Source organism: Geotrypetes seraphini, chromosome 8, assembly GCF_902459505.1.
Source record: "Geotrypetes seraphini chromosome 8, aGeoSer1.1, whole genome shotgun sequence".
NCBI classification, from domain to species: domain Eukaryota; kingdom Metazoa; phylum Chordata; class Amphibia; order Gymnophiona; family Dermophiidae; genus Geotrypetes; species Geotrypetes seraphini.
This window is the reverse complement of record NC_047091.1, coordinates 14,248,680-14,370,575: the sequence shown is the minus strand read 5'-3', so window position 1 is coordinate 14,370,575 and position 121,896 is coordinate 14,248,680. Positions and strand designations below refer to the sequence as shown.

Below are 121,896 nucleotides of genomic sequence, written 5' to 3'. Positions count from 1 at the left end.
GGTCCACAGCTGCAGACGGGAGATAACCAGAAAGACCCGTTTCAAGATTTCGAATTTACGCCCAGTAGCATCTATGACGAACTATCAAGACTCAAAGTAAACAAAGCCATGGGACCGGATAACCTACACCCCAGAATGCTCAGGGAGTTAAGGGAAGTCCTGGCAGAACCATTATCTGTTCTTTTCAATCTTTCCCTAAGCACAGGAAGGGTCCCCTTGGACTGGAAAACCGCCAACGTAATCCCACTCCACAAAAAGGGCTGCAGGACAGAGACAGCAAACTACAGACCAGTGAGTCTCACGTCTATAGTGTGTAAACTCATGGAAACACTGATCAAACAGAATCTTGACACAATCCTAGATGAAGAAAAACTGCGTGATCCACACCAACACGGGTTCACCCAGGGTAGATCCTGCCAATCTAATCTGATTAACTTTTTTGACTGGGTTACTAGACAACTGGACGCCGGAGAGTCACTGGACGTGGTATATTTGGACTTCAGTATAGCATTTGATAGCGTCCCTCTTCGAAGATTACTGAACAAGCTGAAATCGATAGGATTAGGAGACACTCTAACTACATGGGTTGGGGATTGGCTGAGCGGTAGACTTCAGAAGGTGGTGGTGAACGGTACCCCATCCGAAGCATCGGACGTGATCAGTGGAGTGCCGCAGGGCTCGGTCCTGGGCCCGATTCTATTTAACTTATTCATAAGAGATATGACGCAAGGACTTAGAGGAAGGGTATCACTGTTCACCGACGACGCCAAACTTTGCAACATAGTAGGCAAAAGCTTATTACCTGATAATATGACACACGACCTACTGTTGCTGGAACAATGGTCAACTACTTGGCAGCTAGGCTTCAATGCTAAAAAATGCAAGATAATGCACCTGGGTAAGAGAACCCCGCATAGAACATATGTACTAAATGGCGAGACCTTGGTTAGGACCACGGCGGAACGTGACCTAGGGGTTATCATTAGTGAGGACATGAAGGTTGCCAATCAAGTGGAGAAGGCTTCCTCCAGGGCAAGACAAATGATGGGGTGTATCCGCAGAGGTTTCGTCAGCAGGAGACCTGAAGTTATGATGCCTCACTTGGAGTACTGTGTTCAGTTTTGGAGACCACACTACCGAAAGGACGTGTTGAGGATTGAGTTGGTTCAGCGAACGGCCACCAGGATGGTCTTGGGGACTCAAGGATCTCACGTATGAAGAAAGATTTAAAAAATTGCGGCTGTACTCACTTGAGGAAAGAAGAGAACGGGGAGATATGATTGAAACATATAAGTACATCACGGGACGCATCGAGTCAGAAGATGATATCTTCTGGCTCATGGGACCCTCGACCACCAGAGGGCATCCGCTGAAAATCAGGGGAGGGAAGTTTCATGGCGACTCCAGGAAGTACTTCTTCACCGAAAGAGTAGTGGATCATTGGAACAGACTCCCACTCCAGGTGATAAAGGCCAGCAGCATGACAGATTTTAAGAGAAAATGGGATACTCACGTGGGATCTTTAAGGGAGTAAATTCAGGTGAAGGGATACTTGGAATGGGCAGACTTGGTGGGCTATAGCCCTTTTCTGCTGCTTTTTTCTATGTTTCTATGTTTCAACCGAAAACCTCTTCTTGCTGTGGAGGAGAGTGGTAACAACGGAAGGAGGATAGTATCCACCAACCAAGGCTGCATGATCAAAAGCCAGGCCGTAAGACCAGAACAATCCAGATCCTGGAGCACAACTGGGTCCTGTGCGAGGAGACAAGGAGGATATTGAGCTGAAGCCCCTCCTCTCACTGAAACCGAACCAGGGCAGAATACCACGGGCACCTCACCCAGTCAGGCACTATGAGGACCACAGGACCCCTGTTGGTCATTATCCATCTGAATTGATGCCCAATCAAGGGTCATGGAAGGAAGATATACAGTAGACCTTCCAGCGTGCAAGGACGAACCAGATCATCCAGGCCATCATTGCCAACCTTGTGAAGTTGACTGAGGAACTGAACCACTTACTAGCTGGTCACCTATGCCATGAGATGGAACATGGGGCGACCTCAACATTCCACTATGTAGTCTTAACGCCCTTTGAAACAGGGACTATGCCCCAGGGACCAGAATTTGATGACAGAGAGATTCTGCCTGGACGTGGTCCACTCTGGTCCTTTGCGCTGTGGACAGCACCATAGAAGCTGGGCTTCCACATTCATGGAGATGCTCCTGGCACCCCCCTCAATGGACTGAAGCCATTACCATAGTGAGGTTTGAGAAGACTCGGATGGTCCAATGCTGGAGATGACCCTCAAAGTAGAGGAGCAGCAATCGAATCACCTGAAACTCTGGACAATTGATCGACTACTGCCGCTCTGAAAGGACCCACCAACCCTGAACAGGGACAGTCAGCAAATTGCACCCCAGCCTTAGAGATTGGCATCTGCTGTCAGAATTACCCCCTTACATAACATAACATAACATAACTTTATTCTTCTATACCACCATAATCAAAACAATTTCTAAGCGGTTTATACAGAAGAAGGCTGGACAATCAGCGAAATACAAATAGTTAAAATACAACAATTTTCTTAGTATATTCAATGTAAAGTTTTGTTAATAATAGTATCCACATTTAGGAAATGAATTTATCAAACAACGCTGACTTAATTACTTTTTGAAAAGCACCATAAGACAGCAAGGCTCCACCAATGCAATTACCCAACCAGAACTGCTGCTTACTTGCTTGAAATGCAAGAGTCATATCCAGAAAAGTCTTATATCTGCAGCCAGTAATTTTTGGATAAGCAAATAAATTGCAAGTCCTAGTTTTCCTCGTTGGGCTGTATAACACAAAATGAGATAAAAGGTAAGTTGGGGCCAATCCCCTTGGAAATCCAGAGGGGGAGACTCCTAAAGAAAGAGAGATAGAGAGAGGTCACAGCCACAAGGCTAGACTGCTCCGGGTCACCGATGCTCAGAGCAGTGGAACATGGAACAGATCCCTCTGCGGGCTCATGTACAAAATCAGAGCATTCTGCTGCAGGCAAAAATGAGCTTGGCCCAAGAGACAGCATCGAGTGTTGTCACCATGTTCCTCAGGACCTGGAGACACTGCCAGGCTAGTGGATTGGGGAAGCTAGGAAATCCCAGACAACTTGCCAGAGTTTCTCCTGACTTGACACGGGCAAGAACACCTGGTTCCAGCCACTGTGAAACTGCACCCCCAGCAACTCATCAAAAAGTCGATCACCCAGCTCAGGCACAAAAGCAGCTGAATGACTGGGTGAACTACCTGATGCCCCTTTGGCACTGACGGGGTTCGTAGCATCCAGTCAGCCAGATATGGAAGAACAAAAACTCCCAGGATATGCAGACTTGCCACCATCATCATGGTGAAGGTCCTGGGCGCTGTCTCCACCCCAAAGGGCAGCATCGCAAACTGGGAATGATACCACAGAACGGCAAACCTCAGGTATTTCCTATTGACCAGAGAAAGAGGAATATGGAGATATGCCTTTGACAGATCCAAAGAGGCCAGAACTTCCCCAGAGCCACAGTGGTGATCACCAAACGCACAGTCTCCAGCTGGAAGTGGGGCACTCTCAAGGCTGCATTAACCACTTTGAGATCCAAGATTGGCCTCCAATCATCTGTGCCACTCTCTGAAAGATGAAGCATATTGAGTATCTGCCAGAGTCTCGCTCCAGAATGGGCCTCATGGCCGCAATGGTCAACAATCTACGAACTATGGCCTCCCACTGAGCCTCATTCTCTGAGCTTCCTGCAAGGAAATCCAGAAAAGAATCTACCAAGGAACAATGAAATTCTGAGCTATAGTCAATCCAGGTGACTTCCAGGACCCAAAGGTCCGAGGGATGGCCTGCCATTCTACCAGGAAGGCCGAGAGCATCCAAAGTGCAACATTGCGGGCATCACTGGATGACTCCCAGTGGATAGCTAGTGCTGAGAACACCGAACCATAGTCCAGAACACTGGGAGGAAGGCTGGCCAGAGGATGCCCCAGAAAACTGATAGAAATGTTGGACAGCCTGAAAAATAAAGCTGCCCCAAATCCCTCAAGACTCAGGACCTGTGGACAGGCAAAAACCATGGGCCAGCGGGCCTGTGCATCAGCCATGAGTTCATCCAGACCTTTGCCAAACAGGTGTCCCTGGAAGGGCGACCCACTCAAAATCACCTTTCAGGATGATGCACTGAACCACAGTCTGATCTCACGCACCAAAAAGGTAGAAAGCATAGAGAATACTAACAAGGAGATCCTGGGCAGGTGTCATATAGGCTACCCTCAAAACCAGAAACTCAAGGACCCTGAGCACCAGAGTGTCAGGATCAAGGCAGAGCCAAAAATGGCATGCCTGGTTTACAAAGGAGGAGGTCACCGCCATCTTAATTCTGGCAGCTGCCGAATCAAATGTGCTGGAGAATGAAATCCATGCAGTGGTCTTGAACCACCTGCAGGACCACACCCCCAGAACTGGAGCGAGATGGGCATGTAGTAACTTGTGCCACCAAGGAGTCCACCTTCGGGGAAGCAAGGTGCTGGATAAAAGCATCTGTCATAGTGCGTAACTGAAACATGGCCCTAGAACATGCTAAGGGGCCTTCAAGCACTTTCCAACCATCTGTGAAAATATGAAATAGGTACAGATGATCAGAAAAATGGCAAATTGTGGCCTCGGAGCACTCATGAATGAACATTCTGCAGAGACAGACCGCCCAGTCTCCAGCTTCAACTCCTTGAAGGACTCAGGGATCCAACTACCAAACGTGAGGGCTTGAAAAAAATCTGTAGATAATGGATCCCCTACCCCTCCAGATCCGGAGCTTTACTTGGATCCAGGTTCTGGAGATCGTTGAGAACTGTGACATCTCCCGCCTGCATACAGAAGCTGAGATAGTATCAGGGCACCCGGGACAACCATGGACACAGCTGGCATACTGACGGGGAGCATAGTGTAAGGGGGGAGACAGGAAAGCCCATGTCCTGAGAAGGAGGGGCCCCCGTGACCGGTGAAGATGCCTGTGAAAGGGTGGCTGGCATTAATTTCTGAGCCAAATAAGCCTCGTACAACATAGCATAAAATTCCGGAGAAAACCCATCACTGGGCTAGAGGACTAGAGAGAGTTTGCTGCCATAACATGCTTGTGTTTCCTCGGAGCATCAAATGAACACTCCACAGGGCCCCTGTCACCAAATTTTCAAGCGCTTAGTCAGAAACAGCGGCAGGACCCACTTCAGAGGCCGAGGGTACTAGGGCCAACTCAATTTTGCCCCCCTCTCGCTCCACAGCGCATGTGGAACACAGCAGTGCACTTGACCACCAACCAACGTAAGTGGGACATGAGCCACCAAATCCTGCCCTGGGGAATCCATCTGGGCTGAAGATTCTGTGTTATGAGGCTTCCTACAAGCTCTGGTGAGTATGGGAAAATAACCCAGGAATAGAGTGTGGATTGTACAAGAAGCCAAAATGTTATTAAAAGCAACCATCGATAACGTTGTTGATATGACCCATGACAGGATGAGTAGAGCCATCTGGCTGAAGGTTACATTACATTAGATATTTCTATTCCGCCACTGCCTTGCGGTTCAAAGTGGATTACAAAAGAATTACAAAAAACGTATTACAAGATGAAGATATCTGTTAATTTCTAGAGGAGATAAAGAGTAGATGAGGTTGCTTTGGGGGGTCAGGAGGGTATTGGGAAGTGGTTATTACTGCTGGAGTAGGGAGGGGGTAGGATTGTGGATTGGGTTGGGATGCTCATAAAGGAACAATTGTGGGTGCTCGTCTGATGGGATACATAACATGTTTTTTTTTGGGGGGGGGGGATTTTAGGAAACGTTTTCTGTAGTTGTGAATAGTTTATGATGTTGTTATATTAGTTGTTTACTGATATTCTGTACATATATTACGTATGTGTTTTTCTTTGATGAACATTGTCAATGTTTTTCTTTTATATAATTAAGAAAACATTTTAGAATAAAAATTGATTGAACAGTAAAAAAAGGCAACCATAGATATAAGTGGAAACTGTAAATCTAATCCATGTGCCCAAAATGTTTTGGCACTTCTGTGCCTGCTTCAAGGGCATTTGTTTTTTTTTTTTGTTTTTTAACAATTGTAGACAGTAATTCCACCTATAATAACTCTATGGTTGCATGTAAAGAGTTCTCAAACCCTAGACATACTTAAAAGGGGCCTGCAGAGGGGTAACAAAGGTCTGTGTATGTTGCTCTGTATTTTATTGATATTCTATGTATAGCTATTTCGGATCTTATTTTGTTTTGGGATGTTTTTTTTTTTTTTTTTATGAGGACTGGTCCATAAGCTCAGCTGGTTCAGTATTCACAAGAAAGCATGTTGAGAACAGTGCTGAAAGTTTCAGGAAGTGCTTATAGCAAGAAATATTACTAATGTGTAAACTGCTTTGAAAATTGTCCACAGAATGACAGTAGGATTGAAAACAGATGCTATGTAAGCATATTAAGGAGGCCATTAGAGAAGATGTTCCTGACTTTACGAGCAAAAACCAGCAACATAAAAAACACCCAATGGTTCCACAGAAAAAAAAGGACAAAACAAAACAAAAAAAAAAATGCACTGTGGAATCAATATTCTGTATGTAAAAGTTTATTGATGCATAAAAAAGAGGGTTAAAATGCATTAAAAGCAATTATCCCAAAACAAGCGATGCAAATAATATAGAATCAATTAACCATAGTTTTTAAAACCGTTCTTAAGTTGAATTTATATGTAACTTGGACCCTAGTATTCTTCGCACCTTCTCCACCTCCTTGAGGCCCCTCTTGCATCCTTTCCATCCATCTAGTGTACGGCCTATTACTTAGGCCAAGGTAATATACAGTGCTCCCCCGCGAATTCGCGGTCGGTGGTTCGCAGTCCCGGTCATTCGCGGTGTTTTCCGACTGTGAATGACCGGGCAGGGGAAGCAGGAGAGGGCAGCCGGAGTGCCGGCGAGTGAAGGAAATCACTCGCTGTATGCTCCAACCGCCTCTTCCTGTACTAAAGTCGGGCCTTACCAATCAGGAGCTGCCCAACCTTAGTACAGGAAGAGGCGGTTGGAGCATACAACTAGTGATTTCCTTCACTTGCCGGCGCTCCGGCTGCCCTCTCCAGCTTCCCTCTCTTGTCTCTCCTGCCTAAAAAACGTATTTGTGGTTTTTTGAAATTCGCAGGGGTTCCGTTCAGATTTGAAGAGAGTGTGAAAGCTGAGGTTGGAGAGCCTTGGTGAACCTAACACCCAATAAAGTGCAAAAAAGTCATCTATAATAAAGAAAAAAAACCTCCTGCAGCTGATTGTGTGATTTGTGATAGGGCAGTTCCACAGGTGAGGGGTAGATTTTTTCCCAATGAGATATTCATTAAAATGCTGAGGGTCAACATGATGATGGCTCTAGCATTACTGAATATCTCATAGGCTGCTGTTATTTACATATTTGTAAAAAAAATAATCTAAATCTCACTGAAAAAAATCTACCCCTCACCTACAGAACTCTCACACCCTCTTCAAATCGTAATAAATTATGAGTGAGCTAGGGAGGGCCATGGAAGTGACTGAATCTGATTTTCGGAACCCCTGCTACTTGCAATTAATATACAACAAGGGAGGACCCACTCAACACAACAGTGTAATTAAAAACTTACCAGTTCAAGGAAAGTCAAAAGCAGCATGTACATTTTCTGGAATTGGAGCTAAGATATACAGACTGGAAGAGATAGGAAGATGGGTGGTTGATTTTCCATATTTTGGATGGCTGCAGACTGAGAAGGAAAGGTCATTTGTAATAACATAGCAAATGACAGCAGATAAAGACCTGAACGGTCCATTCAGCTTTGCCAATCAGTTATACCTATTAAAAATTAATGATTAAATTAACTTGTCTCTTCTTTGATATTTCTGGAAAATAGACTGTAAAGTCCACCTTGTATTGTCCTAGATTCCAAATGCTGAAATTGCCGTCCAAGCCCTCTCCAGCCTATCCAACCATCCTATTTGCAGGATAGCTACCATAAGTCTGGCCAGTAACATCCTTATGTTCCAAGTTAGAGGAGTTCCCATTGATGCCCTCCCCAGCCCATTCTACACCAAATCACCACATATGGGACACAGACCATGCAAGTCTGTCCAGTACCGGCCTTAGTTCTTTAATTTACATCCTTTTCATTTTCTAATTAGAGATCCTTTATGTTTATCCCATTCTTTTATTAATTCCATCAGTATTTTCCTCTCTACCACTTCCCTCAGGAGAGTATTCCAGGCATCTACCACCCTCACACCACCCAAAGATGTGAATGAAATAGTACATACCTGCCTATATGATAGCTTCAAATGTTATGACAGTCCTAGGGGAGCAACACGTAGGTCTCTGGAGTAGCCTGGTGATTGATGTAGTCAACCATAGAGATGGGGACTTATTGGGTATGGGTTTAACAATACAAAGAGGATGGGCAGTGGCGTAGCAAGGGTGAGAGGTGCTTGCGGTGGCTGTGCCACTTCCTCATCACCTACTCTGCCAACTACCTCCACACACTCCTTCCCCGCGTGCCGCTTCCCTTTCCTCATACCTCTGTAACATTCCTGGCGTGAGCAGCAACCTCCGAGCTGCTGTCATATCAGTGTTGGCTCTTCCTCTGACATCACTTCCTAGGTGCGGGTCCAGGAAGTGACATTAGAGGAAGAGCCAACGCTGGCACGACAGCAGCATGGGGGTAACAGCTCTGACGCTCATAGAATTCCTTTGAGCATCGGAGCTGTTACCGTCACAGCCGGCACTACAAATCACGCTACGGTTTTATAAAAAAGGGGGGGGGGGGGAAGTATTATAATATGCTTGTCCTGATTTAAGGAGGCTGTTTTGGCATTCAAAAACTAGTTAAGAATGTAAAAAGTTAGTCCAATAAAAAGGTATCACCTTATTTCTGTGTGTACTCAGAGATTGTGTGAGTGTGTGATCCCCAGAATTAGAGTGTGAGTGCATATGTTACAAAACATAAAGTGTGGCCCTCTGATAGAAAAAGGTTGGACAATCCTGCTACAATGTGTGTTGTTGTTTGAACATTTTATTATTATAATTACTATCTCTGTCTGGGTTATTTTTGCTGTACAACACCATGGGTGAATTTTTTGTAAAGAAGATGATAAATAAATCCTAACTGATTAACCCCCCATCCCTTTCACAAAACTGCGCAAGCGGTTTTTAGCATTGGCCAGAGCGCTGATGCGCTGCTCCGATGGTCATAGAGTTCCTATGAGCATCAGAGCAGCGCAGGGCATTCAGCGCGCTGGCCGGCGCTAAAAACCTCTTGCGCAGTTTTGTAAAAGGAGGGGTTAAGAGAAGTGTGGAGCAGGGAAGACATGATCATGTGTCACTAACCCCCCCCCCCTTTTACTAAACAGTGATAGCGGTTATTAGCGCAGGGAGCCGTGCTGAATGCTCCACGCTGCTCCCGACGCTCATAGGAATTCTATGAACGGCAGGAGCAGAGCAGAGCATTCAGCGTAGCTCCCTGCACTAATAACTGCTATCGCGGTTTAGTAAAAGGGGGTTAGTTATTCCCATTTTATCCTATTGTTTACTGGAAGCTTCTACAGGGGTGGGCAACTCCGGTCCTCGAGGGCCGGAATCCAGTCAGGTTTTCAGGATTTCCCCAATGAATATGTATTGAAAGCAGTACATGCAAATAGATCTCATGCATATTCATTGGGGAAATCCTGACTGGATTCTGGCCCTCAAGGACCGGCGTTGCCCACCCCTGTTCTATACCACTAATAATGCCTGGGTGGTTTGCATGAGGTTCTGTAATGGTGTTACAAATGCATGAGCTTCAGTAAAAGGGTTACAATACATGATCTAAATATATGTGAATCTTACCTATTTATACCATCTATCTATCTATATACTATAATTATGGTTTCTGTATTGTCATATACTCATCCTATTCTCTGCAGAATTGGGCAGTAGAAATGCGAAAACTTGAAGCAAAAGTAAACAGTCTGATGCAAGAAAAGCAGCAGTTGCTAAAACAATTGCAGCAACTCAAAGATGTAATTGAACAGATGAAGCAGCAGGAAGAAAGATTAATTCTTGTTCTTCAGGAGCAGTATAGAAGAGAAAATGATGAAAGGAAAACTATCTCCAGGGCATGCAGGATCTTATGAGTGAAGGACCTAGGAGGAGTTGCCAAAGGAAACGGGTATAAGCAAGCAACTCTAGGGATTATTTTTTTTTTAAACAAATAAAATCAAACTAGAAAGATACATTCATTATTTAAACGTAAGCTGAGAGCTGCAAGCCATTGAAAGCTGGAGGGAGATTTTATGAAATTGAGATGGGACTGCACTGATCCACTGCTGAAATTCCCTGGAGTCCTGAAACCTTCAGGAGATGCATAGTCGAACCCCCCCCCCACCCAAACCAAGATCCGTATCAGTGTTTAACCACATACTGTGGGAATTGTATATTTTGTAAAATAATGTACTGTGTTTTGGTATTCTTAAAATAAAGAGTTAAATTAGTTGGCAATATGGTTTTTAATATTAGAATACATAGTACCGTATTTTCACTCATATACCGCGCACCCGTGTAAAACGCGCACACGGGTATAGAGCGCGGGAAACTGTAATTTATGTAGAGAAATTTTTATATACCGCGCACACCCGTACACCGCGCATGCCGCCCCGACTCTCCCGTCGCCGCCCGACTCTCCTTTTGCCCGCCCCGACTCTCCTCTGGCCGCCCCGACTCTCCTTTCGCCTGCCTCAACTCTCCTCTGGCCGCCCCGACTCTCCTTTCGCCTGCCCCAACTCTTCTCTGGCCGCCCCGACTCTCCTCTCCCCTTGAAGTCCTGTCCCCACCCTGAAAGCCTGATGCCCCCCCCCGACATCCGATTCACCCCCCCGCAGGACCGCTCACACCCCCACCCGAAGGACCGCTCGCACCCCCACAGCCTCCCCCCTCCCTCCCCCTCCCGCATGGAGAAGCTGTCTACCTTGTTTCCGGATGCCAGTGAGCCCAGCTGCTTCCTCTGCCGACGGTCCTGCCCCTTCTCTGAGCCCTGCGCTACGCTACTTCCTCTTCCGCGGTCCCGCCCTTTCTCTGACATCAGAGAAAGGGCGGGACCGCCGGAAGAGGAAGCAGCGGTCCTACGGGTGGGGTGCGAGCGGTCCTGCGGGGTGGGGGTGCAAGCGGTCCTTCCTGTTGATGAATCGGGTGTCGGGGGGGGAACTATGTAAATAAAAAGTTGTAAAACGCGCTCACGCGTATAACGCGCATGGTTTGTAAAATCGTGTATAACGCGCGCGTTATATGCGTGAAAATACGGTAATAGTCTTTCCATGCCAACAACAGGCAAAATGTTTAGCAAGAATAAGCAACAATCTTCGCAGAGGACTTAACCTCCTGCACCCAACTCACAGGAAGAGCACCCGTGTTTATATTAAGATGCACTAACCAATTTAGCGTGCCCTAAATGCTAAGATGCCCCTAGGATATAATGGATGCCTTAGCATTCAGCGTGCGCTAATCTTTAGTGAGCGCTAAATTGATTAGCGCACCTTAATAAAGAGAGAGAGACTGTGGTACTGGGGGAACGGTAGATAATAGCTGAACAGTGTTACTCCAGGTTGACAACTCATGAATGACAATCATTAGGCTAATGCCTAAATAAGTCCACCTGTACATCATAATGTCTCTGCAATTTTTAATTTCAGTTATGAAAATACTTTAAAAAAATCTCAAATCAAAACATAAACATACAAGTGCTCCTCTCTGTGAGATGGGGTTTTGGCTTCTGATCCACAAACTCCCCTTGTAACTTATATCAATCAAAAATATCACACCATAGTAATAACAGCAGTGAATTTAGTGCTTCCAAGCAAAAGAATATCTAAAAAATCCAGACTTATCTGAATCCAAAAAAGGATTGCATTTACTGCCCGACAGAACTCCGTTTTGTTGTCTTCGTTGGACAACAATAGACTGTCCCTAAACATTAACAAAACCAACACGTTACTCTTCCCTTGGAAAGAAAATCATAAAAAATATCTGTTCCTATTAAAATCCAAGGAGTAACACTCAAACAAATTAACAAAATTCGGATCTTAGGTGTCATCCTTGATGAAAACTTAACTTATCATGATCACATTAGTTATGTAGTCAAAGCCTCTTTTTACAGACTACGTCAAATCCGTTCTATTTCAAAATTTCTCTGTGCCAAATCTTTAAATATACTAATTCATTCATTAATTATTGCAAAAATCGACTATTGTAATGCTTTATTCAAAGGAATGGCCCAAAAAGAAATCAGAAAATTACAGATCATACAAAATACATCTATTAAATTAATTACTGGGGCCAAAAAATTTGACCATGTAACCCCTTTATTACAAAAAGCACATTGGCTCCCAGTGGGACATCGAATATTATACAAGCTATCTTTACTCACCTTTAAATCGTTATTATCCAAAACTCCATCATTCATTTATAAAGTTCTAATTCCATACACTTCTCAAAAAACTTTACGATCCAATCAGCAACTTTTATTAGTTATCCCCTCTCTCAAAATCATAAATACCAGAAGACAGTATATTTTCTCAGTCACAGCACCGCAAACATGGAATTCTCTCCCACTTTATTTAAGGGAGGAAAATAACCTCGACAAATTCAAAAGCCAACTTAAGAGTTTTCTTTTTAAAGATGCTTTCAATCCTTAATTGAAATGCCAATTACTCTTTACAACTCCCTTTCACTTCAGTCAGCTATATATATTTTGTTTTCCCATCCATTCTGTGTATTTACCCTTATTGATCCCTCCTTTCCTATTATAAATTGTATTTCTTCCCCTCTTTCCCAATGTTTCCTGTCCAAATTTGTCTAGTTTGTTTTAAAATGATTTATAGATTTTATTATATTATTGTTAATTTTTATTATGTATTTTCTGTAAATGTAAATCGCTTAGTAGTTACGATAGGCGATTAATCAAATATTGAATAAAACTTGAAACTTGAAACTTGGACAGAAACGGTTTATCCTTTAAGTGCAACAGTAGATTAAATCAGGTCTTAAGCCCGTTCTCGATGTTAGCGTCCTTGAATGACACGCTTCCAAATATCAAAATGTCATTCAAGGACGCTAAGAACATAAGAACATAAGAATTGCCGCTGCTGGGTCAGACCAGTGGTCCATCGTGCCCTGCAGTCTGCTCCCGCGGCGGCCCTCCGGTCAAAGACCAGCGCCCTGACTGAGACTATCCCTATCAGGGTACGTCCTTGTTCAGCAGGAACTTTTCTAACTTTGTCTTGAATCCACTGGAGGTTTTTTTCTTCTATGACAGACTCCAGAAGAGCGTTCTAGTTTTCCACCACTCTTTGGGTGAAGAAGAACTTCCTTTTGTTCGTATGGAATCTAACCCCTTACAACTTTAGAGGGTGCCCTCTCGTTCTCCCCACCTTGGAGAGGGTGAACAACCTGTCCTTATCTACTAAGTCTATCCCCTTCAGTACCTTGAATGTTTCGATCATGTCCCCTCTCAATCTCCTCTGTTCGAGGGAGAAGAGGCCCAGTTTCTCTAATCTTTCGCTGTACGGCAGCTCCTCCAAACCCCTTAATCATCTTAGTCGCTCTTCTCTGGACCCTTTCGAGTAGTACCGTGTGCTTCTTCATGTACAGCAACCAGTGCTGGACGCAGTACTCCAGGTGAGGGCGCACCATGGCCCGGTACAGCGGCATGATAACCTTCTCCGATCTGTTTGTGATCCCCTTCTTTATAATTCCTAGCATTCTGTTCGCCCTTTTCGCCTCCGCCACACATTGTATGGACGGCTTCATCGGCTTGTCGATCAGAACTCCCAAGTCCCTTTCCTGGGAGGTCTCTCCAAGTACCGCCCCGGACATCCTGTATTCGTGCATGAGATTTTTGTTACCGACATGCATCACTTGATTAATGGGCTTAAAAACTGATTTAATCTACAGCTGCCCTTCCAGGATATGAAAAGGTACAGGAGGTTAAAGGGCAAATTCTTTAACAAGTGCCCAAATGTTAGGCGCCTAATTAAGCACTGTTGAGTGCGATCCAAGTAAAACTGGGTGCTGTTTAGTGAATCGCGCTGAGCGGCACCTATTTTGGAGGCGCCCAAGAAATAGGCCAGCTCTAGGCACAACTAAAAGTTAGGCGCCAAGCTGAGCTTAAGAGCAGCGATTCTGCAACAAGGTGCCTCACGTGTAGCTACGCCCACACCTAATGGGCATAGCGCCTATTTTTTGAAGGCCCCCTAAATTTTAGAGGCGCCTTGTTACAGAATCGCACTTTCTTGATAGGCACCTAGGTTTCAATCACTGCTGATTAAAAAGCTTAATTGAGCTTGTTCTTCAATTTAGATAGGCGCCTATCTAGTTTCTAGCGCGGGGAGCCGCGCTGAATGGCCTGCGTTGCTCCCAACGCTCATAGAGTTCACATAAGCGTTGGGAGCAGCGCGGACCACTCAGCACGGCTTTTTGCGCTAACAACTGCTAGCGCAGTTTAATAGAAGAGGGAGTTACTGGGTTTTTTTGCCACTTTGTTTGCTTATTAGTGACATATATTTCTTAAGAACACAAGAATAACCCTAATGGGTCAGACCAATAGGTCAGCCCAGTAGCCCATTCTCGGTGGCCAATCCAGGTCACTAGTACCTGGCCAAAACCCAAGGAGTAGCAATATTCCATGCTACTGATCCAAGGCAAGCAGTGGCTTCCCCCCATGTCTTTCTCAATAACTGACTATGGACTTTTCCTCCAGGAAACTGTCCAAACCCTTCTTAAAACCAGCTAAGCTATCCAGTGGCGTACCTAGCATATGTAATAGCTATAAACAACTCAGATGTATTGAAAACCAATGTATGTATAAACAACACTTCCAATAGGAGACTGGTGTGGTCATGAGATGTTATAGTAATACAAATTTACTGCAGAAGCAATGAGAAACCGATATCAATTCTTTATTGCTCAAAAAGAAGGAAAACGCATCAGAAAAGGCCCTCCACAGTAGTGGATCTAAAGGTGGTTAAGCGGTAACCTCATAGGCAAAACCTTCTTGCAAAAGTGAGCAATTAAATAAAAAACTGTGCTTCACATAGATGCTGAATTAAAGATAGAAGCAAAAAGACCACTTATCTTAGATTGGCTCTAATTTTGCAAGAAGGTTTTGCCTATGAGGTTACCGCTATTGTGGAGGTGGGAGGGCCTTTTCTGAGGCGTTTTCCTTCTTTTTGAGCAATAAAGAATTGATATCGGTTTCTCATTGCTTCTGCAGTAAATTTGTATTACTATAACATCTCATGACCACACCAGTCTCCTATTGGAAGTGTTGTTTGTACCTAGCATATGTGACACCCGGGGCCCATCATTTTTTGGCACCCCCCCATCTGTACGAAAAACATGATTTTTAGTAAGAAGCCACACGTCACACATGAGTACCTAGGAAAAGGCAGCATCTTATATACTGTAGTGAGCAGTACAACAGCAATACACCCATTGTAAAACTAAACAAGCCAGACTAGTAAAGATCAATCCTACACCGTCAATCCTAACAGAAAACCATGTCTTTCGAACACGCAGAACACAGAAAACACCTTTGCCTAGTATGGAATATGTAATCACAAACTAACCCCTCCCCCTTTTACAAAACTGTAGTGTGGATTTTAGCCACAGTGGTAACAGCTCTGACGCTCATAGAATTCTGGGCATCAGAGCTGCTACCACCACGGCTGGTGCTAAAAAACGCTCCACAGTTTTGTAAAAGGGGGGATAAAATAGAAATACATAGACAAAGGTTAAATTGAACCAGCAAGAAGCTGGACTCTGCATACAATGCAACACCACAGAAACAGTGACACATGTCTCCTAAAGCAATAAATAAATAGAAAATTTTTTTCTATCTTTGTCTTCTCTGGTTTCTGCTTTCCTCATCTTCTTGTCACTCTCTTCCTTCCATCCACTGTCTGCCATCTCTCTGCCCCTATATGGCATCTTCTCTACTTCTATGCCCCTTCCAGAAACTGTATGTCTCCTCCTTCTCTCCTTTCACCCCCATTGGTCTGGCATCTCTCTCCTCTCCTTCCCTCTCCCACACCTCTCTTCTGCAATCCCTTTCTTTCCTCATTTTCCTTTTCAATTTATTTTTTGCATCCATCTAGATTACGTTCTTACTACCCTCTCATCAATTTCCTTTTTTACTGTCTACCTACAGCTCGCCACCTTTTTCCCTCACCCCCTCCAGTATTTCCCTAACTCAATCCTTTTCCCCCATCATGTGCCCTCCTTTTATTTATCCCCTCCTTCCATCATCTGCCCTCTTCTCTCTCCTCTCCACTTCCATCATCTGCCCCTTCTCTCTCTTTCCCCCTCCTTCCGTCATCTGCCCTCTTCTCTCTCCCCAGTTCCATCATCTGCCCTTCTCCCCACTTCCATCATCTGCCCCTTCTCTTTCTTTCCCCCACTTCCATCAGCATCTACCCCCTTTTGTTCCCTACAACCCAATTCCATGCAGTATCGTTCCCCCTTATGTCTCTTTCCCTGCAATTCATTCAGCATCTGCCCCTTTCTCTCCCTCCACCACGCATCCATACCACCCTGACCCCCTTTGTCACCCTTCAGCATGATTCCATATCACCCTGACCCCCCTTTGTCACCCTTTACCATGTTTCCATAGCACCCTGACCCCCCTTTGTCACCCTTCACCATGGTTCCATAGCACCCTGAATCCCCTTTGTCACCCTTCACCATGGTTCCATAGTACCCTGACCCCCCTTTGTCACCCTCCACACCCTTTCATGCCACCCTGACCTCCTTTCTTTCTCCGTCCCAAAAATCCCGCGATGACTGCTTCTGCTCCGATGGAAGCTCGAAGTGACTTCGGAGGGGGTTGGGCCGGCAGATGCAGTTAATTGCGGCAAGATCCCGCGATGACTGCGGCTGCCGGTCCCCCCGACGTCACTTACCTCTTCCCAGTCATTGCGGGACCTTCTTCACTTCAGCGCGGCTGACGACTCTGCTCTAAGTAGGGCAGCCATGCTGAAGTACGGTTTGAAGCAGCGCGGGAGGTTCCGGATACGGCCGGCTGTGCACTTCCTTGGAGCATGCAGCCAGGGCAGACTGCCCCCCCTGCCCCCGCCCTTGGTACACCACTGAAGCTATCCGCTCTTACCACAACCTCTGGCAATGCGTTCCAGAGCTTAATTATTCTCTGAGTGAAAAAAATATTTCCTCCTATTGGTTTTAAAAGTATTTCCCTGTAACTTCATCGAGTGTCCCTTAGTATTTGTAATTTTTGACGGAGTGAAAAATCGATCCACTTGTACCCTTTCTACTCCACTCAGGATTTTGTAGACTTCAATCATATCTCCCCCCTCAGCTGTCTCTTTTCCAAGCTAACAGCCCTAACCTTTTTAGTTTTTCCCACCGTACCATGTACTGTCTTCTCAATTTTTTGCCCTGGTCCTCTTCTTATTAGGGGCTTGATAGATGCTACTGAGATATTTCTTTTTCTTTATTATATGTAATTTTCATTTATAATAGTTTGTATTGTTTCTGGATGGTTTTTTTTTCTGTACAAGCATATATTGTAACATGTAAATTGCATAAATAAAAAGAAAAAACACACACATTGTCCAGATCTGGACTGTGTTGGGCATCTTTGGCAAGTGTTCAGGTCTTTTCATCATTTTACAATGTTGTTTCACCACTTTTCTCTTCCATCATAGCTGCTGTTCTTGCTCATCGGTCAAGTTCACAATGACCTTGAATGCACCCCTTGGGCGGTGTGGACCATTATCTGAGAAAGCCCCAAAATAATAATTATTTTTTTTAACTCCAGGAAACATCTGTCCTAGTCCATCATTTCCAGCGATCCACTGCGCATGATCCCACTGTACCCTGTACTATTGCACTTTATATTGCCCATCGTATGATGCTCCACCCTACCAAGTCATCTCTGATAGTATAATGTGCATACTAGGTCTACCCCCCTTTTGCAAAACTGTGCAAGAGGTTTTTAGCACCGACCGACTCGCTGAATGCTCTATGCTGCTCCGACGCTCATTGGAACTCTATGACCATTGGAGCAGCGCAGAGCACAGCATGCCGGGCGGCACTAAAAACCTTGGGGGGGGGGGGTATGTTTTGCCATGCTATGTTTACCATGCTATGCCCGTCATGCTATGTCTTTCCATACCATGTTTTTGTCATGTTATGTTTTTACCATACTTTGTTAGCTGTTTTGCTATCTTTGTCAGACAATGTCTTGCCATGTCATGTTTATCATCACTTTTTATAAATACACTTTAATATGTATGTAAACTTGTAACCCATTCTGCGGTCTCATAGGAGGACGGGATATACTCATAAAAGCAAATAAATAAATAAAGAATGAAGGCTTTCAGGGCAGGCTGATGGCATCAGACTCACCTCACTGTTGCTGCTGGCTGGCCTGAAGATTATATATTCAGTGGAGGAGGTAGGTAGTGGAAAGGAGAAAGGCACTCCAGTCTGGCTGTTGCTGGAGAGACAGAGAGCCTATGTCACAATGGCTTGATTGTCCTGTACTCCCCTCTGTCCTCCAACCTTGTCAGCTGATTAACCGTTCCCCTTAACTGTATTTATGACATCCTGTTTGTCTGTCTTGTCTGTTTAAATCAGTGTATCTCAAACTGTGTGCCAAGGCACACTAGTGTGCCTCCTTAGATTTCAGGTGTGCCACGGTACATGGGGGAAGAGGAGAGGTGCCGGCACCAGCTGACTGCCTACAGGACGTGCCTCTTGTGGCGAGAGGCACGTCAAGTAGGCAATCAGTGGGCGCCAGCACCTATTCTCTCTGGCCGGTTTCCCTTCTGACACTCCCCACTGGTGTCTCAGGGACAACCTGGAGGGCCTACACACACATGCAGACATGATGATGATGTCACGCATGCGTGTGATGTCATCATGGCGATATCCGCACACTTCCAGGTGCCTCGAGCCACGGCCACTACCTTTAGTGTGTCACGGCTCAAGAAAGTTTGTGGGACACTGGTTTAGATTGTAAGTTCTTTCGAGTAGGGACTGTCTTCTTTGTGACTCTGCAGCGCTGTGGGCGTCTGGTAGCACTCTAGAAATAATTAATAGTAGTAGTGTGAAGAGTTTCAGACTTTGGGGAGCAGAGCTGAGATTGTGATGTCATAATGCCTCATTCCACCAATAAGAGCCAACCTCATCAGTGATGTCAGAATGGCTTGAATGTCCTGAATCCATGACATCTTGTTTGTCTGTTTTGGCTGTTTAGATTGTAAGCTCTTTGGAGCAGGGACTGTCTTCTTTGTGACTCTGTACAGTGATGTGTACATCTGGTAGCGTATAGAAATAATTAATAGTAGTAGACTATGCCACTGGATCATGCTGGGGGAGGGGGTGTTGGAGGGAGAGAGAAAAGCACCTGTGGTGAAGAGGAGTTGGATGTAGAGAGAAAGAGAGATATGCACCCATGTGGGAGGGAGAGCGAAGCACTGAGGGTGGGGCTGGGGGGGGGGGGCGTGGTCACGTGTGTTGTTGTTTTTTTTCCCACTTCACAAATATGGTAACCCTAGCCACGAAAGGCACCTTAGTTCTCCTCTGACGCAACTTTTTCAATTCTCCCGCGCTTTGTTCTCCTCTGACTAACTTCCTGTTTCCGGCCTGGCGGGACGCAGCTGTGGGAGAGCGAGAGAGCGTGTTGTAAGGCGCCGGAGCAGGAGAGCGGCGGGATTGGCGGTGAGCGAGTACGAGTGTGACGGTAGGGTGAGCTGTTGGGGGGGGGGGGGTCGCGGACAGGGAGGCCTAGTGGACCGGGGAGAGGGAGAGAGAAAGAGCGAGAGGTGGCAGGGACCACGTGGGCGGGAGACCGGTCTGCCGGCTCCCAGCGCGCGCGCCTCGGTCTCTCTTGCTTTTTTAAACTTGTGGTGGGTAAAGGCCAAGGAAGGCGGCGCACGTGACACGGGCCATTCGGTCCCAGCACCTGTGGTCTGACACCCGGGAAAACCTCTCCCGGCAGGAGAAAGTTATTTACGTGCTAACTTTTCACAGTGAACAAATTAGCACAGTGCGCACAAAAATGTTATAACTGCTGTAATATGCAATTTAACTGTAATTGATTTGTCTTAACATATCTGATGAAACCATTCCGCTGCTTTTTTTTTTCTGGGAGGGGGGGATCATCCTCTGGGGCTCTTCTGTATGAGGTTCATGCTTTGTTCAATTCTGTCACTCCTTTATGGAGATTCCTTACTTACTGTTCCCTTCCCTCTCTCTGGAGGGGTGGGGGGGGGTCAAGTATCCAGAATCCTTCCTCTGAAAAAAAAAAATAAAATATATATATATACAGATAAGGCTGTACTATCATCCCCCAGGATAAAATGAGCAGAGAGATGAAGAAATGTTTACATAGATTAGGAAAGCTGGGAAACAGTATAATAATAGGCAATTACTCCAATAATGACTGGACAAATGTTTTATCAGGGAATGCTAGGGAGGTAAAATCCCTAGACGTAATAAATGACCAACAAAAGGGGGAATTATTTCAGATTTAGGCATTAGTAGAATGCATATACCTTAGACCTGTCCTAAAGCTACTGTGATAGAGGCATTTAAGTACAGTTCTTGAAATGAATGGAAACGCAGAAAACTTTTGTTTGGCTAACAGAAAGTTCCTGAATTAGAGCCAGGGTATGGTAAGGCAAAGCAGTCAATACAAAACATCTGGAAAATTATATTCTTCACACATGTATGAAATTTCTATCCCTATGGATTCCATGCTTGTGACTTAGATTGGCATCTATTGGAAACAGGATACTGGGCTTGATAGACCTTAGGTCTGTCAAGGTTTCAAGGTTTATTAAATATTTGATGAATCGCTATATCTTTATACAAAGCGATGTACATAATAATAAAATACAATTGAGTTAAAATACATACAGTATATATAAACAATAGAAATCCAACATGACCAACAACAATTGGGAGGGAAGGGGGGTTAAAGTTACATCTATTATGTTGAGAAATACATTTAAGGGAAAAAACATTGGGGAGTAAGGGGATTTTAAAAGCGAAATTAATAAAATAAAATAAATTTTAGATATTAAAAGCCTGTTTAAAAAGAAATGTTTTCAGGGATTTCTTGAAGGATAAAATGTCTTTTTCAATTTTTATGTATTGGGGCAATGAATTCCACCATTGGGGGCCAACTACAGAGAACATATCTAATCTTCGAGTGCCTATTATTTTTAAGGAGGGAACAACTAATAGGTTTTGGGAAGATGATCTAAGTGTTCGTGTGGAACTATAGGGAATTAACATTTTAGAAATGCATTGGGGTTGATTGAATATCAAATTTTTAAATATAAGTAACAAGACCTTAAATTCTATGCGCTGGCAAATAGGGAGCCAATGTGATTCGATGAAAAGAGGAGTTACATGATCAAATTTTTTGGCATTATGGATTAATTTAATAGCAATGTTTTGAACAATTTGCAATTGTCGTTTTTCTTTTTGAGTAATATTAAGTAACAAAGAGTTACAATAGTCTATTTTTGCTATTACAAGAGAATGAATTAAGATATTGCGGGATTTGGATTCAAGGAATTTGGATATAGATCTAATCAAACGTAATTTATAGAAACAGACTTTAACTATGTTGTTGATATGATCTTTAAATTCTAATTTTTCATCAATTATAACTCCTAAGATTTTTAATTTAGGGACAATTTCAATTGGCGTATTATTAAGTAGAAAAGGCGAATTTAATATGATATCTCTTTTCTGTCCCAGTATGGCTACTCTAAACCTATCTTTTTTTTCCCATAATTGTCTGACTGCTATCCTCCAGTGCGCTCTAGAATATTATTGTAAATGTAATGATTGATCTCAAATCTTAACCACAATGGAATCATTGTTGTCATTTGTGGGCTATAAAAAAAACTATATGGTATAGTTTATACAAGAGAGCAGGGGTGTCAAAGTCCCTCCTCGAGGGCCGCAATCCAGTCGGGTTTTCAGGATTTCCCCAATGAATATGCATGAGATCTATTTGCATGCACTGATTTCATTGTATGCTAATAGATCTCCTGCATATTCATGGAGGAAATCCTGAAAACCCGACTGGATTGTGGCCCTCGAGGAGGGACTTTGACACCCCTGCAAGAGAGGGTTATGGAGTCAGTCAGAAGCAATTTTTGGGTTACTGGAGTTAGTGAAAATGTGCTGTCTCCAACTCCTAATAGAGAATAACTACTTCATTGCAAACGCTTAAATGTCTTATTTCACAGATAATTTGATTCACCCGTTTTTTTCAGGATATGTTTTACTTTTAGAATATATATTTATCAAGTTCTTAGATGATTCACTAACGGATGTAGCGGTATATAAGAAATAAATTACATTACATTACATTACATTACATTTTGTAAAGTGACAGCCTTTGAAGAAAATCATAATGGCAAAAGGAGTATCAATGAAGTTGGCTGTTCTTGAACACTTCACAACAGATGGGAAGCATTCTATGTATCGGTGTATTATAGAAGATGACAGTGAAAAAACATGTGATGCAAAAATTAGTGGCTTAGTGGTTCTGGCAAAAATGCCCCTACAAGAACATCAAATTTAAAAAGACCTTTGCAGCATTTTCATCCTCAAGTGTTAGAAGCTGTGAATCAGAAAGATAATGGTACTAACACTTCATCTACTTCAGGGAATATATGGTGGTTGGAGGACTAAATATAATCCGTGAACCTTTGGTAGCATGAGAGAGAATCCTACTGCCACCACTACATATGAAGCTAGGCCTGATGAAACAATTTGTAAAGGCTTTGAATAAAGACTGTTCGTGCATTGAATACATAGCGCATAAGTTACCTGGACTTACCATGGAAAAACTGAAGGCAGGATTTTTCAGTGGTCCACAGATCAAACAACTTATAAATGACCCACGTTTCATAGAATCAGTGAATGAAATCGAATCGTGTCCTGGTCTTCATTTGTTCTTGTTGTGAAAAACTTTCTTGGCAACAAGAAGGCAAACAACTACACACAATTAGTGGAGGATATGCTCTTTCATTTCAACAGGCTTGGTTGTAACATGAGTGTTGAAGTCCATTATCTGCTCAGTCACTTAGATCGCTTTCCAGAGAACCTTGGTGACTTAAGCGAAGAGCAAGGTGAAAGATTTCACTGAGACATAAAAACAATGAAAGCCAGAAACCAAGGAAGATGGGATGCACACCTGATGGTGGACTATTGTTGGAATCTTATGCGGGATTGTCCTGGCAGATCCCACTCTCGGAAGTCTTACAAAAGGAGGAACTTCTTGTGTGTCAAATGACTGGAAAGTTTGTATCATAAACTTGTGCTTTTGGTATGAAATGAGTAGTTTTCATGTTGTATACTTTTCTTTTAATTTTAATGTTTTCTTCGTGCTTAAAAAGATATTAATTTTAAACACTACATTAAAATATTCTGATTTTTTAATGGGCAAGCAGAGTGAAGAATGGTATGTGGCACATGTTCTGTATCTCAAAAACTAGAGCTGATAGAAGAAAACTGGTGCCGTTTTTGGAACCAGCAGGTCAAATATACCCAGAAACATGTCTAACATTTGAGGCACCAAAATGAGTGTTGACCAGTGTAATTGAAGAGGCCAAATATAAGAACAAACTTTGAAAAAGTTTGAACGGATGCTTTGTCTTTATTAAAATGGATGCATGCACACATTAGAGTCAATTATTTTGCTGTTAAGGTTAGATTTGTTGATGAAAGTAATACAGTACCCATGGGGATTGGGGAATGCCGGATAATTATTTTTCTGGTTGCCTGAGAGTTACTGTACAAGGAGCCATATCTCAATTCTCACCCCAAAGTAGCAGCTGTCCTGAACTGTGAAACCCCGCTCCCTCCAGTCCTGAAGCAGATGGCGGTCTTGAGCTACAAACCCCCACCTCCCTCTCTTCTTTACTCAAAGCGACAGCTGGTCAGCAGGAGGTAGCGCTCAAAACAGGCTGCTCGCTGGTGCCCGGCAGGGCCTTACCTCTGATGCGAGTAGCCTGTTTTGAGCTCGGCTGACTAGCTGCCGCTTTAGATAAGAAAGGGAGGGAGGGGGTTTGTGACTCAGGACCGCTGCCTGCTTCGGGGCTTGAGGGAGGGGTTTTTGTTTTTGGGGTTTTTTGTTTTTTTTTTGCCGCTCAGACAACTGCTTTGCTGGTGCTTTGGGGTGGGAGGGAGGGGGGTTCACGGCTCAGTACTTTGAAATATTAAACTCCATTGACAATCAGTGGCTTATTCCAACTCAAAAGATTTCTTCCTCATCCAATATAATCTGTAGTTCTAATGTCATCCCAAGTCTTCCCAGTAGAAGACTCTTTACCGTCTCTCCTTCAGCTTACTCTCTTGTCTCTTAATTCTTCTATCCTTTTGCCTAAAACTTGAATTATCCGTCACCTTGAACCTATCCAGGTATAGAGCAACTCCCTGGAGGGAGGGGGTTCATGGCTCAGGACAGCTGGATCAAGCTGCTGCTGGTGCTTTGAGGGATATTCACCCCCCACTGATTTTTTTTTTTTTTTTTTTTCCGGTTGGGTGAGAGTGCTGGTTAACTGAGATTCTACTGTAGTGTGATAACTTGGACATTAAGAGTAAAGAACACCCAGGTACATCTCGCCAGTGAATATCTTCAGAAGTTAGTGGAAGGTATGTTAGAAAATTTTGAAATTAAAAATGAACAGGTCCTATGTATTGTAACAGATCATGCTTCAAATAGCTTAAGCTCAATTGAGAATCAAAAAGGTTGATGAAGCAATCACACAAATATTAGAAGTGGAAGATACCATTCCTGCAAATGATCTACAAATGGCACAAATACCGTAGATGAAAACAGTAAATATCAATCTTTAAATGATATTGTTGAAGAAGCATCAAAGTTAATTACAATTCAGCATACGTGTTGTGCTATACATATACTGCATCTAGCAATAAGAAATGGATTGAAAGATCGTCATGCAGTTCTGCTTATTGGCAAGTTGAGGTAAGTGGCTGTTGCAGCTAGGACCCCTAAAACAGATGCTATGCTGCAGAAATGTCCTAGAAAAGGAGCCATTTTGGATCAAGCAGCTCGCTGGGGAAGCACATATTTGATGATAAAGCGTGTGTTTGCTTCAACTAAAAGACTTTCTTTAAGATTTGTACAATATCAATTTTCATTATCTGAAAACCTGTGGGTGAAGTGGTGGATTTTAGAAAGTCTTACTCCACCCTTTTACTGTCACCAAGAAGCTGCAGTCATTTAACACCTGGTAAATTCTTGTTGGAGTGGAAAAACTTGATGTATATCATGAAGAAAAGAGGAAGATTAATTGCTGATGGCATTGTATCTTCAATGGGAAAAAGAGAGGGGGCTAGATGTACTAAAAAGGGTTGTTAAGACTGTGTGGGTCGCCGTGGACTGATTATTTTGGCTGCTTTCTAAACAATAATTGATTTGTTCAAACATCTGCCTATGCAAATGAGTTTTGCAAAGGGCAGTTATAATCCCATCTGATTGCTTGCTTAGAAACTGGCTTTCACATGTGCACAGAGCCATTTTAGGGAAGCCTGAACAGCTGAGCAGCAGGAGAAGCCCCAAAGCAGCCGCCTGCCACTCAGCTGTTGAAGCTTTTTCTTTTTTTTCTTAATGTTACAGATGAGTATGTGTGTGCTACACATGCACAATATCTGCCCCATTAAAAAAAAAAGTGAGTTGAGCTACTTCTCCCTAAATGATCCCCGGAAGAAAAATAGAGGCAGGAGGGTTGCCCACTCTCTCCTGCCTCTGTGAACCCCACCCCCATGAAGCCAAGCTCTGTGGACTTAAATAAAAATTGGCAGGAGGGATGCCCACTTCTTCTGGCCTCTGTGAACCCCCCCTTCCCCATACTTTAGAATCAGCAGGAAGGATGCCCACTCCCTGCTCGCAGGTCCGCCTCTCCAAAATGGCAGACCTTCCGTTTCTCAGTGCATCTTGGGATGCACAGGGAGGGGCCTGTAGGGGCCTAAAGCCCCTCCCCTGTTTGTTGTTTTTTTTGATCAGCATTAGCAATCTGATTATGGCATGCATCGTTAAGTCATCGATTGGATGGCTCGTTTTTAATAATAATGACCTCATTTTAATAGTAATGAGGTTGTTTTCATACCAGAATCGTAAAATGTATGACCACCGGAAAAACCATGTGGTGAGCCATTTTCAACATTGGGCCGGCAAATTCCATCAGTTGCTAAACCAGTCAGACTGGTTTAGCGACCATTGGCCCCTATAGCGAGACCCACTACCCCAATCATTGCATATGTGTAAAAGTGTTGGTAAATATTTTCAAATTGCGACTTCACAATATTTAATTGACTTGTTAAAATTTTTTTTTAAAATTTAGCTTCAAATATTTTTAAGAATCCCGACGTGGACCACATTTCGTTGTCTTTTTCAAGGAACCTTCAATAGAAATAAAGTCCTTGTCTCAAAACGAGTGGGATGATAAGTCCCATTCAGAATGCCCACTCTGTCTTGTGAGAATGTCTGTGCGTGAATATTCTTAACAGAAAGCAAATAAGAATCTTCATGCACAGACATTCTCACACGACAGAGTGGGCACTTTGAATGGGTCTTATCACCCCACTTGTTTTGAGACCATCTCTGTTGAGGGTTCCTTGAAAAAGGCAATGAAACGTGGGTCTGTGTCGGGACCCTTAAAAATGCTTGAAGCTAAATGAAAAATATATTTTTCTAACAAGTCGATTGAATATTGTGAAGTCACAATTTTAAAATATTTACCAGCACTTTACTGTCAAATCTGTTTTTATTGATAGACAAATCATACCAGCACTTTTACACATATGCAAAGATTGGGTGGTGGGTCTTGCTATAGGGGCTTCGGTCCTTGGCAAAATTACACAACTCTGAGCACATGTTATCATTTCAACTATAGATTGTAATGATTGTGTAATACTTTGAAATAGGGATCACTGTATTATTTGCTGATGCATTCATTTTTGATCTCTACATTCAAAACTAAAACCTTCTTTTCAACATTATTTTTGATTTAGCGACCGTTGGTATACAATTGGAGCGTTCAGTACATCTAGCCCAGGGTTTCTTGCTGGATAATCAAATCCTGCTAGCGGCGTTTGCATTGACTCGGTGAACGAGTTCTGTTAAGCAATGATCAAGTTGCCACAGGAACAGGCACTCTATGAAATAGCAAAATGCATGAAAGGATTACAAGTGCAGCCTGAAACACCTCAACCACTGGATGAACAAATAAGTATTGGTACATCATCCTCTTCAAATGAAGAATTAGATTTTGAAGCTTACTTGGCTAGAATAGAACTGTCTAAAGTAAAACGACGTCGTTTTAATCACAGGAAAACAACCAGTTGATGTCCTGTAAAGACGTTTCAAAGTTTTTTGAAGGATTAAAGGAAGCGGGAAAGCTGCTCATCAAAACTGACCATAGAAGAAGCCATCTTTATTTATGCAGAGGTTTAGGGCGCACACAAGATTAGCGCACGCTAGCTGAAAAATTACCGCCTGCTTAAAAGGAGGCGGTAGCAGCTAGCGCGCGCTATTCTGCGCGTTAAGGCCCTAACGCACCTTTGTAAAAGGAGCCCTTAGTGATGTAGCTAGAATTGTAAAGGCAATGCCACCCACTCGAGTCGGTGTTTTTGCCACTAAAAATAGTCAAATCAGATTTAAGGGCTGCTTATAAGAGAGGATTTGGCAGAAGCAATTCTGTTCCTTAGAACAATATGTTAATCATTTGGCAGAGGCATCTGTTCTTAAAACAATATATTTTATTTTTGATTTAAATATTCAAACCTCTTGAACTCTTTCTGCCAGGCTCGTAGTCACCTTTTGAATCTTTAATTTTTCTGGTTTGTAGTGCCTCACTGCTAATCTCTGGTTTCATCCCTGTGGGGTGAGGGAGGGGGATAAAATGTAAAATTCTTGTTTTGTCCTCATTTTGATTGGTATGGGGTGCTTTTGCCTTGCACTGTTCCTTGTATATTAGTCTGACCTTATGCCTTTAATAAATATTACAAAAAAATTCAAACCTCTTAAGTTGTTAGGCAGTACGTTTTTGAATTAGTAACAAAAGACGATGCTGATTTTCTTTTATATCCTATTTTTTTTTTATTACACTATATAATATTTATTACGAAGGTGCGCTAGGGTTTTTAGCGCGCGCACAATTAAAATCAACTCATCTTGTAATGACTCACAAGGAATCAATACAAAAGAGCTATTCAACCTGATCACAAATTTATTCGACACCGCTCACTACACCACATCCACACACAACACTAAGTTACCCTCTGCAAATGACTTAGCACTGTACTTCGATTCAAAAATTAAAAACCTTAGAATCCATTGTTCAACTAACGACCCTAGTGATCATCAAATAGCTCTCACCCACGGAAATGATATACCGGCAGACATGATCTGGAGCTCCTTTCAAGATTTAGAGTGGAATAATTACACCCGACTATATAACAAATACTCTAAATCCTATTGCGTTCTGGACTCATGCCCCCCAGAAATCATGAAAGCGGCACCTTTAGAATTTAAACTATCACTGATGCAATACTTGGCTCACAACCTAAAAACTGGGAAGTTTCTCTCTAATAATGGTCACATAATAATAACCCCAATTCTAAAAAATCGAAAAGAATCTTCAGCCCTAATATCCAACTACAGACTGGTAGCATCCATTCCGTTTATTGTAAAAATTATGGAGGGATTGGTACACATCCAACTGATGGATTATCTTGATCTGTTCTCTCTCCTACATGAAACTCAATCCGGATTTAGACTGTTATTCAGTACTGAGACAGTAATTGCGGCTATCTTAGACAATCTGCGCCTACTGTTTAGTAAGGGCCTTAATGCCCTGGTTATGCCATTCGATATGAGTTCTGCCTTTGATCTAGTAGACCACGAGAAACTGCTGCAATACCTAGCCGCCATTGGTATCAGGGATGAGGTGCTGAACTGGTTCCGTGGCTTCCTTATATCCCGCACTTATCAAGTACGTTTTAATTATGAGCTTTCAAACACCTGGAGCAATCCATCCGGTGTGCCACAAGAGTCTCCACTATCTCCATTGCTCTTCAACGTCTATATGTCCTCACTGGGCACGCAGCTAACCCAGCTGGGAATAAAACTATTTAGTTATGCAGATGACTTTACGATTATCATCCCATTCGCTAATTCTGTCTCTGAAACTATTCCCAAAGCTTCAGAAGCCATAAAAGTGATGGATCACTGGATGACAAACTTTAGGCTCAAACTTAATTCAGAAAAAACAACTTTCTTTGTTGCTTCGCCAATAAACTTAGTTACCCTATCCAGCCCACCATTAAGATACTAGGTGTAACTTTGGATCAATGCCTAACCATGAAAGACCAGGTAGACTCCTTAATCAGAAAGGGATTCTTTACTCTCTGGAAACTCAGATCCATTAAAGCTTATTTCGATACATCGGCATTCAGAACCCTAGTCCAATCCCTCGTACTAAGTCTACTTGACTACTGTAACATCGCTTATTTAGTAATTTCCCAAAAGAATATGCAACGTTTACAATTGATGCAAAATGCAGCAGTCAGACTGATCTTTGGGCTGAGGAAGTTTGACCACGTGACACCCTACTACCGGCAGCTGCATTGGCTGCCAATGGCAGCGCGCGTAAAGTTTAAATTTGCCTGCTTCTGCTTTAAAGCACTGCACGGACTTGCCCCTAAATACATAACTGACCTTTTCTTCTTCTCAGCCAACAGACACAAGAGAAGCTCACATTCCAATTTCGTTTCCCCCCCCCAGTTCGAGGTTGTAAACTGAAAAAACACCATGAACACCTCTCACACCAAGCAGGATCATGGGGTAAAGACCTAGAACAATTGCTTTTGCCCACTACTTATGGGGAATTTAGGAAACGTCTAAAAACACACTTGTTCCTAAAGCATCTAGACAACTGATCCTCTCTTCTCTCTCCCCTCTATAGCGATTAACTTGTCCTTTTGATCTCTCTCTCCTCAACAATGAATTTCCTGTCCTATTAATTCTCTTTCTTCCTCCCCTCTTAAAGTCAATTCAATTTGTTACCTTTGCTTAATCTTCTGTAAACCGCATAGAACTTTACGGTATTGCGGTATATAAGCTGTTATTATTATTATTATAAGAGACATTAGGGATATGTATTAGTTCATATAAGAACATAAGAAATGCCTCTGCTGGGTCAGACCCTAGGTCCATCGTGCCCAGCAGTCCGCTCATGCGGTGGCCCAGCAGGTCCAGGACCTGTGCAGTAATCTATCTATACCCCTCTATCCTCTTTTCCAGTAGGAATTTGTCTAATCCTTTCTTGAACCCCAGTACCGTACTCTGCCCAATCACGTCCTCTGGAAGCGCATTCCAGGTGTCCACCACACGTTGGGTAAAAAAGAACTTCCTGGTATTTGTTTTGAATCTGTCTCCTATCAACTTTTCCGAGTGCCCTCTTGTTCTTTTATTATTCGAAAGTTTGAAGAATCTGTCCCTCTCTACTCTCTCTATGCCCTTCATGATCTTATAAGTCTCTATCGTATCCCCTCTAAGTCTCCTCTTCTCCAGGGAAAAGAGACCCAGCTTCTCCAATCTCTCAGCATATGACAGGTTTTCAATCCCTTTTATCAGACGCGTCGCTCTCCTCTGAACCCTCTCGACTAACGCCATATCCTTCTTAAGGTATGGCGACCAATATTGGACACAGTACTCCAAATGCGGGCGCACCATTGCCCGATACAACGGCAGGATAACCTCTTTCGTTCTGGCTGTAATACCCTTTTTGATTATACCAAGCATTCTATTCGCTCTCTTAGCGGCCGCTGCACACTGTGCCGTCGGCTTCATTGTCATGTCCACCAATACCCCCAAGTCCCTTTCCTGGGTACTCTTATTCAATAATATCCCTCCCATTGTATAGTTGTACCTCAAGTTTCTGCTCCCCACATGTAATACCTTACATTTCTCAACGTTGAACTTCATCTGCCATCTCGTCGCCCAATCTTCTAGTTTGTTCAAGTCCCTTTGCAATTCTTCAAATTCCTCTGTAGTCCGAGCTCCATTAAATAGTTTAGTGTCGTCCGCAAATTTTATTATCTCGCACTTCGTCCCTGTTTCTAGATCATTTATGAAGATATTAAATAGTAGCGGCCCGAGCATCGAGCCCTGCGGGACACCACTCGTGACCCTCCTCCAGTCGGAGTAGTGGCCCTTCACTCCTACCCTTTGTTTTCTACCCTCCAACCAGTTTCTGATCCATCTATGTACGTCTCCTTCCACCCCATGGTTCTTTAGTTTCCGGAGTAGGCGTTCATGGGGCACCTTGTCAAAGGCTTTTTGGAAATCTAGATATATGATGTCAATGGGGTCTCCTTTGTCCATCTGTTTGTTAATCCCTTCAAAGAAGTGCAATAAGTTTGTTTGGCACGATCGTCCCTTGCAGAAACCATGCTGGCTGGCTATCAGAAGTTCGTGCTTTTCAAAATGTTGATCAATGCTTTCTTTTATCAGTGCTTCTGCATATGCCAACATATGCTTTTATAAATTACCCCCAGAGAGTACATGCACATTTTACACCTTTGCAGTAAGTATAAATTTGTCAGAGCATTTGCATGCTACTGGAGAGGTTATTGTACAACCTTATTTTAAAAGGCACATAGGTGCCTTTCTGATATAGGCTCCCTGTATGCAGAGTTGCTAGTTCAACTCTTGGAATAATGTGAACTTGAAATAAAATTGCAAGGTAAGTTAGGAAAATTTAGATCTGTATTGTAGTACTAACTCCCATCCCTTCAAACTTGTTCTGCTTGTTACCAGTACCATAAGCATAATGAGCGTCATGTAACATTTTTTTTAAATCTTGTGTCATGTACTCTAGATTTATAGAGAAGCATGAATGTGGACCTTTTATTTTGAATGTCTTCCCTGGGTGGATATAGTTGTGAGACTCTGTAATGTGTGGTGGTAGTTTGCAGGGTTGTTGGTTTTGTTTTTTTTTCTCTACTTAGGATTCTCTTTGGAGCTTACTTCTGGTAAGTTGGTTTTTTGTATTTTTTTGTAATGGGTTGGGTGGTTGTCAGAACTGGAGGAGCAAGAAATTATATGTATGTTTTAGTATTTCATTCTCCAGTACTAGTGGTTGCAAGTCTTCTGATTATTCTTAGGTTTTCTAGCTCAGGATTCCAAAGTGCTACCCATTCCATTTTTTTCCCTTGTATTGTAATGGGTTTTGAGTGAAGTTTTCTTGGATATGATTTGGGTTGATAGCCCTTTTCACTTGAAGAATTTAATTAGAAATTCTAAATGTTTGTTCTTGCCCTTTAGGTTAGATCAAATACGGTGGTATGTAGCTCAGCTATGTAAAATTAACTTTTTTTTTTTGTATCTGACAGATGTAAAGTTGGGCTGTGAAAAGAAGCTGTGTGTGCCAGTAGGATTGGTGGTGGTTTTTGGTTTTGGTCTTTTTTTTTTTTTTTTTCCTTTTACAGATGTTTATAGGTGTTACTACTACTATTTATCATGAATGGTCATCACTGATTGAGTCTGGGATCTAAAAAGCTAGCTTTTTTTTTTTTTTTTTTAGTACCGTAGTTAGTTTTAATCTGATAGAAACATAGAAAGATGACGGCAGAAAAGGGCTACAGCCCACCAAGTCTGCCCACTCTACTGACCCACCCCATTAAGTCTGAGTGCTAATGACCCAGCTCCTTAACTCGACCCTCGCAGGGATCCCACGTGGATGTCCCATTTATTCTTAAAGTCGAGCACGCTGGTGGCTCTGATCACCTGCTCCGGAAGTTTGTTCCACTGATCCACCACCCTTTCTGTGAAGAAATACTTCCTGGTGTCACCACTAAATTTCCCTCCTCTGAGTTTGAGCGGGTGCCCCCTTGTGACCGAGGGTCCCTTGGGAACGAATATGTCGTTTTCCACCTCGACACGACCTGTGACGTACTTAAATGTCTCTATCATGTCACCCCTTTCCCTGCGCTCTTCGAGAGTATAGAGCTGCAATTTGCCCAGTCTTTCTTCGTATGAGAGACCCTTGAGTCCGGATTGTAGAATAGGGTGCATTGAAAAACTGAAAAAAAAAAAAAGTTTACGTTTCTTTTCAACTCATGAAGATTTTGGGCTCTTTTTACGAAGCCGCGTTAGCGGCTTTATTGCACGCACCTTTTTTATCGCACGTTAACCCCCTGTGCTAGCCGAAAAACTACCGTCTGCTCAAGAGGCAAATTAGCGCACGTTAAACCGCTAACGCGACTTCGTAAAAGGAGCCTTTTATCAGTGTGCTAGTAATATCTAAAAGGTTTTGTTGTGGTAATCGCGCACGAAAGTCTCCAATCCTGACATAAGTGGCTTATTTTGGTGCCATTCTGATGCCTACAGTATTCCTCAAAAGAGAGGGGGAGGAATTTACCTAGTGGTTAGAGCTGTTGCCTCCACACCCTGAGGTTTTGAGTTTGATTCTAGACAAGTCACTTAATCCTCCATTGACACAGATACCACAGTCTCAAGTGCTCACTATCAAAAGCCCCAAAGTTATATTCGAGTCTGATGACTCACACAGTGAGCTATCATCGATCCGGTTATTTACTCCATAACTGTACCTATAATTTATTCAAATATTGTTTTCTTATTCTTTCTTTCTTTTTTACTTTTTTATTTTTTGCTAATTATCTACTTATTATCCACTCCCTTTAAAATATACGGAGTTACTTAGCTTTCAAAACCTTTAGTCGAAAATGTTCAATTTCCGTTTTGTTATTTCTGTCAGTGTTTAATCTATTTTCTTCTTTTGACGGAAGATCTCCGTTTCGCTCCCAATGTTTAAAAAGGAGCTTCCTCAGGGCGAACACTAAAAATAAAACATAAATATTTCAACAAGGGGAAGGATATTTATCGATTCAAACATACTACTTGTACTAAAAAAGAGGGTCCATGAGAACGCCAAAGGGCAAACTCATGTTTAAGAAATTGGAACCTAAATCCCGTAAATTTTCTTATATTCCAGACTCTATCATTATTTTAGAGGAAAACAGTACCTATTTTTTAAGATTCTAAAAACCTGTCTCTATAACTAGACCCCATACGGAATCTACCACACATACACAATCCATAAATTACCCATAAATGGACAATACCTGATACCAGCACAACACTTGCATCAAGACATAGGCTGGAGATAAACAGACAGCTGCTTTTCACAGCGACTCAGCCTTTCCACGAGTCAACTGTAAAATGGCCGTAGCCTTACAGACTTTTAAACTAAGTACCTGCACAACGATATTTACAAGCTTGTATGACTGCCTATCTTAAGGATATTAGTGAGTTCCACAAATTTTGAAACAGATACCACAGTTACATTGTGAGCCTGCCTGGACAGATAGGGAAAATACGTGAGGACCTGATTACTATTCAGTGTATTATAAACTGCTTTGGGGGAATCTCTTCGTGAAAAAAGTGAGTTATAAATCCCAATAAATAAATGCCATTGAAGCTGGCGCAATTAAGGTCAGGATAAACTATATTTAGTTTTGTAAGTTTTTCACTATGTGTTCCCCCTACAGATTTCTGAGAGAGCTCAAATGTGAATCTACTAATCTATAACCTACTATTCAAAATAGCCATGATGCCTGAGTAAGAGGGAAGTGAGAAATGTAAAACCAATGTTTAAAAAGGGTTCTGGGGAAAATAGGACCTATGATCTCTAATTTCCTAACTTCAGTGTCGGGCCATAGAATCTGTCACTTGAGAATGTGATCAAGGTAATTAACAGTATGCCAATCTTATGTCAGCATTGGTCAAGACATTCATTAGTCAAAAGGGTTTGGAGGAGGTTTCTGGAGAAAAAGTCCATAAAAATAATCAGCCAGATAAACTTGGGAGAGCTGTTGCATATCCTTTCTTTTATATTTTATCTTCTGCAGTCAAGACTTAATAATAAAGGTTATCTGGATGCAAAGAAGAGCCCGAGAGCCCTTGTCTCGATGGGCGGCGGTAATGTGGGGCTGGAGGGCCCGCGGCGCCTCCCATGGAGACGAGGGCTGGGGGGGGTAGAGGAGGCAGCTGAGCGGTGGGCAGGTTTTCCCGCCGCTGGGCGGCCTCCTGATTTGGAGAAGCGCGGGGATAATGTGCGGCCAGAGCTGATAAAGCTGGGACCTCGGAGGACCCGTGTCTTCCTAGGTCCTCCGATGCAGCTTTTTCCCGTCCACCTTCCCACCCATTTTTGTCTGTTTCGATTTGTTGGTCTGACAGGGTTAGGGTTGGTGGTTATCCCGAGCTACTGTATGGTGGGGCTCATCAGGAGATGAGCGGGGGGAGCCATGCCCAGGTTCTGCGGTCTATGGTAAAGGGGCATTGGGACATGCCACCCCCCCAGACCCTTGCTGGCATGGCTGGGTCGGGGGCTGAATATTATGGGTAATGGTTTAATGTGTAACTCGGGAAACAGTTTTTGTTATGTAAGTGTGTTTAAATTAATTGGCTGTTAATAAACAGAGCTGTGGCTATTTCTACCAAGAAGAGTGTGGTCTAGTTATTGGTATGAAGGGGGGATTTAAGTGTGGGGGGGGGGCAGAGGGTGAGTGGGCCAATTCATATCTCGCTGTTAAGTACTATTCCTCCCACTTTCTTTTGTTTTTTGGTTCCTAGAGAATTTAATAAGAAATGTTTTCTTGAAAGAGTTTATTTTAAGATGAGGCAAACTTCCCCCCCCCCCCTTTTCTCCATACTCTAGTAACAGCTCTGCAGATCTGAGTTTGTGTGTGGAAAAAAAAATTCTGGGTTTGTTTTCCAGGTCATTTGCAGACAAATGAAGTACATTTTAGTTACTGGTGGAGTGATTTCAGGCATTGGGAAAGGGATCATTGCCAGCAGTGTTGGAACAATCCTGAAATCATGCGGACTGCATGTCACTTCAATCAAAATTGACCCATACATTAACATAGATGCAGGCACCTTTTCTCCTTATGAACATGGTAAGCAGAAGTTGTTCTTGAGGGATTGCATTGGTGATAGCAAAAAAAAAAGTCATGTCAAAAATTAAAGCTGGTTTTTGGGGAGTTTGCAAAATTTTTTTTCTTCTAATGCATTGCATCCTTTTATAATTTTAATTGCAGTTCTTTTGAGTTTGTCTTTCAGTTGTTTAGAAAGAAAATCACATCTTCTTTTTTCTTTTTTCTTTAGTAGAGTCCAGACCTTAGTATAAAGGAGGCCCTTGCATTGCCTTTCTTTTTGATATCATGTCCCAGCCTTTCATCTGGAGGATCAGTTCTGCAGAAATGGTTGCATTTTATTTCTGTTTGGTCAATTTTGGAAAACAGTTTGTATAGGAAAGAGATTCCTTACATCCCAGTTCCTAAACTTGCATGAATCTCATCTCTACCCCCCCCCCCAACTCCACCTGCCCTACCCCAATATTTAGCACTATTTAACAGACCAGAAACTGCTCCTGAACAGTTAAATAGTGTTTAACCAGCAAACTGCTAATATTCAGCGGGAGATGGTTGCTAGCTTCTTACCACCTATGTCACAGATATTCAAGTGCTGGCTGGCTGAGTTTAGCCGGCAAATCAGACTGCATAAATAGCAGTGTTATCTTTGCCTACTATTGACTGGCCAGTGCTAAATATTTGCTTAGCTGGTTAAGTTAGAACTGGCCAAAAAAACAACCAAATATTCAATGCTGGTCACTGGAAATGGCCCAGTATTGAATATCCGGGCTGAGCACTGATATCAGGTACACGGTGAGCTACCTGGCACAGTCTGAATATCAGAACCCTTGTCTTTTACTTGGACCATCTTCGCATCTCTCTCTACAGTGGTAATTTGGTCAGTTTGGAAGCAGTCATGAAATTTTGAAATTTGAGACTTGCAGAAATCTTACTTTTAATCTGGTTATTTGCTGGAGTAGTTTGTTCGATTGCAGATACTCGTTGCAGGAATATGAACACAAATCAAGATAAAAATGGAAAGGAACAGACATGATCAGGGACTCTGTAAAGCAAGGGTGCCCAACCTTTTGGCTTCCCTGGGCCGCATTGGCCGAAAAAAAAAATGTTTCTGGGGCCGCACAAATACGCAAACGCTGCAACAAGACGGAGGAGGGAGCCGGCAAGACAGTAAACACTCGGGGGCAGCAGAAGAAAACACTCCATCGCCCTCGACTGGGGCCACACAAAATACTTCACGGGGCCGCAGATTGGACACCCCTGCTGTAAAGTTTTGTTCAGTTTGTCATATTTCAATACAGTAAATTCTGTTCATGGACAAATACCTGGTTTAGAGGTAAATTTCTGACTTCGCCATGGTCATTTTTGCTGTCTAGTTAACATGAGTTACAAGGAGGTTATTGCTTACCTTTTTGACTACAGTTAAACAGTGCTCAAGTTCTTGACTTGTTTATAACATGATATATAGAAAGGTAGGGTTAAATATTCAGCCTGCGGTGGTGAGTGGTTTTTATATCTGCCACTGGTTGTGGTCCTGGATATTTAGTGCTGCCCCTTGTCTGGGCACAGAATATCCAAGTTTATGCAGCCAACTATTTTTATGCGGTTTAAGTGCGATATTCAGTACTTAACTGCCTAAGCAACACTACATAAAAAAAGGATTGACTTTTATCCCAATAAGTTCTCCTACATATATACTAAATCCAGATGAAGTGCTGTTCTTATCGTGGCACAGGTAGAACAAGAACAGTTGAAGGGTGAACTTGGAAGTTTTTAAAAACAGGAGATGATACCATAACAGATGCTTACATTTCCTTAAAAAGGTTATCACATTTTTGTTCAAATTACCATATATACTCGAATATAAGATGAGATTTTTGGGCCAAACAAATGGCCCAAAAATGGGGGTCTTGGCTTATATTTGGGTCGGCGCCCACCCGCCCCCCTCCCGGACTTGTTGCAGGCCTCCGCATGACCTGATGGTCTAATGGTGGGCCAGGACAAGAGAGATCCACCCCATCTCCTGTCCCGGCTGACTCTGACAATTTTTTTTTACCTTTCCCCGCATACCTTATTGAATCCCTGGTGGTCCAGCAGTGTACCGGGCAGGAGCGGGCTTCCTGTGCTTCTACTCAACACTGAGCCTCTCCCTGAATGGCTGCCTCGAGTTCTCGCGGCCCAGCGGTGTACTGGGTATGAGCGAGCTTTCCACGCTCCTGTCAGGCCCTGAGCTACTCCCTGAATGGCTGCTGCGAATTCTCATGGCAGCCATTCAGCAAGCAGCTCAGCGCTGGGCAGGAGCACAGAAAGCTCACTCCTGCCCGGTACACCACTGGACCACAAGAAATCACAGCAGCCATTCAGAGGGGCACAGGGCAGGAGCATGGAAAGCTCACTCCTGCTTGGTACACTGCTGGACCACCAGGTCATACGGCAGGCCCGTTGGAGGCTTGCAGAACATCGAAAGAGAGGGAAGACAGGGAGGTGGGGCAGGGTGCAGAGCATGGCAGTTAGTGAGAGGGGACTGGGTGCAGATCTTGGCAGGGCAAATGAATTTTAAGCCCTCTGGCTTATATTCAACTTTTTTTTCTTTCTTTTAGAGGAAAAAAAAGGTACCTCGACTTATATTGGGATGCCTTATATTTGAGTATGTATGGTAATTTAAATACTATCACAAGAGAATAAGTATTCATAAATAGTTTCCTAAAACTATGAAATTACTTTAACTTGTATCTTTTAAAATCTTGTTTTGCTTCACTGCTTTCCCTCATTTACTCTTTCCTATGGATTTTTTGTTTAGGGGAGGTGTTTGTGTTGGATGACGGCGGAGAAGTAGACCTTGATTTGGGCAACTATGAACGTTTCTTGGACATCCGTCTAACAAAAGACAATAACTTGACCACTGGAAAAATTTACCAGTATGTCATTAACAAGGAGAGGAAGGGAGATTACCTTGGCAAAACAGTCCAAGGTAAGTTTGCTTTGATGGTGCAGTAAAGTGTCGCTTGTATGCACGCAGTTATGGTGCAGGTCCAGATTATGTGCGATGGCAACATGCCTCCCGATGATTCTGCGTTTATATGCGGTACTCATTTAGGTTCAAACAATTTTTATTGATGCAAACAATATCAAATGCCACATAAGGAAACCCCAAGGTGCATAGTACAACAATAATGCATCAAATAAAATAAAATAAGAAGTATGTATAAATTAAAACATTATAACATACTAACTCAGGCACCCCAGGCCCTGGACTCTTATGAATCTAAGGAATGCCATTCAACCCTCCCTCCCCACCAAATCCCACTTATTCTATACATGACTATGTGTTCAAACCTTTAAATACCCCCACTTCCCCTCCCCAAGTCCCCCCCCTCCCAATGGTACTCTCTACCTCACCACACCATTACATTCTCATTTCGTCTAAATAAGAGCCCAAATTAGGACACCCATCTTAAGACCGCATTACGACCTTTGGAATGTAAAGCTTGCAGATATGGCTTCCAGATATTCAAAAACGGGTGCTGTGTAGAAAGATGAGTTTATTGGCCAAGAAATGTATTCTTCAATATTGGACGGTCCCTGACCCTCCAAAGTTTTGGCATTGGCGGAACCAGTTACATCAGTTGGCCATCTGGGAGGCGAGAGATGCTGGAGGGGCTAAGAAGCGAAAGATGTTGTTTTTGAATGCGGTACTCATTTATACGCGCTATGGCGCAGTAGTTTTTGATGCCTAGTGAGTGCTTTTTTTGTAAACTTTTGTAAGAGAACTGTGGAGGCAGGCGGGAGGCAGCCAAAAAAACCTGGTTTTTGTGAGTGCTTTATGGTGACGTTTGTGGAGGCAGATTTGCTTATGTCTCCCAACAGCGCAGTTCCAAGGTCTTTACCTCCCTGAGCAATGGTCTATACCTATCTATACCCCCCAATCCCTTTTTCTTCTAAGAAGGTTTGGATAGATTCCTAGAAGAAAAAGGGATTGGGGGGTATAGATAGGTATAGACCATTGCTCAGGCAATGGGCCTGATGGGCCGCCGCGGGAGCAGACCGCTGAGCAGGATGGACCTATGGTCTGCCTCAGCGGAGGCAACTTCTTATGTTCTTATGTTCTTATCTACCATGTACAATTGATGCTGCACTATATACTGTGATAGATATTACCTTTTGCATCAAGATTACGGAAATCCATACATGCTACAAGTTCTAAGAAACTGGATTTGGCCACCGATCTTTAGGCTTGATTCACCCAAACTCAGAACTTTAAGCAAAATTTCCACATGAACTAAATTTGCCTACTTTAACAAATAAAGATTGATGCTCGTGAATCATGTCAGTTGTATAAATACTTTTTGTACCTCCTTCTAGGGGCATAGTTACCAATGTTAAGATGTATTTTACTGTTAACAAACGGATAAAAAAGGGGAAGGAGGATGAACCTGTACGTGAAAATCACAAAATGGTGATGAAGTACGGGCGGCCCATTAAGCCTTTCCAACTCAGGGAAGGGGGGTAGGGAGGAATGCTATCAAGTAATAAACATGCTTTTATTATGAACACCCTCCCCCCCAACACTACCCCCAAAGGCCTGTTTTAGTGAATAGATTCAACATGGGTCCATGTTTGGCAGGTTCGCCTGCATCAGGAGTCGTAACAAGTTTCAAGTTTCAAGTTTATTATTTTTTCTTGATTAATCGCTTTCTCTAATTCAAAGCGATGTACAAATCAAATTTAGTTAAAAGAAAACAAACAAACATTCAAAACAAACAGTTGGGAATTACAATGCTTACAAAGGTTAAAACTTATTATACTACATTGGGTAAAAATGGGGTTATGAAATACATTCGTTATATAAAAGATTAAACATAGGAAAACACATTAGGAGAAACAATAAATAACGTCTGAAGAGTCTCTAAATAGGATTTTGACTTGCTGCAATCAGGGCAGAATCTCGGTATCTTTCTCACACTTGGACTTCTGTTAGTCTTGCAATCCTGTCTTCAGCATCTGGAGGAAGGGCTACGCAAGTCCATCTGGCTTCCCCTGTTTTCCTGGAACTAACACAGCAGCCAAGCACGAGCAGCTTTATTTCTGCGTTGGAAAGGCTACAGGTCCACCCTTATTTTACTGTTAACCATAGTTATTTATAATAAGGTCTCATTGCTTAAAATGGGTCCTTTTGCTAAAGTAATTAAATTTGTCTTAATGGTGGCCATCATTGATAACTTCCTCCCCACCTTAGTCATTTAGGGCAGTGTCTCTAGACTTCAGTGGGACTGAAGGTCCAGAGCGAGTGTTCATTCGCTACCAGCACAGAGGAAGTATACAAAACCAGGACATGCTTATGTTGAAAAACAGTGAACAAGCCTTTCTTTCCTGATGAGCTATTTCTGGTGGTATTTTCAGTTTTTTTTTAATCCTGTGGCTTTCTTATCCTGCCACTATAGTCCTACTTAATCCTTTAGTCACTGGTCAAATTGCAACTCCCTGTGGGATTTGGTATGTGTGCACCTGAATCTTGGCCTTCATGTTATGATGTGCATTGACTGGTACTTGCTTCTGAGGACTTCAGTTGTCTTTGCAGAGCTTTCAGGCTCTACTTGCCTGAGCCTAGTCTAACTGAACTTTGGTCTCTTGCTGAAACTTGCTGTTATTTTGGACCACCATCTACCCTTCTGTAAGGTGGACAGTTGAATTTCTTCTCCCCTTGCACCATATCTCTGGAATAACATCCCTCTTGTTGTACAAGAAACTCTAATTCTTTAAACTCAAATATTCACATTTATTTACCATGTGCTTAAAATGTAAATAAAATCAAGATTGATGGCCTATATCATTCATGTAGTATTTTTTTTAACTTCAAATGTCATCTCTTGAAGAAATAGCTGTTTGTAGCATTCTGGAGACAATTTTTAGAACAGTTTGTATAGTCAGCTTTGCTATTTCTCAAAAAGGAAAAATGCAAGCATACTTTTCCTTTTAAAACTGTTTTTTCATTTTGACTATTTTACTGAAACACATCACACTTCTCCCTCCATATTTGCGTTTTCTATACTCGCAATTTCGATTTGCGGTTTTTGTTTTAATGGCTTTCCCCCGCCCTAGTCCCGCGCCCACAGCAATAAACTTACTTTTTCCTGGCTTGGCTGTTGGACAACATGCTGTTACTCTTGCCTTTGGCTTGCAGAAAGCTCCGATTGTCAAGTACTTCTTCTGATTGGCCAGCAGCTGTCCCTGGCACCACCCCCTTCGTCGTGGTAACCCACTTAATGGACAGGTTTCTCCTGTAATAGGGCTGAGGTGTACGTGACAAACGGCAAAGCGTCTCCCCTCCCCCTGCCTCCCTTTCTCCCCTTCTGAGGCCCAAGGGAGAATTAGAAACAGTCCTCGGATTTTTAAACAGCTGTTGGCAGGTGCCGCCGAGACGAGAAAAAGAGCGCAGCACAGATCACTGAGGCGGGTGGCAAAGAGTGCAAAACTGAGTAGAGTCTGGGCAAGTACATAGAAATAGCTATTTGCGATTTCTCCTAATTCGCGGGCCGGCTCTTCCCCTAACCCCCGCGAATACGGAGGGAGAAGTGTATACTGGAATCTCTAACACTGTTGTGACTTTTCAGTTTGTAGCAGTAGGATGTCTGAGAAGGAACGATGTTCTTTGTAACCACTGTTTTCTCTCTACAGTGGTTCCACACATCACTGATGCCATTCAGGAATGGGTGATGCGGCAAGCACTAATTCCAGTAGATGAAGATGGTATTGAACCCCAAGTGTGTGTCATTGAGGTCTGTCCCATTTTTCTATTTCATCTCTTTACATGTAAAACAGTTCTATATTGGAGAATGACTTTGACAGGTTCATGCAGAAAATTGTGTCCCATGAAACTTAATGATGCTAGATTTTTTAAAATTGCATTTAAGGCCTGCTCCTACTAACTTTTTATCTTCCTTTTTCACCCTCTTCAAAAATTTTAAATGTGACCTCAAGACTTTCCTCTTTACTGATGCATATACCTAACACCCCTTAATAAAATACTTACGAGGACATCAGTTGCTGGCCTGGACTATACAACCCTGCCCCGCTATTCTATCAAATATTGTAGTTCACCCCTTTCCCTCCGTTGTCATTCTCTTCCCTTCCTTTTCCACCCAACAGAAATTTCAGTTGCAAAGACAAGATTCTGTACGAAGCTGTTGTCCTCCTTTAGTCGCAAGCCTTGCAGAAGGATGTTACTCATATCTTTCAACTCCTCCCATTCACCAATGGAGAATAGCTCCTTCTTCAGTTTTTCCTTCTTCACACAAATTGAAAAGGTGTGTTCTGATCTGCTGTGCTTCTTTTTATTATTTTTGGGTATTTTGCCCATCGGTGCCTGGAGGGTCCCCTTTTTGGTGTTACTCTGCCAGGGAAAGGACACAGAGCTGTGAGGGTGGCTGCTGCTCGCAGGCCAATCTCTTGGAGTAGAGAATGACATGGGCCTAACATGTAAGGGTTACTCGAAGGCAGTCGTTGTGACTCTTAGAGCAAAGAAGCTTTTGACGTTTGTAGCTTACGCTAAGATCTGGAAGGCTTTCCAGCTATGGTGCTCCAAGGAACAGGTAGAGCCTTGTCAGGCACTAATTTTGGTAACCCAGGCATTTTTGCAAGCCAGACTAGAAAAAGGTCTAGTGGTTGCATCTCTCAAACTACAGGTGGCAGCCCTCTTGTACTTTCGGGCTTGGGGAGGTAAGCAGTTGCTAGTGTCTCATCAAGATGTCGCTCAGTTCTTGAAGGGAGCGCTCAGATTGCATCCTCCATTGTGTCATCCTTTCCTGTCATGGGACCTTAATATCATTCGGAAGGGCCTCTCTTAGTCCCTGTATAAGCCTCTGTAATATGCGTTCCTTTTGGACCTTACAATCAAGACGGTATTTCTGGTGGCCATAGTCTCAGCAAGGCGAATTTCGTAATTACAGGCTCTCTCCTGCAGAGAAAGCCTTTTCCTCAGGTTTACTAAGGCTGGTGTTTCACTGCGAACAGTACCCTCCTTTCTGTCGAAGGTGGTCTCAGCTTTTCACATCAATGAAGGGATTCATTTGCCCATTTTCAGGATTTTGCAGAGGCTGGATTTGCGAAGAATTTTGCTTCACTATCTGGAAAAGACAAATGATTCACATCTCTCTGACCATCTTTTTGTGCTAACCAGCCATTCAAGACAAGGCAGGCCAGCCTCCAAGGCTTTGATTACCAGATGGATTCACTTGGCAATTTCTTCTTCATATATTGCCTGCTGAAAACAGCCAACTACCGTATTTTCGCGGATATAACGCGCACCATTGTAAAACGCGCACAGGGGTATAGCGCGCAGAAATCACGATGATATGTACAAAAACTTTTCTATACCGCGCTCAGGCATATAACGCGCATGCTGCCCGACTCTCCTCTGGCCACCCCGACTCTCCTTTCGCTCTCCCCGACTCTCCTCTGGCCACCCCGACTCTCCTTTCGCCCTCCCCGACTCTCATCTGGTTGCCCCGACTCACCCTGACTTTCGGTGCACTGCCCCGACTCTCCTCTGGTTGCCCCGACTCACCCTGACTTTCGGTGCACTGCCCCGACTCTCCTCTGGTTGCCCCGACTCACCGTTCACCTGCCCTGACTTTCGGTGCACTGCCCCGCCTCTCCGTGCCTGTCCCCCTTGAAGTCCTGTCCCCCCTTGAAGGTCTGCCTGTCCCCCCTTGAAGGTCTGCCTGTCCCCCCTTGAAGTCCTGTCCCCCTTGAAGATCTGCCTGTCCCCCCTTGAAGTCCTGTCCCCATCCTGAAAGCCTGATGCCCCCCCTCGACGTCCGATTCTTCTCCCCCCTCGGCAGGACCACTCGCACCCCCACCCCGAAGGACCGCCGACTCCCTGACAATATTGGGCCAGGAGGGAGCCCAAATCCTCCTGGCCACGGCGACCCCCTAACCCCACCCCGCACTACATTACGGGCAGGAGGGATCCCAGGCCCTCCTGCCCTCGACGCAAACCCCCCTCCCCCACAGCCGACCCGCGACCCCCCTGGCCGACCCCCACGACCCCCCCACCCCCCTTCCCCGTACCTTTGGAAGTTGGCCGGACAGACGGGAGCCAAACCCGCCTGTCCGGCAGGCAGCCAACGAAGGAATGAGGCCGGATTGGCCCATCCGTCCTAAAGCTCCGCCTACTGGTGGGGCCTAAGGCGCGTGGGCCAATCAGAATAGGCCCTGGAGCCTTAGGTCCCACCTGGGGGCGCGGCCTGAGACACATGGTCGGGTTTGGCCCATGTGCCTCAGGCCGCGCCTCCAGGTGGGACCTAAGGCTCCAGGGCCTATTCTGATTGGCCCACGCGCCTTAGGCCCCACCAGTAGGCGGAGCTTTAGGACGGATGGGCCAATCCGGCCTCATTCCTTCGTTGGCTGCCTGCCGGACAGGCGGGTTTGGCTCCCGTCTGTCCGGCCAACTTCCAAAGGTACGGGGAAGGGGGGTGGGGGGGTCGTGGGGGTCGGCCAGGGGGGTCGCGGGTCGGCTGGGGGGGAGGGGGGTTTGCGTCGAGGGCAGGGGGGCCTGGGATCCCTCCTGCCCGTAATGTAGTGCGGGGTGGGGTTAGGGGGTCGCCGTGGCCAGGAGGGTTTGGGCTCCCTTCTGGCCCAACTACACAAAGTACGGGGAAGGCGGGTGGGGGTGTCGTGGGGGTCGGCCAGGGGGGTCGCGGGTCGGCTGGGGGACGGGCGGAGGTTCTTGGGGGGGGCGGTCGTTGGGGGGAGGGGGTTTGCGTCGAGGGCAGGAGGGCCTGGGATCCCTCCTGCCCGTAATGTAGTGCGGGGTGGGGTTAGGGGGTCGCCGTGGCCAGGAGGGTTTGGGCTCCCTCCTGGCCCGATATTGTTGGGGAGTCGGCGGTCCTTCGGGGTGAGGGTGCGAGTGGTCCTGCCGGGGGGGGGGATGTATCGGACGTCGGGGAGTCGGCCGGGCAAGAGGGCTTGGGCTCCCTCTTGCTCCGATCGTGGATGCGGGTGCGGGTGGGAGCGCGTGCGAGCGGTCGTTCGGGGTGGGGGTGCGAGCGGTCCTGCTGGGGGGGTGAATCGGGCGTCGGGCGGGGTGGGAACTATGTTTAAAAACTTTTGTATACCGCGCTCAGGCATATAACGCGCGAGGGGTATGCGCGGTACGTAAAATCACGTATAACGCGCGCGTTATATCCGCGAAAATACGGTATCTCTATCACAGCACCTTCAACTAGAAGTGTTGCTTCTTTTGGGTGAAGTCCTGGGCTTTTCCACTTGATGAAATCTGTAGAGCAGCTACTTGGTCTACTCTCTATACCAGGGGTCTCAAAGTCCCTCCTTGAGGGTGCAATCCAGTCAGGTTTTCAGGATTTCCCCAATCAATATGCATGAGATCTATGTGCATGCACTGCTTTCAATGCATATTCATTGGGGAAATCCTGAAAATCCGACTGGATTGCAGCCTTCAAGGAGGGACTTTGAGATCCCTGCTCTATACCTTTACAAGGTTCTACAGAGTGGATGTGGCAATCCGAGAGGATGCTGCATTTGTGTCCTCGGTGCTGTGGGTAGGCTCTTTCCCTTCCTAGACGTCTGGCATTGCTTTATTATGTAGGCTTCAGTACAAAATCCTATGTCTTTGCAACAGAATGGAAGATTAGGTTCTTCTTACTTAGGTAATCTTCTTTCTGTTATAAGACATGGGATTCTGTATGGCCTGCCCTGTACAGACTTAACAATTCATCTGTTTATTGCCTTGGACATTGCTGGGATATGTCACTGGACCTTTTCTGCTGTCATTTGGATGAGTATGGGGGAACTCCCCCCCCAAACACACACATAAAACAAGAGTATAAATAACACTATTTTTCTTTAACCTTTTTTATGTGATAGTGCTAGTTGAACATGCTGGTTGGTTCCTGGATACTCATAAGTTATGAGTTCATGTTAATTATTGTTCTTTTGTCATGAGTTACAGAGCAGAACAGAAATGTAGTTTGTCTATGGGGAAGTTCTCTTGCCCCTCCTCTTCTGTTTCAGTGGAGTTTGATTGTTTTGGTAATAACTGAAGAGGGAGCTATTCTCCACTGATGAAGGGGAAGAGTTGAAAGATATGAGACATATCCTTCTGCAAGGTTTACAACTAAAAGAGGACAACAGCTTCAGTACAGAATCCTATGGCTTATAACAGAAAGATTATAGAGGTAAGAATCTAATCTTCCAGTAAGTTGCCCAGACATTTATTTGATGGATAGGATATAAACTCTTAATAAACTTGGATAGCTGCATTCTTCTCGCTTGACCTTCTATCTAAATCATAACCTGTCTGTAGTATTGGGTTTCGTGGTACCAGGAGACTAGTAGAAAGAGTTTTTAAATCTCTGAAATGAAGATTCATATAACTACAATCATCAGACAGGGAGAACAAAAAAGAAAAATGGAAGAATAATTTAGCAAAAGCATTTCTGTGGGTAAAACAATGCTTTTCCCACAAAAATGAACCTATTCAATCTTTTGGTATATTTGTGTGTACAGCCTGAATGTGCATAAATTTATTCTGGACTGAATAGAGGCATCTTTGGAGGCAAGGTGGGGGAGATGTGTGTTTTAATTTATATGCATACTGTACTCTTTAAAAAAAAAAAATAAAAAAAAAGTTCAAGATCATATGCATAAAATTAACCATGGAACTTTTGCATACCAAAGACTAGTCATAAATAAGAGCAGATTGCCCCAGGGAAGCTATTCTTAGAGCAAAAGCATTCACATATTTTTGCTTTGAAAATTCTTTATGCAGAGAAATACTGCATGTACTCCTCCCCCCCCAACTGCCTAAGGAACTTCTCCGTTGCCCAGTTATACAGAAAGCAGGCAAGAGTGTTAGGACAGAATAAAGACCCTTAGTACCAGAATTAACAGGTAAATTGCAGTGCTAAACTTACTGTAGATAAGTTTCTGAGGGCCCTGTTGACCCCTGCTTAAATTGAGGATGGGCCGAAAGGTCCCCTCCTTTTTGGGCACCACAAAGGAAATGGCGTGCCTGCCGGTGCCGCACTCCTGAGGGGACACTGGAACAACCGCTTCGAGATCTAGCAAGCGTTGAAGGGTCTGGCGAAAGGCTAGCGTCTTCCATGCCGCCTGACACGGAGAGGCATATGATCTGGCAGAGAGCAGGCAAACTCCTACTCACTCGTAAAGATTAACCTCTACTGGTCTGGAGAAGCTAAAACAAAGTAAATTAGCAGGTAAGAACCTAATTTCTCCTTTGTGTATATTCTTGTTCTAGCTTGGGGGCACAGTGGGAGATATAGAGAGCATGCCTTTCATTGAAGCTTTCCGTCAATTCCAGTTCAAAGTCAGGAGAGAGAATTTCTGCAATATCCATGTCAGCCTGGTGCCCCAGGTAAGCAATGGAAATGCTTTGCACTCTCTTATAGGATTATATGTTGCATTTGCAATGTGGTGCAATTACATAATTTCACAATATATGCTGAATTGCTTTAAAAAATATTTCTGCGCCATCCAAGGGAAAAATCTGAAACTAAAAAAGATGAAGTGGAGAAGTAGCCTAGTGGTTAGATACTGACTGCCCAGTGTAACTCATCGTAAGCTCAGATCTCAGAATCCAATATACAGTGGTGCCTCACACAACGAACTTAATCCGTTCCAGGAGCAAGTTTGTTATGTGAAACGTTCGTTGTGTGAAACGCGTTTTCCCATAAGAATACATGTAAAAGAAAATAATTCGTTCTGCAGCCCTACATTTCCCTCCCTCCACCTCACCTTATATGCAGAGTTTGCCAGCTTTCTTTTTCACCCAGCCGCACGCTTTCAAAAAGCTGTGCACGCGCAGCTGCTGAAGTTGATCAATGTTCTCTTCTCCTGCAACTTCCGGTTTCCGGTTGCGTCAGAGGAGAAGATTGAACAACAGAGCATGCGCGCATGTGCTGCTCTTTGAAAGTGTGTGGCTGGCCGAAAAAGAAAGCCGGAAAACTCGGCATCTAAGGTAAGGTGGAGGGAGATGATGGAACACTGCATTCAGACAGGAGGGTGCTGCTGTTCCCGGCTTCGGCGAGAGTAGTTCCGCCCCCCCCCCAGGCCCCTCGGGCGACTTCGTTGTGTGAAACGAAGTTCGTTATAGGGAGCAAGACAAAAAGTTCGTTATGCGCAGCGTTCGCTGTGCGAGGCGTCCGTTATGCGAGGCACCACTGTATAATCAGTTTTGTCACATTTCAGCTGGTATGGGGAATCTGATTGGAGAAATTCTGGTTGTGACAGGCTCTTTCCTTCTTAGTTTCTTCCTGCCTTTGGGTGGGAGGCTCCAGTAGTTACATGTACAAAGAATCACTAAATGAAAAGTTAAAATAAAAATAAGTATCCAAAATGATGTGTTGTTCTATTACGATTCCTCCAAATATTGATTTCCAGGTGCTAATTACAGAATGGTTGGGAACAGTGCTATTAATTCCAGGATCAGTATTTGTACAGGATCACAGCCAGAGTAGCTCCAAAATGCCCCCAATATTGCTGTGACCTTGACATACATGACATGAAATCTGCTATGAAAAGGACAGTCTGTCTATAAAATCACATATAAAAAAAATAATGCAAATAGGCCTTCTCTTTTCTGAATACAGCTCTGGGATAGGTCTCTGCTGGTGAGAGGGAAATTTAAGGCCAGTGCCCTGCAGATTTGCTAATGCCAGATAAAGATATTGTTCTGTGAGCAGTGAAACTTCAAATTGGAGTTGGTAGAAGGTAGAATTGTGGATGAATGACAGCAAGCTAAAAAATGAGGAATCTTTTGATGCCATATTGCACGAAATGCTTATTTTCAAATTAAGGATAACTTTTTGCCAAATGGGTTAGGAACTGGTTGAAAGAGGCGATGTGCCTCTGTTATTAATTGCCTGGAGGATATTGTAGGCTAGGTATTGTTTGTTTGCTGAGAGAGAATGGTATTCCTTTTTTTTAATGGAATTGTAATTTTGTTTTATTTTTAGAATTGTAATTTTGTCTTGTGTTTATTTTTATGGAAACCTCTTTGTTTATAGGTGGTATATAAATTTTTTAATTAAATAAATATGAGTTTATTAAAGAGTAGTGACATTCTGTAACATTTTGCCAATGGGAAGCAGCTATGACTAGACTGCTGAATCAACAAAACTGGACAGGTTTTTACAGGGAAACTGTTTGATGGATATAATGGTTTAGAAAAGAGCTAAATTGTCATCTTACCATGTAGCAAGATCTTTGACCTCTGATTTGTTCTTCCTTTCAAAAAACAGCCATGTAACTATAATAGTATTTGAATTTGAGGCGCTAGGTCAGGTGTAATTTTAGTGCTTTACCAAAAAAACCAAATTATAATAGAGAAGGCATTTTTAAAATTAGTTTCTGTGGGTAAAAAGGTTTACCCACAGAAACCCATTGCAAAATCAGCCCCTCTTAGGATTTCAAAATTTCAAATTTCCCACCATATATTTAAACTTTTCCTTTTCCCTTTTTACTAAGAAATGCAGCACCAACATCCAGTTTGAGACCACTGGTTTGGTGTAACACTTTTAAGACAGATTTTTTTTTTCTCTCTTCCATCACTTGCAGAACTTTAGCAACACATATATGCATTGATTAAATCTGGACACGGGTTTTGAGCATTATAATGTGAGGCTAGGCACTTCCAAGGCATGGAAGCTCATTGCATTAGATGGTCTTCCAACTGGAAAACTAGTATATAAATACTGTATATACTCAAATATAAACTGAGATTTTTGGTCCAAAAAATGGCCCAAGAATGAGGGTGTCAGTTTGTATTAGAGTCTGTCTAGCTACCTCCCCTCATGGACCCACCGTGAGCCTCCAGTGGTGTGGGGAGCCAGAGCAACCAATTGATCCTTCCTTCCTTCCCTCAAGGTGACTTTGCCTCTGCAACTAACCAGCCCACCCCCTCCCCCTATAGGCTACCTTAGGTTCCTTGTGATGAGGTGAGGCAGAAGCGATTCTTCTACGCTCCTGCCTGGCTGTCTTTGTAGTAAAAAAAAAAATGCTTCTTCAAATTCCCTTGGTAACCTTTGCGAGACTGCTCAGTCTTGTGAGGTTGCTGCAGGAACTTGTGACAAGAGCATAGAAGGATCACTGATGCCTCACCTTACCACTGGACCACCAGGGACCTAAGGTAGTCCTGCAGGGGGGGGGTTGGCTGGTTAGTTGTAGAGGCAAAGTCGCCGCGAGGGAGGGAGAGAGGGATCGATTGGTAGCTTCCTACACCACTGGACCACCAAGGTGTTACTGGAGGCCTGCGGTGGTTCCAGGAAGGGGAGTGGACTGGCTGTTTGGCTGCAGAGCCAGCAGACACGATACCTCAGGGAAGGGAGGAGTCGCTTCTGCCCCTGTACTTGAATATAAACCATTGGTTTATATTCGAGTTAACATTTTTCCCTCTTATTTTAGGGGAAAAATCTTCTTGGTTTATATTCAGATAGATTTATATTCACATACTGAATATATGGTAGCTTTTTATACATAAATATTTTCATATTACAAAACTACTAATTATCATAAGTTTCAATAGGATGAATTTGAATTTGAAAAAACAACCCTAATATATATATATATTTTTTTTTTTCTATGAATCTCAGCCTAGTGCTACAGGAGAACAGAAAACCAAACCAACACAGAATAGCGTTCGTGAGCTCCGCGGGCTTGGCCTGTCTCCAGACTTGGTAAGTCTTTATACATCATGTTGAGTAGCTAGCATTATTCTGGTTCTAAAAAGTATAACACCTTTGTCCAAGACTAATAATATTTATTTTTGGCATTTTAGAGAGGGACAGATTACTTCTAGGAGAGTAGTACTAGAGCTGTTTTTTTTTTAAAAAGAAAATACCTTCTCTGTCTGCCAGATTGTATGCAGATGTTCCACTCCTCTGGACACATCAGTAAAGGAGAAGATCTCCATGTTCTGTCATGTGGAGCCAGAACAGGTAGATAACTGAGTTGTCTTTGGTGGTAATGCATAACACCTCTTCTCTCGACACTCTCATTCAAACATGCACTTCTTAAGCTAAAACATGACATCCTGTTTAGATTGTAAGCATGTGGATCAGGAGGGGGGTGTTGGATTTCTATTAATAATATATATGAATGATAAGATATTATATTCATGTGGTATATTTTTTGTTGTATATGGAAGTGGGAGGGGGTGGGGGTTATATCTTTTGTTGTATGATATGGTAGATTTTCAAGTAGTATTGTATTCTAATTGTTTGATATTTACTGTACACTTGTGAATTATAAAATGAATAAAGAATTAAAAAAAAAAATAGATTGTAAGCTCTTTCGAGCAGGGACTTTTTTCTTATTATTTGTGACTCTGTGCAGCGCTGTGTGCGTCTGGTAGCACTATAGAAATAATTAATAGTAGTAGTAGCTTTATATCCAGAAGTTTATCAGTATAAACTGGGTACCTGTATAAACTGCATACAATAACCAGACAGTAATGATCACTGAATGGATCTTACCTGAGGTCTAATGCAACCAGATAAAAATATTACTTTTAAAATGCATATGGCAGATTCTGTTGTCCCAGTGTTCAGATCATATTCTTTAGTTTTATAGGGGTTCATTGTGAAAGGGGCTCATGTATGTACTTAGCTGCTTAAATTAAGGCATTTAATGCCACTCCCCAGCAGTGGAATTTGAGCCGTGGTGACGTTTAAGTTGGTGCAGCACAACAAAGAAAAATGGAGAGACCCAGTGACCCCCAGTGAAAACAAAAACTGTGTATACAGATGTTCTGGAGATGATTTATTAAACACTGACATATAAAACCATGAAAATTCAATTAAAAAAGTACAATGATAAAAAATACAGTGATAAAAATCCAACCGGATCCTACACGGTCCGTGTTTTGGCGAACACGCCTTCCTTAAGGGTCCAATGGTTTGCAACCTTACATAAAAAGAATTGGACTGAAAACAGTCTATTGTCTTTAAACATGTGAGCAAAGAACACCGCAGACAAGCTGAAGTAGCAAAAAAATGCTCACATGTTTAAAGACTATAGACTGTTTTCAGTCCAATTCTTTATATGTGAGGTTGCAAACCACAATGTTTCTATAACCATAAAGCCCTATGACCTCACAATGCAGGTGTAAAGAGCCTTAGCCTATAGGAAGAGGAGATGCAAATGTTAAGAGCCTTAGCCAATAAGAAGAGAGATAATGGTTACTGCAGATGGGCATTTTTTTCTCCTTCAGCTTGCCTGCAGTGTTCTTTGCTCACATGTTTAAAGACAATAGACTGTTTTCAGTCCAATTCTTTATATGTGAGGTTGCAAACCATTGGACCCCTGAGGAAGGCGTGTTCGCTGAAACACGGACCGTGTAGGGTCCGGTTGGATTTTTATCACAGTATTTTTTATCATTGTACTTTTTTAATTGAATTTTCATGGTTTTATATATCAGTGTTTAATAAATTATCTCCAGAACATCTGTATCCACAGTTTTTGTTTTTGTGTTCGACGTTTAAGTTGGTTGCAGGGATAAAATTCACTAATTGGTCAAATCTATGTAAGAGGCGTAACTTTACAGTCTATGACACAGAAATATCAAAGAAGAGACGAGTTAATTTAATCATGTATTTTTAATGGGTATAACTAAAGGGCAGACTGGATGGACCATTCAGGTCTTTATCTGCCGTCATTTACTATGTTACTATGTTATGTTTATTCAGCCACCCTCAGTTCATTTTTTGTTTCACATTAGAATGGATCTGCTACCTAATCTCCCCTTCCCTGTTTGAAAAATGAAAGCAATTGAACTTTCTGCTTTATCTTCCCTCCCTCCCTGACTGTTTAAGCAGAAATGTATCTATAGCGCAGTCCACCCCCCTCTTCTCTGACCCTCAAATAGAAAATAATCTTGGCTTCTGGCTGCCCCCCCCCCAAAATACTACTACTACTACTATTTATCACTTCTATAGTGCTGAAAGGCATATGCAATGCTGTACATTTTGACATTTATTAGACGATCCCTGCTCAGAAGAGCTTACATTCTAAGTCGGACAGACAGACATGATATATTGACTTGACCACTACCAGCGATGAAGCTTACAGTAGGGATTCGGGCATAATAAGCAAGTGATTCCTTCATTTGTTATCTTTTGAAATATGTTAACACTGAAAAGTCACTAGACGCATCCCTCCATGCAAAAATAAAGAAAAATATTTCTTTAGCATGTGCCTATTGGGAAATTACTGCATCCCATGGTAAGCCCTGGTAAGCTGTGGTACTAGTACTTACTGCAGCTTTGTTAATTAGTTACAGAGAGCTTTGTTATTAGCTATCTGTTCAAGTTTGATTGGCTAGATTGAATTGAAGTTTTGGGATCTTTCTAGCTGCTTTTGACCTGGTTAGCTACTGTTAAAAACAAGATACTGGACCTTTGGTCTGACCCAGTATGCAATTCTTGTATTCTTATGTTCTTCTGAAAACCTATTGAGGGAAAAGGAAAGAAGGTACCAAGCCACAAACAACAAAAAAGAGGCACTGGAGATGTCAAATCCAACTTATGGTCAACAATGTCTTTTATTAATGGTTAAATCATAAAATAACGATAAAATCCTTAAAATGCTGAAACAAAGTCCCGACTAGGGTCCAAGTTTCGGCGACTGTGTTGCCTTCCTCAGGGGACGATGATAAACTTATAACGTACAGCAAACAATATGTATAAATGTGTCGGCGTCTCTACTCCACGAAAGAAGCGCCAAAGAAAAAGTAGAGACGCCGATGCGTTTATGCGCATTGTTTGCAGTACGTTATAAGTTTATCATTGTCCCCTGAGGAAAGCCGAAACTTGGATCCTAGTTGGGGCTTTATTTGTTTCAGCATTTTGAGGATTTTATCGTTATTTTATGGTTTAACCATTAATAAAAGACATTGTGACCATAAGTTGGATTTGACATCTCCAGTTCCTCTTTTTGTTGTTTGTTCTGAAAATCTAGCCATTAATTTCAGGTCAGGGGCTAAAGTTTCAAAATAAGGAGTGCCAAACACAATACAAATTACCTCTCCCTGGATACAATAAAGCTGCTTGCTCAGTTTTGGACCTGCTCAGCACCCCTTTGTACCTACAGAGCTGATTCCTGTTGTTCAGATGAACAATTTGCCTGAAGGTAATTGGCCAAAATTAACGTACATCTTGGCTACTGAGCAGCCATTTTGAAAACTGACTGCCATGTTAGTTTTCCCTCTCTGAGCAAGACTGCATTGGCTTGCTAGCTGATAATTGTCGGTTTGTTTATTATATAGGTTATTTGCGTTCATGACGTTTCTTCCATCTACCGGGTACCACTGCTGCTGGAAGAGCAAGGGGTTGTTGACTATTTCCGTCGGAGATTGGATCTTCCCATCGGAAAGCAGCCGCGCAGGATGCTTATGAAATGGAAGGAGATGGCTGACAGGTACCTGCTCTGCCATGACATATCCAACTAATGAAAACTGTGTGCTAAAATTTGATAAAAGCATTATTGCTTTCCTTATACAAGAGGGTTTATGTAAAATACGTCTACCATATGGGAATATTCGTATCTCCTCATTTACTTACTAAAGATATTCCTTTTTGTAAATCAGTTTTGTCTTGCAGGTAGCACATTCTTACAACAATGAAAGATATTCTACCCTTCTTATTAGGAAGAGATGAGAGAACTGAAAATCTTTCTTTTAAGTATATAAAATGACAAAAAGGAGAAAGTGAGAGAAGATATCCCACCAGCTTCAATGTGCATGCAGGCTACAGGGACTTAGAAAGAAAGCATAGCTACGCCTGTTACTTGGCATGGTCTCTTAGGTATCAGTAGAGCAGCAACAGCTTAATTTGAGCTACTGCTGAGGCACACCATGGTGGTAGATATAGCTCAGATTAAGTTGTTCCTGCTCTCCTGGTGGGATAATGCAATAAGTGCTATAGCAAGAGGAGCAAAGGAACGGGAAAGGTTGGGGTGAGGAGGAAATGAGAGGAAGATGATTCATTACTATGGGGAAGAAGCTAGGCACAGTAGGAGGAAAGAAAATAGTGCATGAAAAGTTACAGATCAAATGGAGGGGAAGAAGGAAAGGAATATTGAGAGGAAGTAGAGAATAACAAAGGAACAAATATGTCCCCAACCTCCCAGGATCTATCTCCATCCCCGTTCTGTCCATTTTTTCTGCCCCAAACCCGCAAGCTGAAGCCTCGTACACTTATGATTTTAAAGTATTTGAGGCTTTGCCGATGAGGACAGAGCTTGCAGGGATAGTACTTGGCAGGGACCGGGATGGAGATAGATCCTGGGGGGAATTGGGACAAATTTGTCCTTGTATCATTCTCATAAGAACATAAGCAGTGCCTCTGCTGGGTAAGACCAGAGGTCCATCATGCCTAGCAGTCCGCTCATGCGGCGGCCCATCAGGTCCAGTAATCCTCTATCCCTGTATAGTAATCCTCTATCCCTACCCTTCTATCCCCACCCTTCTATCCCCTTTTCCTTCAGGAAATTGTCTACTCCCTTCTTGAACCCCAATACCGTACTCTGTCTTATCATACCCTCTGGGAGCACATTCCAGGTGTCCACCACCCTTTGGGTGAAGAAGAACTTCCTAGCACTGGTTCTGAATCTGTTCCCCTCTTAATTTTTCCGAATAGCCTCTCATTCTTGAAGTTTTTGAAGTTAAGAGGGAGGATGCAGGGCAGCATTCAGGGTTTGTTTTTTTTAAACACACATGATAATGGCAGAAATCCTGATTTATTCCTGTTATATGCACGATAGGCACCTCCATACAAGGTTGGGCACTACCTCTTAGCTTGGTGGCAGCTATTTACATGGCAACTAATTTATGGTGGTGTCATGTGAACTGGAAAGCACTGGTTGAATTTGCTTCCTTCCATTTCCCTCTAATCTTTGGATCTGATATGCCAAGAATTGGATTAATGCTATTGGACCTGAATTTCATGACTGGATTGAAAGTGAGGAGCTGGTAAATAGGGAGAAGCCGTCCATACAATGTGTGGCAGCGGCAAAAAGGAATGATAGGAATGCTAGGAATGATAAAGAAGGGGATCAGAGAACATAAGCAATGCCTCTGCTGGGTCAGACCTGAGGCCCAACGTGCCCAGCAGCCCGCTCATGCGAGAAGATTATCATGCCGCTGTACCGGGCCATGGTACGCCCTCACCTGGAGTACCTCGTCCAGCACTGGTCGCCGTACATGAAGAAGGACACGGTACTACTCGAAAGGGTCCAGAGAAGAGCGACTAAGATGGTTAAGGGGCTGGAGGAGCTGCCGTGCAGCGAAAGATTAGAGAAACTGGGCCTCTTCTTCCTCAAACAGAGGAGATTGAGAGGGGACATGATTGAAACATTCAAGGTACTGAAGGGGATAGACTTAGGGCTCCTTTTATCAAGGCGTGCTAAGGGGGTTAGTGCGTCGGACATTTCATCACGCGCTAACCCCCGCGGCAAGCCAAAAAATTAGTGCCTCGTCAATGGAGGCGTTAGCGACTAGCACGGCAGGCAGTTTAACGTGTGGTATTCTGCGCCTTGATAAAAGGACCCCTTAGTAGATAAGGACAGGTTGTTCACCCTCTCCAAGGTAGGGAGCACAAGAGGGCACTCTCTGAAGTTGAAAGGGGATAGATTCCGTACAAACGTAAGGAAGTTCTTCTTCACCCAGAGAGTGGTAGAAAGCTGGAACGCCCTTCCAGAGGCTGTTATGTTGAGAACACCCTCCAAGGATTCAAGACAAAGTTAGACAAGTTCCTGCTGAACAAGAATGTACGCTGGTAGGGCTAGTCTCAGTTAGGGCGCTGGTCTTTGACCAGAGGGCTGCCGCGTGAGCGGACTGCTGGGCATGATGGACCACTGGTCTGACCCAGCAGTGGCATTTCTTATGTTCTTAACTGTAAATGTGATGCAACTCGGTATCTGCATTGTGTATCTTTACCAAAATAGTGAAATTCCTGAAAAGAAGAGTAACCCAAAAGAAACAAGCTACAGAATGATAATCAAATTAGAGGTTGACAGATGTTTTAAGCTTTTTATGTGGGGTTGTAATAATTGAGATGTGACAGCGTCTTATTATGTACATGATTAACAGAAGTGTCTTTTCATATTTTGCATAGGTATGACCGCTTGCTGGAAACTTGCTCTATAGCCCTTGTGGGGAAGTACACAAAGTTCTCCGACTCGTATGCCTCTGTAATCAAGGCTTTGGAACACTCTGCGCTAGCTATAAACCATAAACTTGACATCAAGGTACTGTCTGTCAGCGTATTAGGATGCAACAATGTATTTTGATGTAATTTTTGGAACCTAGGAAGAACAAGCTGGATTAGATAGAGCATCATTCAGCCTATATCTAATTCAAACATTTTCAGGGAATTCTGAATTGCATATTAGCTAAACTCTACTTTTAGAAGACTTTGAGGAGTAGTCTAATAGTTAATGCAGTGGGTTGAGAACCTGGGGAACAAGATTCAATTCCCACTGCAGCTGCTTGTTACCCTGGGGAAGTCACTTAACTTTCCATTGGCGCATGTACAAAAACAAATTGTGAGGTCAGTAGGGATGGAGAAAGCACCTTCATAGAATATGTAAACAGCTTTGGTTGTATGACAGGCTGTATATTGAGTCCATAATCCTTAACAAACATATTTTTGTTAAATTATAAGTTGTTGGTTTTTTATAAAAAAAAAAAAAAAAAAATTTCAGGTTTTCTGGTTAGCATTTAGAAGATATAAATAACTTGATATATTTTCAATCATCAAAGGCTGTACAGATCTCTTTCAAGCTGTGCATGTTATATTAAGTTAATCAGATTTTCTATCTCACCTTTACCTATTCAGTTCAAGGTCGAATTACATTACAAGAGGTTGAGTCAGTTACCCAGGAAGTTACATTGGACAGAATATGACAGAGACATTGAATAGAGTTGCTAGTACAGGTAGCTCAGAAGTTACTAATACAGTTAGGTCATAGTCACAAATACATAATTACAAGTTCAAGTAGTTCATTGTTGGCTCATTATGTCCCAGGAGTTGTGTTAGTTTAGAAATGGGCTTTTGCAATTACCATTCCAGTTACTTCAGGGTTGGCTCCTTGTCTTGGTATAGAAATGCTTTTAAAAGTTTCCTGAACCTGAGGTAATGGTCACAAGATTGTAGTGTAAGTGGTAGTTCCAGCATTTTGCTAATTGATATTGTATGAATAAGGTAACTTGCCTGGTAGACTTTATATTATTGAATGCTGGGAATTCAGTACGCCAACTGTTTTATAATACAACGCGGAAAACAATCTTCTCTGTGACTGCTCCCACACTGTGGAATACATTATCTCTGACCTTGAGACAAGAAAAGAATCTCAATAATTTTAAATTTAATCTTAAAACATTTCTTTTCAGAGATGCTTTTGAGATTTATACTTAATTTTTTAATTCAAAATCTCAGACATCAGGCCTTACATTAATAATTCCTTTTGTGCCTTTTGTTTTTTACCTCCCCCTTTTTTTATTTTATGCATTGTATCCTCCCCATTTGCCCATCTGTATCGTGTTGTGTCTGTATGGTTATTGTGAATTTGTTCCCTTTATTTTATTTATTTTAAATCTTTTTAAAACTTTGTATTAATTGGAAACTGCTTTGACTATAAAAGCAGTATATCAAGATTAAAATAAACTTAAATGGAAAAGATTTAAATGTTTGTTGGTGGCGCTCTGGAATAGGATGGCCAACTCTTTTAGGTAATTGAGGATATTGCCTGTCAGAATCTTAAAGTAGGTGACGCCTAATTTAAACTTGATCCTTGCAGTTATGGTCAGCCAATGTAGTTTCATATAGTAGGGCTGTAGGTATTCTGATTTCCATAATCTGTAATGCATATATGAGTTTTACTGCTTTTTGAACTAGAGCAATTCTATAACTGAGGTGCCTGTGTTTCTGTATGAATACAGTGGTACCTCGGAATCCGAACGCCCCAGAATTCGAACGTTTTGGAATCTGAACCTTTTTTTGTAGTAAATTTTGCCCCAGAATCCAAACTTTGCTTTGGAATCCGAACACCCTGCATATTGTATGTGTGTTTCTGCCCCTAAAATCCAGTGTATTTACTGTTAAAACTTGAGTTTGTGGGACCCAGGAACGGATTAATCCAGGTTTCATTATTTTCAATGGGAAAAACTGTCTCGCAACTCAAACGTTTTGGAACTCGAACGGGGTTCTGGAACGGATTAAGTTCGGATTCCAAGGCATCACTGTACTGGCATTTAGCCATGTCAGTGTGCACTTAACTGTGAAAATGTAAGCAAGTAACCTAACTGCTATTCTGTAAGGACTTACATAAGGGTACATAGCATATAAATAAAAGGGGTCATGAGCTTGAATATGGGTGGAGTTCCACATAGACGCATAAGTTTTAGAGTTTACTGTAAATGCTACACCATTGCTCCTTAAACTTCACTAGCTTCCAATAGAGGCATGTTTAGTTTTTAAGTTATGTAGTTTGGCTTGTCAAATTCTTTATGGTTAAAGCTCCTCATATTATTATGAATTCAATCTCAATACTTTAATAAGAATTGCTACAGTAGTGCCAGAAATGATCTGATTCTTCAGTTTCCTTCATCTCGAGATATAATTTACATTTCTGAATTTTCTTTTAACTTTATCTTACCAAGCAGTAAAATAGTGGAACATGTTACCAGTGGGGGTCCCTAAAAGGAGGGAAAAAGGTTGACTCAAATATAAACGGAGATTAGAAATTTGGGTGATCCGCTGTGTTTTTTTTCTAGGATAAGCAGCATGAAATCCTCCTTTTTGGGGGGTGGGGTGATCTTCCCAAATAATTGTGACTGGGATTGGCCACTGCTGGAAACAGAATACTGAGCTTTTGGACTTTCAGTCTGACCCAGTATGGCAACTTTTGTGTTTGTGCCCTGGATGGGTAGTAGAGAATGACATGGGGACAAATTTGTCCCCGTCCTTGCAGGAACTCAATTTCCTTGTCCTGTCCTCGCAAGTTTTTTGTATCTGTCCCTGTCCCATTCCTGTAAGCTCTGCCTTAACCACACAATCCTCGAACACTTGTGATTTTAAAGTGTTTGAGGTTTGTGCAATGAGGATGGAGCTTGCAGGAATGGGGCAGGGACAGGAAAAGAACCTACAGGGACGGGAAAATGAGTTCCCACGGGGGACGGGAAAAAATTTGTCCCCGTGTCATTCTCTAGGCAGGAGCTTAGGAAGATCACTCCTGCCCTGCTTCTTTGCAAGACCACCAGAACTTTAAAAGTAAGGTCTGCAAGAGTCAGGGTGGCGGGGTACTTTAGAGTTGGCCAGGACAGGATATGAGAAGGATCTCTCCTGTCCTGGCTCACCACTTGAGCTGGGTAAGAAGGGAAAGAGGGAGGGGGGTAAAGAAGGACTGGGTGCAAAATAGGGCACTTGAATATAACCCCCCCACCCCAGTTTCTATTTGAATCAACCTTTTTTCCTCCTTTTTTGGGGGGGAAAAGTTACCTCGGTTTATTTATTATTTTTTGAAGAAAAGAAAATTAAGGTGTGTGGTTTTTGTTTTTTTTTGGAGGGGGAATTGATGATGGTGGGTGCTAGTTATACTCATGGAGAGTTGACAAATACAAGCCATGTAGGTGGTACCATCTGAAATCTTTTCCCTCTATTTAGATTTAGATGGCTTGTTTGCTGGTAGTCTTAATCTGAGTTGAGAAAGTGTCGCAGATTTTTAGTTTTCAGTCTTTAGTTGATTTAGAATGTAACTGCAATAAATAACATAAATAAACGAATTGCAGGTGAAGATATTTCAATCTGCTTACCAAGAAACTTGCAATAACATGGTTTGGCACTGGACCAAATTAAAAAAGAAATTACCATAGCTTTTAGTCGTGTAGAAGTGACAGTCGTAGGATTTATGTAAAATAGACGCAAGTGGTGTTTTGAGTTTGATTTGGATCTCTGAACATTCATATCGTTTCATCTGTATTTTTAATGATAGCGTGTGTTTCTTTCTTTCCTTCAGTATATTGATTCTGCTGACTTGGAGCCGGCAGCTTTACAAGATGAACCTGTCAGGTACCATGAAGCCTGGCAGAAACTCTGTAGTGCAGAGTAAGTGATTCATACTTAAGAATTATAGCATGATAAGGAGGTTTGAGTACCATAATTACTTAGAACGGAACATTTAAGACTCCTTTTTACAAAGCCGCGCTAGGGCCTTAAACGCGCGGAATGGCGCGCGCTAGATTGCCGCACACGCTAGCCGCTACTCCCTCCTTTTGAGCAAGCAGTAGATTTCCGGCTAGCGCGTGCTAATCTGGTACATGCGATAAAACGGTTCAAGGTCTAAAGCGCGCGAGGACAAAGGCGCACGGACAACTGAGCGCGGGACTTCATTGCGCCGAAGAAAAACCATATTTTAAAGGGCTCCGACGGGGGGTGTTGGTGGGGAAACCCTCCCACTTTACTTAATAGAGATCGCGCTGGCGTTGTGGGGAGTTTGGGGGGGTTGTAACCCCCCCTCATTATACTGAAAACTTAACTTTCCCTGTTTTTTAGGGAAAAAGTTACATTTTCAGTATAATGTGGGGGGTTACACCCCCCACACCCCCCAACATGGCAGCACAAACCCTATTAAGTAGAATGGGGGGGTTCCTCCCCCACATCCCCCGTCAGAGCCCTTTAAAATACGGGTTTTTTTCGGCGCGATTAAGCCCTGCGCTCAGTTGTCCGTGCTCGGTTGTCGGCGCGCCTTTGTCCTCGCGCGCTTTTGACCCGTCACCGATAAAACTGCTAGTGCGGCTTTGTAAAAGGACCCCTTAGTACCCATTAAAGTAATATAGATTAGAAGCAGAGCCCAGTCACTGCTATTGATGCTGTTAGGCCCTAATTCGTCTCTGTACAGCCACTTTCATTCTATTAATTCTGTTGCAAAGACATAGGATTCTGTACTGAAGCTGTTGTCTTCCTTTAGTAGTGAACTTTGCAGAAGGGTGTCGCTCACATCTTTCAACTCTTCTCCTTCTTCCTCTTCCCGCTTCAGTTTTTCCTTCTGCAAAACGACTGAGAAGGTGTGTTCTAATCTGCTCTGCTTCATTTTATTATTTTCATGTATTTTTGTAAGTTGGTTCTCTTTCTGCATGATTTTGGTGTCCAGATGTCCCCTTCTTGAAGTTACTCCGCTGGGGGAAAGGACACTGACCTGGGAGGGTGAGCTGCTGCTCACAGGCCAATCTCATAGAGTACCTATGGAGCCAGCCTGCTTTGTGATCCATTGAAAGCTTGGGGTCTGTTCCCCTGGGAGCTTGCTCACCTGCTGATTTATCAGAGGCTTGAGCACAGGCTGTGGGGCCTTTGTGTAATAACCCTTTGGGTATCAGGGAGCCAGTTGTGTATAATCTCCCCCTGTCATTACGTGTCGTGGGGTGCAGGAGGAAGGAACGGAAGCTTCAAGCTCGACCTCCATAGATTCCTCCAGGGTGGGAGTACCCCAAAAAGCATGATCAACAGGGAATAGATCCCGCTCAGAAGCTGCACGTAACGAGGGTGCAAACTCAAGCTGAAAGGAGTATGCAGTGCTGTACATTTTGACATTTATAGAAGATCCCTGCTCGAAGAGCTTACAATCCAACAGACAGACATAACATGACATATAGGGTTGGGTATGCAGAACCCAAGGTGAGAGGCATTAGGAGTCGAAAGCACTCTCAAACAGGTGGTCTTTTAACTGGACTGGCTGCCTACAAATCACCTGCTTGACATACCAGAAAGCTCGAGCAGATATTTTTGGTTTTTTAATTGGTAGTAGAATAAAGATGGGCATTCCCTTGATGGTATAATTCTTGATGGGACTTTTTCTGAAGGTTAGATTATACTTAAATACTGGGCCTAGTCGTGCATATGATAAGCTGAATTTTCTGTTTCTTTTTAGTGGAATCCTGGTTCCAGGAGGGTTCGGTGTTCGAGGTACAGAAGGGAAGATTCAAGCTATTTCTTGGGCACGAAAACAGAAAAAGCCTTTCTTGGGTAAGAAATTACATTTGTTGAATGTGAGAATTTATTAAAGTGATGCAGCCTAAGGGCAAAAGGGAAATGAAAAATTCTGAATTTCTTAAGACCTGGCACAGTCTGAATTTTGCTCCTTTTTGGAAGGGGAAAAGAGAGCCAATTTACAGTCGAATGAGTTTAATCTTCATGCTTAGTCAAGTTTTATAGCTCAATAACAGAATTCCAAAGATTCTACTTTATTAAAGGAAGCTGAATATACTATATATCAGACATAAATATTTATTCAGTAATTTTCAAAAAGCAAGTTTTAGACTTGAGCTAGAATAGTTCAGGATCTTGTTTCTGGCATACTAAATGTTTTCTTAGCTACTTTTGAAGTACCTGTATTTGGTGTCTTCAAAGTAGCATAATAGTTGGGAAAAAATAAAGAATCTCTATTACTGAAAATTGGTGAGAACAAATCTGTTGTCTGGTAGGCAGCTATTATGTAATTCTATGCAGTGGAAAACGGTAGATTCCTATTAGTTTAGCTCTGGGCTACAGAAACTGGCTTGAAATTCTTCCGTGTTTTACATCCCACTAAGAATCCTAGTTTGTGCTAATCTGATAGGGTCTTCAAATGAATATCATTCACTATTCTCTTCTCTGGTGGAATGGAAAACAAGATGAAAATGTTATAATGCCCTTGTATCATTCCATGGTATGGCCGCACCTCGAATACTGTGTGCAGTTCTGGTCACCATATCTTAAAAAAAGATATAGCGTAATTAGAAAAGGTACAGAGAAGAGCGACACAAATGATAAAAGGGGAAGGGGCGACTTTCTTATGAGGAAAAGCTAAAGCGGCTAGGGCTCTTCAGCTTGGAGAACAGATGGCTCAGGGGTGATATGATAGTCAATAAAATAATGAGTGTAGTGGAAAGGGTAGATGAGAATCACTTGTTCACACTTTCCAAAAATGCTAGGACTAGAGGACATGTGATGACGCTACTAAGAAGTAGATTTAAAACAAACCAGAGAAAATATTTCTTCACACAATGTGTAATTAAACTGTGAAATTTGTTGCCAGAGAATGTGGTGAAATCAGGTTAGCGGGGTTTAAAAAAGGTTTGCATAAGTGGGGAAATCCACTTCTTATTCCTAGGATAGGTAGCATAAAATCTATTTTACTACTTGGGATTTAGATAGGTCCTGGGTTGGCCACTGTTGGAAATAGGACACTGGGCTTGATGGACCTTTATGTCCCAGTATGGCAATTCTTATGTTCTTATGTGTAATTCTTTACTTCCTATCTATGTAAATAAAATGAGACATGGTTTAGCTTCCACCACATCTTTTGCTTTTAAACCATTAAAGACAAGGCTGTATCTTCTCTAGTTAATTGCATTATAACCTCGGCTCTGACCTGGAGACCAAGCAGCAAGGTTAGAAACAGAAAGTATGTTTATACGTTTCCTTGCAAAATTGATGCTTACATGTATATCTAGCAGCAGCAGGTACACATGGGGATTTCTGCCTGCTCTGGAGTCTGCAGTAGGTCATAGAGGGCATTTCTGTGGGTGTGTCTTACTGTTTTAAAAGTGACATCTTGCTTAGTAGGACTTGTCAGCAACCTCACCTCTACAGCTGTGATTTTTGCTACTGCGTAATCTTTTTTATTTAATTCTTTATTCATTTTTAAAAACTTATGTTTATGTTTGTTTATGTTTATTTTATTAATTTGATGAATCGCCTATCCATAATTTACTAAGTGATTTACAATAAGATAAATAAGCATTTTAAAAAACATACAAATAATATTAAATAAAAGGTAAAAAACAGACTTATAAACAGACGAAACAGGAACACAAAATGATAAAAAGGGAAAAGTTACATAATAAATGTTTTGAAAAGAAGAAAAGGGAACATTCAAGGAAAAAACATAAGGAGGGATGACTTAATTGCACTAATTAAAAAGTATTTATGTTAGAGACTAAAAGCATCTTTAAAAAAGGAAAGTTTTAAATTTATTTTTGAAGAGACTGAGTTCCTTTTCATCTCTTATATATTGTGGTAGAGAGTTCCAAGTTTGGGGGGCCACAATTGAAAACATGTCATGACGTCTGGTACCTACCACTTTTAAAGAAGGGACTACCAGTAATCCTTGTGCTAAAGATCGAAGGGTGCGTGATAAATTATATGGGATAAGCATCCAAGTTTTAAATACCAGCAACAAAATTTTATAAGTGATGCGATGAGTAATGGGGAGCCAGTGCGACTCAATCAAGTAAGGAGTAACATGGTCATACTTCAATTGTGCACAAGAGATGATGCATTTACATATAATATTAACATTACAGCACAATAAACTTAATATAATAAAGACAAGACTTATTTCCCCCACCCATTTCCAATTAACCAACACCTTATAAAAATACCTGTAAACAACCTATCTATACCTCTTAACCAGTGCCAAAACATACCCCCCTCCTTGGATGTGTATGTATTCCTCATTTATATAAATCAATCAATCCTTACAATATTTAGTTAATGGTTCCCAAACTTCCATAAATTTTTTTATAATATCCCTTCTGAATGGCCATAAACTTTTCCATTTTAAAGACCTAACATAACGTAATCTGTAATGGTACAAATATCAAATTCCAAAGCATAGGTTGCCTCTTAGCATCATTTAAGGAAATCAAGAGGCTTGATTTTTGAAATGTAACATTTTGAGTGGCTGAGAACTTGTGATGAAGATTAGACTGAAAATGGAAGCTGGACTGCGCCTCACTGAGTTTTTGCTTTCTTGCAATTCAGGAGTTTGTCTGGGAATGCAGCTAGCAGTGGTTGAATTTGCACGTAATATTCTTGGCTGGCAAGGTAAGAATATCCCGGAGATTTAGGGACGTAGTTATCAACTTGATATGATACACAGGTCTTATTAGGGAGAGAAAAGAAAAGTTTTATAGATGCAGTAAGTACTTGAGTGCGTTTGTTATTTTTTTTAAGGAAACCATAAAGAGTAAAGAAAGAAAAGATCTTATAAACTTTGCTAACATGGGGGGGTCCTTTTACTAAGGCGCGCACGCTAAATTCTAACACGTCCATTATAGTCTATGGACGCGTTAGCATTTATCATGTGCTAAAACGGCTAGCGCGCGTTAGGGCCTGTTTTACAAAGCCGCACGACAACAGCCCCAAAGCCCTTAAATATCTATGGGCTTCGGGGCCGTTACCGCACTGCAGCCGCTAGCACGGCTTTGTAAAACAGGCCCTTAGTAAAAGGACCCTATAGTAAATGGTAGAAGATAAAGATCAACATGGCACACTTAATCTGTAGCCAGGGTTTCCACCTTTAAAAAAAAACAAAAAAATTAGGATTATAACTAATGCCCAGTTGAGTCTACCACCTTTGCCTCTTGTTCTATTCTTTAAAAGTGTGAAAGTTATTTAAATCTTACTATAACTGAAAATGCTATACTGTATATTTTCATTCCATCATCAGGCCATATAGGGAACCTCTGTGTTTATCCCACACGTGGAATTCTGTTAGTTTCTCGATTCCACCGCTTTCTGTGGAAGAGCATTCTAGGAATCCAGCACTCTGTGAAAAAAGTACAGTGGTACCTCGGTTTACGAGTGCACCGGTTTGCGAGTGTTTTGCAAGACGAGCAAAACATATTTGCAAAATCGGTGCCTCGGAAACCGAGCATGGCTCGATTTACGAGCGCCCTCCCCCCCCCCCGCAATCTGGCACCCCCCCCCCCCGACACGATCCGACATCCCCCCCGACACAATTGGGTACCCCCCGCCGCTTCTTAACCTCATCTGGGCTCTTGAAGATCTGCTACTCGTCTGCTGGGCCTTGAGCATCTGAGCATGCTCAAGGCCTGTGAGTTCACGTTCACGTTCAGAACGTGAACTCGCAGGCCTTGAGCATGCTCAGATGCTCAAGGCCCAGCAGACGAGTAGGCAGATCTTCAAGAGCCCAGATGAGGGTAAGAAGCGGCGGGGGGGGGGGGGTGCCCAATTGTGTCGGGGGGGATGTCGGATCGTGTCGGGGGAGTGCCCAATCGTGTCGGGGGGGTCGGATCGTGGCGGGGGGGTGCCCAATCGTGGCGGGGGGGGCGGATTGTGGCGGGGGAGGGTGCCGGTTCGAGGCAGGGGGGTGCCGGATCGCAGGGGGGGCCTTCGAGGGGAGCAATGCCAGGTCTCGGGGGGGGGGGGGGAACGCATCAAAGCGAGTTTCATTATTTCCTATGGGGAAACTCGCTTTGATAAACGAGCATTTTGGATTACGAGCATGCTCCTGGAACGGATTATGCTCATAATCCAAGGTACAACTTATTTTTTATTCTCTAGTTCTATTGGCTCTCCATTTTTGAAAAAGGTTGTTTTGTTCCTTGCTGTCTTTCAAGAATTTAAATGTCTGTTGCACATCTTTCCAGGATATACGTATTCAAGTCTTCAAATCTCTTTTCATCTTTCTGTGCAGACCCTATACCAGTTTGTTCAGTTTCCTTTGAACGAGGCCTGTGTATCGTATCATTTACAGGATTGCATATGTGCCTGAAAGATACAATATATGTAACATAAACCTGCCACATCTTCACAATAGTTGTCTCAATTGTCATTGCTAGGGAAGGTTTTCCTGCATTTACCATTTCTTTGTCTTTCTACTCAGCTTCTAACTTCCCTCTTCCCCACATTCATCTACCTGGGTTTAGCATTTAATTGTCCTTTAGTCCCATTGCTTTGGTGGTAAGGAAAGCCATGCAGCAGCTTAAAGACTAATATGTTGCAATGGCAAACATCCCACATACTTCTCTTTATTTACTTTTCCCTGCTTAAGAAAAAAAAATAAATCTCAGAAATCTATATTTTCCAATAATATACGGTCATGTGAAAAAATGAGGACACCTGATGAAATATTTGTCTTAAAGAAATGTTCACATATCGATATCAAATCTTTTTTTTTTTTATTTTTTTTATTTATCGCTGGAAAAGAAAGAGATGTAATTGCAGGTAAACAACAAAACTTTTCATGAAACAAAAGGTATCCACAAAAATGTGTATTCTAACTGAGGAATAAATTAGAATACCCCCACATATCCTCCTACTTAAAGTGGCTCAAATAACACACATGTGTATCACATCAGATACACATGATTAGAACATCATTACTCAGCACTTTGAAGGAGGTTTGCCCTTCTTAAACCTCAGACATTTAGTTTGGTGTTCTCATGACTGCTGCGGTGAGAGTGAGCACCATGAGATCAAAAGAGCTGTCTGAGGCCTTCAGAAAGAAGATTGTAACAGCTTATAAGTCTGGTAAGGGATTTAAAAAGATCTCAAAAGAATTTGACATTAAGCCATTCCATGGTCCGGAAAATAGTGTACAAGTGGAAGACTTTTTCCAAACAACTGCCAACATGCCCAGGTCTGGCCATCCAAGCAAGTTGACACCCAGAGCAGACCGCAAGATGCTGAAAGAAGTCTCCAAAAACCCTAAAATGTCATCGTGGGACCTAAAGCAGGCTCTTGCTACTGTTGATGTGAAAGTGCATGCCTCTACAATTAGAAAGAGACTGCACAAATTTAACTTGCAAAAACATCAAGGCCAGACTGAAGTTTGCCAGAGAGAACATAAGACAAAACACCAGGACTTCTGGAATAGTGTTCTATGGACAGATGAGTCTAAAATTGAATTATTTGGACATCACAAAAGAGGACATGTTTGGCGTACATCAAATACAGCATTCTTTAGCACTCTCCAGACCAGTAGAGGTTATTCTTTATGAATGGGGTATATATCCAATCATGACCAGCAGGTGGAGACTGAAAACAAAACTGTGGAATAGTACATAAGATATCCCCTTCTCTATTCTTATCAGTCTACTTCAGTCTCCAGCAGGTATTGAGTGAGCTGTACCCATCTCCCTTGGTAGGGCTGTTGGAATTTGTTTAGGGGGTTTCTAGTCCCTGTTTTTGGCCGGACAGAGCTTGGGTGGGCCCTGTTTGGTGATCTGTTCAACCTCGGAGGTGTCAAACCTGGCGGGTCTCGGCAGGGTCCCTCCCCCCACTTCCTCCATCTCCCCACATTTTTTATAGAGGAGCCTCAGCAGTAAGCCTTGCCCCCTAAATCAAGCAAGGCATATTGCTTCGAGAGCCTGTGGAGTCTGTTCTGTAAAAAAAAAATCCTGAGGTAGTGCCAGTCTGCAGGGTTGCATCCCTGTCAATTTACTGTATTTTCTTCCTCCTCCCTCATCTAAGTGCCCGCGGGGGGCTTGGATTACGGATTGGTGGTCGGAGGAGCGTGTTGGCAAGGATGAGGACCTGGCCACTTTGGCGGGCTTTCAGGATCCTCTAGAGGGGATGCCTGCTGGCAGTGGGGCGTCGGGTTTCCTGTCTTCCGGTGCAGAGGCGTCCGTGGTGCGCCTTTTATTCAGAAGGATGTGCTTTTAGACCTGATTAGCAGGTCTCAGTGCTGCATTTTTGAAGTTGCGCCACCAGAGACCCCGCATATGGGGGCCCCTCTGTTTCAGGGGGGTCTGTCCTGTTTCCCTCTCTTTTCCTGTGCGTCAGGATTTTCGAGATATCATGCAGGCGCAGTGGAATACGCTGGGGGCGCCATTTCGGTTGGCGCGCACCTTGGCTCCTTGGTATCCCATCCCGGAGGGGGATAAGGCTACCTTAATTTCACCAGTGGTGGACGCGGAGGTCTGAATATTTCATGGGCTGTCCTAATTTTTTCACATGACTGTCTGTCCAGCTGAACTCCAGTGCCCATGTTGCTTGCCATCAGTTGTATAATTTATTATTTTCGGGGTCTAGAAGTTTCTCTGTTGTGGGCTTCCAGCTCAGTCATTGGAACGATGGCTCCTTTTAAAGCACTGTGATCACGAACTGTTAAGCTGGCCATTAGGTGTCACCCACTACATAATAAGTCTCCCTTACCTCAGGGACTTTGAATATGGTCTCAGCATGGTCCGTGGAGCAGAAGACTTTATTTTGGGATTGAACCCAGGACTTTCATGAAAGCACACAATAGTGCCACTGTGAATCACTGGGACAGTCCCTATATTGTGACCCACTGAGCGAAAAGACCAAAAGTGGGGTTACAAATAAGAGAGGCAATAAAAGTTAGAGGGGTAAATTGAGCAACTTTCATTTTTGTGTACTATATAGGGTCAGTAGAAAGGAACTATGCAAACTTTATCCTTAATTTCATATGGATTACAGAGATGTGAATGTTTGTGTTTGATTGTTTTTGAAAAACACATTTTAAAAATATGTACTTTTTTTATTGATAAACGTTTCTCATTTTTAAAGACATAATTAGTCCAGAAATACTGCAGGATTATGCAATTGATATCCCTCCTATCTTGTGTAAATAAGTCACATGCCCCACTTCTGGTACCTTTTCGCTCGTTGGGTTACATATAATTTCTAAGCTAATTTGTTCATGTCAATGCTGTAATAAAATATTATAGATAAAATGAATGAGCATTACAAATGTATGAGGCATATACCACTAAGCTGTGTCATACAGCAACACATAGTCAGCAGAGAGACCTTTGAAAAGTAGAATTTGCTTGACCCCCAGGAGGAATTGGTCAGAATCCCTGGAGACGTAATGTGCATTCCCCTTATCCCCTGGAGAAGCCAACAAGTATTCACTTTCTTCCCCCTTCCGTCACCATTACTCTTGCCGTTCATGGGCCTTAGTGTGCTCACTGTTTACAGCAAGTCTTTGCCTTTAAATTATTTTAGCTTGATTCTCATTGTATCTATAATCCTCTAAATCAATTGCTATTCAAAGGTTTTCTTTTTGCTAATATGTTTTATTTCAGATGCAAACTCCACAGAATTTAATTCCAAAACCAGTTACCCAGTGGTGAGCATGATACTGATGGTTTTACTATTAGACCCACAATGTCTGTTTTCTCTTTCTGGCCTTACTCTGACCACCAAGCACTATAGCAGGGGTTTTAAACCCAGTCCTCAGGACACACCCAGCCAGTCAGGTTTTTAAAGATATAGTGAATATACATGAGATAAATTTACATGGACTGCTTCCAATGTATGCAAGCTTATCTCTTGCATATCCACTGAAAACCTGACTGGCTGGGTACGTCCCAAGGACTGCACTAAGAACTAGAGAGTTGCGCAGGGACAGAAATCCCACCCGTCCCCGCCAAAATCCCACCCGTCCCCGCGAGGAATCCCTCCGTCCCCACCCGTCCCCGCAAGGAATCCCTCCGTCCCCACCCATCCCCGCGAGGAATCCCTCCGTCCCCACCCGTCCCCGCGAGGAATCCCCTCCGTCCCCACCCGTCCCCGTGAAGAATCCCCTCCGTCCCCACGAGGAATCCCCTCCGTCACCATCCTTCCCTATAAACTTCAGAAATAGTTATTTTATTTAATTATGCTACTGAATTAAAGGCTCTGGTAGAGACCCATTTACAAATAAGCAAAGAGACTTTATTAATTTGGAAATATTAATTGGGAAGAATACATACTTTGTAAATGGGTTTCTACCAGAACCTCTAATGTAAATATAAAATATAAATACTCAGCTGATGAGAACCCACAAACTGTCAGCTGAGGACTTCCTTTGCAGTTGGCCGGGGGTCCCTTTTGCCAAACTTGGCAGGCAGCAGTAGCGTCCCTGAGTCACAGATGCTGGCACCTCAGTGGCTCATGGATGCTGCCAGCGACTGCTGCGCTTGGTGGAGGGGAGTTCTGGCCATCTCTAGAGGAGGTCCTCTGCTGGCGGTGCTTGGGGATCCCCACCAGTCACAGCAAGGGTCAACAAGTACTTCAACACTGTAGAAATAAAACCAGAAATGCATTTCCTTTTCTTTTGAACACAAAACAAAGACATCTTCCATATAAATTTCCCAAAGCTAACATATTTTAGTCAATAAATTCCGTTTTTTACCTTTGTTGTCTGGAGACTTATTTTTCCATAAAGTTGGTCCCAGTTTCTTTTTTCCGCTTTCCCATCTTCTGTAAATTTTTCTGTTGCTGTCCATTGGTTCCCCCTACCATGGTCCAGCATTTATCTCTTTCTCATCATTCGTGCCTGCCCACCAGCCCCATGCCCAACATTTCTCCTTCTATCACCCCTCTCCAACACTATGCCACATCTCTCCCTCCATTCCCTTCACCACTGTCCAATATTCCTCCCTCTTGCATCCCTTTCAATCTGTCCCATTGTTCCCTTGCCACATTTCTCACTCTCATCTTTTTCTTCCCTATCATATTCTGTACCTCCCTCCCTACGACCAAAAGTTCTCCTCTTTCTTCCATTTGCCGTGTGTACACAACCATCTCTCTTTCCCGCTCATTGACACACCCACACCCAATTCTCTCTTTCTATTCCCTTCCCCACCTCAGCATCTCTTTCCCTCCCTTCCTCTCTCCCCAGTTCATGACTTCTGTGTCCAAAAATGCACTCCCTTCCACCACTTCATTCGAGTCCAGATAACAGCAGGGGTTGGAGGTAGCCTGCAGCAAGCCATATGTAGCCGACCCAGAAGTCTTCCCCCGAAGTCAGAGCTGACATCGGAGGGAAGGCTTTGCAACAGTCTGGCGGTGGCTGAGGTGTCAGGTGGGAGGGGGTAGATACTGGATGTAGGAGGTGAGAGGAGACAGACTGTAGATAGAAATGGGGAGGGATCAGACACACTGGATGAAAGGGAAAAGATAAGACAAGCTGGAATGCCTGGGGAGAGAGAAAAAGACAGATGATGGATGTAAAGAAAAGGAGAGGGGAGGAAGACATTGAATGGAAAGGAGGAGAAGGGGAGGATACGAATGGAAGGGAGGAAAGAGAAAGATGGAGCAGACACTGAATAGAAGGAATAGAAAGAGAAATGAAGCAGATGCTGGGCTGAAAGGGGGGGAAAGATGGGCAGATGCTGGATGGAAGGGGGAGAAAGAAGGGTGGATGATGGATGGGATGACAGAGAGGGCAGAAAGGAGGAAGAGAGGAGACAGATCAGATGTTGGGCAGAAGCAGCAGACAGAGGGGCAGATGCTGGATGGAAAGAGGAGGAGGGGCAGATGCTGGATGGAAAGGGACCTCAGGTCAGCATCTGAATGGCCGTGCAAATCTACATGGGTCCAAATGGTGCCACACACTGCTAGACCCCCCCCCCCCAGTCCATTGTGCTTTCTAGAAGCCAGTATTGTGGTGCAGCCTGGTCCCTGCTAGGTTTTCTCCCCCTAGATTGGGACAGACTGTGCTTTTGCCAGCAGAGGCAGAGTGGTGAGCCTGCATGATGGCGCAAACTATCCCCCCTCCCCACCCCACCCCACAAGTGTCCTCCACCCAGAACAGGACCGAATCTGGGTTCCCAGTGGCTGAGCAGTGAGCCTACCAAGGTATCCCCTACTGAGAATGGAACCAACTCTGCATTCCCGGCCTTTGTATGAGGGAGGTCTGGTGCCCCAGAGTAAGAAGACTTAGACTAGAGTCATAGCGCACGAGAGAGACTCCCACGGGGATGAAAACAGCCTACCTAAATTCTGGCGATGCAGGCATGCAGCTTACAAGTCCGGCATCGCAGCGGGAAATAGCCATGCTGAGCAGTGAGCTCGTCACGTACACAGATGAAAGCCTTGCTTGCTGATTGGTCCGGTGGCACAGCGGGGCGGGGCCGCTGGACCAATCAGCAAGCAAGGCTTTCATCTGTGTACGTGCTGAGCTCACTGCTCAGCATGGCTATTTTCCGCCGCGACGCCGGACTTGTAAGCTGCATGCCTGCATCGCCAGAATTTAGGTAGGCTGTTTTCATCCCGTGGGAGTCCCGTGGGCCAGGGGGCGTCCCCGTGGGAGTCCCGTGGGTCGGGGGCATACCCGTGGGAGTCCCGTGGGCCAGGGGGCGTCCCCGTGGGAGTCCCGTTGGTCTGGGGGGAACCCGCGGTATCCCCGCGGGACCCGTTCCCGTGCAGACCTCTACTAAGAACCTCTGGTCTATAGCGATTTTATTTTTCTACAGGTAATTGACATGCCAGAACACAACCCTGGACAGATGGGTGGAACCATGAGACTTGGCAAAAGAAGAACCATCTTCCGAAGCAGCAGTTGTCTTATGAGTGAGTGCTGTGTTCTTGTCTTCTTCCCAATCCTGGTAGTTTCATAAGTATTTTCTGGCGAGGGCAATTGAAACTCTAACTTCTGGGCAGCATGTATACTTGGAAAGATTCAGTACAAGAAGAAAATCATATGCCAACTATGTTCCTTGTCTGTTTGGGACAGGAGGCTGCTGCTTTTTGATGGTCCTTGCTGTACAGCAAGCTACTGAAAATATACCTCAGGGAGAGGGGTTTTCTCTGAACAGCAAAGGTCTTGACAGTTGCCCAATTTTATTATCTGGAGGAGATTAAAGATGAAAGGCATAAAAGATTAAAAAAATTATTATTATTCCAGTGCAATAGGAACGGTATGTTGAATGATAGGGTTGTCCATGCCTGCTCGCGAGTATTCCACAGATGTAGTCATAGCTTTTCAGCTCCTCCTCCTTCCTGGTCTCTGATGCTCCCTGCGGGCAAGCATGAAGGTTTAGTGCTGATCTGCTCCCTTTATTTGCAGTGTTTTCTTTCTTTTTTTTGGAGGGGGGGTTTGTATTTTTTTGGTTGCGCGGTTTTTAAGCGGCTTAAGCAACTGCTGTGCCTGCTTGGAGAGGAACAGACTTAAGGGCAAATTTTATAAGAAGCGCCCAAGAGTTAGACACTTGTATAGGCAATGTTCAGCGTGATTCAAGTAAAATTGTGTGTGGCGCGGTGGTTGAAGCTACAGCCTTAGCACCCTGGGGTTGTGGGTTCAAATCCCGCGCTGCTCCTTGTGACCCTGGGCAAGTCACTTAATCTTCCAGAGCCCCAGGTACGTTAGATAGATTGTGATCCCACTGGGACAGATAGGGAAAATGCTTGAGTACCTGATTGTAAAACCGCTTAGATAACCTTGATAGGCGGTATATAAAAAATCCTGTTAAACTTGATAAAATAAACTTGAAGCTATGAGTTAAATTCTATTAAAAACAAAGAAACCTTGATCATAAGAACATAAGAAGTCTTTCTTCTTCACCACATTGGACCCGAGCAAACAGACAAAATGGCCACACACCCTCTATTTATATTAGCAAGACCATACTATCCCTTCCATTACTCTTAAAGAGACAGAGCGTAATAGATTCAAAATCCCTGCATATTGCTTGAACAGCACCACCTAGTGGGGACAAGCTTCAATTTAACTATCAACTAATAGAAATGCTGCCATTCAAGGCTTTTGTTAAGACCATTAGGATGAACAGAATCTGACTTAAAGATCCAACGTTGTTCTCTCTGTGCAAAGATTTTTTTTAAAATCACCTCCCCTCCTCCGCTTCTTTATTACATCTACAACCAATGCTTTGAAAGAAAAAAAAATCATCATGTTTATATTCATAACAATGTTTTACCAGGGGCGCTGTCATATTCCCCCTAGTGATGTTACTCTTGTGTTCGTTTAATCTAATATTGAACGCTCTCGATGTTTGCCCTACATAAGTAAGATTGCATGGACATCTGAGGATATAAATAACGCCCATCGTTTTACAATTAGAAGAATGGTTCAACCTATACTTTTTTTTATCCTTAGGATTGATAAACTCAGTAGTCAATTCCATAATTTTACACATCTGGCAATGACTACAACTTGAGTGCCCTGTTGTTACACCTACATCCCTGTGCTCAACATCAGGAAATATAGCAGGACACAAAATTTCCCTCAGGTTTTTTGATCTACGATACGCAATATGTAGTTCCAAATCCTTGAATCTTCCTGTAATGTTTAACATTTGCCAGTGTTTTCTTAAAATTTTTGCCACCGTGGGGCTGTTTTTCACATATGTAAGAACACATGCAACATTCTCTTCCTTCACATCTTCACATCTCCCACTGTTTTGTGTTGGCCATAATAAAAGATCCCTATTGTTATAAAGAGCTCTCTTAAATGCAGTATTGACCACTTTTTTCGGATAACCTCTTTTGATAAATTTCTCTTTCATGCCTCTAGCTTGATCTTTAAATTCTGTCACTGATGAACAAATTCTTCTTACACGAAGAAACTGAGAATATGGAAAACTCTTTTTTAAACTTAGAGGATGGAAACTAGAGAAGTGAAGCACTGAGTTTCTATCTGTTTCTTTTCTAAAAACATTAGTTTGAAACCCTTCTTCATGCCAGGTCACAGTTACATCAAGAAATGATATTTTCATTTTATTATAGGTATGGGTAAATTTGACACTTTGATGACAAGCATTAATATATGTAAAGAAGTTGTTTAGTTCTTCTTCTGTATCCTCCCATATAAAGAAAATATCATCAATGTATCTGTATCACTGTGCCATTTTAGAAAAATACCTAGAACTATATACCCACTAAATTTCAAAAGCAATCATAAACAGATTTGCCACTGACGGTGCCATGGTAATACCCATGGCAACACCGGATTTCTGGCGAAACATATCTTCAAACAGAAAAAAAACTTTCAGTCATAACAATTTCTGCCAGTTCCAAAATGAATTCGGTGGGAATTGGGTGCGGCCTTGAACGCATTTCAAGATTCTGGTGTAGCGCCCGTAGTGCTTCTGTTTGAGGAATAATAGTATATAAAGAGAAAACATCCATTGTAACCAAAAAACAATCTTTTTTTTTTGGAGCTATCTCTGCTAGCTTCCTCAAAAAATGTGTAGTGTCTTGAATATATGAATTGCTGGTTTTTACAAAAGGCTGAAGAAATTTATCCACATATGTGGAAGAAGCTTCTAATAACGACCCCTTACTTGAGACGATAGGACACCCAGGGGGGTTAATCATGGACTTATGAACCTTTGGAAGAAGATATAAGACTGGTACCTAAGGAAATAAAACATTGAGATATTTAAATTCCTTTTTCGTCAGATATCCACAATCTAACGCTTTTTTTGTAATCCGATTAATTTTTATTTGAAGATCAGCCATAGGATCTATAGATATTTTCTCGTATTCACTTCCTTCCAATTATCTATAAGCTTCCAGGAGGTGTACATGGTTTTATTTAATAACACGATACCACCATCTTTACCTGCCTTCCTGATTACCAGAGATTCATCATTCTGTAATGTATTTAAAGCCCTCCTTTCATGATTAGAGATGTTAAGCACCTCCTCTGGAATATCTTTTTTATTTAATTCCATCATTACTAATTTATGAAAAGAGTCCAGTAAAGAATCAACCGGACCCGGAGGAATCCAAACAGATTTAGGAAATACAATGGAGCGATCTTCCGTTTCATTATCTTGTGGAAAAAACATCTTAATGCGCAATTTGCAAATAAATCAACATTCCTAGTGGGTATAAAAGTCAAACTTTTACTGAGGATGTTCACTTCATCAATAGAAAGTTGATGATCTGAAAAGATTAATTACGGGAACCTCTGTCCCCTCTGAGATCTCGTTTGTGGCCTTTGATTGTAACTGTAATTCTGTGGAAAATTCTGTTGATAGTTCTGTTGATAATTCTGTTGATTCTGTGGAAAACCCTGATGGTTCCCACACCGACGTCGTCCCCTCTGCTGGTACCGGGCTCTGTGTTCTATAAAATCTTCATCGGAACTAAAATTACTAGCTGATGTACAACATTTTAAGCCTAAAGGCAACTCTGGCCCATTTTACACCCAGGAGCAGCTCCAATAGCTTGCAAATGCACATTTATTCCTGCTCCACCCAAACTGTTCCCACGAATGCCCTCATACAGCATGTTTGTAAGTATGTGCCATTTTGTTGCTGCTTGTATATCACTAGATTGTTCTTTTATTAAAAAAAACGAACAAAAAAACCCCCACCCCTCTCTGAACATAAAAATATTACTTAGCCACCTCCCCTGGCTCCCTTTTGAAAGACCTCCGGATAGTGGTGGGACAAGCGCATCCATTTATTTTGCAGGCACTACAGTTTTGAGTTAAAATTTGAGCTGTGGTGTTCATGCACCGCTCCTACTTTAAGCAAACCCCCCTAGTAGTGGCAGAAGGCTTAAAGCCGGGTGGGACGAATGTGAGATACCAGATCTGGGCGGAGGGAAGGCTAAACGTGCTGGGACAATTTTTAGTGGACAAGGGGGTATTCCCTTTGTCAGAGCTTATGCGGTCTTATGGCCTTACACAGATGGACCAGTTATAGTATTATCAGGTCCACATGTTTCTCTTTAAATGGATATTGTCAGACTTATACACTGAGAACTCCCTATGGGATAGGGTATGGGACAATCGCTGTGACAGGGGGTAGTATTTCTCGCATGTATAAAACCCTATTGTATCAAGGGGACCCTCCTGAGCTTAACACTAGTAAGGAAGTGGGAATCCTTACTAGGCCAATTTCTTGACCAAACCCAGTGGCAACGGATATTCTGCTCACTTCTTAGAGTATCCATAGTGAGTAATTTGGTCAAGAACAGATTTAAACAACTTTATCAGTGGTATTTAACCCCAGAGAGACTTCACAACATTAAATGAGATATTACTGAGTTATGCTGGTGGGGCTGTGGGGAGCGAGGAACTTATTATCACATTTGGTGGCAATCCCCAAAAGCTAGGAGGTATTTGATTATGATATTTGCTTGGTTGACTGAAATTTGTGTTCCGATTAAGAGAGAGCTGGACTGTGGCCTTTTGAATGGTCCACTGGAGGGAGTTCTGGTGAAATATAAACTGGTCGCTCTTGTTGGGGTTGGTAGTCCTAGTGGTACCTGATGGCACTGCAGACCGTGGTATGTGGACCTAGTTCACCTCTAGAGGGATGAAGACCTCAGACGATCCAAGTGGATCTTCTTATTCAGGGACTGATCCATATAGAAAATCCAGAACTTTTTAGGCTTATGGCATGGCTCTTGAATGGGCTACCCTGTTGAGTAAAGGTCTACCCTTCATACCTTTACTAGATGTAGCAGCCATAAAAGATGCCACTTTCGGGTCCTCCATTTTTGAAGACAGGCTCAGTGGGCCCGCCTTAGACTTGGAGAACTCCTTTGGTACGTCCCTAGCATTAAGGAATACTTGACACATTGCACTAGAAACAAAGATTAAGTTCTTACCTCAATAATCTTTCTTGTGGATGTGTCTAGTAGTTCTGAAGCCCCGCCCTGTAAGTGGGCTTTGCCTGTCTTCTGCGTTGGGATAAGTTTGGATTTGGACACTTCTCTGTCTCTCAAATAAGTAGGGAGAACCCCCCCAAACACACAAGAAAATAAAAGCTGATATAAGTCTCTGCTTGATAGCAGGATATGTGAATAGCTACAAACTCTAATATTAGTGCTGGGTACACATAGTTTTGGTATCTGTTTTGATTAGTTGTATGTTATAGTATTCATTGGTATGTTACAGAACAGAATTATAGTGTCAAGGATTTCCCCCCCGTTTCTCTCCTTATAGTTATCCCTGTCATTATAGTGCTCCCTTGATTGCTTTTGGCAGAAGCTCAAAGATGATTGATAGTATTCTGCAAGCAACTTGCGGGTTCAGATGCATAACCCTAGTTCAGGACTAGTAGACACATCTACAAGAAAGAAGATAATTGAGGTAAGAATCTTTTCTTTCTTATGAACAGGTTGTGACTTGGATGTCCTTTTGAAAAGCCCACCACACCTTTTATTCCAAGGTTAAAGCTTATACCACATTGAACTGAGTTCTGCGTTGTACTTTAAAAAAAAAATATTGCACCAAAATTCCTCAAGCTATGCCAATCACTTTACAAGAGTATAATTTTCTTAAATATACTATGGTCATGACTTGATGCGTGGACAGCACTGTACCATGTGTGGGGCACACCTGTGGATTGATTATTTTGGGATTCTGTAAAAACTTAAATCCCTGTGAACAAATTCATAGGATAACTTTGAATAAGACGCTGTAGGTCAGGAATTCTGAAGTGCTCTAAGTTGCAGAATAAACTTGGTATGTAGCAATGGGCCTAAGGTGGAGCTTACTTGGAAAAGGGAAGGGATTAACTTTGTGCAATGAGCCAGCAATATAAAGTACTGAACTGTATCCTCTTCACAGGAAAACTATATGGAGATCATGAATATATAGAAGAGAGACACCGACATAGATATGAGGTACAGATTTATGATAGTTAACTGTTCTTTTGCATGCATGCATGGCAGGTAAAAGATGTGTGGCAAGAGAGACTACTGGAGTAATAAAGAACAATGCCCTGTTTGGATCTAACTTGTACACCGTTGCTTTTCTTCATGCCTTTCCTCTTTGTTGACAAGTCTCTATCTCTACTTATACTTTTCCTGCAGGTGAACCCAGAGTTAAGGAACAGCTTTGAAGAGCAGGGCCTGAAATTTGTAGGCCAGGACACTGAAGGCGAGCGAATGGAGGTGGTGGAGCTGGAAGGTGGGCCTCGTGAATTGCTGAGTGAATTATTTTGATGTAGCATGGATTATGTTGTCAACAGCAGACACAGGAAGTACAAGTCTCCCCAGATGTATGGGTTTTTCCTGTCTCGAGCAATTTGCATCTGCCTAGACAGAGGAAATCAACAACAGATACTTGTAATAAAGTACTGCAGAAACAGATGTTGCTTATAAAAGGCATGAAAGGGAGAGGACAGTTTGCTCGATTCCGTGATGGCATAGTGTTGGCACTCTGTGTAGGAAGAGGTCGAGTGGCAGTGCTGTAGATGTCATTATTCTTGAAGAAAATGGAGACTTATTGGACTTGATGTATGCTGTTTACCTGTTGAGAGCAAAATGAGAAGTAAGGCAAAGAGACTTGTATGAGTTCTCCTGAGGAGACCTGCTTGGAAATGAATAAGAGAAACTTCAAGGAAAGCATAAAATGGAAAAAAAAGAAAGCCGCTAGGATCCTCGATATGCTTTCTTTGCATGCAAAAGTCAATCATCTGCCCCTCTTAAATGAGGGGGAAAATATTTGTTAGGGCTGCCCAGGGTAGGATTCCTCTGCTAGGCCTATTGCTTACTGTGTTGGCCAATCTGAGTTTGCTTCTGTGATGGCATTTACAGGATCTGGAGAAAGGGATTCTGTTCTTCAATGGTGATGCCTAGTGCCATGATTTTGGGCCCAAAGTTTCAGGGTTCCAGAAACAGCTATGGTGCTTGTTAATTCAGTGAGTGCACTAATTGAGAGGATATATAAGATGGGGAAGAGAAAGGAGCAATTCCTATTTAATTGCAAACAAACCACTGATGAAAACAAAAACAAAAAACTGTGGATAAAGATATTCTGGAGATAATTTATTATACACTGACATATAAAAACACGAAAATTCAATTAAAAAAGTACAATGATAAAAAAATACAGTGATAAAAATCCAACCGGACCCACTGTATTTTTTATCATTGTACTTTTTAAATTGAATTTTCATGTTTTTATATGTCAGTGTATAATAAATTATCTCCAGAACATTTGTATCCACAGTTTTTTGTTTTTGTTTTCATCGGTGGATTGTTTTCACTGTGGATCATTAGGTCTCCCCATTTTTCTTTGTTGTGATTGCAAACAAAAACTCATCACGCTGCATCCCAGCCCAGAAAAGCAGGAGGAAACTAATAGACTCCTCTTTCTCCCTCCCTCATCCCCCACCCCCAAAAAAAAAGTTGTGTTAATACCAAGACATTTCTGTATGAGACCTCTTTTTAAAAAAATTGCTGTTTGCCAACAAAGTCAATGTTGCGAATTCTAGGCCTTGTTTAGAAGCATATTTGTATGTCTCTTTTTCTCCATAGATCATCCTTATTTTGTTGGTGTTCAATATCATCCTGAGTTTACATCCAGGCCTATAAAGCCTTCTCCTCCCTACTTTGGTCTCCTGTTGGCTTCTGCAGGGAGACTCACACACTACCTCCAGAAAGGCTGCAGGCTCTCACCCAGGTAAGCAGAATAAAATCAGCACTCGTACCTTATTGAACCATACATATAATTTGCCTTAAATTTAGCCACCCACTTATTTATCCCAGTGATTTTATACAAAGCTGCACTTTGGCTCCTATTAAGATGTTTGATTTTGTTACATCTCCTCAGGAGTCCATGCGTTAGATGATCAATCCATTCCCATGAACTGGGTTTTGCAGAAGTGTGATACTTAACAGCATTCATCACCTCCCAATTTGCAGTGAATTTGTTTTTCCTTCTGCAAGCGAACTGTGCAGAGGTGTTTCTAATCTACTGTGCTTAGTTTTTCTTATTTTTGGATTTGTTGGTTTTTTTCTGAGACTTCGGTGCCAAGCGACCCCATATTTTGGAGATTCTGTGCCTGAGAAAAGATGCAGGATCTGCGGAGCCGGACTGCAGCTCACAGGGCAAACCTTCGGATGGACCTGTAAGGTCAACCTGCTGTGTTATACTTCAGGGCTCAGGGTCCATTCCTCTGGGAACCAGCTTGCCTTCTGATATATATTTTTTTTCCCCCAGTGGCTTGAGCGCAGGCTGTGGGCAATCTGTGTAAGAATCCTCAGGGTATCTGGGAGCCAGCTGTGTAATTTAGAAACATAGAAATAGACGGCAGATAAGGGCCACGGCCCATCCAGTCTGCCCACCCTAATGACCCTCCCCTACCTTTACCTTGTGAATAGATCCCACGTGTCGATCCCATTTGGCCTTAAAATCAGGCACGCAGCTGGCCTCAATCACCTGAAGTGGAAGACTATTCCAACGATCAACCACCCTTTCAGTAAAAAAGAACTTCCTGGTGTCACCTTGCAGTTTCCCGCCCCTGATTTTCCACGGATGTCCTCTTGTTGCCGAGGGACCCTTGAAAAAGAAGATATCTTCCTCTGCCTCGATGCGGCCCGTGAGATATTTGAACGTCTCGATCATCGAGCGAGTATAGCTGTAATTTTTCTAACCGTTCCTCGTACGGGAGATCCTTGAGTCCCGAGTCTTCGAGGTTCCATGGGAATGGAGGTGTCGGACAAAGTCGGTCTGACTGGCAGCCCAAAGACTTCTAGGTTGAGAGTCTGTTTTGGAAGTTTCTGAATCAGAATGTCCTTTCCATTTCTTCAAGCTGCAGAGAGAGCTGACTGACAGGCACTTTCACAGAACTGTTAAGTTCAGCCTCATTATTTCCTATGGGGGGGAGGAGTTGTCCAAAAACTTCATTTTTTAGGGTTTCTGGAGGTTAGGGTTCAGGACCCCTACCTGCAAAACTCCTATTTCAGCATTTTTTAATTTTTCAATTAAGTCTCCATGGGCCGTTTTTGGCTCTTTTTTTTTTCTGGCAGCAACTACCTTGGATTTTAAACAATATTTTTTTCTAAAGCCTCAAGGCCCTTTGGTTTTTACAGAAATCAACATGGTTTGACTCCTCGGGGTATGCTGACACCATTTCTTGTGTAATTTGCACCAGAGGAGTATCTGTGTGCCGCAGCGCATGCAAGTGAGGGACATGAGCCTCGTGCTTAGCTCCATCTGTGTCCTCCAGGGCTGGTGAACTGCTGTGGGTCCGAGAAATGGGTAAAAAGTCCTGTCCTGAGCCTGAATTTTGCAGCGATGCATGGAGTCAAGTGAGACCCATGAAAACTCAATCGGAGGTTCTGCAGGAGTCATTTATTTCCCCAGTATAAGGCTTCTCTCCATAATTTGTAAATCTTATTTAGAGAGCATTTCTGATGAGACTAGGACAGGTAGTGCAACCTGTGTGTGCATAGCCATTGGCCCAGGGAGCGTCTTCGCTTCCTGAGGTTGTTTCGCAGGTCCCAGCTCCAGTGACCTTTTGGAGCCAGACTGGCTGGATTGGAGGTTAGACTCTGTGCTGCTTTTATCTCAGGGCTCTGAGACAGTCCTGGAAGACTCCTGTTTGGATCTGGCAGACAAGATGCCTCTCTGGCTCCTGATCAGGTGGATAATCCTCTTAGAGAATGACACGTGGAAAAATTTGTCCCTGTCACCGCCCCGTCCCTGCGACCACCATACCTGTCACTGCCCCGTTCCCGCGACTACTGTCCCCATAGCATCCATACAAGCCTCAGTACTGCAATATTTAGCTTATTCCTTCCTTATAAATCAAAGTTCTGGCTGCTGAACTAGAGAAAGAAATGTTTAGTTGGCAGGGCTTTGTTTATAAATTTTTATCAACACAACTAATGTACTACTTTATCCTAAAGCAGGGTAGGCAATTCTGGTCCTCGAGAGCCGGAGCTAGGTCAGGTTTTCAGGATCTCCACAATGAATATGTATGAGATGGATTTGCATGCACTGCCTCCTTGAGAAGCAAATCTATCTCATGCATATTTATTGTGGATATCCTGAAAACCTGACCTGGCTCCGGCTCTCAAGGACTGGAATTGCCTACCCCTGTCCTAAAGCAAAAAAAATATATAAATAAATAGAAATTTTTTTTCTACCTTTATTGTCTGGTTTCTGCTTTCCTTATCTTCTCATTCAGTTCCTTCCATCCACTGTCTGCATCTTCCATTTGCTCTATTACTGTGCCTCTCCCTTCACCCCCCACCCAATTGGTCTGGCACCCATCTTCTTCCCTCCATTCCCCCATAGTCTGGCATCTGTCTTTTTCCCTTCCAGCATCTTCTCCCCACACTCTGTTCCCCATTTCCCTTCAGCGTTTTCTCTCCACTCTCTGTTCCCCATTTCCCTTCAGCGTCTTCTCCCCACTCTGTCTTCCACATTTCCCTTCACCGTCTGTTCCATTCCTTCCCACCACCATCCTTTCCTCTCCCACCCTCTTCAGCGTCTGTTCCTTTGTACCGCCCTTCAGCACCCCTCGTGCGGTCCGACCATCTCCCTCCCTCTTACCTTTGTGGCGCATTACAATGTAATTTGTGCAAGCTGCCGGAGCCTGCGATCTCGGTACCCGTCCCATCAACACAAACCATCTCGCTTCTGTGTTTCTATTTTCCCCATTTCTAATATCTCCCCTATGTATCTGGCATTTCCCCCTGTGTCCATATTACATCCCCATGTATGTCCCCTTTATGTCTCTGTCCCTATGCACCCAAGCACATAATTCCCCCCCATGTATCTTCCCTTTATGTCTCTGTCCCAATGCATATAATTTCCCCTCTTTCTCTCTTACCTTCCTGTGTCCAGATTTCCCCTCTCTTCCTCTTCCACACCAATGTGTCTCTTCTCTGCAACGCCATCTAGCTTCTTTCCCTCTTTCTCCCCCCTCCCCCGCTTCCAGCATCTGGCTCGCCTGCCTGTCCTCCCCTTTCTTCCTGCTGTGGGTTTCTTTCTCTCCCTCCTCATCCTCTTGGCCCAGCATCTCTTTCCCTTTCACTCCCTCCTTCCTAGTGTGAGCCGATTACGGATCGTATGGCCCAGCAGCCCCCTCCTGCCCGATCGCAGGGTTCCGTCATCTCCCTCCACCTCACCTTAGGTGCCGACTTTAATTCTTCTTCTCCCAGCCGCACATGTGGCTGCTTGAATTGTTGAATCTTCTCTGACGCAACCGAAAACAGGAAGTTGCATCAGAGGAGAAGATTCAACAACTCAAGCAGCCACATGCACGGCTTATTGAAAGCGTGCGACTGGGAGAAGAAGAATTAAAGTCGGCACCTAAGGTGAGATGGAGGAAGGGAGATGGCAGTGAAAGAAAATAGATACATACAGCAGTGAAAGAAAATAGATAACTAAAAGAGTTTTAAATGAGCAAATGTAACAGCCTTCAGTGATAAAATATATTACTGTGCCGGATCTCAGTTATAACCATTTTCACCATCTGATTAAGAATCTTAAGTGTTTTGAGTGGAGATAATGGCATGAAAACTTTTAAAGATAATCATAGCCTCTTTGAAATAAACTAAACAAAGGAGATCATAATAAACTCTTTGAGATTTTGCAAGCAAAAAAGCTTCCAAGTGGAAAGGCTCAGAATATATATAGCTGTACTTATGGCTAGATTCTGCAAATGGTACCGTAATCAGCTGGTGTCTTAAAAAAAATGGCGCTGGTTGCGCATTACTGCGTTGTTTGCAGAATCATGGCTTCCGTCAAAAGTAGTCGACGTAAATGTAGGCCAGGCCTATATTTCCTGCTCCTTCCTTTGAAGGAGAATCGCGTCTAGCGATACCTGTAAACTCCACGCATAACCATGCTTATGTTAATATTAGGCACTGCTAGGCACTTACCTGTATGCACGATTCTAGCACCTACTTTTTTAAAATGAGAATTTGGTATTTTTAAACGGCGCAGACAATTACTAAACCGATTAAGTTAGGCGGTGATGCAATGACTACCACCGCCTAACTTACAGCTCTGTTTTGAGAATCCGGGCCTTAATGCCTTGACAGGAAATTAAACATCAACAGAGGGAACTGTTTAAAAAAAAGCACCTACTTCTTTAGCACTCTCCAGACCAGTAGAGGTTAACTTTACGAATGGGTATATATCTAATCATGACCAGCAGGTGGAGACTGAAAACAAAACTTTGGGACAGTATATACTATCCTCCCTTCTCTATTTCCCTCAGTCTTCTTTCAGTCTCCAGCAGGTGTTGAGTGATCTGTACCCATCTCTCTTGGTAGGGCTGTTGGAATTTGTTTAGGGGTTTATTGTCCCTGTTTTTGGCCGGACGGAGCTTGGTCGGGCCCTGTTTGGGGGTCCGTCCGACCTCGGGGGTGTCAAACCCGGCGGGTCACGAGCGGGGTCCCTCCCCCCACTTCCTCCACCTCCCCACATTTTTTTAGAGGAGCCTCAGCAGTAAGCCTTGCCCCCTAAGTCAAGCAAGGCATATTGCTTCGAGAGCCTGTGGAGTCTGTTCTGTAAAAAAAAAAAAAAATAAATAAATAAAAAATCCTGAGGTAGTGCTGGTCTGAAGGGTTGTTTCCCTTTAAGAAAACTGTATTTTACTGTATTTTTTCATGTAACCAGCACTTTTTTTATAGCTAGGTCGCGTCTGGAGCAATTGTGCCCTTCTCCGGGGGAGTAGGCCACAATTTTAGTCCAGCCGCGAGGCACTCGCGGCCGGCCTGAACTCGGCGGTTTGGGTCGGTGAGGTGGTGGAGCTCCGTCGGCAGCGGCTGCAGGCGCCCAGAGCTCCCCGCCGATGGTGCCTCGCGAGTCGGCTTGGAGCAGTGGGGAAGCCCGGTCTTCCACAACCGCCCACGGAGGGATTCCCCGAAGGATTCCCTCTCAGCTGATTTTTTGACAGCTGATGCCGACTTGCCTGTCTTAGCGGCTGGGACTGTTCAGTCTTCTCAGCCGCTACAGGCCATGGAGGGAGCATTTTTGGCGGGAACTTCGCCATTTTCTTTGTCTGGCCCCTCCATTTTGTCTGCAACCTCAGGTGACCTTCCCCCTGTATGGCGAACACAGGGGCAGGTTTCAGCATGGACCCCTGCTGGGGCAGGGAGTCCCTGGGGACCCCCAGGGGTTTTTTGCCCCCAATTTATTTTCTTTCTTTGTGCGGACTTTTGGGGGTCCCACGTGCGCCTGGGGGGTTTCGGGGGGGGGTTTCCCTCCGCGCCCCCTATGGCTTTGCCTCCCTCTTTTCGTTTGGCGTCCCCTCTTCCTCCTCCCTCATCCAAGCGCCCGCGGGGGGGCTTGGATTGCAAATTGGTGGGCGGAGGAGCGTGTTGGCCTGGTTGAGGACCTGGCTGCTTTGGCGGGCTTCCAGGATCCTCTATAGGGGACGCCTGTTGGCAGCGGGGCGGCGGGTTTCCCGTCTTCCAGAGCAGATGCGTCCGTGGTGCGCTTTTTTATTCAGAGGGATGAGCTTTTAGACCTGTGTAGCAGGTCTCCTTGGTGCTGCATTTTTGCAGTGGCGCCGCCGGAGACCCCGCGTATGGGGGCCCCTCTGCTTCAGGGGGTCTGTCCTGGTTCCCGCTCTTTTCCTGTGCGTCAGGATTTGCGGGATTTTGTGTTGGCGCAGTGGCCTATGGGCGCAGTTTCGTTTGGTGTGCGCCTTGGCTCTTGGGTATCCCGTCCCGGAGGGAGGTAGGGCTACCTTAATTTCGCCAATGGGGAACGCGGTGGTCTCGGCACTTCCTAAGCGGCATACCGTGCCTGTTATGGACGGTTCTGCTCTTAGGGTCTCGGAGGCGCGTGCGTTAGAGACTCTTCTTAAGTATGTTTTTGATGTCTCTGCCTTTGGGGTCCAGGCGGCTGTTTGTGGGGAGCTAGTCGCTCGCGCCGTGTTTCGGTGGGCTGAGCGTGTCCTGGATCGGGAGTCTGATGACTGGTCTCTAGTGGATCAGGAGGTAGCGAAGATTGCGATGGCTGCCTCGTTCCTCTCAGATGCTCTTTATGACTTGGTGCGGATTTCGGCTAAGTCTATGGCATGGCCGCGCGGCGTATTTTGTGGCTGCGCGCTTGGGCGGCGGATTCTGCGTCCAAAGCTAAGTTTACTAAAGTTCCCTTTAGGGGGTCTTTTTGTTTGGAGAGGAATTAGATGAGTTGATTCAGACTCTGACGGACTCGAAGGTGCCCCGTCTGCCTGAGGACCGTGCCCGCCCTGCGTCTAGGTGTGGGGCTGCCCGGGGGCGTTTGCGGGAATTTCGCAAGTATCGCCCGGGGCGTGGGGCTGCTTCTTTCCCGGCTCAGGGTTTTTCCCGGGGTCGGTTCTTCCAGCGCATGCAGCCCTTTCGGGGGGCCTGTCGGGGGGCAGGGAATCCCTCCGCCGGTTCCCCCGCTTCCCGTCCTGCGCAATGACTCCTTGCCGGCGCCCCCTTTGGTTCCGGTGGGGGCCCGGCTGCGCAAATTTTTCCCCAAATGGGCCGAGATCGCGTCCGATCAGTGGGTCCTTGAGGTGGTGCGGGACGGTTACGCTCTGGAGTTTACCCGCTCTCTGCCGGACCTTTTCCTCGCTTCTCCATGTCAGACTCCATGGAAGACGCAGGCTTTTCGTCAGACCCTTCAGCGTTTGCTAGATCTCGAGGCAGTGGTGCCGGTGTCCCCTACGGAGTGGGGCACCGGCAGGTACTCCATTTACTTTGTGGTGGCCATAAAGGAGGGGACCTTTCGGCCCATCCTGGATTTGAAAGGGGTCAACAGAGCTCTCAAGATTCCGTCTTTCCGCATGGAAACGCTGCGGTCAGTCATTCTGGCGGTTCAGCCGGGGGAGTTTCTTACGTCTCTCGATCTGACGGAGGCCTACTTGCAGGTTCCAATTCGGGCCTCTCATCAGCACTTCCTTCGCTTTGCGATCTTGGGGCGGCACTTTCAGTTCGGTGCGCTTCCCTTTGGTCTGGCCACGGCTCCTCGGACGTTCACCACGGTAATGGTGGTCGTCGCGGCAGCCTTGCGGTCGGTGGGCATCCTGGTCCACCCCTACCTGGACGACTGGTTGATTCGGGCAAAGTCGTTGCAGGAGAGCTCCCGGGTTACGGCTCGGGTGGTGGAGTTTCTCCGGTCGCTGGGCTGGGTGGTCAACCTTTCCAAGAGTCGGTTGGTCCCGGCTCAGCGTCTGGAGTGCCTTGGGGTTATGTTCGACATCTCCTTGGGGAAGGTCTTCCTTCCAGAGGCCCGGGTGAGCAAATTGCAATCTCAGATTCGCCTGCTTTTGGCGTCCCGGGGTCCTCGGGCGCGAGATTTCCTCCAAGTCCTGGGGTCAATGGCGGCGTCCCTGGACGTGGTGAGGTGGGCGCGGGCCCACATGCGTCCTCTTCAGTATGCTCTGCTCCGGAGGTGGTCTCCCCGGAGGCAAGATTTGGATGTTCCGGTTCCCCTGCGAGGCTTGGCGCGCTGCAGTCTGCGCTGGTGGCTCCGGACCCCTCACCTGGTTCAGGGGGTGGGTCTGGATCTCCCGCAGTGGACGGTGCTCCTTACGGATGCGAGTCTCCTCGGTTGGGGGGCTCAGTTTATGGGCCACTCAGCTCGGGGCACCTGGTCCGCGGAGGAGGCCTCCTGGTCGATCAACGAGTTGGAGACCAGAGCGGTCAGGCTGGCGCTGTTAGCTTTCCACTCCCTTTTGCTGGGCAAGTCGGTCAGAGTCCTGTCGGACAATGCCACGGCGGTGGCTTATGTCAATCGTCAGGGGGGCACCAAGAGCACTCCTGTGGCGCAGGAGGCGGCTCGGCTCATGGTTTGGGCGGAGTCCCATCTTCTGGACCTCTCGGCTTCTCATATAGCCGGGGTAGAAAATGTTCAGGCAGACTTCCTCAGTCGTCACTTCCTGGATCCAGGAGAGTGGTTTCTCGGCGCCGGAGCGTTTCGGTTGATAGTGCAAGATTGGGGGCAGCCCCTGATGGACCTGATGGCCACGAGTGGCAACGCCAAAGTGCCCCGCTTCTTCAGTCGTCGCAGGGAAGGGCTGGCCGAGGGTCTGGATGCTCTGGTCCAGCCGTGGCCAACGGAGGGGCTGTTGTATGTGTTCCCTCCTTGGCCGCTGGTGGGCAGAGTGCTTCTTCGCATTGTTCACCATCCGGGTTTGGTGGTGCTGGTGGCTCCGGATTGGCCTCGACGTCCGTGGTATGCGGATCTGGTGAGGCACCTGGTGGCGGTTCCTCTTCCTCTGCCTCTCTCGGACGACCTTCTGATGCAGGGTCCCATTCCCTTGTTCGACCCGTCTCTCTTCTGTCTTACGGCGTGGCTCTTGAAAGGGGTCGCCTTAGCAAGAAGGGATATTCAGACAAGGTGATCGCTACACTGTTGGGGTCCCGGAGGCTTTCTACCTCTCGGGCTTATGTGCGGGTTTGGCGTCTCTTTGAGGAATGGTGTCGGGCGCGGGGAGTGACCTCTTTTCGCGCTTCTCTGCCTAACATTCTAGAGTTCTTGCAGGATGGCCTGGATAGAGGCCTGGCTTGGTCTTCTCTCCGGGTTCATCTTGCGGCCCTGTCGACCTTTCGAGGGTTGGTGTCAGGTCAGCGTTTATCGGCTCTTCCTGATGTGATTCGGTTTCTGCGGGCGGCCAAGTTGCTTAGGCCTCCCCTACGGCCCTCGGTTCCCTCTTGGGATCTTAATCTGGTTCTCTCTGTTTTGGTGCGCCCGCCTTTCGAGCCCTTGGACGACTGTTCTTTGAAGGACCTTACTTTGAAGGCGGTCTTTTTGGTGGCCATTACTTCTGCTAGGCGTATTTCTGAGCTGCAGGCTTTCTCTTGTAGGGCTCCCTTCTTGGAGTTGTCTAGGGAGCGGGTCGTCTTGCGGCCTGTTCCTTCCTTTCTGCCGAAGGTTGTTTCTCCTTTTCATGTCAATCAATCGGTGGTTCTCCCGGTCTTGGGTGGTCGGGAGGGCTCTTCTGAGCAACGGCAGCTGCGCAAGTTGGATGTCGGTCGGGTCCTTCGCTCTGATGTGCAGCGGACCCAGGAATTCCGGAAGTCCGATCATCTCTTTGTCCTCCTGGCTGGTCCTCGTCGGGGAGCTGGCGCTTCTAAGGCTACTATTGCGCGCTGGATCAAGGAGACGATTGCTTCCGCTTATCTTCTGAAACAGCAGCCTGTTCCGGAGTTTCTCAAGGCTCATTCCACTCGGGGTCAGGCGGCTTCTTGGGCTGAGTCGTCGCTCGTGCCTCCGGTGGATATTTGTAAGGCTGCGGTTTGGTCCTCCTTGTATTCTTTTGTTAGACATTATCGGGTAGATGTTCAGGCGCGTCGGGACGCGGTGTTCGGTGAGCGTGTTCTGGTATCGGCCCTTCGGGGGTCCCGCCCGTGAGAGGGACTGCTTTGGTACGTCCCATTCGTAAAGTTAACCTCTACTGGTCTGGAGAGTGCTAAAGAAGGAGAAATTAGGTTCTTACCTGCTAATTTACTTTCTTTTAGCTTCTCCAGACCAGTAGAGGTCCCCACCCTGTCTGTTGTTGTTGTTGTTGTTGGGGCTGTTTTCGCGGGCAGTTTTTGTTTTTTGCTGCGGGTTCTAGTATTTTTCTAGGGCCGGGGAGAATTAAAGAACAGCGGCTGTGGCTCGGCTGGCTTAGCTGGCGAGCTGTGGGGACATTTTCCTTCGGGTATTTCTCCTCTGCATTTTCCAACAGCATTTGGGTATGTTATTTGTTACTCCTTTCGGAGTATTGTTTTCTTCCTGTTTTCCAGTTCTTGGTTCTGCTTGGCTATTCGGCAGACTGAGGGAAATAGAGAAGGGAGGATAGTATATACTGTCCCAAAGTTTTGTTTTCAGTCTCCACCTGCTGGTCATGATTAGATATATACCCATTCGTAAAGTTAACCTCTACTGGTCTGGAGAAGCTAAAAGAAAGTAAATTAGCAGGTAAGAACCTAATTTCTCCTTTATGAATGTGGGATTTTATTTGCAGAAATTGTTTTCTCCAGAGCTGGGTATCTTAGGCAGCATCTGAAAATAATTCTTTTTACCACAATATAAAATGTGCCTTGGACAAATAAAATTTGTCTTAAAATCTTATCTTTTTCCTCCTATCTTTTTCCTCCTCTTAACTAATAAAACACTCACATTTTAATTTTAATATCATATGTAATAGTCATATATGCTGTGACTAGTCTTTAAGCCCGTTACATTAACGGGTGCTAGAATAGATGTGTCTGCCTGTCTGTGTTTCTTTATCTCTCTCTCCTTGGCCGCTGTCTGTATCCTTCTGTCTCCCCCTCCCCCCCGAGTAAAGCTGTCTGCCCCCAGCACCCACCTCCCCCCCAAATGTCTCTCCATGGCCCTCTTCTGTCTCCCCCCCCCCCCAGAGCAAAGCTGTCTGTCCCCAGCACACCTCCCCTCAAAGCAGCTCCCTTTCCCTATCTCTCCATGGCCCCTTCTGTCTCCCCCAGCACACCCCTCCTCCCAAAGCAGCCCCCTATCCCTCTCCCTGTCTCTCCATGGCCCCTTCTGTCTTCCCCCCCCAAAGCAAAGCTGTTTGTCCCCAGCACACCTCCCCTCAAAGCAGCTCCCTTTCCCTATCTCTCCACGGCCCCTTCTGTCTTCCTCCAGCACACCCCTCCCCCCAAAGCAGCCCCCTTTCCTTCTCCCGCTGACTCTCTCTCTGGCCCCCTTTCTCTGTCTGTCTGTCTTTCTGTCCCTCTCCCTGCCCCTGTGTCTTTCTTTCTTTCTTTCTTTCTGTCTCCCTCCCTCCCGCTGTCTGTCTGTCATTTTTCCCCATTTCCCTGTGCAGCAGCATTTCCATCCCACTTCCCTATGCAGCAGCAACAGCATTTCCCTCCTATCCCCCCCCTTTCCTGTGTAGAAGCAGTAGCAGCATTTTCCCCCACTCCCCCTTTCCCTTCTCTTAACTTCTCTTCCCTGCTCCGTTCGGCCCCTCCCCCTTCTTTTACTGCCATTGTCGATCCAGCCTGCTCCTGACCCTCCCACCGCCGACAAACCTCGGGGCTCCAGCCGCGTAGGCAGCACTTTAAACACGCTGCTTCGCGGCCTTCTACTGGCGACTTCCTCTGCCGCGTCTGTCTCCGATGATGTCATCAGAGATGCGGCAGAGGAAATTGGCAGAGAAGGGCGCGAAGCAGCGTGTTTATAGTGCTGCCTACGCCGCTGGAGCCGGGAGGCGACGGAGAGGACAGGGGGTACTAGCGGCCGGCAACCGCCGCTCCGCAGGTGGAGAGCAGGGAAGGGCGCGCATGTGAACTTGTCTTGCCTTGTGAGGCCAGACCGTAAGCCGCGCATGCGCACTTCCTATGGGTCGCTACAGCTCACGGAAAACGGACGCACGCATAGGAAGTGCGCATGCGCGGCTTACCGTTTTATTATATTAGACAGTTATACTACTGAACTAGGAACCAGGAAAGCCAGGTCCAAATCCTGCTTTTTTTTCTGCTGTTACTTGTGATCTTGGGCATGTCACTTTGAGGACAGCTTTCAAAGTAATTTACTGGAGGGTAAATTGGTCATTTGAGGGGTAGGAGAGGAGAGCAATTTTTAGTGTGTCAAGAGAAAGTATGTGCAGGCTTTACAACATGCAAACTCTTAACTGCCTTAAAAAGGGTTCCCAAAGGCATGTGTTAGATCAGAGGTCTCAAACTCAAACCCTTTGCAGGGCCACATTGTGGATTTGTAGGTACCTCAGAATTTGGAGGACCTCGGAAAAAATAGTTGATGTCTTATTAAAAAAATGAAAATTTTATAGTTTATAAATCCTTTTGTCTAAGCCTTAATAATAATATTGTAATTTATAGCTAAAGAGACATATGATCAAGAAACTCTTTTATTTTACTTTTGTGATTATAATAAACATACCGAGGGCCTCAAAATAGTACCCGGCGGGCCACAAATTTGAGACCACTGTGTTAGATCAAGAGAATCGGGTACAGTTGCAGAATGAGATTTTCAATTATGTCTCTATACTCATCCTGCTCCCCCCCCCCAAAAAAAAAAAAAAAAAAAAGTAATTTCCTCCACTCACAGAAGGACCTGCCAAGTCTGTGGGTACTTGCATATCCATGTAAGATAATTTCCTTAAAAATTAGCCTAAAGGGTTCAGGATAGAGAGCCATATCTAAGTTTCCACTTAAGCAAGTGAAAATTTCCCCATTTGTCCCACATTGCCTGAGTTATTCATTTAAATCAAATCTTCTTTTATTTTTTTAATTCGTTTTTATAACTTACATCAAGTGTAACAGGAAATAACATTTGAATTGTAAAACATCACTTGATTTACTATAATATCATCTGAAAATCATGAAATTTAACCACCCTTTCCATCCCTATTACATAAAAAATATTCATATATTATATTATACATTATATGAATTAATAAAATATCAAAAAATACCATCCCACCCACCCAATCCCATCCCCTCATTTCAATTATCTTATTATGGGAAAATGTTTATTGCTCATTACAAAAGTCTGTTAATGGTTCCCAAACCTCTTGAAATTTACCAAAATATCCTCTCTGTATTGCTAATGTTCGTTCCATTTTAAATATATGACATAGAGAACTCCACCAGAAACTGTAATTTAATCTACTCTGATTTTTCCAATTGAATGTAATCTGTTGAATGGCAGCTCCAGTCAAAATAAGTAAAAGCTTATTGCTTTTTTGAAGAAATTGACTTTTCGCTCTCATTGACATGCCAAATAAAATAGTATCATATGTCAAGGCCACCGGATTTTCTAACAACCTATTTATTTGGGTCCATATCGATTTCCAAAATATCAATATAAATGGACAATAGAATAAAAGATGATGATAATAATAATAATAATTTATTGTTTATATACCGCCAAAGCCAAGGTAGTTCGAGACGGTTTACAATAAAGAAGAGCTGGACATACAGCGAAAAAGAAGTAATGAAGTCTTTGAACACATGGCATGATCTAATGTCCCAGTGCCAACATCTATTAGACTTGGAGCTATCTCATTTTTGTAAACAAACAGGGGTCCAGAAAACTCTATGTAAAAGAAAAAACCAAGTTTGTGTGGATCTTTTCCAGATAAGCCCCGCCAAAAAGTTAACCCCCGCCACCCAAAAAAGATTATAAAAAAGAGGCGCGATGTGTATAAAGTAAAGTGGGGGGGTTCCCCCTCCCATGCCCCACCCGTCGGAGCCCTTAAAAAAATGGTCGACAGTTTATCCTATTTTTTTATAATGTTAAGTTTCATATCCTCTTTTTTATAATCTTTTTTGGGTGCTCCGACTGGGGGGGCGTGGGGGGGAACCCCCCACTTTACTTTATACACATCGCGCCCGCGTTGTGGGGGCGTTGTGCTGAGAACTTCACTGGTTAAGGTTGCGTGCGCTGGCAGAAGGTGGCGGGGTTTAACTTTCGGCGCGTGCACTTTTTCCATTAGTGGCGGGGCTTATCTGGAAAAGATCCGTTTGTCTCATAGATGCAGACACTATACATCTCATCCTCCAATCAAATCTTTTCAGCAGGAATCTGTTTTATCTGCATGTAGTTTTATTTTGAACTGTGGTTTAGGGTACTTTTTAAATGCTGGAAACCTGTTCAATTCCCCACAGGGACACATACAGTGACCGCAGTGGCAGCAGCTCCCCTGATTCAGATATTGCAGAGCTGAAGTTTCCGTCTATAAGTCATGACTGATTACAGGTAATGTGCAAAAGTTTCTCTTGATCATCCTTTTTTGTTCTCTTGTAATGATAGCGTAGCTGGTTTTAAGAAAGGTTTGGACAAGTTCCTGGAGGAAAAGTCCATAGTCTGTTATTGAGAAAGACATGGGGGAAGCCACTGCTTGCCCTGAATTGGTAGCATGGAATGTTGCTACTCTTTGGGATTCTAGAATCTTGTCACTCTTTGGGATGACAGAATCGTGCTATTCTTTGAGATTCTGTATGGAATGTTGCTACTCCTTGGGTTGTACCAGGTTCTAGTGACCTGGATTGGCCACCGTGAGAACGGACCATTGGACTGACCCGGTAAGGCTATTCTTATGTTCTTATGAATTATACTTTGATAGACAAGCAAATGGTGATTGGCCTGCAAGTCTACCATGTCTTTGGTGTAAACTCTTTTTTTTTTTTTTTTTTTATTTTAAAGACCAGAGATTGTGACTGTGCTGAACACTGAACAAGCCTCTGCTGCCTAACCACCTGGAAAACATATCAGGAGTTCCTGAATTATGAGGGCATTTCAAAAAGTACAGCAAATTGAATATTTTGAGATATATAATTCAATTAGAGATACAAATTATATGTCATTTTTCTACATAATCGCCCTCCTTTTTAACACACTTCTCACGCTGTTGTACCAATTTCTTTATTCCATTGGGAAAAAAAACATTTTTGGTTGTGCCTTCTTTATCGCTTCCGAATCTTTGTCTTCTCAAAGCATCCTTCAAGGGTCCAAACCCATGAAAAATCAGAGGGAGCAAGATCAGGGCTGTATAGAGGATGCTGTAAGATCTGAAATACCAATCTCCAAGTTGCAGTGGCCATGTAAGGGCATGCACTATAATGGAGAAGAACGCCTTTGGGAGGGTTGAGACTTGACCACCTTATTTATTTAGTATTTATATACCACTTATAGCCTAAATGGTTTGCAGTCGGGTACTCAAGTATGTTTCCCTATCTGTCCTGATAGGCTCACACTCTTATCTAACATACCCGACTGGAAATGGTGTTACACCATTGTGAAGACTGCCTCTTGGCTTTCAGGCGCATAGTGATGCACCCAGGTTTTGTCCCCTGTAACAATACATGCCAGGAAGCCTTCTTCATCGTTTTATCGCACCAAAAAAGGCTGTGGAAGTCTGCACATGAATCATTTGCTCATCAACCGGCATCCTATGCACCCACCGTGCACACAATTTGCGATACTTGAGAACCTACATGGTATGTGCAGATCTGATATGGATATCTAATTTCCTGGTCCAGAGTTTCTAAAGAAATGCGCCTGTTTTCATGAATAATGGCATCAGCATGACCCACCTTCTCATTAGTGAAGGCCATGTTTGGACAATCAGAGCGTTCTTCATCAGGGATTGATTTTCACCCGTTTTTAAATGCATCTACCCACTCGTACACTCTTCTGTCACCAGTGCAGGCATCTTCATACAGTTGCAGCATTCTTCTATGAATTTCACAAGGTTTTACACCCTCAAACCACAAAAATCTGAAGACTGCTTGCTGCTCCTCTACCATGCAAACAGCTAAGGGCGCTACCATTTTGTATATGGTGTCCTATTGATTAAGCATACCATGTCATCTATTGGGCAGTTTCAACACTTCCTCTAAGAATGCATCTTCACTGCACCCCCCCCCCCCAGGCTATGCCACCACCTCTCCCTTTCTTTACACTACCTCACCCTCTATTCATTTCTCTCTAACCCCCTCTCCCCCCTTCCCAAAATGCAGCTTTACCCGTTGTGAGGTATTCGTTTCATGAAATACTGTCAATTTGCTGTTACATTTCTGAAACATCCTCATACTATAGGGCCACTGCTCCCTGTTTTTTTTTGCGGAGATATTTTTGTTCACCTGGCTCCATATCTTTGTTGCTTCACTCTATTAAAAGAAAAAGATCTGGAAATCTTTATTTCCCATCGGACCAGTGCAAATGCTTGGTTACGCCTTCTCCTACCAGCAAATGGAGACATAAGAACATAAGAAGCGCCATCTCCGGAACAGACCCTAGGTCCATCAAGTCCAGCGATCCGCACACGCGGTGGCCCCGCCAGGTGTACCCTGGCAAAGTTTTAGTCCCCCATATTGCTCTAAGCTTCTCATAAAGAGAAGTGCATCTAGCTTACCCTTACCCATGTCACTTCATGCCACTCATAAGGAGATGTACATCTAACTTACCCTTAAATCCTAGAACGGTGGATTCCGCAATTACCTCTTCTGGGAAAGCATTCCAGGTGTCCACCACTCGTTGCGTGAAGCAGAACTTCCTGACATAGCACCATCGCCCTATATAATTACTAGTCAATATTTCTCAGTCTCTAGCAGATGGTAAATGAGACAACCTGTGAGGTCTGTAACTAGTTGGGGGAAGCTGATGGAATCTGTTTTTTCTTTTTTTTCATTGCAGTTAACTTAGTACCTAAAACTTGTCATTCTCATGTGAGGTTTTTTAATAGATACCTGGTAGTTCCTTGTTTATTTGTCACTTTTTAAAAAATGTTATTTCTTTGTTTCCAATATGTCAGTCCTGGCTCCCAGCTGAGGTAGTTTTGTCATTGAGTCATTTGATTTCATTGCAACCACTTTTCTGGACATTGTGTCACCAAAAACACTCGGCAGATTTAAAACATACAAGTGTAATTGAAGAAAAGGGATATGTGCCAGAGGGGCATTCAGTGTGGATGAGACTGGTTGGCTTGTTTTACAAGCATACTGGGAAACGGACATATATAATGAAAATAACAGCAAAAGTCCCAGGATTCAAGGCATTTAGAGATTACATCACCCTCCTACTGTGTGCCAATGCTAAGGGTGATTTCAAATGCAAGACTCTTATGGTCTACAGAGCCCAAAATCCTCGCGAACTTAGAGGAAAGAACCTGAACTGAATACTAGGATAGGCATCAACACTGGAAAAACTGTTCAATGACATGGAGGAATATGATCCCATGCTGGAGTGCAGTCTAAAATTCATGTGTCTCACAAGCTCTTTGTTTGCCCCTTACGCTGAGACACTTAAGGACTTGAGAAGGTAAGCCAAGCAGACAAGGCTGACAGTTTTTTCGATCAACAAGTTGCATGATTCATGCACCAGAGGTTGATGTGACAAGTCAACAGTTGACCTATCAGCACCGACATCTCCATCTTCTACAGATACAGGATAGAGGATGGGACTGCCGTGTTGAAGAAGCTAGGGAGTATCTATAAAATCCACACTTTTAGTGGAGGTTGTGCTCCAGTTGGTGTCTTGTTTGTTTTTTCATCTTGTTATGTATTGCAAATGGTTAAATTTAATCTGTTATGTGATTAATGATATGAGCAGAACAGGCGTGTTTCTGTGGGAGTGCCCTGTTCCCCTCCCTTCTAGTTCCTCTCCAAGGCTGACCATCTGCTTTGGTACGAACTGAAGAATTGGAGGACAACCCAGAAGGATGGGAAGTGGAGCAAAAGCATGCTAATAAAGCTCCCTACAAGAAATCGCAGTGGGGTAGTTTTATTTGGCTGAGTCTGGGTTAAAAGAACCCAAACCTAGACTCTTGACTGTTTAACCTCTGTTGTGTCAGTTGGGTTTTGCTGTATTCTCTTACATGAAAATGCTGTAGCTCTTTGCTTTGTTTCTTGAATAAATTGTTTGTTTGTTTTTTAAGTGTACTAGCGATTAGCACACACTAAATTCTAAGAAGCTCTTAGAAATAAAATGAGCTTCTGAGTATTTAATACGAGCTAATTGTTAGCATGATCTAAATCTGTTAGCGCTCCTTAATAGAAGGAATGTGTGTTTTTTTATTTTCTGGCTTGTTTTAATTAGTCTGTCATCAACCAGAATAGCTATTGTGCTACTGCCCAGCTTTTTTCCCTGCCCTGCTTACAAGTTGTTATCTTGAACCCTTATTCAGATATTGGTACCTTTCTGCAATCACTCCTGATCTTTTCACTTTTTTTTTTTTTTTTTTGTTTCTTTAGATGGAATTGCTGAACAGAAGAAGAGTTCGTGATCACCTCCCATGAGTTTTCACCTTTCTTAAAGTATTTTTATCGTTATGTTAAAAGCTTTAATGCTTCCTCTCTCATCCTTCCCCCTCCCCCACCTTGCTGCATACGGTTTTTGTATTTTTTTTTTCCCTTCTGAATTCTGAAACTGAAGCAATCCATGTACTGGGTTGACATTCTTTCCTGGTTCTTCTCTGCAGTTGTGAATGTCTCTATGAGAATAAAAGCAGAGATTTGAAGACTAAACGCCAGGGAAGGCTCTTGTGTCAGATTGGTGGATAAGCGAAGCAGAGCGCTTTGAGTTACAAGTTTGTCATAGTGCAGCAAAAATGTTTTCTGAACCAGTATTTATTTTATTGTATTAAGAACCATGCCAGTTGGCGGCATGACCACTGAGGCATAGCTAGGCAGGGGCATACTCCCAGAGAATTATGAACTGGGGGCAGTTGCCTTCATTGGCACAGCTTTAAATTTTTTATGATCAGTATTCACCTAAAGGTTCAAGCTTTATATTTTTATTTTGAGTTGGTAATTGTTACATAGTAAATCGTGGGAGATGTGTAGTTTATTTTTCTTTTAAGACTGAAAGCTCTGAGCAGTTTGAGGGCATGGAATATTTTTGATGGATCAAAAGATTAAAAAACAAACAACAACTCAGTTCTACATTCCTTTTCTAGTCTATACTAATTCATATTGTCTCTTATAAACTATATTAGACCAGCATCACCCAGAAGTCTTCATACCTTGTGACTTCAGCACCACAGGGCTTCGCTAGCCTTGTCTGGGTTTTTGCTGGTCTCTGATCAGGAGGCACCAGTGATGATATTGGTAATCTGTCCCACTAAGAACATAAGAACTGCCGCTGCTGGGTCAGAACAGTGGTCCATCGTGCCCAGCAGTCTGCTCCCACGGCAGTCCTTAGGTCAAAGACCAGTGCCCTAACTGAGTCTAGCCTTACCTGCATACGTTCTGGTTCAGCAGGAACTTGTCTAACTTTGTCTTGAATCGCTGGAGGGTGTTTTCCCCTATAATAGCAAATCTCAATGTGGTGCTAGTGCAACATTAGAAATAATATTAGCTTTGTCAAAGCTAAGTTAGTGCAGTCTGAGAGTATTGCTTCTCTCTGCAGCTGCTATTTTGTGGAGGGCATGTTGAGGCCCTTTAAGGACTTAGTTTTTCTGGACTTATTTCTCAAGTAAGGCCTTGGGCCTTATGAGAGAAAGTGAATTATAAAAATACAAGTGAATAAATATATAAGGCCAATTTATTTGGTGCTTGTTTATAGTCTGGTATTGAGCAGATCTAGTATGGATGTTTTTTCTCCACCTACTTGGCACTAACCAAGACCTGGCTCTGCCCCCGAGGACTTGCTTCAGCTGCCGTACTATCACGGAGGTTGCCTTTTCTCCCGTACACCTCGCAGAGGTGCTGTTGGGCTGTTACTCTCACCCTCTTGTAGATTTCAACTTCTTCTTTCACCTCAGCCTCGCTGCTGTTCTTCTTTGAAGTCCACTCCATCTGTCTATTCACTATCTCTCCTAGTAGCAGTCGTTTACCAACCCCCTGATATGTCCTTTTCTTCCTTCCTAACTGACTCCTGGCTTTCCTTCTTTCTTGAACCTTCATCTCTTTCCCTCATTTTTGGTGATTTTTAACATTCACACTAATGACCCCTTCGACCCTTATGCTTCTGTTAGGAATGAGCAGGAAAGGATTGGAAAACAAAGATGTGCAATTCTGGTTGCCTTATCTCAGAAAAGATATAGCAGAACTAGAAAAGGTACAGAGAAGGCAACAAAAATGAATAAAGGAATGGGACGACTTCCCTATGAGGATAGGCTAAAGCGGCTAGAGCTCTTCATCCTGGAGAAGAGACAGCTTAGGAGATATGATGGAGGTCTATAAAATACCGAGTGGAGTTGAAAGGGTAGATGTTGAATCGCTTGCTTACTCTTTTCAAAAATTCTAGGATTAGAAGATTTAAAACAAACCAGAGAAGATATTTTTTCACACAATGTGTAATTAAGCTCTGGAATTTATTGTCGGAAAATGTGGCTAAAATCATTTAGCTTTGCAGGGTTTAAAAAAAGGTTTGGCTGATTTCTTAGAAGTCCATAAGCCGTTATTGAGATGGACTTGGGGAAATCCACTGCTTATTCCTAGGTCAAGCAGCATTAAAATCTGTTTACTACTTTGGGATCTTGCCAGGTACTTGTGACCTGGTTTGGCCACTGTTGGAAACAGGATTCTGGGCTTGATGGACCATTGGTTCTAGCAGATAAGAGTGAATCACTTCACATAGAGAGATGCCACACAGAGTGTGGGACCAGGTTTTATGTATCTGAAGTTGGATCCTACAGCCTCCTGCATGAGAGCAGCCCTATGGTCTCTGAGAACCTTGGTTATAGAAGGCAACATGCTAGGAATTGTGAGAATTCTTGCATCCAATCTAAATATAGTGCAGTGGATTAATTATATGCCAGGAAGGTCACACCTTTGTTAGAAGATGATGGTGGGATAGCCAGGGCTGTGGAGTCTGCACACCAAACCTTCAGCTCCAACTCCTACTGATATTAGGCTTTAAACTTTTTTTTTCTGGCGGCAACCAATCAGCTAGTCGCTCTGCGCGGGCAGGAGTGAAGGAAGGTTGCTCCTGCCACGGTTCACCGCTGGATTACCAGGGATTCAAAAGGTATGCAAGGGAGGGGGAAAGGAGGTAAAACTTCTGAGAGTTGATCGGGACAGGAGCCGGGAGGGATCCCTCCTATCCTGGCCCACCGCTAGACCATCGGGGATTTAACAGGAAAGAGGGGGGGAGGGAAATAAAAGTTGTTCAAAGTTAGCTGGGGCAGGAGAAGGAAGGGATCCACACTGTCCCGGCCCACCACTGGACCACCAGGTCTTACAACAGGCTCAGCAGAGGCTTGCAACAGGTTTGGGAGGGGGGGGGGTCAGGGTTGACCCGAATATAAACCAAGACCCCCCATTTTTGGGCCCTAGATCTCGGTTTATATTCGAGCCTATAGGGTAAGAAGCCGAACAGGTCTCCACCATTTTCAGAAATCCTAGCAAAACACAGGGGTTAAATATACTTCTTGCATCCACAAAATACAGATTTATTTTTAGAGCCATGTGCGTGAGTAAAGCAGTGCTTTAGCTGCAGAAATAGGCTTTTAAAAAGTTCCCTAGGCCTCTTCTGTGCCTCTCCTGTATGTATGTACTTTTATAATTCTTGCCTAAGTTTGGGTGCCAGCACTTCTGCCAAAATCTTGTGTATGTGCTGGTGCCCAATTTATAGAAGTTGGGCATGTGCCATCTTCTGGGTTTACCCCTTGGTCCGCAAATGCCCCTCCCATAGCCACACCCATTTGGAATTTACACTGAAATTTAAGTACATTGTAGAATAGGGCACAGGGCAAGTCTGTACCTAAATCCTAATTAATGCAAATATTTATTGGCTGATTAATTAGCTTTGGCATGGATCTGGCATTTGTACCCGTAACTGCGTGCCCAACTTTAGGTGACCTATGTAGAATCCATGGGTTAATACCTATTTTTGAACACTAAGTCAAAAACTTGTAAATTTTTAGAGAGAAACTAGAGCTACCAAGTAAGTGTTAATGTGTAGGCCTGGCTTTTATTAGGGTCATTTTCAAAGTGGAAATAATGCATATAAATTTACTTTGAAAACAGCACAATTCACGTGAGACAATTTAAAAAAATAAAATAAATTATTTCCGTGATGTCTTCATCAAACATATATAACAGTATTCAAATTATCAATAAGTGGCAGCTCATGAATAATGTATCTAGTACCAGATATTGAGTGGAAAGATACCACTATAATAATGTATCATATATGGTCTTGTATTTTTTAAAAGCAATAAAAGTAGCTCTTTTTTGTTCAATTTCTGGGTGTGATTAATTGAACTTAGAAGTATGTTCTGCCTTTCTAGCAGATCAAACGATAACCCCCAAGCTTACAATAAGATTTGAATAAAGCATACAAAAGGCTGCTGTTCATTTCACCTTACATCAGTATTAGCATGAGAACCATGTTTGATTCCCACTGCAGCTCGTCACTTAACCCTCCATTTGCTCCAGGTACAAAATAGGTAAACCACTTTGATTATAACAAAGTCAAGTATATCAAATCCCATCCCGAATCTGCTTGAATTTGAGTATTTGGCAAAGGTATTTAGCAGAATTTGAGGTGTCTTAACCTATAAATGATGTGTTGTGAAGATTTTCTAAGTTCCTCTGATCATCCGAGTCAGTACCCATCAGAGTAACTTTGGACTGGAAGGCCATTCTGACTGACCTTTGAGAAAATGGAAAAAAAATATGTTTTTGCTAAGTTTCTGTGCTGTGATGCATAGTTACATAGCAGATCTACTGTGACTGGCTGCTGCTGCTTGTAGAGAACAGTTTTATCCAAGTGGGTGAGACTTCCTGGATATACTGCTTGGTCTTCTGTATGCCCCTGAAGCAGCCCTTACATGGGCGAAACACAGCCATGTCAGGCTACTTGGTTAACAGAGTTGTGAATAAAAAGCTTTGAGAACTTTTCTTTGTTTGATCTGTTTTTTTATGGGTAGAGTAATGAAGATGGGACATCATTTGCCTTTGTATTTTGCTAATGGACATAGAGCCCAATATGCTGCTAGTCTTTCATATATCCTAAATAAGTACAGCCCAGGGAGCAGCAGTTTTCCAACACAGGTCCACTACGGATCATGCATTATCTGAGGACAAGGCAATATATTCTCAGATATGGGCCTCAGACATGTACCAAAGTGTAGTGTCATTTTAAAACTTTAGCACTGTCCATACCGCACGTGCGCCTTCTGTCAGTTGTTTTCTGCAGAATGAAGTTGTTTTTCAAACATTCTTGTGTGTGATAAATTTTTTCACTTCAGGTGCCTTCCTGTATTTTTCATCATTTTTTTTGTTTTGTTATATTTAAGATAATTATTTCTTCATTTTTGTGAATTTTTTTTTTTTTGGGGGGGTGGACTTTGGATGGCATGAAATTAAATACTACAAGACAAAATTACAGTGGTACTTGGTTTACGAGTGCACCGGTTTGCAAGTGTTTTGCAAGACGAGCAAAACATTCGCAAAATCGGTGCCTCAGAAACCGAGCGTGGCTCGATTTACGAGCGCCCCCCCCCCTCCATGATCCAGTCCCTCCTCCGCCGCGATCCGGCACCCCTCTGCCGTGACCTGAAGTCCCCCAGACCCACCCGAACCTGCTTCTTACTTTCAGCTCAGCTTCGGCACCAAAGCACAGGACATGCTGGTGCCAGTGCTGATGCCGAGCTGAAAGTAAGAAGCGGGTTTGGGTGGGTCTGGGGGACTTCAGGTTGCGGCAGGGGGGGGGGCCTTCGGGGGGAGCAATGCCAGTTCTCATGGGGGGAGGGAATAGAGCAGCGCCGCTGGCCTCGGGGGGGGGGGGGGAAGTATCAAAGCGAGTTTCCATTATTTCCTATGGGAAAACTCTTTGATATGAGTATTTTGGTTTACGAGCATGCTTCTGGAACGAATTATGCTCGTAAACCAAGGTACCACTGTATTATGGTTTGGGACAAAAATTGAACAGTTGCCCAGCTCAATTTTGCTAGCCTCTGGTGACTCACTGAAAATTTATTTTCCATCTAGAATTCTAGGTTTTATTCTGGATTCTTCAATTTCATTATCTAATCAAATTAATCATATTACAAAAAAAGTTTTTTCAATTTAAAGATGCGTAGAAGAGTATATCATCTTTTTTTTTTTTTTTTTTTTTCAGCAACATTTTGGTTCAGGCCATTATTTTATCTCAGTTGGATTATGGCAACTCGCTTTATGCTAGTTTTAAGTAAATGTAGCATGGAAGAGGCTACAATTTATCCAGAATAAGGCACTTTGGTACATGTCTATGCCAGACTCTGTGGACAATGCACCCCAGGTGTGAGAATATTGGCCTGCTGTCCTTGGAGAACAGCTGCTACAGTTGAGTAACTGTGCTGTACAGACATTACTCCTGGTGGAATTTAGCACAAAAATTTTGAAAATTCTGCGCACAATATTTCAAAATTCTGCAAAGTTTATTTGTAGTGTTTTGCATAGAATTCGCCTATCCTGAGGCCTGAAATCCCTTCCTGCCCTTTCCTCTCTCAGGTTCCAACCTCCTCCTCAGTTCCCTCTTTCACTCCATCTGCAGTTGTTTCCCTCTAAATCTCACACCTCTCTCACTTGTACCCTGAATCCCCTCCTTGGCCCCCATAATCTGTCATCTCTCTCTTCCAGCTAAAATAAACAGAAATCAATAATGTAATGTAATGTAATATATGGTAAACATAAATATGACCATGTCACACCTTTGCTGAAATCCCTTCACTGGCTTCTTGTCTACCGGAGGCTCCAATTTAAGTGTGCAACTGTAATTTTTAAAATCCTATATGGTATTTTTTCTCCTTTGGTCTCTGTTTCATTTAATTCACAAGAAATCTCTAATTCTAGGCGCTCTCAGAAATATAAACTTGGCTTTCCCACTGTTAAAAGAATTAAAACTATGGCCAATTTTTGGAGATCATTTTCTTTTTTATTCATAAAAGTTTGGAATGGCCTTCCTTTTATAATTAGAGTTCTCGCTTATCTACCCACTTTTCGTAAAGCATTGAAGACATATTTCAGAAATTTACTAATGATTTTTCCTTTTCAAATAATCAATCATAAAAGGTAAAGCTTTGGCCTAAAAGATATAGTTTCTCTTGTATAATTTATTAATATTTTGTTGAAGCATCCAGAAAACCATTCACTAGATGATGTTACCAATTTATATGGACACGATTCACTCGGTGTGATTTCCACTTCTTGGATCCAGTCACATGTCCTCTACCATCGCTGCTGGACTTCCCTCTTCATCTTTCCAATTCTGGACTTTAAACCTGTTCCATACATGTCCATCCCGGTGCAATTGGTGCTTTTCATGCTCATTTAGATAATAAAACCATCTTGATGCATCCATTAGTCTTCAGATTCAAGAAAGGCCTTTACCACACCAGACCTCCACTCAGACCACTGCTTATAATATGGGATTTCAATGTGTTTCTTTCTATACTTAGCAATACATTTGAACCACTCTTGTTGGCCTCACTGAATCACCTTACCTGGAAAGTGTCTTTTCTGATTGTGCTTACTTCTGCTAGTTGAGTCAGCAAATTACAAACACTTGTATGCAATCTAACCTCTACCAGATTTTATCACAAGGTTGTCCTTCATACTCATCGGAAGTTCTTACCAAAGGTGGTTTCTGAATTTCATCTCAACTAGTCCATTGCTTTACCTGTTTTCTTTCTAAAACCACATGCACCTCTTGGAGAGTCAACTCTCCATATCCTGGACTGTAAAAGAGCTCTTGCCTACTACTTGGATTGAACCAAATCACATAGGACTACAACTCAACTGTTTATCTCCTTTGACACTAACAGCCTGGGAGTTCCAGTTACCAAGAGGACTATTTCATGCTGGCTGGCAGACTGCATATCCTTTGCATATTCTCAGGTTGGGCTGATGCTAGATGGCCATGTCACTGCTCATAGCGTATGAGCTATGGCAATGTGTATTGCCCATTTACGCTTCACTCCCTTTCAGGACTGCAAAGTGACCACTTGGTCCTTGGCCACACATTTACTTCTCATTACTACTTAGATCAACATTCTAGATAAGGCATTAAGTTTTGTCAGGAATTTCTCAAAATGTTATTTACTTTAAAAGCCACCTTCTCTTTCCTTAAGGATTTCACCAGCCTCATGAAAGTTATATTTAACCCTCTTACTAGAGGCATGAATGTGGCAGCTTTTAAGTCCCATATGTGAGAATATACGAGTACTGCCTGCTTGTCCTTTGAGAAAGCATAGTTACTCACCAGTAACAGATGTTCTTCAAGGACAGCAGGCAGATATTCTCACAAACCGCTCACCTCCCCTAGCTGTCTTCTTGGCTTTTGGATGGAACTGAAGGTTCTGCGAGCCGACATCTGGCGGGAAGGCACACGTACAGTATGGACAGTGCTAAAATTTTAAAGTGATGGTACACTTTGGTACATGTCTATGCCAGACTCTGTGGACAATGCACCCCAGGTGTGAGAATATTGGCCTGCTGTCCTTGGAGAACAGCTGCTACAGTTGAGTAACTGTGCTGTACAGACATTACTCCTGGTGGAATTTAGCACAAAAATTTTGAAAATTCTGCGCACAATATTTCAAAATTCTGCAAAGTTTATTTGTAGTGTTTTGCATAGAATTCGCCTATCCTGAGGCCTGAAATCCCTTCCTGCCCTTTCCTCTCTCATAAGAACATAAGCAGTGCCTCCGCCGGGTCAGACCATAGGTCCATCCTGCCCAGCAGTCCGCTCCCGCGGCGGCCCGAACAGGTCACGGCCTGTCTGAGTCACCAGAAGGGGCCCCCTTGCCACCTTGGTTTCCCATTGAGTCCTATCTTCCCATCGAAGTCCTAACCCTCCGGTCTTGCACATGCACGACCTGGTTGGATTTCTATACTTATTACCTAGTTAGCTTTCTATACCTGTGTTACATCCCAGCACCTCTCTCAGTATCCCACGATCCCCCTATCCCTCAGGAATCCGTCCAATCCCTGTTTGAATCCTTGTACTGTACTCTGCCTGATCACTTCCTCCGGTAGCGCATTCCAAGTGTCCACGACCCTTTGTGTGAAAAAAAACTTCCTTGCATTTGTTCTGAACCTATCTCCCTTCAGTTTTTCCGAATGCCCCCTCGTGCCTGTTGACCCCTTCAGCCTGAAGAATCTGTCCCTATCCACCCTCTCTATGCCCCTCATGATCTTGAAGGTCTCTATCATATCTCCCCTGAGCCTCCTTTTTTCCAGAGAGAAGAGCCCCAGCCTATCCAACCTCTCGGCGTACGGGCAGTGTTCCAGCCCTCTTACCAGTTTTGTTGCTCTCCTTTGGACTCTCTCAAGTACCGCCATGTCCTTCTTGAGGTACGGTGACCAATATTGAACGCAGTATTCCAGATGCGGACGCACCATCGCTCGATACAATGGCATGATGACTTCCCGCGTCCTGGTTGTTATGCCCCTCTTTATGATGCCCAGCATCCTGTTGGCTTTTTTCGAGGCTGCTGCGCACTGTGCAGATGGCTTCAGTGATGCATCCACCAGCACACCCAAGTCTCTCTCAAGACTGCTGTCTCCCAACAATGCCCCTCCCAATTTGTAGTTGAACAACGGGTTCTTTTTCCCTATATGCATGACCTTGCATTTTTCCACGTTAAAGCGCATTTGCCATTTGTTTGCCCAGTCTTCCAGCTTGTCCAGGTCCCTTTGCAGGTCCTCACACTCCTCCCTGGACCTAACTCTGCCGCACAGTTTGGTATCGTCTGCAAATTTTATAACCTCGCACTTTGCCTCCTTTTCCAGGTCATTGATAAATATGTTGAAAAGTAACGGCCCCAGCACCGATCCCTGTGGCACACCGCTCGTGACTCCCCGCCAGTCAGAGTATTGTCCCTTTACTCCGACCCTCTGCAGTCTACCCGACAACCAGTTCTCGATCCATCTGTGCACATCCCCTCCCACCCCGTGGTTCCACAGCTTCTTAAGCAGCCTTTCATGTGGCACCTTGTCGAAAGCCTTTTGAAAATCAAGGTAAATGATGTCTATAGGTTCCCCATTGTCCACCCGACTGCTTATTCCCTCAAAGAAGTACAGAAGGTTCGTTAAGCATGACCTTCCCTTACAGAATCCATGCTGGCTTGTTCTCAGTAGGCCATATCTCTCGATGTGCTCGCAAATACCGTCCTTGATCATAGCTTCCACCATCTTCCCTATAATTGAAGTCAGGCTCACCGGCCTGTAGTTCCCGGGGTCACCCCTCGATCCCTTCTTGAAGATAGGTGTGACATTCGCCAATTTCCAGTCCTCTGGTACCTCTCCAGTTTTCAAGGATAGGTTGCAAACATGCTGGATTGTGCCCACTATTTCTTGTCCTAGTTCTTTCAGAACCCTTGGGTGGATCTCGTCCGGGCCCGGCGATTTGCCGCATTTTAACCTGTCTATCTGCCTGAGGACATCCTCCTTACTTACCTCTATGTGTTCTAATTTTTCAGCCTGTTCCCCACTCATGAGCTCCTCTGAGTCCGGTATATTAGATGTGTCTTCTCTCGTGAAAACCGACGAGAAGAACGTGTTCAACCTCTCAGCTACCTCTTTATCCTCCTTAATCACTCCCTTCCTATCTCAGGTTCCAACCTCCTCCTCAGTTCCCTCTTTCACTCCATCTGCAGTTGTTTCCCTCTAAATCTCACACCTCTCTCACTTGTACCCTGAATCCCCTCCTTGGCCCCCATAACCTGGCATCTCTCTCTTCCAGCTAAAATAAACAGATGGACTTAATCTTACTGGCGCTGACAACAGAAGAATATACAGACCTTGCATTAAAACCCAAGTGTGCTTTTTGGTCATCTGCAACTACACAGCAGAGTATCTTCCTTACCATGGGATTTAAAGATGCTGCACACCAATGTCTACCCGAGGCCTTGTACACAGTTGGCTTGTGTGCAAAACTCATTTTTACATTGGGTGCTCACAAAATTGTGCATTACAGTTGAGCTAACCTTTGTGCAATCCCTTCTGCACTTTCTTGCATTTCCTTTTAGGAAGTAAAGAAGATGACAATCATCTATGTCTGGCAACCACAGCAAAACAGAGTAGAGGCAGACCAGAGGCCTTTTGGATGACAAGATTTCAAATCCCACTGACTCCTTGCATAAGACACTTCCCCCCCCCCTCCTTTACCTCAGGTACTAACTTAGGAGTCCTTTTAGTAAGCTGTGGCAAAAAATGGCCTTAATGCACTCATGCATGCATTCTGTTACTAAAATAGCCATTAATACAAAAGATAGAAAAGCAACCATGTGCTAATGTTAGTGTGAGGCCATTTTTTTAAATTACTGTGTGAGCACTTACCACCACCCATTTTGTAGGTGGTCAGTGCTGACACAGTATTTCTATAACCAGTAAGTGCATGGTAAAGTAGATGCGTTAACTGGTTAGTTCTGGAATGCCCATTCTCTGCCCCCCCCCAAAAAAAAATTGAGTTAGAGCATGCAAACATCTGTGTGCATCCCGTGGTACTCTATTTTTAGCTGTGTTAGTAGGCATGTGTTAACCCTAAATCGCAGCTTAGTAAAAGGGCCCCTTAAATACCTCTTTACCTGAATGTAACTCACCTTTAACTACTGTAGAAAGGTGTGAGCCACATACAAACATAGACAGGTCACCTGAACTGCATGGATTTGGATGCTAAGAGATAAAGCATTGGGTGGAAACGCAATTCTGGGTTTCCCAAATGTTGCAATTTAATATTTGTAAGTCCCACAACAATAGATCCAAAATAGAAATTAATATGAATATTCAAATTCAAGGAGGAAAAAAATGTCAGTGGGTACTTTTCCTCCTTGAATTTGAATGTTCTTATTAATTTTCATTTTGGATTCTATTGTGGGACTTTAACCTAAGAAATACTCCAATTTAATATACGTAAAGTCAGCCTGTAGGCATATATAGTGATATTTTTCCAAATGTTGACAATATTGTCAACTTTAAAAATATAAAATAATAATAAATAAAAAAATGCTGGTATGAAAGTTTCTGGACTCCATGCACTTCAAGGGAAAGTTAACACGACTATCTTTTTCAAGACTGGAAAAACATTCAGGGATTTGCTAGGGAACACACAGGCTGGCTGGGAAATTCAATTTATATGGGTTTATGTTTGTGAATTTACTTTTAAATACCAAGTGTATCTTTACAGTCTGGTTTTATTTATGGTTGTGATAAGATCCCGCTTGGGTACCCCTTTTGTGCTTCTCTCGAGGGGCTCTAGCTCATAGGATGACGCATAATTTGGACGTAGCTTTCATTTTCTTCGCCTGTTCCTCATTCTGATGCTGCAGGTCCACAATTAATTGATCCTTCTGTTGCAGTTGTTTCTCTAGTTGTTCTTTTTCCTGTAGCATAGAGGACATCTTCTCTTCCAGTTTCTTCACTTCTATTGTCCATCTCTGAAGAGGAAGAAAAAAAGAACAGGGGTGAGAAACTGGTCCCCAGGTGCCACAAGACATTCAGTTTTTCAAGCTAGCGTTTTATGCATATTTAATGTGGGTTTGAATGCACTGTTTTCACTGTATGCAAATGCAATGCATATTCATTATGATTATCCTGAAACTGCAAGTGGTTTGTGGGCCTGAAGGACTGGAGTTGCCTAGTCCTGATATGGCATTATCTATTCCACTCAGTTCTCGGGTTACTTAGTGAGATTGGTTTTCAGGATATTCACTGACCCTAGGGTTACCATATGTCTGGATTTCCCCGGGCATGTTATTTTGAGGACATGTCTGGGGATCTGGACAGCTTTTCAAAACCCGGCACTTTGTCGGGTTTTGGAAAGTTTCTGGCAACGAGCAACATCGGGACAGCATTCGCATATGCGTGCATGCAATGCGGTAACGTCACATGCATGTGTGTGACATCGCATCACACCAGTCCATGCGTGAATGCCATCTAACATTGCTCATGCAAGTCGAGGGGGCAGGGCTGGGGTGGAACAGGGCATGGCTGGCCGGAATGGGGCGGGGCCATGGGTCCAGATTTTCCATCTGTAAATCTATCTTGTGCATATTCAGTGTGGATATAAACCCTATAAACTGGGTCTATTCCAAATTGTTTTTAACCAAGTCCTGGAAACACACCTGACTAGTCCTGTTTTTTTATAGATATTTTTGCACAACATTAGAGACACAATTTTATTTGGCATGCTGATGAGAGCTAAGCCTCAAATATCTGCTAATAATAATAAGCTTTTGATGATATTGACAGGAGTTGCCATTCAACAAATAACATATTACTGGAAAGATTGTACAAGGTTGAATTATTGTTGCTGGTGGAATTCAGTATGTCATGTGTTTAAAATGGAAAGAGCATTGGCAGTTCAAAAAGGTTACTATAATAAATTTAAGGATGTGTGGGGGCCATTTTTTAATTATTATAATGAATAATTTACACTTTTCCCAATTTTTAATTCTTACATGTGGATCGGGGGGGGGGGGTGTTAGATTTCTATTAAAAATATATATGAATGATAAGATATTATATTCATGTGGTATATTTTTTGTTGTATATGGAAGTGGGAGGGGGTGGGGGTTATATTTTTTTGTTGTATGATATGGTAGATTTTCAAGTGATATTGTATTCTAATTGTTTGATATTTACTGTACACTTGTGAATTATAAAATGAATAAAGAAAAAAGAAAAAAAGTCATTGTGGATATGAACCAGACTGGCAGTGTGTGTCGGTACAAGGTTAGGAACTATATTCCCTCTAAACCAGTGGTCTCGAACTCAAACCCTTTGCAGGGCCGCATTTTGGATTTGTAGGTATTTAGAGGGCCGCAGAAAAAATAGTTAATGTCTTATTAAAGAAATGACAATTTTGCATGAGGTAAAACTCCTTATAGTTTATAAATCTTCCCCCCCCCCTCCCCTGAAGGCCTACATGTTCCCCACTTCTTTGCAGTGTCCTCCAGCTTCCCCCCTGGCCTCCCAGTCTTAGTTTCAGCTAATTAACGCAGCCTGCAGAGGGGATCGCCGGTGCTGTAATGTTCCTTGCAGGCTGCCATTGGCCTCCGCAACACGTCAGGGGCAGGATTGCGGCAGACGGAACGTGCTTCCGAGGACCACGGCAGCCTGCAAGCATCGCTGCAGCACTGGCAATTATCTCTGCAGGCCGCGGTAATTATCTGAAGATAAGAGTGGGAGGCCAGGGGGAAGCAAAGAGCGAGCAGCACTAGTAGAGGCTGCAGGCCGCAAAATAGTACCTGGCGGGCCGCGAGTTTGAGACCACTGCTCTAAACGGAGCACATGAGCAATTGCTCATACATTCTAGAAGGGTCGCTCACGGGTTTTACGTGATCGCTCACAAAAAATACTTGTAAATCTGGAAAATTGTTGGTTTTTAGAACTTGTTGCTGCCATGAAAATTTTTTTTATTTGTTCAATTTTCTATTCTGTTCTCGCAGGAGAGCTCAGAATGGGTTACATTAATTTATTCAGGTACTCAAGCATTTTCTCTGTCTGTCCTGGTGGGTTCACAATCTATCTAATGTACCTGGGGCAATGGGGGGGATTAAGTGGCTTGCCCAGGGTCACAAGCAGCAGCGTGGGTTTGAACCCACAACCCCGGGCTGTAGCTTTAACCACCACAAAGCAATTCCTGAGAGAAACTTTAGATAGTATGGATCTAAACATTTGAAATAATAATGTGCCTCATGGACTACTAGCTTCAGCATATACTTGTTAAAGGCAAGCAATTCTGCCTTCTCTGGAGAGCTGCATATTCACCAAGTGAAAGTCCTGAAGGTCACCTTTAGAACTTTGTCGCCCACAGGAGAAAAAAAAAAATTGCACCTAGCTGGCCAATCCTTGGAGGGAGTATTGGTTAGGACCCAGTGGTCTGAATGGCAGTGTTGCTAAAGTTAGACCAATAGGATTTAAAATGTAAAACAGCATTCTGTACTGCTAAGTTCACACTAGATCCTAAAAAAGGTTGCCTAGTGCAGTGTTTTTCAACCTTTTTACTCCTATGGACCGGCAGAAATAAAAGAATTATTCTGTGGACCGGCAGTTGAAGAACACCAGCACACCCAGGTCTCTTTCAAGATTACTTACCCCTAGCAATGATCCCCCCATTGTGTAGCTGAACATTGGGTTCTTTTTCCCAACATGCATGACCTTGCATTTCTCTATATTAAAACGTATCTGCCACTTTTTTGCCCACCCTTCCAGTTTTGTTAGGTCCCTTTGCAGGTCTTCACAGTCTTCCGTGGTTCTAACCCTGCTGCAGAGTTTGGTGTCATCTGTAAATTTGATAACCTCACATTTCGTCCCCGTCTCCAGATCGTTTATAAATATATTGAACAGGAGCGGTGCCAACACTGACCCCTGCAGGACTCCGCTCGTGACCCATTGCCAGTCTGAGTATTGGCCCTTCACTCCAATCCTCTGTTTTCTGCCCGCCAACTAGTGTTTAATCCATCGGTATACCTCCCCCTCCACCCCGTGTTTTCACAGCTTCTTAAGCAGCCGTTCGTGTGGTACCTTGTCGAAGGCTTTTTGGAAGTCGAGGTAAATGATGTCTATGGTTTCCCCTTTGTCCATTTGGCTGTTTATTCCCTCAAAGAAGTGTAGAAAGTTTGTGAGGCATGACCTTCCCTTGCAGAAGCCATGCTGGCTCGCCCTCAGCTGCCCATTTTTTTCTATGTGCTCGCAGATGCTGTCCTTAATCAGTGCTTCCATCATCTTACCCGGAACTGAACTTAACCTCCCCTTTCATGAAGCCATGCTAGGCTTTTTTTTTTCCCACCAACCTTGATGGTAAAGGCTCCAACACTCATAGAATTCCTATTGGTGTCGGAACTAATACCGCCACGCGGCTTCATAAAAGGGGACCTAAGTTTTGTTTGTAGCTGGAGGTATGCTATAAACTGCTTCCAATTTTGCACTCTAACCACGAAAATAGGCATGCAAGTTTATAGAATTAGGAAGAGGCTGTTTAAATTATGTTTTGCTTTAAAATATCACTTTACTAGGGCTTGAAATGCATTTGAGCAAATAGTGCTGTGTGCTGTTTGATTTTTGTGAGTTCTTCATCAAGCATTTTCTCTTAAAGAAGGAAAAATCGCCCCATTTAAAAGCAGCATCTGATTTTTAAACTCTTTAATTGCTATTAGTAATGTTCAAGAAATTAAAGCTGCTTTCTATGGTGGAGGCCTGTTTTATTGAAATTTGAATTGAGACATCCAGGTCGGAGTGCGCTCAATTTCAGCAGCATTTTACGAAAGGCTCTGCTGAAGATGGAGCTTTTTGTAAAAATATAAATAAGAATGCGCAGACATGCACAATGGGAGCAACCATTTTGCCAGGGCTGGCTCAACCTATGGAGCAGGTGAAACAGTGGCTCAGGATGCCGATGACAAAGGGCACCAAATTCCCCGTTCACCATATCTCTTGGGCTTCCCTCATCCTTGCAGGCAGTGGGGGAAGGGAAGGAGAAATATTGGACCAGGATTCAAGATTTTGATGCTCTTTTTCATCACCAAAGGGAGGGGGGGGGGGTGTTAAATGCACAAACTGGCTTAAGGAATTACAGACCCTTGAGACGGCCCTGCATTTTACAAATATACTGTACACATGGTATAAATGAATGACACAAGTGCCATTATATATGGAAGTGCTTCTATATGGAAGTGCTGGCACTTACATCTGGAACTTAGGATTTTGTGACTTTCATGCTTAAGTGGTATCAATTCTCCATATAGTCGTCTCATTTTATAAACCTAGACATGTAAGTGCTGCCAATTAAACAGTGAGGCTGTGATTTTGTCTTGTCTTCAATTTGAAAACAGAAATAAACAAGGGGGGATTAAGGAGATTAATCCCCCTTCAATCCCTTGTAACAAATGCTATTAATCACGTATGTACATAGATTGGATTTGTTGTAAAACCCAATGGGGAAAATTTTCCAAACAACATATGTTCCTAGTGATGTAATAAGAGGAGGGGGGGGGGCAGACCGCCCTGGGTGCCATCTTGGTGGGGTCTCTGCCTCCCATGCCACACTCACGCCCTCCCTTCCCTGTACCTGTTTAAAATCTTGGCCAGTGTCTGGATTTCCCCAGACATGTCCTCTTTTAAAGGATGTGTCCGGATGGCTTTTCAAAACCCGGCATCTATGCATGGCTCGAACAGATGAGGTTTGTGTGGGGCTGGGTTTAGGGACAGAATGGGGCGGAACAAGGCGGTCCTGGGGTGGAACAGGGCGGAGTCATGTGTCCTCTTTTACCAGATGGCAAATCTGGTAACCCTAGGCCAGTGAGAGCAACTACTCTAGCCTGCTACTTGGGCTGGCCTGGCTCCCTCTGAAATTACTTCCGGGTTGTGGGAACAGGAAGTGATGTCAGAGGGAAGGCCAATGCAAGCAGCAGGCCTCAGAAGCTGCTCGTGCTGGTGAAGATTTAAAGAGGTACTGGGGTGGGAAGGGAGAAGCGGGAGGCAGAGAGGGGGGGGAGGTTGGCATGGAAGGAGCAAAGTTGCCAGAGAGGAGGGCCACCACCATTCCGGGTACCTCCTACCCTTGCTGCATCACTGTATATACCCATTGTGAAATGGGGAATACATGTTTCAATTTTTATCCAACCCAAGGCTTGCCTCGGCTATGCCTTCACCACACCCCTTCAAAGCTCTCTGTGGTGTGGATTTGTTTATGTAAACTAGTGGCTTTCTGAAATAGGGATGAAATAGTCAGAAAATGTTCCCATTTCCTATCGTTTCCCGAATTGTTTATAAGAATACTAATTTTATTCATTTTCATTTGGCCATTGTCCTCGTGGGAGCAAAGTTGTTGAGTGCACACACTTTTGAAAGAAATGTATGTGCAAAGAAGGTGCCCTCCTTTGAAAAAGTGTGCATTATTTTGCATGCACAATGGATGACCTCTTTGCAAATAGTGCGCAATGTAATCATCAAATAATGAAACCTTAAGTTTTTGCTTGTTTTCAATTAAAAATGACACACAACGACTTGAAATTTGCATTGACATATCTTCTATCCGTTTTTTTTCTTTTTCTACATAGTGGGACAGACCAAACTGAAGGTCCATCAAGCCCAGCGTCTTGTTCTCAACAATGGCCAATCCAAGTCACAAATACCAGGCAAGATTCCAAAAGAATGAAATAGATTTTATGAGAACCATTAGAGTTTATTTTGATATAAACTCATTTCAATTGTGCAAGCTCTGGTTTTGAGTCAACTTGACTACTGTACTATCATACATCATGCTGGAGCCCCCAAAGATCTGCAGAGACTGCAGTGGTTCGCTTGATTTACAATCTGGAGAAGTATGATCGTATTGCACCTTATCATCGTCAATCGCATTGGTTGCCGATTGAAGCGCGGATTAAGTTCAAGTTTGGTTGCTTCTGCTTTAAAGTATTGGCAGGCTTAATTCCAGAATATCTCTTGGAATCATTTGCATTCAATAATTCCAAACATTCCAGAAAATCACATGCACTGTTCTCTTTTCTATCTGCCAAGGGTTGTAAATTTAAAAGATTTCCACAACGTCTACTATCCTTTCAGGCAGCACTATGGGATAAGGATTTTACTTTCTTAATTATGTCGACTGACTCTTATTTACAATTTTGACATGTCTTAAAAATGTACCTTTTTACTGAATATTTTGATAATTAGGCATGCTCTGCCATTCTTTTCATCTTATGTGTACATAATCTTTTGTGAACCGCATAGAACTTATCGGTATTTGCGGTATAAAAGTGAGTTTTATGTTATGTTATGATGCTTATCCTAGAAATAAGCAATGGATTTTCCCAAGTCCATCTTAATAATAGCATATGAACTTTTCTTCTAGGAAGTTGTTCAAACCTTTTTTTTTTTTTTTAAACCCTGGTGAGCTAACTGCTTTCAGAACCAACAGACAACACCGTAGTTCTCGAACCTCCACTGTTGTCTGTTGGCTCTGATTGTGTGTGTGGAGGTTTTTCTCCTGGTTTTTGCTTTGAGCTTATTGCTTTCACCATATTCTCTGGCAACAAATTCCAGAGTTTAATTGCATGTCGAATGAAGAAATATTTTCTCTGGTTTGTTTTAAACCTACTACTTAGTAGCTTCATTGCATGCCCTCTAGTCCTAGCATTTTTGGAAAGAGTAAAGAAGCGATTCCCATCTTGTTCCACTCGTAGAAACATGAAGGCCGTTTAATCCCATATACACCCTCAAGAACGTTAAGATCACAAAATCAGAACTTTTTAGTAATACCCACATCACAACAAATAATCTATGACACGACATGCTCTTCCATATTCTCAGTCACAGGACCACGATTATGGAACTCCATCCCCTCTAATCTCTGCGATGAAACTTCTATGGATAAATTTAAATCGAACCCGAAGACCACCTTATTTAAGGATGCATTCGATTTATGAATTTCTTTCTTTCCCCATATGTCCTGCACAAACAGAATTCTCCCCTTCCTTAGTGTATTAACCTTAAATGTCTTTCTTTTCTATTTAAAATTGTAGTTTTTTTTTATTTTTTATTTTTTATTCTTTATTTATCATTTTAAAAATTTTAACAAAATCAAACATTTTGTACAGAAAGATTGTCAGATTGATCTCAAAATAATAAGTAAATTATTAACATAAAAAGAACAAAATTCAAATCGGACAATCTCAAGTCCTCAATAATTATGTGATCCAAGATATATATAAGAGTGAACTTTTAAGGAAATCAATTATAAATTCTATATAATAAAGAACAGTATCATGTGTCTGACTTGAGGAATTATTCTATTACCAAGTCCAACAATTACTTAGTTGTTATTGTGGTAGTTGTTGTTATACCCTCTTTTTCCAGACGTTTCAGTGTCAGAAAAGCTGTAAGTTGAGATGGCTCAAAAAACACATACTTATTATCACGATATCTTACTATACATTTACATGGGAAACGTAAAAAGAAAATGCCACCCAGCTGTGTAACTCCTGCTTTCAACAAAAGAAACTGACGTCTACGATTCTGAGTTTCTCTGCTAACATCTGGAAACATTTGAATTTTCAAACCCAGAAACTCCTTACTCTTGTTCCTGAAGAACATTTTCAAAATCCAATCTTTATCCGGCAACAATGCCACAGATAGTATAAGAGTTGCTGGTTTAACCAAATCTTTATCTGATGTTTCCAAAATTGCTGTCAAATTTTGTTGAAGGTCTTGTATTTCCTGTCTCTTATCCTCCGAATGTTGACCCCTTACATTCATAGGCAAATAATATACTCGAGTGAGAGGAGGCAATGATTCCTCAGGAATATTAAATATCTCCATGAAGTACTTTTTTATCATCTCTCTCGGGTTTACTGATAAGATTTTAGGAAAATTTAACAGTCGTAGGTTATTAGTCTGATAGTTGTTTTCCATAATTTCCAATTTTTTCCTAATACTTTGATTATCTTGTATTATTGTAGATTGAACTTGTTTAATCATTTTCACTTCATTTTCGATACCTCCCAATTTTTCTTTGACATTAGAAATTTCCTGTTTATTTTCCTCTATTGTCTGTTTTTGAATTTTTATATTCTTTTCACCTTCTTTAATTTGTTTAGTTAGAGAGTCTCCCAGTTTGGAAACTAAGTCCCAAATTGAATCAAGAGTCACTTCAGCTGGTTTCTCATATTTAAAGAAAGTCTCATGTAAAGTTAGGGAAGACTCACCTTGACTGCCTTCTGTCTGTTGGTCTGGACTTTTTCCTCCTTCTGCTCTATCCGCTGGAACCATCTCTGGACTTAACAAAGCCATAGAGACTTCACCTTGCTGGCTCCCTGATGTTACAGCCTCATGATCAAAGAGTGCTGCTACTTCTGGCCCACTCCTTTCACATGGGGAACTCGCACTCAGCGGTGGGGGAGGTGGACTCCTCTGGTCGGGGCTCAGTGTGGTATCCAGCCCAAGGACTTCCGATCCGGCGTCACTCCACGTCGCAGAGTCCAGCGGGCGATTCCCCGAACCTACTGTCTCCCTCTGAAGACGCTGAAGAAAATGTTCAATTGAAGCGAGAGGGGGGTGTTCAAGACGTCGTGAGGCTGCAGCGGCGCTCTTACCCCGTCTCTTCGGCATCGCGACTGACAAATAGTCTGATCGCTGTTGAAATATAAACAATCGTGCCCTCAGCGTCTCACCAGTCACTGATACAAATCAAATCATATATCC

The 121,896-nt window shown here is 43.5% G+C and overlaps 2 protein-coding genes across 4 annotated transcripts in view; one reads left to right on the top strand and one right to left on the bottom strand.

Annotated features, from left to right (window-relative positions):
• Positions 1–19,624: 19,624 nt before the first annotated feature.
• Positions 19,625–104,948, top strand: CTPS1 (CTP synthase 1). Of its 3 annotated transcripts, none has more exons than XM_033956993.1 (18): positions 19,625–19,823; positions 35,938–36,118; positions 38,892–39,062; positions 42,767–42,867; positions 48,369–48,485; positions 51,721–51,804; positions 51,985–52,065; positions 55,392–55,543; positions 58,240–58,372; positions 62,141–62,229; positions 64,049–64,143; positions 66,925–66,987; positions 71,961–72,004; positions 75,117–75,213; positions 81,191–81,246; positions 81,436–81,532; positions 82,885–83,029; positions 96,928–97,018. In XM_033956993.1, the coding sequence occupies exons 2-18, from the start codon at positions 35,953–35,955 to the stop codon at positions 97,010–97,012; spliced, it is 1,776 nt and encodes a 591-aa protein (XP_033812884.1). In that variant the 5' UTR covers positions 19,625–19,823; positions 35,938–35,952; the 3' UTR covers positions 97,013–97,018. The 3 variants fall into 3 exon arrangements, with proteins under 3 accessions (XP_033812884.1, XP_033812883.1, XP_033812882.1); XM_033956992.1 differs by having other exon boundaries at positions 19,626–19,801; XM_033956991.1 differs by lacking the exon at positions 19,625–19,823 and adding an exon at positions 101,014–104,948 and having other exon boundaries at positions 35,953–36,118.
• A 7,891-nt stretch (positions 104,949–112,839) lies between these two features.
• LOC117366072 (schlafen-like protein 1) overlaps positions 112,840–121,896 on the bottom strand; it is a 24,396-nt gene continuing 15,339 nt past the window's right edge. The window contains exon 3 of the mRNA XM_033957160.1: positions 112,840–113,129. Within this exon, the coding sequence (XP_033813051.1) occupies positions 112,953–113,129 (177 nt within the window). The 3' untranslated portion in view covers positions 112,840–112,952. The remainder of the gene's footprint in view (positions 113,130–121,896) is intronic.

Excerpts from the sequence above, each read along its gene's own strand:
- CTPS1 (XM_033956991.1), top strand. The coding sequence starts at position 35,953 with ATGAAGTACATTTTAGTTACTGGTGGAGTGATTTCAGGCATTGGGAAA. Across the intron at positions 72,005-75,116 it reads CCAAAACCAGTTACCCAGTG|GTAATTGACATGCCAGAACA; the intron begins GTGAGCATGATA and ends ATTTTTCTACAG. Across the intron at positions 83,030-96,927 it reads GGCTGCAGGCTCTCACCCAG|GGACACATACAGTGACCGCA; the intron begins GTAAGCAGAATA and ends AATTCCCCACAG.